This window comes from Esox lucius, chromosome 19, assembly GCF_011004845.1.
Source record: "Esox lucius isolate fEsoLuc1 chromosome 19, fEsoLuc1.pri, whole genome shotgun sequence".
In the NCBI taxonomy this organism is placed as follows: Eukaryota; Metazoa; Chordata; class Actinopteri; order Esociformes; family Esocidae; genus Esox; species Esox lucius.
This window is the reverse complement of record NC_047587.1, coordinates 13,160,770-13,304,948: the sequence shown is the minus strand read 5'-3', so window position 1 is coordinate 13,304,948 and position 144,179 is coordinate 13,160,770. Positions and strand designations below refer to the sequence as shown.

At 42.4% G+C, this 144,179-nt stretch overlaps 4 protein-coding genes across 6 annotated transcripts; 2 read left to right on the top strand and 2 right to left on the bottom strand.

Moving 5' to 3' along the window:
- Nucleotides 1-10,444: 10,444 nt before the first annotated feature.
- On the bottom strand, nt 10,445-17,587 carry LOC105029721 (endoplasmin). The gene is made up of 16 exons (XM_010903225.3): nt 17,433-17,587; nt 16,603-16,705; nt 16,247-16,388; nt 16,015-16,131; nt 15,559-15,890; nt 15,306-15,417; nt 14,380-14,499; nt 13,985-14,101; nt 13,451-13,666; nt 13,152-13,217; nt 12,722-12,991; nt 12,129-12,374; nt 11,621-11,757; nt 11,457-11,535; nt 11,094-11,345; nt 10,445-10,989 (listed from the first exon to the last, which is right to left on the bottom strand). Exons 1-16 carry the CDS (start codon nt 17,479-17,481, stop codon nt 10,966-10,968), a joined length of 2,382 nt encoding a protein of 793 aa, XP_010901527.1. The 5' UTR covers nt 17,482-17,587; the 3' UTR covers nt 10,445-10,965.
- A 1,614-nt stretch (nt 17,588-19,201) lies between these two features.
- Nucleotides 19,202-34,219, top strand: nt5dc3 (5'-nucleotidase domain containing 3). Of its 2 annotated transcripts, none has more exons than XM_010903227.4 (13): nt 19,202-19,632; nt 20,327-20,511; nt 22,098-22,228; nt 22,394-22,484; nt 24,246-24,383; nt 26,946-27,006; nt 28,328-28,430; nt 28,590-28,691; nt 28,961-29,042; nt 29,511-29,597; nt 29,727-29,867; nt 31,262-31,326; nt 31,628-34,218. In XM_010903227.4, the coding sequence occupies exons 1-13, from the start codon at nt 19,314-19,316 to the stop codon at nt 31,890-31,892; spliced, it is 1,770 nt and encodes a 589-aa protein (XP_010901529.2). In that variant the 5' UTR covers nt 19,202-19,313; the 3' UTR covers nt 31,893-34,218. The 2 variants fall into 2 exon arrangements, with proteins under 2 accessions (XP_010901529.2, XP_010901530.1); XM_010903228.5 differs by lacking the exon at nt 19,202-19,632 and adding an exon at nt 19,981-20,068 and having other exon boundaries at nt 31,628-34,219.
- A 448-nt stretch (nt 34,220-34,667) lies between these two features.
- LOC105029726 (pinopsin-like) lies at nt 34,668-37,273 on the top strand. Its single transcript, XM_029115017.2, has 5 exons — nt 34,668-35,034; nt 35,462-35,681; nt 36,049-36,157; nt 36,585-36,830; nt 37,128-37,273. The coding sequence occupies exons 1-5, from the start codon at nt 34,668-34,670 to the stop codon at nt 37,269-37,271; spliced, it is 1,086 nt and encodes a 361-aa protein (XP_028970850.1). The 3' UTR covers nt 37,272-37,273.
- Nucleotides 37,274-44,053: 6,780 nt separating this feature from the next.
- LOC105029723 (potassium voltage-gated channel subfamily D member 2) lies at nt 44,054-128,416 on the bottom strand. Of its 2 annotated transcripts, XM_010903229.5 has the most exons (7): nt 127,914-128,416; nt 126,393-127,610; nt 61,040-61,202; nt 59,913-60,020; nt 55,474-55,569; nt 48,186-48,409; nt 44,054-47,475 (listed from the first exon to the last, which is right to left on the bottom strand). In XM_010903229.5, the coding sequence occupies exons 2-7, from the start codon at nt 127,502-127,504 to the stop codon at nt 47,283-47,285; spliced, it is 1,896 nt and encodes a 631-aa protein (XP_010901531.1). In that variant the 5' UTR covers nt 127,505-127,610; nt 127,914-128,416; the 3' UTR covers nt 44,054-47,282. The 2 variants fall into 2 exon arrangements, with proteins under 2 accessions (XP_010901531.1, XP_010901532.1); XM_010903230.5 differs by lacking the exon at nt 59,913-60,020 and having other exon boundaries at nt 127,914-128,413.
- Between the last annotated feature and the right edge of the window lie 15,763 nt (nt 128,417-144,179).

The following is a 144,179-nucleotide window of genomic DNA, read 5'->3' as shown; positions in this document are numbered from 1 at the left end:
TTCAAATTGTTAATGATAATGATGTCAGTAACAATTCCCTTTAATTAGTTCCCTTTAATTAGTTACATACACTGACAAAATTGACTGAGTTTCAGCCGGCAAAAGACCTTTTACAGAAAACAAGATCAGAGCACTTCATGAATGGTCGTCTCGCGAATGGAAAGATTTGGGAACTGCTGGTGTACAGGGCTTCTCATTTATTATGTGCTTTATTTCTCAGTAAACTGTGTGGTATAGGAGGTTAGTCGATATTATGTTTTATGCATGACGTCATATTCTTTTAATATCTACACTAATGCTTGTTTGAACCACCAGATGGCAGCTTTAAGCACATCAACATACAGTGGTTTACACAGATTATTCCATTCTGAACACTGTCTAATTAGTACAGTTCTGTAAAATCAGACTGTTGGACTCAAATTGGGGCATTCTTTACTTGTTTTTACCACAAACTGAAGATTTGGGAGGAATGTTTTCCTGTTATTATAAATCACACATATAAATCACACATCACGTATATTCACTGCATTGGCCTATACCCCAAATAATAGTTCTGAACTTGACTGCCTGTCTGTCCTATGGAGACAACAGAAGAGATAGATTCTCATACTATACAGACAGTAGGCCATTTAAATGTGAGTTTGTATTCTTTCAAAAAAGCTGGATTTGTTGTCCTTCTTTTAGACATAATCAATAAAACAGGTTTTGTGAAAAACTTTAATCCAATCCATAAACCATAGGCTACATTAATGAATATTGTCTTTTTAATCCACATTATTCAATTATTTTCCAAAAATATGAAAAAAGAGTAAAAACATCTTGTGGAAAGAAATCTACTGCTGAAGACATAATAATCATTATTGACAGACATTGGGTTGCCTAAATTTAGCAGCCAAGCTTGAGTTGTCTGTGTATCCCATTATCGCCTGGGCATGTGGAAATACTGTATCTTAAAAAACACAATGGTACATTCTCAGCAGGTTGTGTGTGCAGACTTATCTGTCCCTGCTGGGGTCCGTCAGGTAGTCCAACTGTTTAGTTGTGGTCAGGGATCCTGATCTCAGCAAAGGTTGGATGGGTTGGATGAGCTCACTGTGAAATACAGTAAAACAAAAACATGCGAGCAGATCAACCAACTTTAGCATGTACTGTACACACTATGGTGCGTGTGTGTAACTGTTGATCTGCTCAGTTGAACCTGCTTCAATACAGTACACTTCATTTTATGGTTTGGAATTCTCCCCTTGTTCACAGGTTCACACACACACACACAGACAAATCTACAAAAACAGGGGGTTCATTGATGTCTGTCAGGATCACTCTGAGCCTCTCAAGAGCTCGGTCCTCCATACTGTCCACAGCCAGGTTTTAAAACCCACATTTATTTGGTGGCATTTCCAGTGTGGTAGTACCAGTCAGTGGAACCTAAAGATTAGAAACAGCTAAATGATCACTGGAGGAAGGGGTTCAGCCTATGACCCTTTGATTACTGAAAGTATTTACAACACCCAAAGTAGCATGACAAGCTAGCTAGGGAAAGTCTGTCTCAATACCCAGAGTAGCATGACAAGCTAACTAGGGAAAGTCTGTCTCAATACCAAATGTAGCATGACAAGCTAGCTAGGAAAAGTCTGTCTCAATACCAAATGTGGCATGACAAGCTAGGGAAAGTCGGTTACAATACCCAGAGGAGCATGACAAGCTAGCTAGGGAAAGTCTGTCTCAATACCCAGAGTAGCATGACAAGCTAGCTAGGGAAAGTCTGTCTCAATACCAAATGTAGCATGACAAGCTAGGGAAAGTCGGTTACAATACCCAGAATAGCAGGACAAGTTAGGGAAAGTCTCTCAGGAATCAGGTGAATGTCTAGTCTGAGATCCAGTAAACGTTCCACTCCTTGCTACTCCCTGTCACTGACACATGATATGGAGTGGAATGTAAGCTAGCAAAGACAATGAAGATGTGGATAATGCTGCCTTCCAGTTCCCACCCTATTCCACACATAATGGAGGGCCAGTGTTCACAGGGCCCATAGGGCTTCTGTCTGAAGAGGTGCCCTCTAATAGGGAACATATCGCTATTCGGGATATGCACAATATTCATGTATGTGTCTGGTCTGAAACCGGGCAGGGAAAGTCAACAGAGATGTATGCTGTTCAGAATACCTCTGTGGAGAACTGGAATAATTATGTGGTATTTTATTGTTATCTTACTGGAGTAAATTTGTTGCAGAAAAAGTTAGAATGAAATAACCTATTCCATGGTCACGCCCCTGGAGACGGGGGGGGGGGGGGGGGGGTGGTTCGAGACCTGGCTTGGCCCTTCCTCTTCATCTCCCTCCACATGCACATCTTCCTAGCTGGGTAGATGGCACTGCTTAAAATACAGCAAAAATACATTCTAAAAATAACAATAACAACCGATCCCTTGGTCAGAAGTTCAGTATGCATTGCACACAAAGAGCAGCACCTATGCACAGTACCAGCCTGGTTTACACTGTGAAGTATTTCTACTAACAACCTCGACCGGAGCCCAGTGCAATGTAAAACCACTTTAATATTTTAAGCAAAAGGACAAAACATCCTAGAAAGCAGAAAGGTGGTTCTGAACTAGATCCATGCCTGCACCTAAATGCCCTTGAATGTCTCAGCAGAGTTGTTTTAAAAGACAATATCTTTCTGCGTGCGGTTGCACATGACTATTGAATAGCCCTCCTCATGTACGGTTAAACACAAAGTCATTAGACTTCTTACTCTGAGACTCTGTGTCCACTTGTGAGGACATATTTTAGGCTTCCTGCACCATGTACTTCATTCTGCTTAACTTAAACCTATTGTACTTATTAGAGGACAGTTGTCTGCGCCATGCTTAGATAGTATACTTATCAGGTCAACCAATCCCAAATAGCTAAGCAATATTTAAAATGCATACATTATCAAAGCACAGGTCTTAGGATGTTACGGTTAGGCGACTAGTATTGACTGCTTGACCACCCAACCTTTTAAAATAATCTATTTTCCCAACCCAGGTTGGCTAAAAACAATAGTAGACAGGTTTGTAGAACATTATATAATGTGGAAAATATTTTAATGAGAAATTGAATAGTTCCACTGCAGAATCAGATCACTGTGGTTAATAAATTCTCATCAGTGACAAGACAATCTGTGAGGAGGTGACACATAACCAAGCAACCTGGTCTACTGGTAGAACCAAAGGGATTCACCAGGAAGGATGCCAAGCAACAGATTTAAATAAACACAAACACATCAAGAGAAAGTTTCAGTTTTTTTACGTGTTTTATTGTGTTGTACAGTGAACTCCAAGTATTTGACATGTTTTTTGTTCTTTTGGCTTTGTATTCCAGCTAGGGTTGCTACCTTCAATAAGGGGCACCTTGAAGCAGCTCCAAGCCTGGGGGACACAAAAGTCGGTGGGTCTGGTGGTCCCCCATGATGAGATTTTGAGTGTCAGAAACGTCATTTCCTGCATTCTGGTGAATTTTTATGTACCAATTTGTATTTTTTATGTATCAATTTCCAAGTGTTCTGCTACTCTCAACAAGAATGTATTGGAAATAGAGTCAATAAGAGTAAAGAACAGTTGCATCAATTATATTAAGGATAAAATCATCAGTTCATAGACATGGGCAAGATGTTTGGTCTTTCAAAATAAACAATTTGGTATATTTCGAAGAAGCAAGAACCCTCCCTCCAGGAAGGATGATGTAGCCAAGCTTTTTCTGTTGCTGTTCCCATGCTCTGGAATAGTCTCCCGTCCCAAATTAAGTCTTGTTCCACCATTGACAACTTTAAATCTTTTTTCTCTTGCCTTTAGTTCAGTCTGAGGTTTTCCCTTTGGTTTTTGTCAAGTCCACTCTTTACTAATTATAAACATCTTCTTACTCTGTTTTAATCAGTTTTGGTTTTATTTAATTTCTCTTAACATCTTATTGTATTACTTTGATCTGGATTTTTGTATCCATTTTAGTCCTGCCCTCTATATATTATTGTGTTATATTACGTATATTACGTGTATCATTTTAGTTGTCTTAGGTGTTTTCAATTTTAGTCCTGTCCTCTATGTATTATATGTACTGTACTATGGTATTATATTATGTATTGTTGCCTTTTATGTTTTATTCCTTTAATCATGTATACAGACCCGGGAGGCACAGGGGCATTGTCCCCCAGCGAGAATGTTTTGCCCCCGAAAAATAGTATGGGTAAGATGCTTCCTAATACTGTATTTCACTAATAACTGTTGGGAATATAGGCTAGCTCTCTTGCCTTCATCTGCAAATGTGATTGAAGATGTGCTTTAGCACTAAGCTACAAAGAAAGTGTAACTACTGTACTGTACATGTAGTTACTAGTTTTCAAATTTGATTGACAGATGTGTATTTTCATAGTATATAGCTTCAGCAAGCCATGCACGCAAAGATTATTTGCTTTCCATCCCTCGTGCTGAAGTTACAATTCTGTATGTGCCCGCCCATGGAAATCAAAAGCCCGTCCAACACGTTTGTTCCAGCGCCTGCACATATAGCCTACCTGTCATGAGACAGATGTTAGTCGACTCATGACAGGTCGACTAACATCGACTGTCAAGCACTTTGGGTCCCCTGTTGTTTTTAATTGTGCTACATAAATAAATGGGTAACACTTTATTTGATGGGGTGTGCATAAGAGTAACATGACACTGTCATGATACTGTCATAACCATGACATGACACATGAAGGAATCATTTTGAACATTTATGAATGTTGTCATTAGGTGTCATTTGATTATGTCATTTCTTATGCAAGGTTGACATTGTTTGGAATGTCTTTGTTATGACAACTTGACATTAACTGAGACAACATAACCTGTCGTAAACATGGGCCTAATTATCAAACTTGAAGAAACTATTTAGCCAGTATTCTGTCTGCCATAAAAGGAACTTTCCTGAGATTGGTGCTCATACACAGTATATTGAGCATGCATGGGAGAAATACAAATTGGAAATCTGGAATCATAAAGGTTTTCGCACTCCTGAGTCACTGAAGATTCACCTCAAAATGATAGTGGCACCACTGGTTAGCCATACACCATTATAAAAAAACAAGTCAAGTTAACATCAAAGTTTTTTGTCAACATGAACAAATGACACTACACTCTGTTTGTTAATGCATTGGTATACCATTAATAAAGTAAGGATTATCATTGTTAACCATTTGTTCATGTCTTGTTGATCATTGTTCATCAATGTTCGTTCAAGGTAACTACTGTATTTGTTAATGGTTGTTCATGTATCCTTATTGGAAAGTGTTACCAAAGTAGGAATGTAGAAAGTAGTTTTGTTTTTTTAGGAAACATTTGTTGTGCAAAAATAATAAAGGAAATATATTGCTTTTGTTAAGGTATTTAAAAGCATTTGACAGACTTCATTACATCTTCATGACAAGTCCAATTTGTACCACTGTACTTGAGGTCAAGAAAAAATATTAATGACACTGTTAGGAATGCATTTGACAGTGTTACAACACGTCATGACAACTTTATGACAAGGCCAAATTGTACCACTGTACTTGAGGTCAAGAAGAATATTCATGACACTGTTATGAAAGTCTTTGACAGTGTTATAACACTTCATAACATGTTTATGACAAGTCCAATTTGTGCCACTTTACTTGAGTTCAAGAAAGATATTCATGACACAATTATAATGGTCTCATGACAACCAATGTCAAAACCAACCACATATGACAGTGGTATTTAATGCTAACACATAAAGCTAAATAATTTCTTCAAGTTTGATAATCAGGCCTGCTATGACATGTTTATGACAGGTAATGTTTCTGACTAACTGCGCCACAGAATGGTTTGGCGGTTGCCACTGGTACCCAGCTCCTGGCCACTGTAGACCTCTAGCACAAGGGGTGTCTGCACAGGGTGTGTGGCATCATCAGGGACCCTTCACACAAATACCCCAAAATGTACTACAGGTCTCTTTGTTCCCACACCAGCAGACTTAGGAACACTTTCTTTCCATTTGCAGTAAACCTTCTGAATTCCGTGACCCATCACTAACCATATTCATCCTTTGTTCTACAGGACTCTGACACTGCCTTGCAAAGTTTTCAGTTTTTACAGGTATATATGTCTACCTCGGGAAACTCATTGCTGCTATCCCTGCATTTCAGTTGCAGGGATATGCTACCCTACTCGTTCAATTACAATTAAGTTGAATCTAATCTAATGTTGTCGTGGTTAATGTCAAGTTGTCATAACAAAGACATTGACAGGTTGTGTTCACTCAGTTAATGTCTAGTTGTCATAACAAAGACATCCCAAACAATGTCAACCTTGCATAAAAAATGACATAATCAACCGAATGACACTTAATGACAACATTCATAAACGTTCATAATGATTCTTACTTGACTTGACTTTTCACCAAGTGGGATATAACCAGAATTGCCTTGAACTGTGTATCATTCTGATTTAATACTTCTCCGCTATGTCTCTTCAAACTCTTTAGGTTTTATTATTTCTCATGTCAATCCAAGCTTGTGAAAACGTAGTGCATGTATTACAGTAGGGTGTGCACAAAAATACTGGACAAAAATACGGGATGATCCCGTATTATTCGGGACGGGTGGCAATCCTAATTCCAGCACTTTGGATTTAAAATGATTGTGGCCTCTTGCCTCAGCCCATATGGAAAATAAATATATTTTTGCAATGCAAAATGTATGCTGAATATAAGTTGAATACATTTAACTTAATTCAAAATACATTACAGGTATCAAAATCAGTGGCGGCTGCTGGTCTTTCAAAGAGGGGAAGCTCATTTTCGGCCTACATTATAACCCTCTGATGGTCTTCATTTGTAGTGACACTCGGGGTCTTTAGACAATAACATTTAATTTTGTAACAGAACAATATATATATAAATATAATTTTACTCTGTTTATTAATGGCTTCGCTAAAATCAGGTCGACAATATTAGCACTGTCTGCCATCGTGCGCAGTTTCACCCGCGTACGACTCTAGCCTAGCCTACTACTGTATATGAATGAATGAACTATTTAAAAAATATATATTAAACTTTGTAAAACTGAAACAAGGATTGTGGTGTAGCCTATAATTGTGTGAAATGTATGATGAAAATCGGCTAGCAATTTTGCCAAACAAATATCAAGAAATATTGCAACAGTCGACTACACTTGAGAAATCCGCGATTGGATTGAGCGCGAAATAGCTTCAGTGATTTCTTATAGTACAGACCGCTGTCAGTCAAAAGGAGATGCAGTTTGACAGATCGTCAGATCCTCCAATCATCACGCGGAAGCCCGGAGTCCGGGCCTGCCCACTCCTCATTCACCCCCAGAGACGCTGAGCGTCCGTGGGCGGGACATAATCGCAGCATTTATCCAATCACCGTCTACTTTGGGAGCACTGAAAAAAACTGTTCTAAGCAGCCCCATTGAAGTCAATGGACGCTCGGCTTCAACAGGGAAATGCACTGTGACGCTGCGGGATTGTATGAGAAGAAAATCGAGTCAGCCGACCTGTAGCTGATTCTGAACTAACTAGTTTTAGAGATGAACGTGTTTTAACGTATTTTTTGTCAATAAAATGTTTACACAATAGTACATATTTGACCCTTATTTTTTTTTACATTATAGGGGAAGCCGAGCTTCCCTTGCAGTCTTAAAGAAATCCCCACTGATCAAAATATATTTCACCTTTTATTCTGAAATGTATTTAAAAATGTATACATACATGTATATTTATTCAAAATACATTTCAGCTTTTATTACGAAATGTATTTGAAAATGTATAAATACATTTCAGTTTTGTCCAAATGTATTTCACCGTCAAAATGGATTTTTCAGGTCCTGTGAAAGTAAAAAAGATGAAATGTAATTACCGACGTATTGATTATATCACATTAAGTTGTTGAAACACATTTTATAGATGTGTACATTACCAAAATACATTTAATCTTAGTCACAAAGATAGTCTAATGTACTTAGGTAAACTTGGTAATATGACTACTTGCCTCTCCTATCAACCTATTCCTGTTTGAAGAGGTGGTTTGTGTGCCTGACTGTGGAACTTAAGGTCACCGGTTGGAAACGCCACCTTGTCGGTTGTCCCATATATTTAAAAAATGCATTAAATAAATATTTTACAAATATATTTAAGCGGCCAATTTCAAACATTTTGACATATATTTACCAAATGTAGTCAGAAATACATTTTCCAAATGTATTCAAAAATATATTTAAAATACATTTATTTTCCTTATGGGAGGTACAGTACTTTACAAACGAATTTCTGAGTAAAGGCAAACATGGGCGATAAAGAGACAGATTATTTAAAGCTGCCAGTGAGCAAAAAGGTAGGACAAATCTTTGAACAAATAGGAGGCTGACTGTTGAATACACTTTTCATACTGTTGTCTGCTCTGTAACAATAAAATATGCTAGAACATTTAATAGTTCGTATGGACGAACCATTGCAAATCTTTGTTTTACACTTGGCAAATATGTAGACTATTTTAGCCCACACAGCTACAGTACAATGGTGCAAATACATTTTAGTTTTGAGGGGCATATTGCAGCTTGGAGACCTTAACCGATGTACAAACCATCACAAAACATTTTAAGAACGAGGAAAACCATAACATAATACACTATGTGTCAATGTCCGGGTTTTTTTAATCAGTTTTTGGATTTGGTGAACAATTTTCCCATCCAGTGCCTTCCTTCACAAACTCCATGAAATGATGACCTCTTGTTAAATGACAGGCGACAACATGGGTGGCTCAACTACCCCCTTGGTTCTAAACAATACCCCTACACTACAGCATAACACGACCAAAATATGGGATGGACTGATCCATCGATAGTATATAGTAAAATGTACACCCAGAATAAGAGGGCAAGATTGAGTTTACCATACTGGTTGTACCTCTCAGATGTCCACAAGGCAATGGGTTGTATGGTTTAGAGGGGGCCTTCTACAGGAACACTAGGAGGCCACCTAATGGCCGTTGTTTGCATTGCAACATTACGTTTATATATGTTTCACCGTTTCTTAGTGATCCGCCCGGGCATTTTACGTTGAAAACGATTTTTATGTTTTTTCTGGGCCACTATCGTGCAGGTTGTACATCCTAATATCGTGTTCTTTTATTATCTTCCATGAAGCTGTGCGTCAAATGATCTCCCAGAGTAAAACGATAACCTTGCAGTGCCTTACTCTGAGGGAATAGCGCTACGCTTTGGAGCCATCTATGGAATTAAAAGGATCCCTACAAGAACCTGGAAAGCGCATTCCATTCTTCACAGGTCGGCCAGCAACGTGCAATACTGTATGTCGGACCTATTTGTGCAATAAAGCAGGGTTCTCTTGAACCTTTTCTATGTACATCCCCCTGAACGTGTCTGACAGTATTTTGCGGACCAACACCCCTCCAAAACCTTTAACGTGTACTTCCGTAGCTCCATCCAAATCAAAGGGTATTTTTGGTGATAGCTATAACAGATTGGTTTTAGCGGACTACTCAGTTATTCTCATTGGCGTCGTCTGTATAGGACAAAGCCCAATGTAAACTAATCGTGTGTGTGTTTTATGAATCTGGATATAACTTATCCAGATTCAGTTACAACAAAACCCTGAATTCCCTTCATAAAGCATAAGAATGTCTGAAAACAAATCTATTTACACCAGGAGGCAACTAAAAGTTGCTTGGATGTCACATTATTAAACTTATAACTAGAAGTATTCAACAGCCACCAGGTATCCAAGGTCTAAACCAGTTGCTGATTTTTGTGCATATTTAATTTGAAATAAGCAGAAGCAACTGCACCAATAGAAATACAGCTGCAGATTGCAGACCACTAGATCCCAGTACACTCAAATCGCACCATTTACAACTATAAATTCCATATGGTACCAGAGAATTCTTAGAGAATGAGGGCATCTGTCAAAAAGCTGAAGCAACATGACAACCCAAAGCTACAACAGTGGCTCAAGAAATTATGGTAAAAGATTATGGGATGGCAAACTAAAAGCCCAGAAGCCAATCCTGTCACAACGCTGTAGCTAGACTTGAGACAGGCCAGGTATTGAAGACAACCCTAATTCCCATCAAACATGACAATTGTAGCAGTACTGTGAGAGGGCAAAAATTCCAAGTTAATGTGAGACTGGTAGACAGTTTCAGGAAATGGTATATGAAGAAATTTCAGCCAAAGGGGACAACAGCTAGAATACAGTGGTGTAGTTAATTTTCTCATTATGAAATTGCATTTCAGCTAATTTTAAACAGCATAACTGGTTTCAAAGTTTAATTTGTGTTTATCAAAAAACACTGTTGGAATTCAGTTTACATCACACAATTGTAGTCCGTTTCTACATCAATGTTATAGAAAACCACAGACAAGAGTAGTTCCCTTTTCCAGGAAATATTTATTTGATGGGATCAAGTGGCAATATCGATCACATCTTTTCTTTTCCAAAGACAGCTCAGTTAAATATTAACAAATTTACAATCAGGAGGAATGTAAAAAAACAAAAACAGAAACAAAAACACAAGCCTTAAAAAAACCCCATCCCATCCAGTCCCTCCCCAGAGTGAGTGAAGTGCAACCGATGGCCTGGGTAGCCTGGCTCAGATCTGGTTGAGCTAGATGGCAAAATCAGATCTGAACCCAGGCTAGTCTTGACTGGCCAATGTGGATCTTGGCCAGCGTGTGATAGTCTTGGCTAGCCTGGATATTCAGACGAAATCACATTACTTTTCACCTTCGTTTGACTTAGCAACTCCAAGACAATAGAAGTGAAAAAATGTGAACTGAAGCAGAATTCAATCTGGATTACCAGGTTAGGACTTGATTGGCCGTGGGTGGTGGTCTGGTGGCCCAGCTCCAGGATAAGCCCATCAATTCATCCCCACTCATTTACAGTGCTTTATAATTCATCTTTGTCTGTTACCTGTCAGAAAGAGAGGGAGCGGTCAGCTGTAAATCAATAGCCATCGAAAACCATTAGTGTCACCTGACAAAACCAGCCAGGAACTATAGCATGCGCCAACTCACCACATCATCTTCCTCATCTGGGATTTCCTCTTCTTCCACCTCCTCGGCCTCCTCTGCCACCTCCTCCGGCTCCTCCTCCTCTGGCTCCTCCTCAACCTGTTCGTTGAGGTCCACGTTCATGCTGAGCCTCAGCATTCTCTCTATCCGGTCTCCGTAAGCCTTGGTGTCCTGGAGCTGGTAGCCCGAACGCAGCGTGGCCGTCTCAAACAGAACCATGGCCAGGTCTGAGGCAGTCTTGTCCTCGGCGTCGGTCTGCGGGGGAGGGGGTCCTTGGTTAAGCCTCATCCAACATTTGCCCACAGTTCCGATTGAGACGGTATGCCTAGCTTCCCACAGTGTGTATAGGTTTATGTGAATACTTACATGAACACGTTTCAGCATCTCCTTGATGAGAGGGTGCTTTGGGTTGATTTCTAATGTTTTCTTCTGGCTTGCATAATAACTGAAAGACAAGAATACATAAGCAAGAGGTGGGGTGGGGAGTAGAGTTCTCCTGAAAACCGTGAACTACAGTCCCAGTCACTCACTTTGTAGAGATGTCTTTTCCTGTCTGGTAGGCCTGGGCCTTCATGATGCGCTCCATGTTCCCAGACCAGCCGTACTGACTGGCCACCAGGGCACATGGAGACTTGGTCAGCCTCTGGGACAGCACGGCCTTCTCAATCTGAGAAACAAACGGGAATGTTAACTGGAGAACTACGTTATTTCCCTCGCCAATGGAAACCTTTTGCTTTAATTCTAACTAGACAGGGGCTTGTGTCACATGCTTCCAGACACCTAAAGAGGATTCCGGGTGTGTTTTGAGCCTGCCCATGTTCTAAACAGGGACAACATGACCCATATTAACCAGGCTTTTGACCAGGGGAGTAGAATCTACAGGCTTAGGAAGCAAGGCTCTTCAAGGGTTGAATGCATCACATTAAAATGGACACAAGCTACACACTCCAATCAGAATGCCTGATCGCAAAAGATTTAAGGCAAAAGTAGAAATTGAATATTCAAAAAGGAAGGAGAAAGTCCTCCGGTGGCTGTTACCTTGTCCTTGAGGGCGTTGTCCTTCATCCAGGTGGTAAGAGGTTCATACTCCTTCTCCAGCGCCTCCCGGGACTCCTTGGCCTTGTCACTCTCGTCAAACTTGACACCCTCCTTGGCCACGTTCTGGAAGCGCTTGCCGTCGAACTCGGGCAGGGCCTGGACACAGTACTCGTCCACTGGCTCCGTCAAGTAGATGACCTCGTAACCCTTCTTCAACAGGCTCTCCACGAAGGGGGAAGACTCGGCCTGAGACCAACGACAGGAGGGTCAGAAACTCATAAGGGTAGTCAGAAAAGACGCAGCAGGTGGAAGCGGGTTCATGTGAATCAGTAGCGCGTGCTGTGGTGAAATGTGGACCCCTTTGGGCCCCCAGACAGAGTTTGAGAAATGCTTTATTAGGCTCAATGACTCCCATCACCTAGGCAAATATGACAGAACACTACATCTACCTACTGAATTCAAAACGCTTCCGTTTCCCTCTACCTGGTGTGAATCAGTTTAACTAGAAGAGAATAACCCAATGCGTTTCGGCCTTTAGAACCGACATTCAATAGCCTCGTCCTCCAGCTACAGTGCCCACTAACACCACCCACCTCCTTCCGGCTCGTGCCAGCCATGAAGTAGATCTTGTCCTGCTTCTCCTTCATGCGCTCCACATACTGTTCCAAGCTGGCCAGCACGGTGTCGCTGTTGGAGGTCTGGAAACGCAGCAGTTTGGCCAGACGGGTCCTGTTGGAGTGGTCCTCAATCACTCCCAGCTTGATGTTGGTGCCAAACTCCTTCCAGAACTTCTCGTTGTACTGCTCCTCAGCGATCTTCTTGATCATGTCCAGGGTCTTGCGTACCAGCTTCTTGCGGATTACCTGGGGTGGACGGTGGACGGACAAGTGTCAGTTACAAAGCACAATTATCACTTAATCCATTAAGAGGTCTATTTGACATTATAATTGTCTTGTTGGGGAGGCACCAGAGAACAGACGGGTCTCCACATAAAGTGGTCCTAGTTAATATGAATGGGCCCACCTTGAGCAGTTTGTGTTGCTGCAGGGTTTCCCTGGACACATTCAGGGGCAGGTCATCAGAATCCACCTAAAAAAAAAATAATCACAATCTGATTAATTCCATTAACCACAAAGGACTGGTAATCACACTCCTGACTGAATCTCACAACCCCATTTAACCTGTAGATGACAAACTTAAAACCATACAGCAATATCACTCGGGCCTTCTTTACCCCCGTCCCCCCGCCCAAATGTTTCTCTCACACATCAACAATGCATGTGTGTCTTGGTTTTGGGTTAGATAAGGTAAGGGTCGCTCACCACTCCCTTGACAAAGTTGAGGTATTTGGGCATCATGTCATTGAAGTCATCGGTGATAAACACCCGACGGACAAACAGCTTGATGTAGTCATTCTTCTTGGTGCCGTACTCATCAAACATCCCCCTCGGGGCAGCCGCGGGTACAAACAGGATGGACTTGAAGGTGACTTCACCCTCAGCAGTGAAGTGGATGTATGAGAGGGGTTCGTCTGTGTCCTGGAAAACAGAGCAACAACATCTAGTTAGAACATCAAACAGTGGACACCAAGGATAATACAGAAACACAGCTTAGACAAAGACCAAATAGAGATATGTTAAAGACAGGGAAAAAACCCAGAGGGAAGACCACTGGGCCAGGTTTACAGAGGGGAGGCAAATTCTGACTTTTGTGCACTAATTTGTCTAGTGAGCAAACTATGGACTTTCTCCACATCTGAACGTCAGCGCTGATCAGATTGGTGAAAAGGCCACTTAGTTAAAGGGATCAGCGGTGGTTTGCTTGAGTCAATACAGATACAGGTACAGCCGGCTCACCTTGGAGAAGGTCTTGTAGAAGGCCTTGTATTCATCCTCCTCTACTTCTTTGGCTGGTCTCGTCCAGATGGGCTTGATGTCGTTCATCAGCTCCCAGTCCCACACGGTCTTCTCAACCTGGATCCAAGATAGTAGATTTTGGTTTTTCAAAGCCATATAAAACCCATTAACTTCTCAAACAGATGGCTTGCGTGAGCGCAAAAACAGATGAATTCATTGAACTGGTACTGTAAAGAATGTTTGGGGAAAACAAAGCTTAAACGTATTAAATCTAGAATGTGTGGTTCATACAGCTTTCTGCCTTTTCGGTGGCAATAAACCGGAGGAACATGCAAGGAGAAATGCAACCACTAATTCAGCGCTATAGAGGCGAGGACTGACAGCGGTTTGCTCACCTTCTTGGTCTTCGGCTTGTCCTTGTCTTCCTCCTCTTCCTCCACCTCCACCTCATCCTCAGTTGCATCCTTCTCCTCTGCCTCGGTTTCCTCATCGATTGGCTCCTCAACAGTCTCCGTCTGAGCAGGACAAGGAGGGAACATGGTAATGGGGCATTGCTACAACTTAAGGTTGCCGTGAATTATTTAACAGACATCCACACTTCACATTTACAAAGCGGCTCCCCTTCACCCACACTGATTTGAAATAAGTGACCAAGGTTGCATTCATTCCGCTCATTCTGTTGCTGAATCTTTTATCTAAATAGAAAAGCAATTGGAACAAGGACAGAGCCAAATGTGTTAGCTGTAGTATCAGAAAGAACAGACAGGCCAAGCGAATGCCAGTCAGCGATGGTGTTTACAAAGTCAGACAAAATCTAATCTTTTTAACCAATTGCAGTTCAACTCCGAAAGAAGAGTGCATTCAGTTCACCTTTGACACATTCAAATATTTGGACTGAACGACTTGGGAGTGGACCTGGAGGTACATGGCATTCCAGTTGTGTGTTACTTAGAAATATATGATTGGTATATTAAAGTGTTCACAATCAGCAAACTTGAATACAATATTTTTTTTTATTTAAAGGCCATGGGCATGCGGATGGTGCTCCCCAAACCACATCCCATCCCCGCTTTAACTGGTCGTTCAGAACAGCAGATATGTTTCATTGAACACAGAAATTAAAGACCGGCTGCAACTCTCAAGAGACAAATAAGTGGAGGGAAAAAGGGAACGACAGAATTGGGCCGTCTGGATAAAGACAGCCTACCACTGATCATTTTTACCTTATAAATTTTTTCCAATCAGTGCAGATGAAAGGGAGGAAACAGTTAAGCAATTTGAGACAGCACTTTTTGTAGTTCCACTACAAATTCCACCATACCTTGCTGGCCCAGACATAGATGGGGAAGTTGATGAACTGAGAGTACTTCTTCACCAGGTTCTTGATGGTCTCCAGCTCCAGATAATCTGAAGCCTCCTCCTTCATAACCAACCTGGAAACCAAAAATATTGAGGTTGACACCATGTGACCGATGTATTGATTTAACAATGCGCTGTCACGGCCAACATTTGGATGCCACAGCCAAACTGCTGAAGTCATCCATGTCGGCGGCGGAGGAGAGGTTGGTCCTTACGTGATGGTGGTACCACGGCCCAGGGTGTCCCCCCGGGGGTCCTCAATCACGCTGAACTCATTGGAGTCAGACTCCCAGATGTGCTGCGTGCCATTGTTGTGCTTCGACGACACAATCACCTTGTCGGCCACCAGGAAGGCGGAGTAGAAGCCCACGCCAAACTGGCCAATCAGCTCGGAGGTGGACTGACCCTCGCTTTCGATCTCGGTCATCTTATTGAGGAACTCACTGGTGCCCGACTTGGCAATTGTGCCCAGGTTCTTGACCAGGTCTTCTTTGGTCATGCCAATACCAGTGTCAGTGATGTGGAGCATGTTCTTCTCCTTGTCAGACTGGAAAGGAGAATACCAACAGTAAGTCACAACAATCATGGCTTCCGAAGAGGAACAAATTAATTTAGGCTTTAGTCAATTTCTTTTGAGTCTGATCCTGTCAGGACTTGGCTATGAAACAAACCTTGATCTTGATGGTGAGCTCTTCGTTGGCAGCCAGCGCATCTTCGTGGGTCAGAGACATAAGTCTGATCTTGTCCAGAGCATCAGAGGCATTGGAGATCAACTCCCTCAAAAAGATCTACGACAAACAGGACAGGACTGTTATGCTGACTTAAACCTCTGACCTCTTGGTAGGTTACAGGTAGATCCGCTTAAATCACAGTCCTCCCAAAAAGATCTTGCCAACCACTTACCTCCTTGTTCTTGTAGAGAGAATTAATGATGAGCTTCATCATGCGGTTCACCTCAGCCTGGAAGACGTGTTTCTCCGACTTCTCTCTGATCTCTTTGATCTGAGCCGCGTTTAACCCATCCAGTTGGATGGACTCCTCCTCCCTGGAGACGGACAGAAACGGGATGGACACACCACTAGTCAACAACCACTGATCAGGACTTGCGTCATGTTTAACTTTCCCACACAGACCTGACATTTCTCAGGTTAGATCCCAAGTCAGCAACATTAAACCACTGGAAAACATCTGCCAGGTGCAGAACCGGTTAGCGGGATGTGAATTTAGCTTAATCTAAGCACCCCTCCTCTTTGACCTACCTCTGCACGACCTCATCATCTGTCTTGGAGCCGTCTCTGCTCTTTCCTAGATCGTCTTCCACAGTCCCGTCAATGTCAAGTTCATCTTCTGCTCTCACAGATGCTGTAAAGCAAGAACTCTGGACGTTAGGAGAGCCGGTGTAGAGGCAGCTTTCAAAGGCACCCAAGATTACACACTGAAGATACTAGCGACCATGGCAAGACTGGAGTCACATGCAAATCAAAAAGGGATGCTGCCATGTAGCATTTTCCACCTGATACAGTACATCAGATTTCGACAAGGCCTACAGTGAGTAATCGCGATGTTTTAGTTGCTAGGTAACCAACAAGATAACCTCCTATATTACTCTGCTGCAATTCACGTATTCTGACTAAGGTAAACGGATCTGGCTGGTTATATAGAACGACGAAAGCATAGTTATCAGCTAAGAAATAATCACAGAAGGTAACCTGTAACACCTGGCTAGGGTTATGGTGTGTTGCTAGCTGGCTAACGTGTAGGACGGAAGGAGGATGTGTACTTAGGCTATCACTATCTAGCTTCCTAGTTAAGAAACTTCCAGAAACGTAAAGCCAGTACCCACTGAATTATAATCAATGGCAGCTAATAAAACCTCAGTAATTATCACTAATAATTACCAGCGACGTCCATAGTTTTATATCATGGTAAATTGCAAGCTTTTACAACATTCTTACTTGGCTACTAATTAGTAACATTTTAAGAAAATCAAGTGCAAGTGCTAACGCGTTATTTTATGGATAGATAGATGGACGTTATCTTCATTAGCAACGCAGTAAATAATACAACACATCATCAGATAGCTACTCACCGAATGCCAAAAGTGCACAGAGCAGCCCAATGAAGCAAATTCGCTTCATTTTTAAGGAAATTAGTGAATGAAGCAGTCTCGTCTTCAGACAAAAGCCAGGCTATTAAAGCGCACACCGAAGCCTTGACAAGAAAGAATGACAAGCTCGTGCTCCCACCAAAAGCGCCCCCTTTAATATCTCCCAGAAACGGACCAATCACAGGACACCACGCAAAAACCTCCACCAATAGCGGAAGGACAGTTCACAATCTAGAGGACTGTTTCTCCCAATGGACGTATTCCATGTACAACTTGATACATGAAAATCGTGGCTTGTAACCATTGGCTAAAGAATTATTGTAGCAGCATTAGCAAAAGCAAATATAATTTTTGGTCAACACAGATTTTTGCTCAACAAATAGTCTGTGTTGCTCAATCATTGCTTTTACATTGTATTGAGGATCATTGCCCAATATTCAATTTGGTGAAATTATGATGTTTTGTTTACTTAAATGATGTTCGACTAATGCCTACAAAATACATGCAATTATAGTTTCCCAAGGTAGAAAGGTTATCTGTATTTACTAAAGAAACAGTTAAGTAACTAATTAATTTATTTATTAATTGAAGAAGGAAGGGGATATGTACCAGGGTAGGATATATGTATTCCGGTTTCCGTGATTGAGGACCAAAGGCACATGGTAAAACAAAGAAAATCTTGTGAAGTCTGGCTTGTCTTGACTTTAACAAGAAGCTTTATCTGATTTGGAGTTAAGTTTAGAATTTGGATTAGAATTAGTGTTAGGGTTAGATTTTGGTAATAAGGGTTAGATTTTGGAGTTTAAGTTATGTGAAGGTTAGGAATAAAGGTTAGGGTTATGATTAGGTTAATGTTTAGGATTAAGGTTAGGTAAAATAGTTATTATTTAAAAGTACAAAATATCTGGTCCTCACCTTGGTAGTAAAATGTGTGTGTGTGTGTGGGAGAGAGAGTAAAACAGAAAGATGAGCGATGCAATGTTCAGAATTATCGCCTGTATTTTCTGGTTATTTATTATTTCTCTTTTTTGCAAATCAACATTTTCCCATGGCAATAAAACCTTTTTGGGAGATGTAGTTTGTGTGTGTGTGTGTGTGTGTGTGTGTGTGTGTGTGTGTGTGTGTGTGTGTGTGTGAGAGAGAGAGAGAAAGAGAGGGGGGGGGGACAAGAGCTAACTCTGTTATTTTTATCTCTGGTATATCTACATGTCATATTTTTCAAAGTTCTTTTGTTTTTAAGTGAAAGTCATACAATGCAGTCATTTGCCATAAACACAACACATCAATGATCTGTGTATACTTTTTAAATGGCAATCATAACAGTCAAGTATAGTAAATTATGTCATCTTGACAAACTCTTATTAAACCAATGCACCTGTTAAAATAATTGTTATGTTATTGTGTTTCTTCTATTCAATTCAGGTCATGCAAACATGCATTTGCAATTGTGAGCAACTATGAACTAATGATTAACTATTTAACCGTACCTAAAAATACTTCACATAAAGTATTATCCAAAATGGGTATGGGCTTGAGCAGAAAAATACTGCACAGTCCAATATGTATGTTCATTGCACATAATTTATAATTAATAATCTCTTCGAAATGTGTAATGTTTCAAATGTTTTTAAAAAAAATGTTTCATTGCTTTAAATCATGTACTTTTATTTTGAAGACGAAACTAGGAGATGCTTGGGTTACGGCTATTCTGTCTAGGTTGATACACGTGGATGTGACGTAGACACCGACGAACTGCTGGGCACCAATTCTGTTTTTACATTAAGTGCTACATTACAGTAAGCCTCATGCACTGACTGCGAAGCTTACAAACCAGACGCTGGGTACAGAAAACACTCGATAGCCATGTTGCTCTTGCCACAGTCCTTTTCAAGTCTGTTAAAGAATAACGATTATCTACAGAAGTTGTTCATTTGCTGCAGTGCCATCCATACTCATCACGGCATACCACGGTACTTCGCCAACCGAGCCCAAAGGAGGAAGGCTAGGTTTTGGGAGCGTAATTTCTGTGCTGTGTCCTGTAGGCACGCTGAGCAAGTATTGGGACAACAAACCGGTGTGAACTATGCTAAGAAAGCTACAATGTGTAGTAGTTCATCCAGTGGCCAGGACATGACCAACTGGTTGTGGTCTATATACAACGAAACCAAAAAACAGACGGAAGGTAGGGGATACAATTGTTGAATATAATACATTACAAAAGTCTACAATAAAATGTTAAACTAAAATGTCCAGTCGCAACATTATTTTCGAAAAAAGTCAGGTGCGACTTAACTTACTCTGCTGGGTTCTTGTGTAAATAATTGTACCAGTTACTTTTGGCAGACACCCCAATTGTTCAGTTAGTGGGAGACATTGTGGTTACCATGACTGTCAGTGTCACACTGAAAGGCATCCCGATGTGTTATTGACACTGAATGGGCTCGGACTGTGACAAGGCTACATGTTGCTTTGCCCGGCCTCCAGTGGTCTCTGGAATAGCGGCTTTTGAGCAAGTGGACGGTGGACTTATCCTGTGTGACAAAACATAGCATGACGGGGGGCAGGTGTCGCCTTGTTGCAGTTGTTCAACGTTATGTACCTACCTCAAATAATATTACGTAAATATGACGACCTTCAGTGTGCGCGTTGTGGTTTCATATATCATTTAACTAGGAACATATTATTGTTTTCAATTAAATCCAAAGGCCAATGATGCCTTATGATTCATATCAATAACCAGCAAGGACATTGGCGTGAGAGAAGCCTGTATTCATTTGCAGGATTGGCAACCGATTTCACCAACAGTGACACATATCAAGAACGGTAGGGCAGGCAACATCAATACACTCTTCTTTTTCATCCTCTTTATCCATTAGCCCTGATTCCAGAGATATCTAAGAACAGTGTGAACCCCAACACCATCTTTGCCAACAATGAAATGAGCCTGGACAACATTGAGATCTATGGGTTTGATTATGACTACACTCTGGCCTTCTACTCCAGACGCCTTCACACACTCATCTTCAACATTGCCAGGGACATCCTCATCCAGGAACACAGGGTAAGTGGTCAGATGGTAGGACAAATCTGCATTGACGGTCTTTAATGTGACAGAGATGAAGAGGCCTGAACAGTAGCATGGCCCAAGCTTGGTAAGTGCTGCCATGACCATTCATATGGCAATTGTCATAACTTAAGTTGCAAGATTGCCGTAACCTGGCTTGACATCATATTCAGATATTCATATTACCATTATTTTACCAGGCAAGTTGACTAAGAGCCGATTCTTATTTACACCAATGATGGAAGGGGAATGTTACAGGGAGAGTAGCAATTAGGGTTAACTATCTTGCTCAGGGACAGAAAGACATAGTTTTCACTTTAGCAGTAGGGGGATTTGAACCAGGGACCTTTCCGCCCCAGATCTGAAGGTACAGTGGTCTGTTACTTCTTTCCTGATCATGTCCAAATTTGTTTGTGATATCTTGCCAAAAGCAGTCGCTAATCAAAGTTGACGACATACCACAAACCAAATAGTTGTCATGGCCCATTTGTTTGTGCTGTATGGCCAGCTTCCATTGTCGTTGTCCTGGTGAAGTCTTACACTCTGGCTGTCGTCACAACAACCACAGGCGTCAGTGCGTGACCAGGGTTCTGATCCAGCTCGTTGATCAGCCCAGGGGTCCTGCAAAGAGTGGTGCAACGGGCCAGCACCGTCTGGGTTTCTGGGGTTAGTAATCAAATATGGTTACCTTGATTTGTCGTGCTCGAGTGACTCCCTGGGTTGGCTTGGGTGCCTGGGAGCTCAGTCGAGGTAGAAGGCCGGAGTTCCTTCCTTCCTGCATGCATTGGATTCCGGGATAGACTTGGTTGAGCGAGCAGCGTGACAGGCAGAATGGCGTTGTATGTGCTGCACAACCCACACATCTCAACTGTCCTAAGTCTGCTGGGAGTTTCTGCAATGATGCAGGGTCTTAAAAGCAAATTGAATCTCACCAAATCCAGGGGGGAGTTAGGTTAAAAAAAAAGAAGCTTAGGAGCCGTTGAGCGGTAACATAATTAGCTAATGTTGTCGTTGGCATACCAGTAACTTTGAGTTTAATTATTTTAATTTAGGATTTGGCAAGTTCAGGTTTGTTAATACGGCATAACTAAATCCTTTAGTCGCTGGCATGACAACTAGCGCTGAGTATAGACAGCACCACTGTTCCTTGGCTGGAGTTCTTCATTATTGTGACATGAAAGGGCGACTGCCCTGTTCCAGGTATATATGAATTATTCCACATGAATACTGTTATCATGCCATTCTGTCTGACTTGGAGAAACACAGGCCATGTCTTAGTTTAAAACCCTGATGACACCCCCATTGATTTCAACACTTGACATTTCTTCCAGGAATACTGTCAGTGTCACCTGGTTACTGGCTGACAAAATGATCTTTTCAAATCATGAGTAAATCCTTTTGAAGAACATTTTTAACAAAGTTATCGTTCGTATTTAGCCGTGTTACGACCTTCAGATGTGTTCAGAGTTCAACAGAAAATGTGGGCAAAGCGGAAAATGAGATTGAATCATTAAATCATATACGTCCTTGTCACAGTTCCTCTTAAAGCCGCTGTGGGAACATGTACTGTCCTTCTTCCTTAGTACCCTGAGGGCCTGCAGGAGTATGAGTACACCCCCGACTTTGTCATCCGGGGACTCCACTACGACGTCCAGAAGGCCTTACTGATGAAGATAGATGCCTTTCACTACATCCAGCTGGGAACAGTCTACAGGTATCTGTGCTCCGTCCATGTGTTACCGTAAATATGTTCCATTGGGCTTTATACTTTCATCTTTGACTGAGTGTACTTCCCAGGCCTAGTATGCCGTTAATTGCAAATTGTTAGATTGGTACAGGCCGGCAGTAAAAAACAAATGATGTGTGTTCTCATCTGCAGGGGTCTTCACCCGGTGCCAGACAAGGAGGTGATTGCCATGTACGACGGCTCCCACGTCCCTCTGGAGAACATGAGTGACTTCTATGGCAAGGTACGGTCCATGTCATCCTGCCCATCGCCTCTCTGTTTCACCCTGACAACCTGATCAATCAGCAGTGAACCTGGAAGAGTCCTGTGATCCCAGTTATTGTGGTCATGAATTGTTTTAACCCTCACAGTCAGGATCGCAATGCTGTGGTTCTGTTTTCACACAGCCTCACGTTCAGGATAGGGTTGCACAGTATTGGAAATAACTGACATAGCGAAATTTTGTTTTTCTGCGATATATTCTGCGATATGAAAAAACAGGATGCCTTCGGAAAGAGCTTTTTCGCTATCAACCTGACTGTCTGTATCCTTCATTCTTCCCCAGCCACATCCTCTACAATTAAAATATATGAAACTTATGAAAATTGTTATTTCAGAACAGGTTGCTAGGTAATAATATGTACCAGTAATAGTATAGCAATAGCAACAATAGTAAAATAGAATGTGCAATTGGGCATAACTTACCAACTGCAAGATGCAGTCTGTGGCCAAAGCACTGCAATCTGGTCCACTTGTTCAGGTGCAGCCTTCACCATGTTCGCGGCATTGTCTGTTGTTATACAGACTAGATGACTCATCTAGGCCCCAATCAGCTAAAGCTTCTCTCATCCCTGTTGCGATGTTCTCACTTGTATGATCCTCTGGGAAAATGCAGTTTGCAAACAGCGACTTTTCAGGTTGATGTCCTCATTAATAAAGTGTACGGTCAGACTTATGTAGGGCTCCGTTGTCCGGCTGGACCACAAGTCTGTTGTTGCTGTACAATATTCCCCTTGTGACAGCTCTGTTTCAACTTGTGCCTTGCATTTCTCGTACAGCTCTGGGATGGCAACCTGAGAAAATAGTTGCGTGATGGCATTACATACCGCTTATCAAGCAAACGGGTCGTGTTTTTAAAACCCTCTTTGGTTACCGTGCTAATTGGTACCATGTCTTTGGCGACGTGAAATGTTATTGAATCTGTGATTTTTCTCTGCCGTTTGGAACCTTTCTTGTATGGTGTTTTTGCTGTGGACGGCACTGAGATACATTGAGAGGCTTCATACGAAGGTTTGTGATGCCGCCTTAAATGATCGAACAAATTGGTCGTGTTGCCTCGTGTTGTGGCAACAATTGCAAGGCTTTCTCGACAAAGTACCTGTTTTTGGTCAACATCATCGTGTCTGCAGCTGAAATATTTCCATATAATTTACAATGCATTTCTTTGTGCAACCAAATTCTCAATTTCTGCCTTTTTTGCCTGTTCCTCGCTCATCATTTCGTCACGTGCAAGCAGAGCCTGCATGTCAACCACTTGCAGCAACGAACTCTGTGTTTAAAATAATAATAATAATAATAAACTGTGTATCCAATAACCTTATGTCAGACAGATATAATGCTAGTTTTCCATTTGAAAAAAATATATATTGTAGACTGATATATGTTTACCTTACTAAATCGCACGTTCTGCGATGTGATTATTGCGGATGCATACATCGCAATGTCGATGCTGAAACGATATATCATGCAGCCCTAGTTCAGGATGTTCATAATTCTTCACTTTATGTGGGTTTACATCATAGTCATTTTACATTGTAGTGATGTGGTCTTATCCAGAGCAAAGTGAGCGTTTAATGTTTAGTGCCTTGGTCAAGGGCACATAGATAGAGCTGTCAACTTCTTTGATTGGGGTTTGAACTGGCAACCTTTAATTTTCGGGCCTCACACCCAAACCACTTGGCCATCCACTTCTCTAATGTTCCATCATTTCCACTCTCCCTTACAGAGTTCCCATGGACACACTATGAAACAGTACATGGACATCTTCTCCCTTCCAGAGATGAACCTGCTGTGTTGCGTCAATGATTACTTCATGAAACACAACATCGACTACGAGCCTGTCCATCTGTACAAAGACGTCAAGGTAAAGACTACAGTGATGTGATGGTGGGGGGATCCCTAGACACAGAGTAGTAAACGGACTAGAAGCATGTTTATTGGCCATCTATACATTTCCAAAGGCCTTATCGACCTAAACTCCACCCAGAACAATGGAGAAATATATATATATATATATTTAACAACAATGGCTTTCATTTTGTCACTATCCCATTAAGGTCACTTTTGTGAAACACCCTGGATATCCATTGCAGTATACACAGTGTCTCCCAGCTCAAACCTAGATGACTGGAACTCCCCATTTAGAGTTGCCATGGGCCTGTTGGTGACCTCCCTGACTAGTGCATTTCTGTCTCAAATGCTCAGTTTTTGAGAACCATCTGTTCTAGCCCGACTCACAGTGCCATATTCTCTCCAATTCTTAATAATGGATTTTACTGTGCTGTGGTGGATAATCAATACATTAGAAATGTTCTTATATCCTACCTATGATTGTTGCTTTTGAAGAACCTTCCAGCAGTTTTTGTTAAGAATTGCGCTAACCGCCCGTGGGACCTCCAAGACCGGTGTATGTAACCCGAAATAATTTGAAACACCTTACATACACGCAGGTGGACTCCGTTCAACTAACTACTTGACTTCTTAAGACAGATGGTTGCGCCATAGCTCACTCAGGTGTGTCATAACCAAGGGGGTGAATATGTATGTAATCAGTTCATTTCTGTTCTATATTTGTAATTTAGAATTAGCAGATTTAATTTTAGACTTTGAAATTGAGCTCTTTGAGTTGATCTATGGCAGAAACTCCTGATTAAACCAATTTAGATTTTATGTGCTAACCCAATAATTGTGGAAAAGCCCCAGGGGTAGGGTGAATACTTTTGAGATCCACTGTATGAAATGAACTGATGAAATGTAGGCTTTGGTAAGTGGGTCAATGAGATACTTGGCTACAGAGACGCTTATGTTGGCAAAAAACAAAATAATCCTGTGAAAACTGCATCCTAGTACGAACGGAATGAGTGGGCAGTTTCTAACATTGTCCGGCCAGTGGGATTCATTTATTGACACCATCGACAAGCTCTCAGAGGCACGCCCTTTGTCTGTCATCACGCTGAGGAACACCTCAAGTCTGTCTTCAACCACTTGGTCGACTTCGTTGCCCTGACTCCGGCATTGTGAGAGTTCTGCATGTCTTCGTAAGAATGCCACGCGGTGACGCTGTGAAGTCATTCCGGTGTGCTCCGTGACTTTGTTTTAGCTCTGGAAAATGGCAGTCTAATTTTAGAGCCGGCTACCAACACCATCTGTACAGCTCATTCTGGTCTCTGGTGGCTCTGCTTGCATGCCTGTCTGCTTCCTCACGGGGAGATAGCAGGGAACTCAGTCCTGTGTGTGTGTTCTTCCCGGGGCTTGTCAAGATGCTCTGGTACCTGTTATGTTTGCCTTAGCAGCTGTGTCTGTGTTAGTGACAGGTTAGAGTCATCGAAATGTAAATCCTGCACATTTTCTTCAGACGGCTTTAAACACTTTTTTCTTTTCTTTTTTTAATCTTCTGGATGCGTTTATGTTGACGTTCTCAGGCGTTTGGCAAACGTTCTCATCCAGGTCGATCTAGAGATCTTCACTGGATCGGCCCGGGGACTGGCACCGGTGTTGTCTTAGCGACTGACCCGGCTCTCTGGCCACTAGGCTAAACGCCCTCTCAAGTTTCACTTGTCAGTGTGAAGGACACCAACTCCCCCCACTGACACACCTCCCTCACAGCTCCTCTTTCTTCCCCTCTTCTCGCCTTATCCTCACCCCCCCCCCCCCCCCCCCACACACACACACACACACCCTGGAGCGGTTCTGATTTACCGATTGACCCTGCCCCTCATTTTCCTGACTTTCCATTAGTCAGTGTTCAAACTTGAATGGTCCTTCAGCCCAGTGGGGCTGTCCATTCATTTTATCTGTCTGTGTGTGGGAAACCTTGTCTGGGTGCATTAGTTCAGTCCTAAACCACAGCAAGGAACCAACACACACGCACGCACACACACACACATACGCATGCACACACACACAGACGCATATAAACGCGCACAGACACTGAGACATTCAGGAAATGTCATTGGAAACTGTTGGTCTCATTTGTTTATGTGACAGTCAGCAGCCTTCAGGTTGTAATGGGCTTTCATTTGTATTCACTGATGCAAACCAGACACATTAAGGCTATCTGTTAATGCCAAAACACTGTGTGGGGCATTCACTTCAGATTGTATTCATCTTGGTGTTTTTTGTTTGTAAAACTTTTTTCCTGTCTTTTCTTAATACTTTTCTGAGGGAAGGTGGAAATGAATGATCAAACACTGGTTGGGCATTGTTGACAATAATGTTTTACATTTTCTTCAGTACCAAAAATCTGTAACATTGAAAAATATTTTTTATAAAATGAAGATATGCAGCCTATCTAATAGGTCCCACTCACATACTACGCCATTGCTATACATTTAAACAGAATAAGGATGTGCCACAACATGCATCCATTGTAATGTCACATTCTTCCTCTCTCTCTCCCTCTCTTGCTCTGTCTCTCTGCCGACAGGCAGCGATAGGAGATGTCCATGTGAAGGGTATTTTGTATCGGGCTGTGGAGGCAGATATCGGTAAGGACAACAATGTTAGATTTTACTATGAAAGACCATTTTCTGTGTGATGGGTAAGGGAGTGACCGTGTGCTCTCTGACACTGTCTATTTTTTGTAATGTAGTACCTGTGATGTGCAGTCTGGTATGCAACAGTTTTCAGCCAATCTGTATGCAGAATTCAATCTACCCAGTATATAAAGTCTTACATACCACAGACTTCAGCTAATCAGTATTCAGAATTAAAACCAACCGGTTTATGAAGTTTGAAATACCGTAGCTTTCAGCCAATCAATTTTCAGGATTTGAACCACTGGGTTTATGATGTAAAATGTACCGTCATTAGGGCTTTGTGTTACTGGCCGTGAACATGTTAGCAGTAGTGTATGGATGTACGTGCCGCTGAAAACCAAGGTCGTTGCATGGTCCTCTTGTGCCTTCACAGTGTGACACAACTGAAGTACTTTCATTGTTTTTTATGAAAAACAATGTATCATCTCTTATCTTTTGAGGGAGATCACTGGAAAACATTTATTATCCTAGTCCGTAGGAAGACGTGATTTGTGCTGCACAGCCGGCAACTCTGTTAGAGTGCAGCTCGCACCCACGCTAATTTGAAGTGTAAGATTTGTCTTGTTCCTATTTCAGTAACTGATTAACATAACGCATTATCGTTTTTTGCCGTGGCTGCCAATGTGACCCCACCGGCTTAAAAAAATAAATAATTGGGATGAATCCTGAGGCTTCTCAGTGTGTTTATTTACTTATTCTTTATGTGCACCTCTTTTGCCCTTCACTTCATCTTTCATCACGGGTGATAATTCACTGTTTTACCAGTGGAGCGTCCTTTATCACAGCAACCGTGTGTCATTGGGGATATAGATTAATATTTCCTGACTTATACAGTGATGTATTGTAGTAGCATATCGTGTTGCTTTGATTGATGCCAAGCTGGAGAAATTTGCTGGCTACCTGTGTATTTTGCTTAGTGGCGAGGTTCTGTTATGTAGAATATAATTTAATTTCAGGTTTGTGCAGAACCTGTTCTCTATAATGAATTAAGGAACACATGCACCGGAACAGTAACATGTTCCGCACCAGCAGAAACTTCTGCTCTTTTGTCTGGAGTAAGAAGGCTGTGGGTAAATGTGGATTCGTTTCTGTAATACATTTGTTTCTCCTTTCACATGACAGATGGTTACTAGTCGTGAATGAAATTCTTTTTTTCTTTTTTTCCACGTCTGCTGGTATTGTTGGCGCCAGTCTAAAGGCGCCAGGTCCACGGTTTCCTTACCCGTTTGTAACCCTCTCCCTCTTTCTCTCTCCCTTTGCCTCCCACCAGAGAACTATATTTCCTATGGTGAGCAGACTCATGCCGTTCTAAAGAAACTTTATGAGGACGGCAAGAAGATGTTCCTCATCACCAACAGCCCCTTTGACTTTGTGTGAGTCTCTACGACATGTCGCACGCTGTTTTGCTGAGTGTGCGGGTTTTCCATGCCTCTCTGTAACACAGTGTGCTGTGAGTGGTACTTTGTTTTCCGCGTTGTGTGAGTCGGGGTCCCAGGAGAAGCGTTTCCGCTAACCGACCTCAATGTTTCCAGTGACCGAGGAATGAACTACATTGTGGGGACGGAATGGAGAGAGCTTTTTGACATCGTCATCGTGCAGGCAGACAAACCTGGCTTCTTCAACGACCGGAGGAAGTAAGTGTGTTTCAGCTGCATCCCAGTAGGAAACTTCTAGAAAATAGCCTGGCTTACTGTTTACTATTTATGGACCCATGGAGTCATTTTTTTTGTAAATATGTTTCTGATGGCATACCTCCATGGATGGCCTTTTACTTGACCACTGGACTACTGATAGCTGTTATTTCAGACCATTTTGTAAGATTTCAAGGGTCAGTCAGGACTTTGCCAGGTCCAGTTTTTCCATACTGTCTATTGTAATGTTTTTCGTCCTTTGTCCATCGAAGGCCTTTCAGGAGAGTAACCGATAAAGGGGTTCTGCACTGGGACAGAATTCACAAGCTGGAAAAAGGGAACATCTACAAACAGGTACTGGACAGGTTAAAGAGCAGTCATCCTAAACAACTGCTGTTGAAGGTTTATTCACAGTTTGTTCTGGAGAAGACCAGCAACAATATGGCACTCCAAGCAGGGATAAATGTACTTTATGGTGCAGCTAAAAGAACAAAAACACTTTTATAGTCAAAGTCAGTCTTTTATTTGTCAAGTGAACTGCAGAAAGTGTCATTCTGAACAATGAAATTCCTGTGACAAGCAGTATCATTTAGGGATTATTATATATGTATATTTTTTAAATATATTTTCTTGGCATTTCATGCCTTATTGACATGCAAGAGAGAGAGCAGGACAGAGTGTTCTGTAATAGCAGGAGTCCGGACTTGAACCTGTGCTTCAGCGACGCGTCTCGCTCAGAAGGAACCCGACCGCTGGACCAATGCAGGCCACAACTTTGGGGAGGAATCTCCAACAGTTTCTTGTGTTGTCGTTGCGCCGTAGGGAAACTTGTATGAGTTCCTGAGACTGACTGGCTGGAGGGGATCCAAGGTGCTGTACTTCGGAGACCACATCTACAGTGACCTGGCTGTAAGTGACACGTGATGAGGATGGACCATTGAGTCGCACAGGTTTATCTTTAAAACAACAGTGTGAAAAGTGCCGGCCCAACGTGATGTCACGTTATACAACCTGATGTCATGTATTTACTGCCTGTAGGACCTGACCCTGAAGCACGGCTGGAGGACAGGGGCCATCATTCCGGAGCTGAGGAAAGAGGTCAAGATCATGAACACCAAGGAATACGTCCACCTCATGACCTGGCTGCAGGGCCTGACGGGACTCATCGAACACATGCAGGTCAGTGTGGGATGTGTGTGTGTGTGTGGGATGTGTGTGTGTGTGTGTGTTTGTTTTTGTGACTTGTCAGGACATTTTGTCCCCACAACTATACTAAAACCTGAACAAGGTGACTTGTGGGGACATTTTTCATGTCCCCACATTTCAAAAGTCATTTTCTGGCTCAGGGTTAAGTTTTAGGGTCAAACTTACAATTAACTTTAGACTTAGAATTGGGGTTTCTTTAAGGTCCAGGTGTTGTTGGTTAAGTTTAGGGTTAAGGTTAGCCATTATATCTAGGTAAAGTTTAGCCATAAATGTTACTTTATTGAGGTTAAGGTTAGGGTTAGGGTTAGGGTTAGGTAAGGTTAGGGTTAGGGTTAGGGTTAAGGTTAAGGTTAAGGTTAAGGTTAGGGCAAGGGAGCATGGAATTTAGTTTTTCTGGTCCCCACATTTCACAAAAACAAACATGTGTGTGTGGGATGTGTGTGTGTGTGTGTGGGATGTGTGTGTGTGTGTGTGTGTGTGGGATGTGTGTGTGTGTGTGTGTGTGTGTGGGATGTGTGTGTGTGTGTGTGTGTGGGATGTGTGTGTGTGTGTGTGTGTGTGGGATGTGTGGGATGTGTGTGTGGGATGTGTGGGATGTGTGTGTGGGGTGTGTGGGATGTGTGTGTGTGTGGGATGTGTGTGTGTGTGTGTGGGATGTGTGTGTGCGTGTGAGGGATGTGTTCGTGCGTGTGAGGGATGTGTTCGTGCATGTGAGGGATGTGTTCGTGCGTGTGAGGGATGTGTTCGTGCGGTGTGTGTGGTGTGTACGTGCGGTGTGTGTGTGTGAGGGATGTGTGTGTGAGGGATGTGTGTGTGAGGGATGTGTGTGTGAGGGATGTGTGTGAGGGATGTGTGTGTGTATGTGTGTGTGTGAGGGATGTGTGTGTGTGTGTGTGTGTGAGGGATGTGTGTGTGTGTGTGTGTGTGTGAGGGATGTGTGTGTGTGTGTGTGTGTGTGAGGTGTGTGGTGTGTGTGTGTGTGTGTGTGTGTGTGTGTGTGTGTGAGGGATGTGTGAGGGATGTGTGAGGGATGTGTGAGGGATGTGTGAGTGTGTGTGTGTGTGTGTGTGTGTGTGTGAGGGATGTGTGAGGGATGTGTGAGGGATGTGTGAGTGTGTGTGTGTGTGTGAGGGATGTGTGAGTGTGTGTGTGTGTGTGTGTGTGTGTGAGGGATGTGTGAGTGCGTGTGTGGGATGTGTGTATACATGATGCTACATGTCAAGTGTGTGGACCTTCAGTACTGTCTGCCTTCCCCCGGCCTGTTCCAGTTGCCTTTTCAGTAGGGTATGCCGTTTCACAATGTGCTCTCAGTATTTGTCCTGTAGAGGAACGTCATCCAGGCTCTATGGTATTCCCTGTCCTCTCAGGTCCACAGAGATCCCGCGTCTCAAGCTGTCGTTCAGGAATGGATCAAAGAGAGAGAAGCTATGAGGTACCACAGAGAATAACTTTGAATTTACAATTTCCGCAGAATTTCCACTGCGACAAACATTGCTTTGGAAACGGTCTCAAGAGAAGATTGAGACGCTGTGGTATTTGCTTCTGTTCTGTATCAGTTGTTATACACTAGGTATTTCAGTTCAGTGTTTTTGTAGACATTAGCGTTTCTATCCTGCTTATTCATATTTTTATGTACAGGAAATAAAAGTTAATCACAACCCTATGTAGTTATTATATATCATGTAGCTTATTTGAACCTTAATCTTCACCAACTTTATGTCATCACACAACAGATCCCAAACTAAGAACATCTTCAACGCCCAGTTCGGGAGCCTCTTCAGGACATACCACAATCCCACCTACTTCTCTCGGCGCCTGTCTCGTTTCGCTGACATCTACATGGCCTCCCTCAGCTGTCTACTGAACTACGACTTCCAGCACACCTTCTTCCCCCGACGGACGCCCCTGCAGCACGAGTCCCCTTTCTGGCCGGAGCAGACCAGCGCAGGAGCAATGAACATGCCCTTCGTACCCCACAGAAACACAGTTGAAGATTAGAGAGGGGGGAGGGTCTCCGTGTGAGTATGAAGGACCGTGTTCACTGAGGCACAGCATCTGGACCCAGAGCTCTCTGAGGATGTGGTTCAGAGTTTAGAAAATCATACGTGTCTCAGTTTGTTTGAATCGATCATTTATGTAAGTTGGCGACCGGCAGAGTAATGTATGTTAAGTGTGTTGCCCTCAATTCAAAATACCGTCCTGAGATGGGGTTTTGGACCTGATTGGCTCTATCTTAGAGACCTTTCACAGGGTTCTGGACCTGATTGGCTCTATCTTAGAGACCAATCGCTGGGTTCTGGACCTGATTGGCTGTATCATGAAGAACATCTGTCTAGTGCTGCTTTTCTCATTCACTTAAGCTCTGATGATGCACTGCTTTAAAACTGTGCCATGACATCTGAATCAATCAAATGTGTTTCATGAAGCCCTTTTTACATCAGCAGTTGTCCCAAAGTGCATATGCAGATACCCAGCCTGGAAAACCATAAGAGGATTCATGTGGAAGTGTTGGCCAAACTCAATCACTTAAAAGGATAAAAACAATGTCTGAAAATAAATGTGCTAAAGCAGCTCATTTATTTAAAACAACAGTAGCCAAGTACATTAACAACATATAAAATTGGAAGCTGAAATGGTTCTGCCCACCTCCCAGCCTTGAACACTATCTAACATTGCAGGTGATCTAATTATTATTCAAATCAGCTGTTGCAATTAGCCGCCTCATGAAAGCTCCGCATATAGGCAGCAAGTTGAGGCAATTATATGTAGAGGTTGTTGGACATATTAACTTTGAGAACTGTTAAAGGCATTTAAGTTCATGAGAGTACAAAAAAAAAATCCATACTTGAAAAAATGATGACTGTACCTCCTGTCGTCTTATGTAGGTCTTAATTGGACACCAAGTTGAAACCAAACATCTGGAGACACTTGGCCTTCAATGAAATGAATACGGGCACCCGTTGTTTAAGACGTTAGAAAGTAATACAACAAATACGTGTGTTGATCTTGTAAAGTAGTGAATTAGTTAACTAGTTTAGTTACTGCTACCTGTGAGTATTTCGATTCATCTTGCTACCCTTTATATTAAGATAGTATTGGGATGTTATTTACTATAATGTGCCTTTGGAAATTATTCCTGAACCCATCACTTTCTCCAAATTTTGATTCAATATATATATTCTTTGCAGTCCATCTACACATGGTACCCCATAATGTCAAAGCGAAAACCCATTTTTTTCTTCACACAAAAACCCAGCTGTCATCATGGGTTTTTGTGTGAAGATTGATGGGTATATATATATTTTTTATTAAGAATGTAGTGTACAATACAATAGCATGTGGCGAAAATGAAAGGACCTGAATGTCTCTCAAGAAACCGTATGTGTAAACAAGAGGGTTATTAAGAGATTTATGACCACCTATAAATCATGTGGCATTGACATCTTTAAGATCACAAAAAGTCCAGACTCCTTGTATAAACTAGCACAAGATTTCTGGGGTGGAGCTAAATTGCTTAAAAAAAAAAAATGTGTCTTGACATTTTCAAGACTTGCCTTAAGCTTGTAACACTGTAGATGGTATCTTAGTGATGCTTTTGGCTTAGAATATAATATTAAGAGTTATTCTACCTGACATCATATTTTCTCAAATTCCGTATGCTGTTATCAACAGTCCTTACAACTGTTCATTAGATATGTACTAACCAATCACGTTCCTAGCGCTCCGATGAAACTTGTGGTCAGTTTACAAGAGATTTTTTCTATTTCTTATTGAAAAAGGGTAATATGCTGTATTTACACATTTTTCATCATCGTCCATTGTTTTCTGCTTTTAAAAAAACATTCTAATTTCATTATTTATATAAATATACATTTGTTTTGAAATTATTGACTATTTTTGGAATGCAAATGTAAAATTTCACAATGCAAAAATAGTTGCATTTGTTTGTGAAGGATACTAACAAGACAATGTTTGTTTATAATTGTTGATGCAGCAGGAATGTTTTAGAAATATATTTATATATTTTTTGAGATATTGTTAATCATTTAAGAAAGGAAAAGCCGTCTTGCCAGAAATATCCTGTTGAGAGCTTTTATCCAAAGCTTGTATAATTTAAGTAAATGTTCATGAATCTTTACTTATACCTTTAACTTATTTTTCTTTGGAGTGTATTTTCATTTAATTATTTATTAAAGATGACAATGGGTTGACCTTGTTCCTGTTTTCTGTTTAATGCCTGCCCATGATTTGTATTTACCACAACCAGGTTGATCTTCAAGAAACCACTGTGTCCTTGCTTGAGAGAAGAATAAGGACAGGAAATGTATTTTATGTAACCCCTTGATTGCCGCTCAATGTTAACATTTTACAGAAAATAAATGAAAACATTATTTCATATATTCAAGAATAGTGCCGAAACACAGGGTGTCCCCAGGGCTGTTTCAGTCTATGGTTTTTTGTAGGCCTTCATTTGGCACCTTTTAAATCTGGAACTCATTTAATCCTGATCGAATTGATTATTATAATCCTACAGATCATGTTAGAGAGCAATTTGCAAAATGATTTTTAAGTGGTGTCGGGCAGCATGGTCATGACAGACCGCTAATCCAATGTAAATGAGATCTTCAAAACGCAAGCTATTTAACATGGATCAGAAATAATAGGATCTAGCTGTGGCGTTTGGGCCTGGGTTGAGATAGCAAGCATTTGCCAGAGAAGCTTTACCATAGTTCATTGACAGTACTGCGGAGAGTGTGTTTTTATTTACTTACCATGGACATCCCCTCGGCCACCGGCACACCTTGGAGCCCCAACGCGACTTTTAACACAACCTCCATGGGCTTCTCGTCTGCTACCGTGCAGCCCACGATCTTTCCACGGGTGGGCTATAGTATCATCTCCTATCTTATGTTCATCAATACGATTTTCTCGGTTTTTAACAATACTCTGGTGATCATAGTGTTGGTGAAGAATGTGTCTCTCCTTAACCCCATGAACGTGATCATACTTAGCCTAGCTGTGTCTGATCTGATGATCGCCTTGTGCGGCTCCACAATAGTCACCATCACTAACTATCAAGGCTCATTCTTTCTGGGCGATGGGTTCTGCATCTTTCAGGGATTTGCTGTTAACTTTTTTGGTAAGTTGCCTTTTCAATTGGATTTCTTTCAATCGCGTGGATTAGACTAACTTTTAATAATGTCTATATGTTTTGTAGCTTTAATGTGAGTTTTAATGAAATCTGTGTGTTGAGAAGAGTTGATTGAGGAGTCCTTTTTAGACATGATGTTTTCCTTTTTCCCATTGTAAAGCTATAGCCCATACTTCAATAATATCTCACAGTATGTGCTGATGATCTGCCAATTGGAGATAAAGTATCTATATTGTGTACTGTTATTGTGCCCTTGAGCAAGGTGCCTATTCCCAGCTGATCCTGTAAAATGCTCTAGATCTGTTAAATCACCAAAGAAATGTACATGTAATTCCATGGACAGGAGTGGGACCAGATCCCAGGTCAATACTCCTGCTCTGGAAAACGTTGTGAACCCTGGTCTCCTCTGTCGTAGGCTTGGTGTCCATGTGCACGTTGACCCTGCTTGCCTACGAGCGCTACAACGTGGTCTGCAAGCCCTTGGCGGGCTTCAAGATGACCGTTCGCCGGAGCTGCCAGGGGCTCGTGTTGGCTTGGCTCTTCTGTTTGTTCTGGGCCGTTCCCCCGCTGCTGGGCTGGAGCTCGTATGGCCCGGAGGGAGTCCAGACCTCCTGCTCCCTGGGATGGGAGGAGAGGTCAGTGGATTTGTTATATTCTAGTGCTGGAGAATTTTCGGCCCAGGGGGGTCCAGACCTGCTTAGTAGGCAGATAGGAGAGGTCAGTAACACTTTATTTAAGCTTACTTTCCAGACATTCTGCTCCTTATGCTGGAAGGAATGGTCAGTAACACTTTCTAAATATACAGAGTATAGTTTCATTTTTCAGAATTTTAAACCTAAAATCGTAGGACTTTGCAGAAGGACAAAAGTTTGGGGAGTTTCCAAGAGGGCTGGCTCTCGGTAACATTCTTTCAAAACGTCCCGGCATTACGCTTTGTAAGTTACATATATAAGCCTTCATTGTGTGTTACAACAGCCCTGATTATGGGTTGTGTCTTGCCAGGTCCTGGAGCAACTACAGCTACCTCATCCTCTACACCCTACTGTGCTTCATTCTGCCCGTCATCGTCATCGTGTACTGTTACGCAAAGGTCCTCATTACATTGAGACAGGTAAACATGAATCAGTTGTCTTAAGACCAACATTAGTCTACTGTGACTCCAGGAGCCTCTTTTCAATAAGACGGGCGAAAATTAGTCCACTGTTACCGATAAGTGAACATTAGTCAAGTATGTGGCCAGTGTGTGCACTTTGACAAGGTCCTTAAATCAGACAGGTGAACATTAGTCTACTGTGACTCCTCAGCTCAAAAAGACGAGGTGGTAATGAGGTGGTTTTTCTGAGTGCGTCATCCCATCTTGGGACTAGAGTCAATTCTTACTGATGTATTTCTAAATAACTTGAGTCAAACCAGAAATCTAGTCATTCTAAAAACACGAGAGTCAGGAAAAAAAAAAAATCCTAGAGTCGTTCCCTCTCTAGTTAGGCGCTTCAGGAGAATACCTGTTGTAAGAGCACGTCACCCGGCTCCTTTCCCAGCTGAACCAGAGCATGGAGCAGCAGAGCGGCCGCCCCAGCCAAGAGGACAACAAGCGGGCTGTGAAGATGGTGCTGGCCATGATCGGAGCATTCTTCGCCTGCTGGCTGCCCTACACGGTCCTCTCAGTGGTGGTGGTGGTGGACCCGGAGCTCCACATCCCTCCTCTGGTGGCTAGCCTGCCAATGTACTTTGCCAAGACCAGTCCCGTTTATAACCCAATCATCTACTTCTTCAGCAACACTCAGGTACAGTATGTGCACTAAGGCAGGGCTAATCAGCGCCAGTTCTGGGGGGTGGAAACACTTGTCGCTGATTGTAATCACCTGGTGTCCGGTGGTCTGAGTATCTTTTATGAGAAAGAGAGGCTGAAAAACAGAAGTGTCATTTTTAAAATGTAAAATCTGAAGACATCATTGGGGCTTTAACTTTGTTGATTTCAGAATATATGTATGTATAATGTAAATAATGAACCTCTTTTTCTTTTTTTTTTTTTTTTTAACCTAACGTGATTTGTCCATAATTTGCTGTTGTATTGCCTGCAGTTCCGCGAAGCCACATTAGAGGTCCTCTCATGTGGGTGTTACTTGCCCCACAGCCAGGCCGATGATACCATTCGCTCCATGACCCTGAGGACCACGGTGGGAACGAGGAGCCGAGAGGCCTGCGGCAAGGTGCTGCCGCTGTGACCCCGCCCCCCCCCCCCCCCCCCCCTTCGTCTGACTCACACGTTACTACCGATCCATTTTCACCGTTAACACCAGTTTGTCAGCTCCATGGCAACGTAAAGTAATCTCCGTGCAGTAACCCTAGCCTGATCGGGGCTCATCAGATCACGTGACATCTCCCCAGTCTGCCTGTGAAAGTGAGTGATAAAGACGGCCGATCAGGTTGGTTCTACCAGTGTAGCCTCTGTCAGTCAGCAAGCCAAAATGTGTGCACTTTCAGAACAGAAATGTTTCAAAGTGTTTTGAAGGATGACAATAATGAAAATGGCATTGTGAATACATTTTGGTTGGAAAGTGGGTTTTACAAAATGACTTATATTGAGATTGTTTCCATATTGCGTTGTATATGTACAGTGGGGAGAACAAGTATTTGATACACTGCAGATTTTGCAGGTTTTCCTACTTACAAAGCATGCAAAGGTCTGTAATTTTTTATCATTGGTACAATTCAACTGTGAGAGACGGAATCTAAATCTAAAAATCCAGAAAATCACATTGAATGATTTTTAAATAATTAATTTGCATTTTATTGCATGACATAAGTATTTGATCGCCTACCAACCAGTAAGAATTCTGGCTCTCACAGACTTTTCTGTAAAAAGCCCTCCTGTTCTCCACTCATTACCTGTATTAACTGTACCTGTTTGAACTCATTGCCTGTATAAAAGACCACAGACCTGTCCACACACTCAATCAAACAGACTCCAACCTCTCCACAATGGCCAAGACCAGAGAGCTGTGTAAGGACATCAGGGATAAAATTGTAGACCTACACAAGGCTGGGATGGGCTATAAGACAATAGCCAAGCAGCTTGGTGAGAAGGCAACAACTGTTGGCGCAATTATTAGAAAATGGAAGAAGTTCAAGATGACGGTCAGTCTCCCTCGGTCTGGGACCATGCAAGATCTCACCTCGTGGGGCATCAATGATCATGAGGAAGGTGAGGGATCAGCCCAGAACTTCATGGCAGGACCTGGTCAATGACCAGAAGAGAGCTGGGACCACAGTCTCAAAGAAAACCATTAGTAACAAACTACGCTGTCATGGATTAAAATCCTGCAGCGCACGCAAGGTCCCCCTGCTCAAGCCAGTGCATGTCCAGGCCCATCTGAAGTTTGCCAATGACCATCTGGATGATCCAGAGGAGGAATGGGAGAAGGTCATGTGGTCTGATGAGACAAAAATAGAGCTTTTTGGTCTAACTCCACTCGCCGTGTTTGGAGGAAGAAGAAGGATGAATACAACCCCAAGAACACCATCCCAACCGTGAAGCATGGAGGTGGAAACATCATTCTTTGGGGATGCTTTTCTGCAAAGGGGACAGGACGACTGCACCGTATTGAGGGGAGGATGGATGGGGCCATGTATTGCGAGATCTTGGCCAACAACCTCCTTCCCTCAGTAAGAGTATTGAAGATGGGTCGTGGCTGGGTCTTCCAGCATGACAACGACCCGAAACACACAGCCAGGGCAACTAAGCAGTGGCTCCATAAGAAGCATCTAATGGTTCTGGAGTGGCCTAGCCAGTCTCCAGACCTGAACCCAATAGAAAATCTTTGGAGGGAGCTGAAAGTCCCTATTGCCCAGCGATAGCCCCGAAACCTGAAGAATCAGGAGAAGGTCTGTATGGAGGAGTGGGACAAAATCCCTGCTGCAGTGTGTGCAAACCTGGTCAAGGACTACAGGAAACGTATGATCTCTGTAATTGCAAACGAAGGTTTCTGTTCCAAATATTAAGTTCTGCTTTTCTGATGTATCAAATACTTATGTCATGCAATGAATTATAATTACTTAAAAATCATACAATGTGATTTTCTGGATTTTTGTTTTAGATTCCGTCACTCACAGTTGAAGAGTACCTATGATAAAAATGATAGACTTCTACATGCTTTGTAAGTGGGAAAACCTGCAAAATCGGCAGTGTATCAAATACTTGTTCTCCCCACTGTCTGTCTGTCTGTCTTTCTGTGTGTGTGTGTGTGTGTGTGTGTGTGTGTGTGTGTGTGTGTGTGTGTGTGTGTGTGTGTGTGTGTGTGTGTGTGTGTGTGTGTGTGTGTGTGTGTGTGTGTGTGTGTGTGTGTGTGTGTGTGTGTGTGTGTGTGTGTGTGTGTGTGTGTGTGTGTGTGTGAGAGAGAGCAATAAAGAGACAGCCAGTTCATTTTGTGTAGGATGTTGTTTTTATGCAAATTATTAAAAGGATTCTATGAACTTGTCTTGTCTAAATGTATTTGTTAAAACACAGCTTGTGCTGACAAGAAAATATTCCAAACTGCTGGAGAAACGCTGTGCCTTTAATACACACCTGGGTGGCTTCAACTGTCAGTAAGTCATTAGATCAATGAACATGTCCAGGGAGCTCAGACAGGATGAAACACCGGGTTGATCTAATCCCAGATTTAGATATGGGCTGTGTATGAGCTGGAACAGTTCACACTTCATCACACTTCACACTTCAATCCTAAATAGGATTAAACAATGTGATAAGGTTAGCTAATAACATGGTCAGCTCATATTTGATTAATTTCTTTGGATGGTTTTAGATGGCTGCTTGTCCCCTCACCTGCCACTGACACACTTCGGTTATTAAACATGTTGGTCCTGTGGTGTAATAAATATAGATTGTGGGTGGGTGCAAGGTCAGGTAAGTCTGATGATCCCCACAGCCCAGCCGGCCTTCTGAATCAAAAACTGAAGTTTCACCATGTGTACTTCAACAAGTGCTGTATCTCAATCTGACCCGGTTTCTCACAGGAGCCAAGTTCTCCAGCAAAATAAATCTGTAATCATTATGCGTACCATAATCACATGACTTAGGTTAGGTTAGGAATCACAAACTTAAAAAAATTAAATAACATCTGTAATCCCTGGTACCTCTGAGGCAACTCTTCCTGTATTTTTTAAATATTATTTTGTTGGTAAAAGTGTTACAACTTGGATTTTATTGCTGATTTGCCTAAGAATAGATACCACACGCCTCTTGCTCTGCTACATCCTTTCTGAAAGTCAGCATGGCCTTTTCCTCCTCTTGTGTAGGTTTACAACGCCTTACCAGGAGGGTTAACCTGTCAGTTGTCCTATTGTTTAAAATATTTATTAAGAAAATACTCCGAATAGTTTATAGGGAAAACGCCCCTATAATCTCTGTAATCACCAAAGAGGAAGAACAGCCAACTGCAAATGGATGTTATTCACAGAAAGGATTCCCTGGTGAACAACTAGCTAGGCAGGGTGTTGATGAACACGCGTGGACGCAGTGGGGTGTCACCAGCGAAGGCTCTGCAATGAAAAACCGTCTTCACTATTCACTGTTGTCACAGGGACGCATACAGAACTTCTCTTAAATTGAACTCACACCGTTTGAAGATGGAACAATTGTCAAAAACCATGACATTTGAACTGTGAGATGAGAGGTGCTTCATCTATTGCGTGGGGATATGGGAACAGTACTGTTTGGGAGGAACATATTGGAATTGCATTTACTGTGGCAAACTGTGTGCTGTTACTTTTCATCTCATTTGTGGGCATCGCAGCAAATTTGTTTGTCACATGGGCAGTGTACCATCAGAAGTCTCTCAGAACGTGGAACAACGCTCTTCTAGTCAACCTGGCTGTTGTGGACATCCTCCGTTGCTGTATCCACTGCCCAGTTCTTCTCGTAATTCTCCTGAAAGTTGCCGGAGGAGGACATGTGGAGGAATTGGTTTGTGACGCACAGGTCGCCTCTTTCTCCATGAGCTGCTGTTTGCAGCTGACCACTTTGGCCTGCATCGGTGCTGAGAGACACGAAGCCATCGCGCACCCTTTCAGATTTATTCAGCGCAAAACCAGGATCCTGATCTGGATTCCGTCAACTTGGATTGTGGGGTTTGTCGTCGCGGTCCTTTGTCTCACCTGCATTAAGGACTCCCCTGTGTATGTTAGATGCAGGGGTCTGCGTGTTGATGAACAACTTTCCTATGACACTTTTGGGATCTACATACTGGTCCCGCTATGGTTGACCTGTTTTGCTGCCCTAACTGTGTTTTATACCCATATATTTATCATAGTAAGAGAGCACAGTCGGAAGGTCTTTGATATGGCGCCTGAACTGAAAACAGGTAATGAAAAAACAGGTACAGTGCAGGTGGTGGATGAAGAGGATGGAGAAATTAAACATGATGATTCTCAGAAAAGGGCAATAAGGAAGAAGTGTAATGCAGACCAAGGACAGAATGCACTGGGGGAAAGCGTTCAGCATGCACCGTTTAAACAGGATGAAAAAAAGTTACCTGGCACAGATAGTGAAGCCAGGTCTACGTGCCTAATGAACAACAAGCAAGGTGCCAGGAAATGCTCTCCTGACAACACAACCGAGATCAAAACGCTGAGTAGTAAAAGGGAATTTAGCAAGATGGTACCTGTTGAAAGATCAACATCCATAAAAAACCCTGAAGACGAATCAATGTGCCCAACAAATAATTTGGATGAAGCTATGAAAGGCTTCTCAGACAACACCACAGAATCACCACATCTGACAGTTACAACTATGACAGAATCCCCAAATGTGGATAGTACATCAGAAATACCACTTAATAAAGTGAAACAAACAAGTGTTCATTTCGCACCACATGTAAACAACCCTAGCACAGATCTAATCAAGTTGGAACATTTGGAACGAGACAAGGAAGTACATTCACTCCAACCCGTTTCCGTTGGCGATTGCAATGTCAGAGCAGATAACATTTGTCCAATACCTGCAGCAGTTATCCTCATCCCAGAAACAGAAACTTTGGGTGCAAATCAAAGCTTAAAGGTTGATGGTGCGGTTTGTATGATGTTGTCATTGGCCAACAATGAGCATGTCAACAAGCATCATGACTGTAAACTGGCGAGGCGTTCCGGTTACATCATCCTTACCTTCCTTATATTCTGGATCCCCTTGATCATGACAGTGTTGGCCAACTTCCATCACAAGAGAAATGGGAATTCTGGGGTAAGTTTCTAAGGTTGTTTTTCATATATACGTAGGTCAGGTACATTTTGCTGTTCCTCTGATGCTATTTTTGATCTTCAATCACTTGCATAACATCAAATGGAGAGGATTATTCCCTGTAGAGCATATTGCCTGTTCACTACATTTGGACACTCACGGCTCAGTCATGGCAAATCAATGACCGATGACAGGCAAATATCCTTCTGATACAGGATACATGGCCGCTCCTTGTTTTTCTGCCTTTCAGGTGGGTAGAGTCCAGGACCTGGAGATCCTGTCTGTGTCAGTGGCCTGCCTGACCTCCGTCACTAACCCAATTACCTACGCTGCGGTCAACCCACAGTTCCGGTCCCAGTTCTACTACCTCAGGAAGAAATGTAGATCACTGTGGGCCGTAGCTTAGACACATATCTGTCAGATCTTTATGCTGTTTGCTTGTGACGTGATGTTTGCTCTTACACTGTCGTGAATAAAAATGTCTTCACAACTCAGAAGGTCTTCACTCGTACGAGCGTGCCTCTCAGAATGCGGGTCAAGTCAGCCGGGACAAATCGACACCTCAGGTGGTCCAGGTACTTGTTAGGTCCCAGGTTGGCTCAGGTGATTTAACAGCTGCCACGCATTGTCAGCCGTTAATGAAAACTCAGAGGAGTTGCCTTCTGTGAGACCCATGCCATGGGCTCAGGTAAATGAAACCTGCGTTGCATTAGTTACACTGCTCCCGTGGTCAAATCGACTGTGTTGGGTATTGTTAAAAACACAAGTGCAACTACCATGGGGTGACTACCCTAACAGCTCTCTTCCCCTCTGAAGCTAAGCAGGGTCAGTCCCAGGGTCGCTCCCCGCGATTCTCCTGGAAGCGGTGTTGGAAGGCCAGTTTGGAGGGCTTTTCCTCTGGTCTGCGGATCAAATCCCAATGCCCCAGGGCAATGAAGGGGAAATTGCCCTGGACAGGGTGGAGTCTTTCCGATGGGCTGTTAAATAGGTGTCCTTCCTCTTTGTGGTCACCAACGCTCCACAGGAACCTATCATAAGTGCTAATTCCACCCCTCTCCTAATCAGTCCTATCGGAGCTAAATGTGTGCAACCACTTTTTTACATATAATGTACTATATGTGTAGGTCGCTCATGGCTACAGTTTCAGCCAGATGACCAGAGTGTAAATGTGTGTGTGCGTTCGTGCACAAATGGATCTGTCTTACATTCTGACAGAACCACAGCCTGTCTGCAGGCCTTCCATCCTGGACCAACCACTGGGTCTTTCAGGCCCATACATGCTCTCCTTCCCCCGAGGGAGAGGGCCCTGGGGTCCTCATTATTACCCAGTCCAAAGGTCCGTTTATGGCTGCACTAAGTCCCCAGACGTCTTATGTAAGAACAGGGTAGAACTTAATGCACTATATAGGAAATAGGTTGGCACTTGGGCAAGAAACTTTATCAAGAACTTCACAGCTGGGCGTCAGGGCCTTAAATTAAGGAAACCAATGCAACCTAAAGGGGAGGGAGAGAAAGAGATGGAGGCAGAGAGAGAGCTTGAGTTGGAAAGAGCGAGAGATCCTGAGAGTTGGAGGGTGAGAGAAAGGGGTAGAGAAAGATCGGGTGAGGAGGAGGAATTTGATGGGAGTTAAGAAAATGCTTTGCACTTAGATGCATCTAGAAATAATACATCGGCATAAAACACCTGGAGCTTTTACACTGCAGGGGTACCGGCAGGCCACCCAATATGGAAAACAACAGCCATAATAAATAAATATGGTTGCGAGACTTGGCTTGGTTTTATCAAGTGTTTTAATAGAAGAACAATTTATTTATGTATTCTATCAACCTCAACAAAATCAACAATTTCATTTGTCATTTTCATATCATTTTCTTCTCTTAATCAATTTATACTTTGTCCATGGTAGGATCTTTCCATAAGTCAGGGATTCTTGAAAGACGAGAGTCTCTACTTTTTTTCCCCACAAATACTTTTCTTAATAACAACATTAGTATTATACATAGTTGATAGACCGATGTATCAGCTATCACAGTATGTAAAACAACAACCTCCTAGTTCCCAAATCCTTAAATCATAAAATGCATTTAATATATCAACTCCATCATACAGAATAAAATGTATTTCGTTCATCACATTTATTGTCCAACAATCGTTGGACAACATATTTAACATGAGAATTTTCAATTATGTAACATGTCATTAGTTTTATTCTGTTAGCTCTATATAATGATTCAGCTGTAATTTAACATTTTGGTATGTTCTTTTGATTTAAAACATAAAACAACATTAATAAAGAAAAACAGAGTTGACAACAAAAAATCAAAACTGAATTTTGTCTCTAAAATTAAAAGTTTGATACAAACATTTTTAAAACAAAAGAAATGAAAAAAAGAAATGTAAAAAAATAACCATTGTAATTGGATCATTCAGCACACTGATAAACATTAGACAAAGATCTGGCAGAGCTTACATTTTGAAGAATTTGCAAATATAGCATTTTTTTTTTCTTACATTCAAGCGACACACAAAGTAGCAAATCATTTTTTTTCCAGTTGCTTTATGATTGTAAAACCTAACATTACAGACCATGAGTGTTCTTGTTACATATTACTATATGTAATGTGGACATCTTTATCAAGGCTCCATCCTTATGGTGTAGCTAACCTTGCTCATTCATGATTAATTCAGAATTGTAGACAAATCTCTGGACAAATGTTTAGGATTCAGTCAGGGAGAGACATTGAAGAAACTACATACAGGCCATTTGTCAGTTAATATGGATTATAGCCAGTTTTCGGAAATGTGAAAATATAATATGTTAAATATTTGCTCAAAACTGACTGGGCATGGAGCTGATATCTAAATGAAGTACCTTGACAACATTTTGAAAATACCAAACATTTTATAAAATGTAAATGCTCAGGTCAAATAGTGCGTCAAAGTGATCGAAACAAATATCATCTATAATATTACATTTTTATTAAATTGTCGCAATATGAAATATTTATTGCCAGAAAACTATATTCCAGACTTTCAAGAATCCTAAAGTTCATTTAAATCTTCATTCTTATCATGAACCATTTCACAATATCTCCCCCTCAGTCTCTCCTGTCATTCACAAACCTAAGAAATCCTAACAATTGAATAAAACTGAATTCTGCAATGATAGCATGCAAACCCTTAAATCCACCTGTTATAAACAGAACTAGTGTTACACAACTGCTAACTAAACACAGAAATCAGAGGAATTATGGCATACGGTTGTTTTATGATGATAAAATTCAGTCAAATTCACAACATTTACTAGCAATGTACAGCATGGATTATCATTTTAACACAATGGAATAATTATACAAAGGTCTTTCTTGTTCTGATAAATGGAACAAAAGAGCGATATGGCTTTCATTATGCCTCTTCCCAAAGATAGGCTATCCAATATAAATTATTTTTACTGCTTTTGTTCAGCTCTTCAGACAAAAAGTGAAGAAGAGTAAATCCAGGTTAAGATTGACAGATCTACATGGCTTCTAATAGTGGCAGTGATTTACTATTTGTGGTAACTTTTTTTAAATTACACAACTTTATTTCTACCTGGTATAATACAACTTCTACTTTTCCAAATTAAATGTAATTCTGAGAAGGTGTTTGGAAATTGATGACACTGCATCAATCTTACATCATGTTCCAATTAATAATTCCGTCATGTAACCGATGATAAAACAAACAAGGAAATCAGGGCCCGTATTCAAATGTAACACATATCACAGAAGTGGTGCTGATCTGTGATCAGTTCACCTGTTTCCATATATTCCTATTTATTATTATCTGATAGGCAAAACAGATCCTAGATCAGTACCATTTTTCTAGGACACTTTATGACTACGGGCTACTAATTAAGAGTCTCACATTTAACATTTCACAAACAGGTTCAGGATAAGGAAAAAGATCTATACTCATAGAGCAAAGACGATAACCATTGATGGCTATTCACAGTGGCTAAGTGGCTATTCAAGGTGAGGTGGATGTTCCATAAATGTGTGTGTAATATTAGACATATCTGAGGATTGATATTCACAATAGATGATCAATCTTCCTGTCATTTCTTGAATGTGTGTGTGCTTACTCTCGAGTTTCTCAGCTCCATGAAGAAACAGGAAATGGACAAACAACTCTGTTCTCTCCTCTTGTTCATTGTGCAGTCACGGGTCAAGACGACACCGAATATCGGACTCAATCGGCCCAAAAATAGTTACCATTTTAGTGTTTTTGTTTTTCTGGCAAAAACAATCCAGCAATCTAATAATTCAAGGCTTGAGCCTTCTGTGCTTAAGGAAAGAGCAGGATTTCAGCATAACCTTTAGTTACATTACCTTTCAATGGGGCTCCAGGAAGTTAAGGGTAGGTCAAAGGCTGTGTGCTAAATCCAGTCACAGTACAGTAATTCAATCCCATGCACAGTAAAGGTCCATCCCAGCACTGAGAGCTGTCTTGACTTCTGACCTCTGGTAAATCTGATTATAATCCCTGTAGACTTCTCCTGGTTGACCATCTGTCCGTCCCTTCGTCTGTCCATTGTCATTCAGTCAGTCATTCAAACAGTCTGTCTCCAGCTGCTGCCAGGCTGACTGTCCATCAGTCAGTCAGTCATTCAAACAGTCTTTCTCCAGCTGCTGCCAGGCTGACCGTCCATCAGTCAGTCAGTCATTCAAACAGTCTGTCTCCAGCTGCTGCCAGGCTGACCGTCCATAAGTCAGTCAGTCATTCAAACAGTCTGTCTCCAGCTGCTGCCAGGTTGACCGTCCATCAGTCAGTCAGTCAGTCATTGAAACAGTCTCTCTCCAGCTGCTGCCAGGTTGACTGTCCATCAGTCAGTCAGTCAGTCAGTCAGTGGTCCTTGTCTTTACATATTTGCTGTTGCATCTCCTTGAGGCCAGTTAAATAGTTAGCCCTAAATGTCTGCTAAACAGTTAGCCGAAAAGGACTGGGGCCCTGACCTGGCACCTACAAGGCTGACACTCTGACAATGTTGCTTTGTGAGTAGTTACAGGTGGAGCTGCTGGATCCGCCGTTGTCTGATGAGGTCAGTAGTGAGGAGGCGGCGGGGGGGAGAGTGACCACAGAGGAGGTGACGTATGAGTGGCCGCTCTTCAGTGGCACCGTCTCAAAGTCTGGTTTGGCGTTTAGGCTGGAGCGACTGCAGTGGAGAGTTCAAAGAGAGATCGTAAGGGATGTGTGTAAGTGTGTGTGTGTGTGTGTAGGTGTGTGTGTGTGTGATTGACTGAGTGTTCAGGCTTTTGTGTGTGTGTGTTTCAGTGTATATGGTTGTTTTATACATCTGTCTGTGGGTTCATAAACAATATTTTTAACTCTAACCCAGCATCATTTACTAACATTGTATGCATGGACCTATTTCATCAAAACAACTCCAAACAGATTAAAGAGGGCAGACTGTGCATGTTTTCCCCACAAGCTTTCACACCGAGCACTTCTGTTTTTTTCCCCATCACACTGCTCTTCCAATCAGGATCGCTCACTCATCCGACAATCTCAGCAGCCTTGCGGGCAACCGAGCCGTGGGAGGGATTCACTGGCAGTGAGATCAGCAGATCCAGACGACACCTCCCTGGGCGACACCGGCCAATTGGTATTGCCCGCGGGGGCTTCCCAGCCACGTCGAGTCAAGGCTCGAACTGAGACCGCGGTGGTCAGCACAGCGGTACGACAAAGCGGCGCCACCCGGGAGCCTCCGTCTTTGTGGACTTAATCAATATACCCTTGAATTACACAACTGTCATAATTTCCCACAAACTGGTATTTCTGCCAGTCAGATCAGCTCTTTTGGCCATAACTGGGTGAAAGCTCAGGGCTGGTCACCCTGTGTGAGTGAGTGAAGCCTCTTTCTACCTGTTGACGATTGGTCTCTCTCGGATCTGGATGGTGCTGAGCTCCTGGTTGTTGGAGTTTGGCAGACTGAAGCTCTTCCTCCTGTGTCGCCTAGAGCAACAGGATGACAGGCCGTGGGGAGAGGACGACCCCGACATGGATGAGGTTCTGGAGCCAGACTTGTTCACCATGGTTACCTCCATACAGTTGGTCTCAAATGTCTGCTCATCAATGAACTCGTGATTCTGCGGATAGAGAAAGAGAGAGAGGGAGAGGGGGAGAGAGAGAGGGAGAGGGAGAGGGAGAGGGAGAGGGAGAGGGAGAGAGGGAGAGGGAGAGGGGGAGAGAGAGAGAGAGAGGGAGAGGGGGTGAGAGAGAAAGAGAGGGAAAGAGACAGAGAGTGGAAGAGAGGGAGAGAGAGAGAAAGGACTTTGAAAGGACAACAGAAACTGAGAAAATGCAGCTTATTCTAGAAGAGAAACCCAGTTACTACAGTAATATCATTCCCCCTACTTACTTGTAACTGTGATTGTTGTTGTTCACTGTTCTGTTTTCATTTATTTTGTTTGTTTGTTTTGCTTATAATTTTAATATACAGCTCTGGAAAAAATTAAGAGACCACTCCTAATTTTTCTTAAATCAGCATCTCTACATGTATGGCAGCCATTGCATTCCAGAGTTTGTTAAATTCCAACACAGGCACGCCTCATTTTACTTAATGAGGTACTGATTAGGTGATTACCTGAACCAAATCTAATTTAATGAGGAAAAGTATAAAAAACCCTCCTGTGGTCATCACTATCCTCTTACAATAGAGACAAAATAGTTGAAAAGAAAAGCTTTGAGTGAGGAAAAGTAGGGTTCAATTCCAGCTTTACTGGCAGAGGGATACAGTGAGTATCAGGTTGCTTCCATCCTGAAAATTTCAAAGATGGCGGTTCATAAGAACAAGGTCAAGCAACAGACATTGGGGACACCAAAGCTACAGACTGGCAGAGGGCGAAAACGACTGTCCACTGTCCGAGATGACCGCCAACTCATTCGAATGTCACTGAACAACCAAGTGACTTACAAAAAAAATGGCAAACAGCAGCTGGGGTGAAGTGCACGGCGAGGATGGTTCGAAATAGGCTCCTAAGGGCAGGGCTGAAGTCGTGCAAAGCTAGAAAAAAGCCCTTCATCAATGAGAAACAAAGAAGAGCCAGGCTGAAGTTTGCAAAAGACCATAAGGATTGGACCGTAGTGGAATAGAATAAGGTCATATTCTCTGATGAGTCAAAGTTTCAGCTTTGCCCAAAATCTGGTCGTCTAATGGTTAAACGGAGACCTGGACAAGCCTACAAGCCACAGTGTCTCACACCCACTGTGAGATTTGGTGAAGGATCGTGATGATCTGGGGATGCTTCAGCATGTGAAGGACGCATGAATCAAGCCAAGTACAAGGTTATTCTGGAAGAACACCTGCTTCCTTCTGCTCTGACAATGTTCTCCAACTCTGAGAAAAGTATTTTCCAGCAGGACAATGCTCCATGCCACACAGCCAGGTCAAATCAAGACCCTGTCATGGCCAGCCCAATCTCCAGACCTGAACCCCATTGAAAACCTCTGGAATTTGATCAAGAGGAAGATGAATGGTCATAAGCAATCAAACAAAGCCAAGCTACTTGAATTTTTGTACCAGGAGTGGCATAAAGTCACCTAACAGCAATGTAACAGATGGGTGGAGTGCATGACAAGACGAATGAATGCTGTGATTAAAAATCAGGGTTATTCCTCCAAATATTGAAAGTGAAAACATAAGTATTTTGTTTTTGAATGAATATGATTTTATTTTATTTGCATTATTTGAGGTCTGAAAACAATGCATATTTCTTTTGGTTATTTTGACCAGTTGTTGGTTTCTACAAATAAATACTCTAAATGTCAATATTCCTAGTTGGAATTTGGGTGTAATGTTGTCAGTAGTTTATAGAATAAAACAAAATATTTCATTTTACTCAAACACATACCTATGTATAGTAAAACCAGAGAAACAGATCATTTAGCAGTGGTCTCTTAATTTTTTCCAGAGCTGTATATTGATGTTTGCTTTGGCAATGTATGTAATAACATATTCCATGCCAAAAAATTCCAATTTGAATAGAATTTTTATTGAATTGAGAGAGGGAGGCAGGGAGAGAGAGAGGTAGTAGCGCCAGCTGGTGAACAGTGACATTTGAGGATGGGCTAAATGGATTGTTAGAGGGTGGATTGAGAATGAAAACACTGCTGGTATCTATTTGATTTATACCATCTCTTTCTTTCATTCCACTACAACTATTTGAATGAACCTAGGTTACGGTTTAGGCCATAATCAAACCAGAAAGTTGGTTAAATCAGAAAGTTGTCACTTCTGCTTTCTTAAGGCCATTTTGGCAGACTTTCCTAGCCATGATAAATGCTCCATGTCTCGGATAAAAATCTGGCAAATAACTTAATTTACTCAAATTGACCCCATTGTGTTTAAACCGAGAAATATCTCAACAAAAGCAAGTGTTTTTTTTTTATTCAGTGTTGAATTAACTCCTAACAAGGAAATGGAAGCACATTGGCCTATTCCAGATTTCCACATTAAATACCATCTGTTAAAGCTTTCACTACATTCTCTGAAATGAATGTGTGAAGACTTAAAGGTCAGTTTGTACGAGTCAGACTACACCACCAGATGGCATTATGAAACCACCATCGTCATGGTGATCCCATGACAGAGACGTCAGGCCTTGTCTTTTCTTGATTCACTGTAAGAGCTCTCTCTCTCTCCTACTCACCGTATGGTAACCCTGCCTTCATAGAGCAACATTAAAACAGTGGTTTCCAACAGTCAAGGACCCCCAAATATGTTTTTATTACTGATGTTTTACCATGTAAGCATGCAAATAACACATTCTTATTGACAACAATGACCTAGGAGCAGTTAGGGTTTAGTGTGTTAACCGGGACAGAGTGAGATGATTTTCACCCTGTTGGCTCGGCGGATTCGAACCAGCAACCTTCTGTTAACTGGCTCAACACTCTTGATCACTTTTAAATGAAGCAATAACACTCATTTGAGATGTTGGATTGCATCCTTTTTCTCAAAAGAGCAAAGCATCCAATGAACTGGATTCCTTTCACTGTTGTGGTAGCAGTTCATTAGGGACCCCCTGATCTGAACCCGACCCAAGTGAGATAGCATATTTAGGAGTGTTACCCTCCAGTGCATGGCTTCAGAGATAATTTATTTTGTGCAATTCCACATATTTTGCCAAGTGTCAGAAAGACATAAGTTGTTGTCAAGTGGATAGCAGAGACCGAAATATTGATCACATTATCCAGCTCATGTTCTACAGGTAGTCCTATAATAAAAACCAATACTTCAATTTGCTGAGGAATAGCCTCAGGGACCCAAGTCTGAAAACGCCCTGAATTAAGAGGTATGACGGAAACATTTTCTGGCGTGTGTTTATGGCAGACATGCAGTAACATCATCTTTTAGTCTTTTATACAGGGATTTTCCCCCGATGTCCTTGAACTTCTACCGAGAGAAAAGGGTGGGAGAGAAAAGAGTGTGTGTGGTTTCCCACAAAAACTCAGACAGAGGGAGTACGTCTGTGTGTTTGTAAACAGGCATCCTAACACCTTATTAAAGGGGAAAAACGTTCATGTGATCATCCAACAGAAGATCTTCCACCTGAAATGTCCCTCCTTGTCACTGGTTGAAAAGAAAAGGTACGAGAGACAATCGATTCAATCCCCTTGTTGACCTTTTGTAACATCTCCACCAACGACGTCAGGTTGATTTGTGCAGTGAGCCCACGAGCCCTATATGGACAAGATGCTAGAAACCCACAAAATGTTAAAACCCACAACTGATATTCATCACATAAAATGGATATATGTACCACAACAGATAAGGGTTTTTCTTTTTGCTGTGACAGACCTTTTGTTTTCCATGTAGATCGTTATTTTACAAAGTTCTATCAAATGGCTTTTGCGGGGGGAGAGCAGTATAACCAGAGGACGCCTCCCCTTTTAGAAAGACAAAAAAGTGCATTGCTCTCACCAAACCACCGGCTGCACATCTGCACCTCATTTTGATAGTGAATGTGATTGGTTGTGATCTGTCTGAGACATTAAGGTGAGGTCACTTTTTAACTGTGGCTGCATTCCAAAATGAAAGTAGACAGGCCCTAAGCACTTGCCCTAGCCACATTCCCTCGGGGGAATCCCCGTCAAAACTGAGTGCCAGGCCAATTTACAAAAGCTTGATTTAGCTTGTGGGGACAAGTGAAGGACTTGGCTAACTTGCTGGGTATCACCTACAATTCAATGCAAACTGTGGTAACATGTCTTATGCTGGTGGTTGCCAAGTGTCAAATTGTGTCAACTGGGCTACGTCATTGTGTCAGACTCAAACCTCATTGGTCAGACTCCTCGCGAGGTGTGTGGCTAGTTAGTGAACTCAGTAGGGAGTTAGTTAACTTTGATTGTCCCTCTCCCTTGCATTGGCAAGTCCACTGGAATGTGGTGACGTAAAATGTAACGCAAGGGCTGGGGGTGTAGGGCAAAAGGGTATAGGGCTGATGGTGTAGGGCTAAAGGGTATAGGGCTGAGGGTGAAGGTTTCAAGGGTGTAGGGCTGAGGATGTAAGGTCAAAGGGTGTAGGGCTGAGGGTTTAGGGTCAAAGGGTGTAGGGCTGACGGTGTAGGATCAAAGGGTGTAGGATCAAACGGGGGAGGGCTGAGGGTGTAAGGTCAAAGGGTGTAGAGCTGAGGGTGTAGGGTCAAAGGGTGTAGGGCTAAGAGTGTAAGGTTAAAGGGTGTAGGCCTGAGGGTGTAGTGTTAAAGGGTGTAGGGTTAAAGGGTGTAGGGCTAAAGGGCTAAAGGGTATAGGGTTGAGGGTGTAGGGCTAAAGGGTATAGGGCTGAGGGTGTAGGGCTAAAGGGTATAGGGCTGAGGGTGTAGGGTTAAAAGGTGTAGGGTTAAAAGGTGTAGGCCTGAGGGTGCAGTGTTAAAGGGTTTAGGGTTAAAGGGTGCAGGCCTGTGGGTGCATAGTTAAATGTTGTAAGGTTAAAGCGTGTAGGGTTAAAGGGTGTTTTGTTAAAGAGTGTAGGTTTTAAGTGTGTAAGGTTAAAGGGTGTAGGGTTAAAGGGTATATTGTTAAAATGTGTAGGGCTGAGGGTGTAGAGTTAAAGGGTTTAAAACTAAGGATGTAGGGTTAAAGGGTGTAGGGCTAAAAGGTGTAGGGCTGGGGTGTAGGGTGTAGGGTTAAAGGGTGTGGGCCTGAGGGCGTAAGGTTAAAGGGTGTGGGGCTGAGGGTGTAGCGTTAAAGGGTGTGGGGCTGAGGGTGTAGGGTTAAAGGGTGTGGGGCTGAGGGTGTAGGGTTAAAGGGTGTACCGTTAAAGGTTGTGGGGGTGAGGTTGTAGGGTTAAAGGGCGAGGGTTAAAGGGTGTGGGGCTGAGGGTGTAGGGTGTAGGGTTAAAGGGTGTGGGGCTGAGGGTGTTGGATTAAAGGGTGTAGGGTTAAAGGGTGTGGGGCTGAGGGTGTAGGGTTAAAGGGTGTGGGGCTGAGGGTGTAGGGTTAAAGGGTGTAGGGTTAAAGGGTGTGGGGCTGAAGGTGTAGGGTTAAAGGGTGTTCATGTGACTGTTTGTTCCCCTTTAACAGCGTTAAAATAGTTGTCCATCGCTAACATCAGAGAGCCCTTTTATCTCTCTGAATTATACATGCAGTAAAATAAATTGTGATGGTTTGTTTTGAGGGCAGAAGTGGGCAGCCAAAATACATGTTATATTCGGCATGCTGGGTTGAATGGCACTCCAGCTCATGTCCCAGAACCATTTGCATCTATTTTTACCCTCACATGAAGGTCTGTGCAACAGGCACTGAGAGACATACGAAAGCCACCGCAGCCCTGCTTAGCTAGGATCTGTAACTTAACATTCTCCTTCCTCAATGTGACATGAATATAATAATACATGCCATTCAACAGATCCTTTTATCCAAAGGTACTTAAGTAAGTCTATGCATTTTTTATGTATGTGTGTCGTAGCCACAGTAATAGCACTTCAAGCATTGCAGAAGCTTGTGCCATACAACTAGTCAACAACTAGCCCTTCATGGACAGTACTGGGTAGCACTGCCCAAGCCTGGTGTGGGAGCACCAGCTTGAACTAATCTATGCTGTGAGCTTCAGCTAGTAGCACAACCATCGGGAAGGTATAAATTGTATAAATCTTGTAACTCCCTCCTTGTGTACTTAAAGCTTTAATTTTCAATTCGTTTTGAGGAGCTGCCGTTACCAAAATGTGTTGCCCTCTCAGTTTCTGGCAAGTCTTGGGAAGAATGAAAAAAAAAAACTTTTGTGGCACTTTTGGCATGTTTCCTACCACAGAAAATACATTTCAAACTTAGTGTGTATTTTACAGTGAAAGGTGATGCACATAAGCTGGGAACCAGTGTTTGCTGGTGTTTAAATGTAAACCTAAGTGTTGCAATACACAATCAGTTTTAAAAGAGAAACAAATTAATTTGGAAAAATCCAAAGCTCTTGTCCAACTGGGAAATTTGTAAATCAAATGGTTTCAGAAATGCATACAGTTCCCAGCCTGGTATTCATTTACGATGAGGGTATTTTCTGGGACCACCACCAAATTTCAGTGGTTTAATGTCCTGGGTGATTTTTAAGATGAACTGTTGTGGCAATGATAGTCTGGTTTTGATCTCAATATATTTCCTGTTTTGCACATTTGGTCCGTTCTTAGAGGAAAAATGTTTAGCTATAGCTACGCTATATGGGTTTTTGAGGACAAATATAGTGTAGTATTCAACATCCATCAATGTTGAACATTAAACATTTTCAGAATACGTTTTTTTATTCTGCACAAACCTGAGTTTCCAACCTTTTCTTTTCTGCTCCCAGACCCTCAATTAGTGTCGCAACACACCATTTTCCTCTAATTGGAGTTGTTCGCAGCTCAGTTACAGCTAGGTTTGATGTTTTAGAAACCATTTTAATAGGGCACTGACTTTCCAATTTAGTACATTGTTGACTGAAATATGTGGTGGCTACATGAGTGATGAGTGATGAGCTTGTCTCACCAAGCTTAGATGCAGGAACTGTAAGAATGCTGAATGTTTGAAGGGAAAATGTATTGCAAAATGACTGCACAAGGTAAATGTGTCCTGAGGTCTAGTTGTTTTAACCACAGGTCCTGTACAGATGGAAAGGCGAGCTACGGTGAATGAGACACAGAGCTTCTGGGTACATTTGTTTAAGGTCATGGTGTTCTTACCGTTGTCTTCTCCAGGCAGTGTAGGAGGTGGTGGTGATGGCTTTCAAAGGGAATGTTGGGTTTGCCCACCAGAAGCTGACCTGCTTCCTTGCACGCCTTGGGGCAGAGAGAGACAAAGAGGGAGAATGGCAATTAGAGCAGAACAAGTCTGAGGTAACCACTAAGCAGAGAGGAGAAAAAGCATGGGCTGAATGTAGAACACACACAACCACACTGTGCTGAAATGAGGAAGCCCAGCCCATTGAAGCAGAATGAATAGAAGGGGCTTGGACCCTCTAACCCCAGCAACTTGACTGGTAACCTCATGGGCACTCCTTTACCCGCTGTCTGTTATCGTTGTGCAAAAATGTCCATGGTGACATTCGCAGTCCTAACTCATTTTAGTCATGCAATGAAATGTATTTCTTGTCAGTAATGTCAGTTTTCTCAGCCCGCATTGACATGTCCACTTCCTGCTTGTAGTTCCTGGTTTGACTTCGCAAAGCCTGCCATTCTAGCCATTGACATGTACACCTCCTGCTTGTACTTCCTGATTTGACTTTGCAAAGCCTACCATTCTAGCCACTTTGCAGTAATTGAGTTGAATGGGGACGCATGTCCTATTCATTCTTTTTTTTCTATGGTCTAAAACGCATTGGAAAAATGAAGAAGCACAGCCACAATGGTTCTGAAATGACACCATGGGGGAAAGGTTAATCTGAAGCAGCGAAGCCAGATGTCAACCGAATGTTTGATTATGAGCGGGCAAATCTGGTTAAAATCATTAAAACAACCTCAAATCGCCATTTCAAATATTAACCTCAGAGTCACCACTTCCCAAAGTTTAACCCCTATTAAAAACAACAGAGTTTAGAGGAGGGAGCAATGGACAGACTCTCGCCACCTGATAAGAGGTGATGTGTTTGAATGCTAATGGAAAAAAAAAACATAGAAAGAACAGTGTCCCCCCCCTTTCAGTTCAGTCCCCACCAAACCCTATTGGACAGACATGATGCACGGGGTTATGAGTCAATGTGAGCAATGCCTTCAATCCGCCAGCGGGGGGCAGTAGAGAGTGATGCGTGGCACAGGCGTGGGCCAGTCGGCTGCCGGAGAGCATGTCAGCGCTGTAGCAGAGAGGCGGGCCAGCGTGAGGGGTGCCGTTAGAGAAGTACACAGTTATGACTGGAATCACTGGAATGAGAGCAGCAGCAGCCACTGGCCATGTGTCACGGCATAAGCAGTACCCCTCAGGGTTGGGTAGGTTACTGTTTAAATGTAATCCTTTACAGTTACAAGTTACCCGTCTAAAATTGGAATCGGTAATGTAACTTTTGGATTATTCAAACTCAGTAACGCAATCTGATTTCTTTTGGATTACTTTCACATTACGGGACATTGTAAGGCAAAGAGGAACATACAGTGAGGAGAACAAGTATTTGATACACTAACGATTTTGCAGGGTTTCCTACTTACAAAGCATGTAGAGGTCTGTCATTTTTATCATAGGTACTCTTCAACTGTGAGAGACGGCATCTAAAACAAAAATCCTGAAAATCTTTTTAAATAATTTAATTTGCATTTTATTGCATGACATAAGAATTGAATCACCTACCAACCAGTAATAATTCCATCTCTCACATCCTGTTCATTAATCTTTAAGAAGCCCTCCTGTTCTCCACTCATTACCTGTATTAACTGCACCTGTTTGAACTCGTTACCTGTATAAAAGACACCTGTCCACACACTCAATCAAACAGACTCCAACCTCTCCACAATGGCCAAGACCAGAGAGCTGTGTAAGGACATCAGGGATAAAATTGTAGACCTGCACACGGCTGGGATGGGTTACAGGACAATAGGCAAGCAGCTTGGTGAGAAGGCAACAACTGTTGGCGCAATTATTAGAAAATGGAAGAAGTTCAAGATGACGGTCAATCTCCCTCAGTCTGGGGCTCCATGCAAGATCTCACCTTGTGGGGCATCAATGATCATGAGGAAGGTGAGGGATCAGCCCAGAACTACACAGCAGGACCAGGTCAATGACCTGAAGAGAGCTGGGACCACAGTCTCAAAGAAAACCATTAGTAACACACTACACCGTCATGGATTAAAATCCTGCAGCACACGCAAGGTCCCCCTGCTCAAGCAAGCACATGTCCAGGCCCGTCTGAAGTTTGTCAATGGCCATCTGGATGATCCAGGTGAGGAATGGGAGAAGGTCATGTGGTCTGATGAAACAAAAATAGAGCTTTTTGGCCTAACTCCACTCGCCGTGTTTGGAGGAAGAAGAAGGATGAGTACAACCCCAAGAACACCATCCCAACCGGGAAGCATGGAGGTGGAAACATCATTCTTTGGGGATGCTTTTCTGCAAAGGGGACAGGACGACTGCACCGTATTGAGGGGAGGATGGATGGGGCCATGTATTGCGAGATCTTGGCCAACAACCTCCTTCCCTCAGTAAGAACATTGAAGATGGGTCGTGGCTGGGTCTTCCAGCATGACAACGACGAAACACACAGCCAGGGCAACTAAGATGTGGCTCCCAATAGAAAATCTTTGGAGGGAGCTGAAAGTCCGTATTGCCCAGCGACAGCCCCGAAACCTGAAGGATCTGGAGAAGGTCTGTATGGAGGAGTGGGCCAAAATCCCTACTGCAGTGTGTGCAAACCTGGTAAAGAACTACAGGAAATGTATGAATTGCAAACAAAGGTTTCTGTACCAAATATTAAGTTCTGCTTTTCTGATGTATCAAATACTTATGTCATGCAATAAAATTGAATTACTGATAAATCATACAATGTTATTTTCTGGATTTTTGTTTTAGATTCCGTCACTCTCAGATGAAGAGTACCTATGATAAAAATTACAGACTTCTACATGCTTTGTAAGTGGGAAAACCTGTAAAATTGGCAGTGTATCAAATACTTGTTCTCCCCTCTGTAGCCAATTGAACAACACCTACCACCGGATCAATCAACTTTAGGGTCTACATACCTGAGCATATACAGGGATTTCTCATTTTACCTTATTGGTTATGTACTGTGTTTATGAAAAGTATTCAAACCTCTTGACTTTCAATTTTGTTGTATTTTGGACTTGGATAATTCATTCAATAGAAATAGAAATACATTACATTAAAATGTCATCTATCTACATGCAATACCCCCAAATGACAATGCCAGTTTATATGAAAATTAATAACCTGAAAACAGGTTTTCAGACCCTTTGCTGTGACACTCCAAATTGATCTCAGATTAATTGTGTGTTCTGTTATTGTCCTTGAGATTTCTCCAGAACTGTGGCAAACTCAATACATTGGACATGAAGTAGAACAGCAAAATAAACGGTAATGTCTGGAACATTTTATTCACATCTTTGTATATGAAGACAAAGATATCCTTAGCTTTGAGTTATTTGATGTTTTGAAACAGAACCACCAACATTGAAAAAATAAATCCCCGGGATCCGCATGCACGTGCCCAAACGTGCACAGCCGCACTGAAATACGTTTTACTGACGAGAACAGAACCTGCAATTATTAGGGCCAACAGTGATTCATTTTCTAAACGCAATATTCATAAATAAACAAAGTCGACGTCATCAGCAGCCTGTGTTAACTAATGATCTCACTGTTCTGAGGTCCAGAACAAGCAGAATCACAGGTTTAGGTGATTCTGCTGTACGATTCTGCTGTACGCGGTTTAGGTGTCAGAATCAAATGGAAATCATTATCCCTGGGCCGAGTACTTGGCAACACACCTCTCCTCCTCAAATATGGTAATGAATTCCATAAAATGTTAAGTCTTGAAGGCAGTGCTATGTTACAGCTTTTTGTAGGCAAATAGTAGCCTAGTCCCATACGCAAGTCCTATCTGAAATCGGAAAAAGAAAAAATACCAGTTATATCATTGTTTTGAGAAATATCCGTCGGTAGTAGATTACTAAACCACATTTTCTATGGGTAAGCAAATATTAACGTAGGCATACTCGTTTTTTACCAGTAAAAATCGTTCTCCAACCACACTAATCTGGTTATGCGCGGACACATTTGTGCGCTTGTTGATCACGCAAAACTGAGGCACACAACTCTTCGATATGAATAACAGTGCTTTCAAGACTATATAATAAAAAAATCAAACATGCAGCGTGTCATCACTATTTAGAGCAATTATTATTTTTAATTTAAAAGTAATCCAAGAAGTAATCATACATTTTTTCAAAAGTATCTGTAATCCGATTTCAATATATTTCCTTGTAATGCATCGGATTACAGTTCCTGTTTTTTTTGTAATCCGTTACTCCCCAACCCTGTCCAACCTGGTGCGACTGCATGAGCAGTCCCGTCAGTGTCACGCCATAACACCGCCCCTCCCCGGAGCAACATGCACCCGTCACGCTTCGTGACGCGGCGGTGCCGGTCGGGCGGTCAGCCAGGATTTACAGTGTTACAGTACCTCTTCCAGAGAGCTGTGGGTCAGGAAGTGACCGTTGTACTGTTTGTAGTGCATGTACGCGTTAGTGCCCCGGCTCTTCGATGCACGGATTTTAGCGATCCGAGTTTTCTGTTTGAACAAAGTAACACACCTTAAGAGGTTTGGTTTCTCTTTCGTGATTGGCTCACAGGCACACAGACAGACAGCCAGAGACACAGAGACAGAGACACACCAGTGTTAAGGAGACATAGACTGACAGACAGACAGAAAGACAGAGAGACAGACAGAGAGACACAGAGAAACACAAAGGTTAAGATAGACACAGACAGACAGACAGACAGAGGCAGACTGACGGAAACACACAGACAGACGAAAGGACTGACAGAAAGATGAAAGAGATTCAGGAAGATTGCAGAGCAACAGACAGGGAAACACAGTCAGACGAAAGTACTGACAGAAAGATGAAAGCGATTTAGGGAGGTGGCAGAGCGACAGACAGACAGACAGACGGAAGTACTGATAGAAAGATGAAAGCGATTTAGGGAGGTGGCAGAGCGACAGACAGGGAGACAGACAGACGGAAATACTGATAGAAAGATGAAAGCGATTTAGGGAGGTGGCAGAGCAACAGACAGGGAAACACAGTCAGACGGAAGTACTGACAGAAAGATGAAAGCGATTTAGGGAGGTGGCAGAGCAACAGACAGGGAGACAGACAGACGGAAGTACTGACAGAAAGATGAAAGCGATTTAGGGAGGTGGCAGAGCAACAGACAGGGAGACAGACAGATGGAAGTACTGACAGAAAGATGAAAGCGATTTAGGGAGGTGGCAGAGCAACAGACAGGGAGACAGACAGACGGAAGTACTGACAGAAAGATGAAAGCGATTCAGGGAGGTGGCAGAGCGACAGACAGGGAGACACACAGACGGAAGTACTGACAGAAAGATGAAAGCGATTCAGGGAGGTGGCAGAGCGACAGACAGGGAGACACACAGACGGAAGTACTGACAGAAAGATGAAAGCGATTCAGGGAGGTGGCAGAGCGACAGACAGGGAGACACACAGACGGAAGTACTGACAGAAAGATGAAAGCGATTCAGGGAGGTGGCAGAGCGACAGACAGGGAGACACACGCCCACAGTACCTTTTGGGCCCGTCGTTTCTCCGCCCGCTGGCTCTGGTGGTAGATACGGCTGAAGTTGGACACAATGACGGGGACGGGCAGGGCGATGACCAGCACCCCGCTCAGAGAGCAGATGGAACCAAATATCTTCCCCACGATGGTTTTGGGCACCATGTCACCGTAGCTGCAATACAGACACGTTCATGAGGACACAGCACTGACTGGGATCATTTATTAAATACGCTAGGACGCGGCATGAACCTCTGAAATGAATGGGACATTTTGCCACTGTTCTATTTACCCAAATGTGTCTGTTCAGATCGTATGGGCATATCACGTAGTGGCTTCGGGAAGGATTCAGACCCCCTCACCTTCTCCACATTTGGTGTTATCGATTTGATTTATAATTAATTGAATTATATGTATTTGCCATCAATCTACGCACGATAACCTATAATGACAAAGTGAAAACACGTTTTCAGGCATTTATGCCAATTTATCTACTCCCCACTGAGTTCTGTAATAAAAGCCCTGCAGGGCCGTGAACACCTGCAATGTATCCGTTCCCTGTGTCTCTTCCTGTTACAATCTCATGTACATAAGTATTCAGACCTTTTATTTAGCGCATTTGGCAGCGATCACACCTTCAGGTCTCCTCATAGACGTTCAATGGTGTCTGGTCTTTGGCTGGGCCACTCAAGTGCATTCACAGACTTTTCCTGAAGCCAGTGTTGTCTTGACTATGCGCTTCGGTTGTCGTTGTACTGAAGGATGAATATTCTTCCAGTCTGAGATCAGGTTTCGTTCCTTCTTCCAGTCCCTACTGCTGAGAAGCATCACCAAATGATGGAGCCCATTTCACAGTGATGGAGCCCATTGTGCTGGGAACGTTCAGTGATAAGCACTTTTTTATAACCGTCCCAAGATGTATGCCTACAGAGAGTTCCACTGTTATTACATAGATAGATGTTTGGCTTTCCACATCATGCTGAGTTAATTGAATTTGCCACAGGTGCACTTCAATCAAGTTCTAGAGACGTCTCAATGATGATCAAAGGACACAGAATGCATCTGAGCATAATCTGAGTGTCATGGCAAAGGGGTCTGAATTCTTACAGTGTGTACATGAGATATTCCAGGTTTTTATGTCCAATGAATTGGGCCACATTTCAAAATGCGTGTTGTCATTTTATCATTATGGGGTATTATGGGTAGATTGATGACAAAAAAAAACATCTGCAAATAAACAGTATAGATATAATTAATATTGAATATCTGCAAGACTATAACATAGAGTAGACTGCTATATTTTGTGTACAGAGACCCGGTCAAAATATCTCCTGTACTGAATTCCCAAGGTCATACCAGAGCAGTGGATCTTAAACCTTTTTGGCCCCTTTTGTGATAGCAAATTCATCAGGGACCTAATAATCAGAAACCAACTGAAGTGAGATAAAAATAGCTCTGTGACTTCTGCAGTGCATGGCTGAACCGACCAAGTCTCAGTGGCCTGGGAAGGAACATTTTAAATGCTTATCCCTTGGCGATGGAGAGAACATTTGCAATTCTCAAGATATATTCCTTCAATTGTACACATTTTGTATTGAGGCAGAAAAAAGCATTTGGGGTTTTAAAGCTTAATTAAAGTGAATTTCGTTACAATACAATATATCATGATGAAAACTTGATATATACTGTATTGCCAATATGTCTGGGTAGATGAACAATATTATGTTATATTATGTCATGCCCTTTAAACCTATTTCACAAATCCCATTGCCAAACTTTGAAGCTCGACCTTCTCCACTGAGTCAACAAATCACATTCATTTGTGCCTTCAGAGCAGATCTGGCCTGAAATGTTTGAGTTAATAAAAGTCACAGACTTTTTCTCTCATGTGGGATGGAGACCAAAGTTGAAACTAAAGTTATTTAGTGGCCTACTTTTCCAGAGTGTCCCTTCTCTTGCGGCTGAATCTGTTGCTGCAAGCTCTTTGCAACTCTATTTCTTCTATAATGACATACCAGCTAGCGACTCTAACGTTCTCGTTCTCCATCACACACACAGTGCATATCTTGCTCAAATGTAAACATCTAGACAGATCACTTAGAACTCCCTCATGTCTACGGTCTCGCTTGCGAGACGGCGTGACATTATCACATTCTGCTATAAATAGCTGTGTCCAATCGGCTCATGTGAATCTGCCAATGTGAGACATGCCTGCATTGCATAGCAGAGAATGCAGTGTTTGTTCAAAGTAAATGCTTCCCCGAAAAGACACAGGTCACGAAAACATTGCTCCCATGTTCAAGCTGTCCCATCCTCAACTGTTAATCCTTGTGGTGGAGGTGATGTGGAATTGGAGGCCAATCACAGAAATGTTTGCACTTTAGCCCAAAGGTCACCAGACAATTAAAACTCAAAGTCTTTGCCCTTCTTTGACCTTATTTCGGGATTGGTTCCCCATTTACATTTATATCATTTTGTTAACAGATACTCTTTTCCAGACAACAGTGTGTGCATTCGTTTTTTTTACTTAATTCTATGACCCTCGTCCTCATTGAGAATTCAATACCCAGGCGTTAGAAGTGTTACTAAAGCTAATTCATTGAACTGTTTTAAGGTAGAGAAAGTATAGATTGTTTAAGATCTGGCATTTGCTTTGGAGTTTTAGAGCGCATTGTTAGTATCCCCCAAAAGAGTATTTAAAATAATCTGAATCAACAAAAAACAGAAGTTGTTTAGTTGATATAGTCAAACCATGTGACAAATGTTTTTTTTGGTGTCTCTAATTTGAACAGATCAAATGGTATGGTTATTGTTTCAATTAATGTTAATTATACAAGTTAGGCTAGTTAATATAGCCATAGTATATAACTATCTACTGAAAATTGGTAATTGATCATTCAAAATTGATCATTCAAACCAAACCAAGGGTCAATTCCATTTCAATTAAATTAAATTCTGGAGGCTAAAACTGTTTAGCAATTATTGTTTGTGGGTGCGGTTAACGTGTTGCAGTGTGGTAGAAGACATCTCACAAACCCTGGTGTAAAGCATTGTGTTATGTGTCACACATATTGAATGTAAACCTCCTATGCTGCTAATAATAAAAGGGCATTGTTGATCTGTATAAAACCTTTGCGAGGGACCCATACGTTAGGAGGCAAGCCATTTATCCCTATTTTGGATAAACACAATTTATTTTGTCATTATAAACTCCTATGAAACAAGCAAACATTCACTAATCAATTACAAGAGGAGACATTTGCCATGAATATGTATTTGTGTATTGTTTGACTAACTCTCTCCCATGGGGGCTAGCCAGCTACATGTCTATAATTGACAAGAGCTGTGAAGTCAAGCGCAACCATTGATTACAGTGTCTGCTTGGGAACCCTATCCACTACATTGTGCACTAGTTTTGACCAGATCAAATTAAAAGTGCATTGGGCTCCGGCCAAAAAGGAGCGCACTTTTGGGAATGGGCTTTAATTTGGCACCCAGTCATGGGGAATGACTTGACCCGTAATGAGCTATAAAACTAACGACATCCTGCCGCTCCGCAATCATTCATCTTTTAAAGAAAACTGTTGTACATGCAGTCACATCAAGCGTGATATTAAAATGTCCACTTTACATCTTCGCCCTCCTGGCTCAAGTAAACATCAATGGACTTGGAGCGTGTGTTTGTGTGCATGAGTGTGCTCCCGTGCGCGCGTGCGTGTGCCCGCGTGTGGATCTGCTGGGGCCGTTCATGATGAAAACCTTAAAGACTAATGACTTGAGGAAGCAACCAGCCGGCCAGCCGGCCAGGGGCGTACAACGCCAGAGACAACTTCATTTATGAAATAGCAAACCTCCCGTGTAGCGATGCGTTCGCATTAGCATGGCCGCATCCCAACAGACTCTTTGTGCCCTACCTAGGGAGCTACTTTCCGAAGGGAACATAGCTGGTCCTGGTCACGAGTAGCGCCACAGAGGAAAGTGGGTGCCGTTTGGGACTCACACTGCTGTTGTATTGGGAGATAGATATGGGCTGTCACAGCGCACTGAGCAATGCTGATGTCCTGTCCCCGCGTACCTGCGTGTATTCATCTTACTCTGCCGGCGTAATGGCATTCTCAGGTCATTAACGCATTAAAGGAGCAATCTGTCATTTCTCTGCCACCTGCGGCAGACTGGCCGCTGGCCTTCACCGTGCAGCCAGGTCACGCATGGCGATTAGGACGCGGGAGACCGAAGTCCCTGGGGCCTCTGTGTTATTATTGAAAGCTCACGTTTAGCCCTACAGCTGTTTTTGATCATTTCAATCAATAATGTCGGCCCCCGCTACCGTTGATTCTCGAGGAAGGCTGACATTTTTTTCATGTTCAGGAGGGGGGTGGGGCATTAAACAATCGTTTCGGTTTGCCTTCTTATCCTGTGATATGGTAATGTTCGCCCTGGCTCCATCCTTTGTAAAAGTGATTATGCTAATTCAGAGGTATGTGCTGGGCACCTTTAATTGGAAGAAAAGAAAAATAGGAATAAAATTGAGTGATGCTGCTTCATTATTTGTTTATGTTGAATTATGACAACAAATTAAATGCTTAGGTAGCTTTTATGGCGCATAGTGGAGGTAGGACTATGTTGGGCCTGTACCCATGGACTTGTAGGCAGAAGCTAGACCGATCTGGGCCCAGGGCTCTTAAGGATTTAGGAAGTGGGGTGACATGCACACACAACACATATTACAAATAATAATAATACATTATATTTATATAGCACTTTTCAGCTATTTCTATGCACCAACATAATGCACACAAACACATATGCACCAACATATTCAAGCACACGCACACACAAACATACACACACATACAAACTTACACAAAAACAAAAAAACACACACATACAAACACACACAAACATGCAAACATACACTAACGCAAGCACACAAACCTACACAAACAAACACACACACACACACAAACATACATACATATGCAAACGCACACTCATAAACAGACACAAACTAACAGACACAAACCTACAAGCACACAAACATACACACACTCAAAAAAACATTCGCTAACGCACCCACACAAACTTACACAAACAAACACGCACATGCAAAAACAATCACACACAAACAAACACACACAGACATATACACACAAATACACACACACACACACATACACACACATACACAAACATACACACACACACAGAGACACACATATACTGTACACACATATGCACAAACATACACAAACACACACACACTTTCACAAATATACACAAACACAACTGCACAAGCACACAAAAACACACATCCAAACAATGCTCACAAGACATGTACTTGACAGTTTTATTTCAGTTACACTGAAACGGACCAGGCTTTGTGCTTCAGTGTAGACAGGTAAATTAATCTCCCTAATGGATCCAATCCACCTTCACCTGATGTATGTTTCTGAGCCCCAAATGGCACCCTATTGTCCAAATAGTGCACTCATTTAAACCAGAGCACAAGTAGAGACAAGGTTGTGATTTAGAACACAGTTGTGGAGACCATTTTCACATTTGCTCATCCAAAATGTCTGGCTAACATCGGAGTGATGTTGAAAAACGATGTGCTTTAGATGCTAGAATGTTCTGGATCTCTTCCAGTATGGATACCGAGAGAACAATAGTTTATAAGCCTGAAGTGTGATATGTATTATAAATGGTTATGTTTATTTCCTGTAAATGCCTCTGGATAAGACCATCCACTATTAATGACTAAAATGTAAAATATAATTGTAGTTGATAGTTTAATTTAATTAAGGTTTGGTTTTAATTCCATTAAAATTCAGTCAAGACAACCAAAATTCTAACTCACATTTTTCTTTATTTAATTTGGAAGTTAAGGGAATAGGGTTTATGATTGATCGACCGCTGACACGACAAACAAAGTTCAGAAAGGTAGCCTACAAGAGACACCGCTTTTGTGACAGCGCCACCGAGCAGTGTTGGCAGCAAAAGAGAGATTAAAGTGATGCTCTGCTTCATTGCCCCAATGGTCCTCTGTCTGCAGTACTGACTGGTTAAGGAGATACAATGATGGATGAGGCAGGTCTCCGGGCAACACCTCCGGGCACACTGATTGGTTGAGCCAGAATAACTGTACATAACTGTACTTACAGAATCACACGTACTGTACAGTATAATAACATGTTAAGGCCGACAAAGTGAGTGAATTGGTAAAGCATTTGTAAAGAGGTAAAGCATTGCATTATTTTTATTGTTACTTTGGGGTGGAATTCATTTCTCAATTTCTTCACAGTCCCAGATCCCTTTACGCAAACTTATACAGAACTTATTCAAAAGTTATGGAATATTGCTGGAGCTATGTTTTCAAACATCACCTGTTTTCGTCACGTGATTTCTGACTGGGTGCTGTAACAGAGCTGTGTAGGACTTCGTGACATCAAAGTCTTACATACACCTCATCTCAATAATGATGGCGTTATAATTTCTCTGAGTCCACCATAATTTTCAACGTTTTGGCAATTTAACACTATTTTAGATACTCTTTGAAAAGCTCGGGTCTCAGAGGTTTTCAGAAAATGGCTAAGGATTCGACTGTCTTGGCTTCAAGGGGAAGACGGTTGCAGCACTGGGGCGCCAGGCCGGAGAAGAGCTCTGGTCCAAGCGGGAGCTGACTTCCCATAGAGAAGCGGTGGCCAGGAGACAAAGGCTTGAGTAGAAATGTGGGGCTTGACTATTTCCTGAAGGTAGGGAGGGTCACTTCTCCTTGCTGCTCCAAAGGCAAACGCCATGGTCTTGTAATGGATGCAAGCTTCAGTGAAATGTGTCGACCTTAAAAAGCAATTCTATAAAATGTCCCCCCGTGATTTACATTCCATCATCAATAACAAGTTATATAACCTTGGACCGGCACAGTGGAACACAAAGGAGGAAAAAACCCTAGGAGTCTAACACAACATGAGCACCATCCGTGTAGGCCTACTACACGACAGCTGGGGCTGAATCTGCCTTTCACGGATTGGCCAGAGCAGAAGCTAAAACCTAACCTCCCAAGACACAACAAATCCATGGCCTCAGGAGACGATGACACCGATGATGACATATGGGCACGGCGGTGAAGTATAATAGTACAGCTTGTTTTTATCGTTCTCCTCATTCAGACCTTGAACACCACGGGCTGGTTAACAGTACATAGATTCAGCCTGGTACTGTATTAAAAGCTGTGTTTAGCAGAAAACATTCATCCAAAGTGACTTACAGTAGTGCTTGAAATATGTCTACTGTAAGTCAATTTAGGAAGGACACAACAATTCCATTCCAATTCAATTATCGTTGGTGTCCTTCACTGAGAGAAATTTGAAATTGGAATTTGGTTTACTTTCTGAATTGACTGGCATTGACTGGAGCTCGTGGTTGGGATCAGAGCAGATGGAATGGTGTGCTTCTTTTTCCAGGGACGGGCTTCATCTTCCTGTGAAACTGGCCCCAGGTGTGTAGAATCTCTGGCCCATCAATGACATTGACAAATCAGATAGGAAAAGAACAGCAGTGATTCAGTATTGACCCTAAGGCGATGCTGAATTTGAATACTCCTGGCTAAAGGAAACGAGTTGTACACTTGCAAACGAGCCAGAATCTGACACATTTTCAAATATCTGGATGATTACTTTTCAGTGTTGCTTCCATTAAACACATCTAATTGAATTAATTAAATGTAAAAGGCACATTCAGTATCAACTAAGACATAGTTACTCAGACAAACTACCAACCAAATAATTACAAAGAAAACATTATCTTTGGATAAACTGGGAGTGAATTAGTATATTCAGCATAGATGTGTGTAGGTGCAATAATCATTTGACATTGCTATAACCTTCAAACTACTGGCAGTCACCTTATAGTGAAACTGAACCGAGAAAACAAACTCCAAGCTGAGGTACGCCCTGACCTGGAGTCATGACAATTTGTTTTTAAGTATTCATGCAAGCAGTGCAGATCACTGGGCAAACCGAGCCCATGGCCAGGACATGGATTACAGTTACACCTTGTGGACCTATTACCCTAGCTTATACTTCTGCAGGCTGTCAAACCTGGGATTATTGGGATGTTGCATTGCTAAATACATTTTATGTTTAGCTTATATAAACAGTAGCTAGCTTGCTCATTTGATAAAGGTACTATAACACAATACATTCTAGTATACTTTGATGTAACCAGTTAAATACATAGCATCTCCCTGATGGGTAGCTATTATGAGTGAAAGATTCCACCTGAAGAACGGTTTAGGATGTAAAGTTTGCCTGCTTGTTTTCAATGTTTTTACCTGAAATCTGACAACCATGATACATTCCAGTTTATGATAGCTAGCTAATCAAATCTGACAACTGACACCAGCTTTCTATAACGTTCCAACTCAAAGATGAATTACCATTGTCTCCTCTTGAATTGGCCAGTTGTCTAACTGAAGTGAGAACAGTGTTGACTAATGTTGAAAGAAAATGGTAACAGCTAGCTAACATTTGGGATTCAGCTATTCCAAGGCCAGATGCCAACATCATTACTTATGTTTTAGAGCAAAATGATGATGACTGACATCACAAGGAGGGGTTGGCCATACACAGTCCCTTTTCTGAGAAACGGAGGACAGGAAGAATTATGTTTGTTATGTTTCACCTGGTAATAGGTCACAATACTGTGCTGAATAATCTGGGCTGTGTGTGTGCGCGTGTGAGTGTGTCCTCAACTTAAATACATCTACAGCAATGTTGCCCTTAAAAAATGATTAAAGTCAGACTACAGTTTAACTGCATTAGAACCGTTTAGAGTGCAGATGTATTCCACAATGTTCAACAAATATTGCATCAATAATAACACCATTCAACTGCAGTACACAACCGTATTTCTGCAATAAATCTTTCCAAAATAACACAGTTTTGCCTTTACTGCACCTTTACTGCAGTTCCAAACTGCAATTTTCTTGTGGAAGGGTAGCTTAATTTCTCAGTGCTCAAGGCACACCTGGGAAACACCCACAACCATCCACAAACACCCTTGTAAAATGTAGTTGTGGCCGTTGCATTTCTTGTAAGAACAAGATGGTGTGGTGTGGTCCCAAGCATGGAGTGCGCAGGTTTAATTTAGAGGAGCAGGCAGGAATCGTGGTCAGGAAAACAGGCAGGGTCAGTGACAGAATGGCAGATCAGGTGACAGTATAGGCAAGGACAAGACTAGAGATCGATGGTAAGGCAAGAGACTGGCTCATAAACCCGGTACACAGATGGTCAATCAAAAGGGATTCACAGAGTAAAGGCTTAGTAGAGTCGTGGTACACAAACAATACCTCACGGCGACACTAAGAAAACCAGCTGAATAAATAGGGAGCTAAACAAGACACAAGTGCAAACCACAATACGGGACAAGCTACATTCAAACACAAAAGACAAAAACCGAACAAAACAGGCTACGTTCGAAACCAGAAGCAAAAAAACAAAAAAGGAACCTAACAGAACCTCACATTTCTTGAACAGCTAAATTTAAAACAAGTTAAAATCGATGAGTTCAGTTCCCATAAGGTCCCATAAGGTGATGACCCAGTCACGGCCAGTCCCTTTTCCCTCACAGCACATAAAAAAACAGCCCAAAAACAGCAAAGGGGCTGGAAATAAGCACCCAGGAAAAGAAAAATGAAAAGAGGCTATGTTTAATTTTGTCTTGTCATCCCTCCACCCTAAACTAAAAAAAGCAATCCTGTTCCTTGATTGTCATCCAGAAACCCTCTGTTTGAAATCCGGCAAGACTGAAATCTGATTACGAGCTGTTCAGTGAGAGAGAGAGAGTGGAGACAATATCTGCTGGACAAACAAATAATTTGTTTATTTATTTTCTCAGACTTATTGTTGTGCGTGTATTTGCTCAGGCATGTTGTTTGTTTATTTACTACCAAATCAGACTCACAAGAACAGGGTGCCCGCACAAAAATATATACCCATTACGACAGCTGACCCGCTTCCAAATGAGTTCTGGTTAAGACGATAAGCCCCTGATAGGTAAATGAGAAATAAACTAATTTGACCCTTAAAATCTGTCTTTGACATCAGTGACTTTCTCTCTCCCACTCTTTTAGGGTTTAACGGCCCTAAGCACTGGATTCACAAGGCCCATAACAAAAAAACATAATTACATCCATGTTCCTGTTCAACAATATTAAAGATATAAAAGTATGTAAAAAAGCTTATAAGTCACAGTAGTAGTAAGTGGTAAACATAAACATTATACAGCAGTAATAATGTTACAATAATGATAGTAATAATAATTGCGGCAGGACTGAGTATAATCTCAAGTATTTGTAACATATATATAAAAGAGTCAATTTCCCAGGGGCGCAACTGTGGGCAGTCCTTTGCAAGAAAAGCCTCCCAGAGGGAAATCTGTTTTGATTTGGCTTCACCCCAATCAAATTACATGAAACAGTAATTGACAGAAACAAATGCAACTCCTAAGTAATATGTTGTTCTCTTTGGTGGCTAGCTAGCTATCTAAAAGTGGCCCTTTCTTAAATAGCTATGGATGACTTTAGACTTGGTTTTAACTAATTTTCAAAAAGGGCCAGTGATACACAATGAACAAAATTATAAACACAACACTTTTGTTTTTGCCCCCATTTATCATGAGCTGAACTCAAAGATCTAAGACTTTCTCAATGTACACAAAAGGCCTATTTCTCTCAAATATTGTTCACAAATCTGTCTATATCTGTGTTCGTGAGCACTTCTCCTTTGCCGAGATAATCCATCCACCTCACAGGTGTGGCACATCAAGATGCTGATTAGACAGCACGATTATTGCAAAGGTGTGCCTTAGGCTGGCCACAATAAAAGGCCACTCTAAAATATGCAGTTTCACTGTATTGGGGGGGTCCGGGGGGGTCAGAAAACCAGCCAGTTTCTGGTTTTCTGATTTTCCTTTTCCTAAGGAACACCTGTGCAATAATCATGTTGTCTAATCAGCATCTAGATATGCCACACCTGTGAGGTGGATGGACAACAGAATCAAATGCATTACCGTCTGTTATACAAATTCAAGCCGTTGCAACGTTAAGGGGAGAATGGCATGGGCTTTCCACCACACAGACACACACACACACACACACAATGGTATGAACTCAAATTACTTTCTGCTATCTTAAGATGTGATTGCTGTTGGTTATAAGAATAGGACCATTATGTTCAAATGGTCCTGGAAAAGTGGAGGTAGGTCTTTGATTTTGTTCCAACGTTTTTGTAACTCAAATACCGTGGGGAGAACAAGTATTTGATACACTGCCGATTTTGGCCATTGTGGAGAGGTTGGAGTTCAAACAGGTGCAGCTAATACAGGTAATGAGTGCAGAACAAAAGGGCTTTTTAAAGAAAAAAAAACAGGTCTATGAGAGCCAGAATTCTTACTAGTTGGTAGGTGATCAAATACTTATGTCATGCAATAAAATGCAAATTAATTATAAAAAAATCACATTGTATGATGGATTTTTGGTTTTAGATTCCGTCACTCACAGTTGAAGTGTACCTATGATAAAAATTATAGACTTCTACATGCTTTGTAAGTAGGAAAACCTGCAAAATCGGCAGTGTATCAAATACTTGTTCTCCCCACTGTATGTGAAGGAATTTATTAAACAGCTTGTGTGTGTGGCTGTTGTCTTCTAGTCCCGGCCGTCCAATTGTGTATGTATACAAATAATGACTTATAGTGATTTTACCCACCCACCACCACTGCCATGGTCCTATTCAAATTCATGTTACACTAAGACATTACTAGAGGCTCTTTTCAAAAAAATGTCAACCTGTTTTTTCAATCAGTTTTCCCAACCAAATATTTGGATGTCCAAATGCCATTCATGGCCTTGCCTTATAACATATCTCACCATGGTGGTCGAATTATAAATGAGGTACCATAGAGGCCAAACTCCCTTATTAATCTATCAGTGTGCTGAAAGTCATAGAACAAACAAATGAAATGAGATAAAAGGTTGTTGACGTCATAACACTCCTAAAATCAGCATCTCTACATGTATGGCAGCCATTCCGTTCCAGTGTCAGTTAAATTCCAAAACAGGCACACACCATTTTACTTAATTAGGTACTGATTAGGTGATTACCTGAACCAAATCTAATTTAGCAAGGAAAAGTATAAAAACCACTGCGGTGGTCATCACTGTCCTCTTGCAATAGGACCAGCTGGATGGCAAAAACAGTGCAAGTAGTACCTCAAAGGTAATTTGAAAAATAAAATACTATTCAGCATGACAAAAGAGTTGAAAAGAAAAGCTTTAAGTGAGGAAAAGAATGGTTCGATTCTGGCTTTTCTGGCCGAGGGATACAGTGAGCGTCAGTTTGCTTCCATCCGGAAAATGTCAAAGACGGCGGTTCATAAGAACAAGGTCAAGCAACAGACATTGGGGACACCAAAGCTAAAGACTGGCAGAGGGCAAAAACGACTCTCCATTCACCGAGATGACCGTCAACTCATTCGAATGTCACTCAACAACCATAGGATGACATCAAGTGACTTACAAAAAGAATGGCAAACAGCAGCTGGGGTGAAGTGTAAGACAAAGACGGTTCGAAACAGGCTTCTAGGGGCAGGGCTGAAGTTGTGCAACATTAGAAAAAAGCCATTTATCAATGAAAAGCAAAGAATAGCCAGGCTGAAGTTTGCAAAAGACCATAAGGATTGGACCGTAGACGAATAGAGTAAGTTAATCTTCTCTGATGAGTCAAATTTTCCGCGTTGCCCATCACCTGGTTGTCTAATGGTTAGACAGAGACCTGGAGAGGCATACAAGCCACAGTGTCTTGCTCCCACTGTGAAATTTGGTGAAGGATCTGTGATGATCTGGGGATGCTTCAGCAAAGCTGGAATCGGCCAGATTTGTCTTTATGAAGGATGCATGAATCAAGCCAAGTTCAAGGTTATCATGGAAGAACACCTGCTTCCTTCTGCTCTGACAATGTTCCCCAACTCTGAGAATTGGTTTTTCCAGCAGGACAATGCTCCATGCCACACAGCCAGGTCAATCAAGGTGTGGATGGAGGACCACCAGATCAAGACCGTGTCATGGCCAGCCCAATCTCCAAACCTGAACCTGAATTTGATCAAGAGGAAAATGGATGGTCACAAGCCATCAAACAAAGCCAAGCCACTTGAATTTTTGTGCAAGGAGTGGCATAAAGTCACCCAAAAGCAATGTGACAGACTGGTGGAGGGCATGCCAAGACAAATGAAAGCTGTGATTAAAAATCAGGGTTATTCCATCAAATTTTGAATTTTGAACTCTTCCTAAGTGAAAACATAAGTATTTTGTTTTTGAAAGAATATGATTTTATTTTCTTTGCATTCTTTAAGGCCGGAACCTTTTCGGTTATATTGACCAGTTGTTATTTTCTACAAATAAATACTCTAAATGACAATATTTGTATTTGGAATTTGGAATGGAGTAATGTTGTAAGTAGTTTATAGAATAAAACAAAACTGTTAATTTTACTCAAAAACATACATGAATAGTAAAACCAGCGAAGGTGATAATTTTGCAGCGGTCTCTTAATTTTTTCCAGAGCTGTATATTAGACAACCTCTATAAAAAGAAAGCTTGACGCATACAAATCTCTACTATTAGGGCAGTAATTAGGTTTAAATTACAACTGTGTGTTCTTAGCATTCAGACAGATTGTGTTCAGGCAGTCTGATGACTTGCAGAGACTGTCTACAAGCTTCTTAGTACGAGTACAGTACAGTCGCCATCTCACCGACGGTAGGCGACTGAACTGCGGGCGGCTCGGGTGACAAGGATCCTTGATTATGCTGCAGGCTTTCGTCCGGCATTGTTTTGTACAGATGTCCTGGGAGGCTGGGTGCACAGCCCCCGATCCGCCTGGCCGTCATCACCACCCAGTGAGAGCGCAACAGTTCAGTTCCCGTCCCAGATATGGACGGGGCAGCCGTAGTATTTCCAGGCGCCCGGGATCGCATGCAGTCCCCTTGCACGGTGGAGATGCTGTTCTGCCCTCTCGACAACCACTGGAGCCCTCGTTGGTCCTCATTTATGTGGATGCAGAGGAACTTAAAAGTGCTGACTCTGTCGACTGCAGCTCTGTTTGTGTTGTTCAGTCTCCCCTCCTCTGCTTTCGAAAATGGAAAAAACAAACACACTCACATTTTGCAGGCCTGCCAGAGGTTTTACATAATGTGTGTGTATTTTATTTATAGGGAAACACCTGACTGTATGATAACCTGAATGTACGTTTTCCTGTGCTCCAGACACGCGCTGTGGGCCTCAACAACTCACACACCACATTGTGGATCCAGAAGAACTTAGGGTGCCCTTCGGCTATTAAAGGGAATACGGTACCTTTTCGAGATGAGCCTCAGCATAGCCGGGGAAAGTAAGGGTGATGGGGTGCAGCACCCCCTCGTTGTAGCCTAAGCAACCCCAACAAGATTTCCAAATTCCTTCTTAGAGCTTGACTGCAAGTGATCTGTGACCGCTGTGATCGTAACTTGTCTGTCCGTCTCTGAGAAGCATGTTGCAACTGCAGAGGGGAACGCATCATTCGTTGTTTCGTAAGACTGGCGCTCGCCCCTACTGCTGACGGGACCACTTTGTCCAGGTCTTTGGCAGGTCGTCTCGCGTTCGGCCATTCGCGCCAACCCCTGATTAAATTATCCTCACTTGGCCACAAGCCTCAGTATTTCTTTAGCGAACCCAAAAGTGTTGTCTGGGTTAGGGTTAACCCTTACCATTATATGGTGCCAGGTACAACAGTTGTTGGTTTCTTGTTGAACCTCTTGTTTCTAGGTAGAACCCATTCGGGAATAGTTCTACCGGGATAAAAAAAAAAGGGTCATCCCTGTAACCCAGAAAAGCTTTTTCCCTTCAAGGACAGCCCAAGGGTGCGGAGCTCTGGTAGAAAAAGTGCATGACATGGAACGATCAAGGTGCCATTTGTGAGTCAGCCTTGCCAACAGCCCAGTTCTCAGTATGCAGCAGCCAGAGATGACCACGAGAGGTCAAGGAGAACTTGGGGGTGGGCGGGGGGTGTCAACATCGTTTAAATCACCACATCATCCCGTGGCTCCCCTGTGTAGGTCCTTAAAAGTTTCCAGTTGGACTCAGTGTACTTCGCAAATGGCACCCTATTCCCCATGGGTTCTGTTGAATAGTAGTGCCCTATTTAGGGAATGAGGTGGCCATTTTGGGACAGAGGTGTAGTTTCTAGTAGCATCAGCTCTGTGGGGTTATAGTCTCGCTTTCATTAAGGTTTAATGTAAAACACACACACAACATCCATGATGTTGATACTGTTTTGGTGAACAGCATGTATATATACACTGATGAGCCAAAACATTATGACCAACTGCCTAATATGCTCATGGTCCTCAGCTTGCCACCTAAACAGCACCGACCCGCTGAGGGATGGACTCTACAAGACCCCTGAAGGTGACCTGTGGTATCTGGCACCAAGACATTAACAGCAGATCCTTAAAGTTGTGAGGTGGCATCATCGTGGATCGGACTTGTCAGTCAAGCACATCCCACAAGTACTCATTTGGAAATACCATTGTCATGAAGGGGTGTACCTGGTCTGCAACAATGTTTAGGTCCACATGAATCCCTGGACCCAAGGTTTCCCAGCAGGACATTGCCAAGAACATCACACTCCCTCCATTGGCTTCTCATCTTCCCATAGTGCATCCTGGTGCCATCACTTCCCTAGGTAAATGGCGCACACATTCAGGGCTTTCCACGTGATGTAAAAGAAAATGGGACTTGTCAGACCAAAATACCTTTTTCCACTGCTCCAAGGTCCAGTTCACTCTCATGTGCCCATTCTAGGTTTTTGCCAATGCCGGTTACTGGTAAGGTCTTAGCTTGGGAGCGATACGGTTTTCTTACCGTAGTGCGTCGTTTTAGTTTAACTTAATTGCCAGACCGTGTAAGCGGAGCCGGCTAAGAAAAGCGAATGTCTCTTATTAAGTGCCTGACTGACTGACTATCCCTTGTTAAATAGCGTAGTGGTTAGAGAAACAGACTAGTGAACTGTAGTTCCTGAGTTTGAATCTCCTCGCAGGCGAAGCAATGTACACATTATGTATTATTCCATATAGACAAAAACTTTGCTGGCTAAAACCATAAATAATAGTAAGCCTGAAATAAAACAGTTTGCAGTTATATTGTGACTGTTTCTGGTGGATTTCTGAAGTACGCATCCGTGCATGCTTTTGGGTCAGGATAGACAAACTCATTTGCTGACTTAACAACGTAGTTACGTTATAGTTAGCCTTAATTGAAACTGTATACGGTTATATTGCGTCTGTTTCTGGCATGGAATAGTTCATCTTCAGTCTCGCTAGCAATTGCTCAATTCGTATAATAAGTTAGTAGATACTAGTAAGCCTATTACTGGCTAATAAGCTGTTAAAACGGCCAGTGGCAAAAGCAATACAGTTCATAGACACTATGGTGGAGGTAAACTTAATAAGAAACGTTAGTTAGTTTAACACAAAAGAAGATTTGTTCAGGATATACAGATGCCGGGTGTCAGTATAGACTTGTTTAAGGTTATCTTCTGTTGATGAGAGTAATTTACAAAGTAGGAATTTTGTATATACAAAACTACGTGGAATAAATTATTTGTTTTTTGCCTTTTTTAAGTCCTGTGGAGGTTTATTTGAATAGCTCACGTACACGAGTTTCCATATCAGCTCTAGCTACATACAATACCTTGTCAGCCATGACAGTAAGTACGCTAATACATCCATAGCCTTTTCTGTTAGCTTAAGACTTCTCTCCAATCCTTAGTAAAAGTTGGTCTTGCGAATAGGTTTTAAGAGGAAACTCTTAGCTAGGAACTTTTAGGTCCAATCCCAACCCGCATTATGAGAAGAAAGAAGAATGTTGACCATCTAATCTACCCAGACAGTGTTGCTACGCGAATTTGGTTTTTACGCGAATTTGGGCTACTTTTCAAAAAATGCCGTGGGTGAAAATTCATTGGGCACGTGTGACGGGTTTTGGTCTACTTCTGAACATCACCACGGCCGCACAGTTTCTGTCTTTATGTGCTTTGTGTGTTTCTATGCTGTTATCAGTCACACGTCAGCTACGGTAAGATGGCTCCCCTGTGTATGCATAAGCATGCTCCACATGTGTACATACCGCATCTTAAGTTTCCAGGGGGAAGTGGGGGTTGGGGTAATATTAATTGTTATTGTGTAATCGTGTACTAGTAATAGTAATCACTTGTTAAATAGTCAATATTGTGCACCAACAAAAGGTGTTCTGGTTTTCAGGCATTTAGGACAGGTTTTGAGCAGTCGTTGTGCTGGAATGTCTTGCTTAACCTGGCAACACTGTACCCATATCTTCACATGTAGGAGATAAAAAAATGTTATTCGCTTCACTGGTGAGTGGTCATAATGTTTGGGCTCATCATATATATTATAAACTACTGTTATTATTATGGCCTTTTTACATTCAGAAGCCCACTGACCGCAAAATATGTGGACAATTGGCTTCCCAGCTGCACGTTACTGAATGTGCTGTAATAGATAGAAAATTTGCTTTCAAACTGGAAATGTTTTCTCTCAGCCACACGGCAAATAGTGTCGCATTTCATTGAATTTGCTTTAAAACTGGAAACATTTTCTCAGCCACACAGCAAACAGTGTAGCATTTCATTGAATTTGCTTTAAAACTGGAAACAATCATGTGATTGTAACTCATCACCCTGCTTCCAGTTGTGAATTCCTCTTTTGGGTGATTACTGACGTATGCAGGCAGATCCAGTGAAGAAGGTATAATACTTTAGCAGTTACTCTCTGTTGATGTCGATACTATGACCATGCAACAGTATTCTTACCCTTTGATCTGCTGAACTTTGATGTTTTAAAATGCAGAGGAATAAGCTAGGAGGCTAATTTGATTGATGAAATTGCGTTAATCATTTTCGTTTGTCAACGATTGGCATCAGGTTTAGTTAGCTTAAACATTTTCCCACATTTTTGCAACCCCTATCTATCCTCTCTAATTAACCAACTTAAATGAATTTGACTTTCTCTTGTTTCATCCACGAGATTTCAAATGCGATTTCAGAGTTTCACTCATATCCTGTTCAACATTATTTTCTTTATCTCCTTCCTGAAGCTGTGATGTCTGTACAAGCTCGCTACGTGTGTGTGTGTGGATGTGTTATCAAGCTAGCTACAAAAATCTCTGTTATGCAATGTAATTAGGATTGATATTCTGTTAAAATACATTACATTAATTTCATTAATAATGCATTAATAAGTGTGTTATGTTTTCCTCAGCGCTCACCATTCTGCTACATGGGCCCTTGTCAAGATAAATTATTTTCAAAACTGTGTTTTTCCTAATTACTTTGTGTAAAAAAAAAAAGACCTACTAGGTTCGACAAAGAAAAGAAAAGCTACTTTGCTCCTAAGGGTCATTAAACAGCGAAACCTGTAATACAGAGCATCTGTCCCTGCCCAGCCAAAACCTGTGATACAGAGCATCTGTCCCTGCCCAGCCAAAACCTGTGATACAGAGCATCTGTCCCAGACCAGCCAAAACCTTTGATACAGAGCATCTGCCCTAGACCAGCCAAAACCCATGTTACAGAGCATCTGTCCCAGACCAGCCAAAACCTGTGATAGAGAGCATCTGTCCCAGACCAGTCAAAACCAGTGATACAGAGCATCTGCCCCAGACAATAAAAAAAACTTTGATACAGAGCCTCTGAACCAGACCATACAAAACCTGTGATACAGAGAATCTGCCCCAGACCATACAAAACCTGTGAGCACATGCACCTTAACAGTAGCTGAATACAGAACTGACAAACCTCAGTCAACCTGTGAAATGTGTGGCCAGAAGGTGAACTCTGTGGTAATCAGGGAGTGTAGAAATAAGATGCCTTCTGTCCACCAATCGGCTGTATGAAATTGACACTCTAACTCCACCCATTTTTAGTACTGAGGGTTTTGTGTCTTGATCAGAGTAATCCACCAAGTTTGGGTTGCAACCAATGTTTCAATGTGTTTCTAGAAGCTCTGTCTGTGCACTGCAATGTACGTTTGGGGATCTATGTCCGTTGTAATTTGTGATGATTTACACATCACACTGTAACGATACCAGACGGAGGCAGGTGTTGTGGCTCCAGTGTGCGCCACTCTGATTGACAACAGGTAACAGTAGAACGTGGTCAGACGTACAGACTGGGGTCATACACAGAAGGCACCGATACAAACTGAGGTACAAGAGGGCTAGGCAGGTCTCCAGGTCACAGGCAGGCAGAAGGTCAAAGTACTGTAATCCAATGGACGGGCAAAAGCACAGATAGGGACTAGACTGGGAATCAGAGTAAAAAGGTAGATCGGGCAGGAGCAGGTCGGTACACAAAATCCAAAACTGTAGCAATCCAAAAAAGGGCTTAGTAAAGATGCAGCGAACTAACAATCAATACCTCACAATCTGAAGGCTGGGAGTGGAAGAACTAAATACTGGGAGGAAACAAACGAAACAGGGAAGTGACACAGGTGATCAGTATTCTGGTGATTGCGAGGCGGGAAGAGTGATGCGTTCATGTGGAGTGGAAGGTTGCGGTCTAGGAGGTGCGCCGGTTCCCGGTGAGGAATGACGTGAACCGGGCACAGACCTTACACACACCAAAAACATTGAAGTGTTATTTACTTTGTTACACAGGTAATGTATAGTTCTGCTGCTGTAGCAGCAACTAGCCTCTCTAAAATAAACATGTTGACATCTTATGCAATAGCATGCTATCTACAGATCCAGTTGTACTGTATGGGGAGGGAACACACAAAGCAGGTTGTTAAGAGTTCAGGTGAATATAAGGCCCTAAGTCACTGCTCCTCTCCTGACCACCACCTCTTTAGGCCCTCCCATACCTGAGTGCCACCACCACTGAACCTCTCCCAGTCAGCCAGTCAGATCCCCCTGAGGGACTGTACTCCAAACAACTGCCTCATCCGTCGCTACCACGGGCCGAGGAAGCCCAGCTGCCTTTATCGTCACCACACTGGCCCGGAGCCACTGTCAACACACCCTGGGTTTGCGCTGTACCGAGGCGGCCAAGCTACTCTGACGTCACACCAGGTCCTCCGGCGGGAGCCTATGTCATATCTGTCCCTGGGGTATACAGCACCATATTTCCATGAGGTCGCCCAGTTCCTCTCCTGAATTACGTCTGTCCAGCTGCAATTCATAAGTGCTGTTCTAACTGGGCAGCCTGTACTATGTACTATGTCCGGTACTATGTCTGACCTGTACTAGGTCTGACCTTGCTTAATAGTGTTAGAAGCACACACATACTGTAAAACCTTAGTACAAAATGGAGGCCCCTCAACCTTCAGTGTTGACTTGCAAATAAAGTGCTAATAACGTGTTGCTACTATATCATTCATGGATTATTAAAGGAAGATGCAGAATATTATTAGTAGTATTAGAAATAATAGGGCGCTATAGTGGCAATCCAAGTATAAAAGCACATTTTTAAGAAAGCCTTTGATTAAATAAGTTTGGAATATATTCTCTGGGTGGCAATCCAAGTATGAATGCACACTTTGAGCAAGCCTTTGATGAAATAAGTTTGTTATACAGTATGTACATATTTTTATCCATATCAAATAATCCATTTAGAAATTGCCACATATTATTCAAAATAGTCCACCTATTCAACGCTTCAAAATATTTGGACTGATTAACATGACTTACAATAAAGTACTCTGACTGGAAGTCTGCAACCCGTGGACATCAGCAGATGGTTATCTTCCCTGGTGATGCCCTGCCAGGCCAGCACTGCAGTCATCTTCAGTTTTTTGGGGGATTTAATCTTGTCTGCATGTGAGAAGCATCCTCAATTCATATTCAGATCAGGTTGACTTGGCCAATCAATAACTTTCTGCTTTTTGGCCTTGAAAATGCCTTTGCCATTGTTTTTGGTGTTATTGTCCTACTGAATGATGAAGCATCATCCAATGGGTATTGAGGCATTTTAATTTATTATGATTTATTATCTGATTAATTGCTTCTGATGTATTTGTTAATAGCCAGCTTAACATGCCATAATACTTTGTTGGTCCTCTTGTTGTCAGACAACAGACTCCAAATGCAAATGCAAAGCTGAGAATCAAGACTAGACATTGACAGCTTTCTTTTGCTGCACTAACAATGAAAACAAACACAGATGTCTAATAATAGACAGCTGAGAAAGCAATTGTCCAACATAATCTATGTTTGTCAAGAGATAAAAGTTCTCTTCAGACCACAATCTTCGATAGTGAAAGTTCGTATAGATCACTTCACCAGTTTTCTTGGATTAAAACCCAACTATGGTGAGTGACTGATATTAAATTGGCTAATAATACACACATTTTAAATTGCCATGGGATTTTGGAAATATTTAATGATACCCATGCAGCCTTGAAAACATAGCAGAGCCAACACCTATCCATCAACAGGTACATTACCCTGATCAATTCTCTTGTGATACTACAGATTACATGTTGTCATGGCTTTACCAACTGAAGGAAAAACATTTTTTTTAGGCATGTGAGGGACAATATTTAATTTTAATTGGAAAGGCATTCAAGATAGATTTAAGCGGGTGTATTTATGTAACGAACATGGGTTAGGAGTGCTAAAACTATTAAATATTAAAACACTTGAACTCTCTGTTGGAGCCTCCATTATACAGTAATTAGAACATACTGTACGTCAAAACTCGTCTTCAAGCTGATTACTAAAACATACAATTTTGTTTATTTATTTTCATTTTATTTACAAGGCAATCACATTTAGTTGGCTGTAAGTAGCCCTTTTTCAGAAAGGGATCGTTTCAGAGTGTAAAGGACTTCTGGCAGTGGGAAAGAAAAGATAGTGACCTGGTCAAAGACACAGTCAATAAATGCCACTCCATCTTTTCGAGGACACATGGCAATCTCTCGTCTCCTGACCTCTCCCCTCTGCCTGTTTTGTAAGTGTGGAGGTGAAAGGCAGAATGCTGATGTATTTTTCCCCTCAGAAATTAAATAACATGTTTGGGCGGTATGGGCTCCAGATTTTTAAACATATTTATGAAAACTGTCACTTTTTTTGTTGCTGTATGATTAATTCACTCCCAGCCTGGATAGCTTGAAGCACACCGTCGTCTCTAAGGACAGATGGTAATGTAGCACACTGTGTAACCAATGATGCCCTATAGCCTTCATAGTGCACCATTGGGGAAAAGCCTAAAGTAGTGCATTGCGCAGCTAATGTGGTTTCATTTGTAAAAGAGAATCTACCTCGTTAAAAAAAAAGCAATCATAAAACAAGACGATGTGGTAATAAAAATCGCAGGTTTACCCCTCAGATGTCCCACCTCTTACTCGTGCTGACCGCTAGATAATTTGTTACATCTCTTAAAGTGAAATATTGCCAGATACTGCGCTACCAGCGGTTGAACTGAGGAACTGCCAGATACTGTGCTACATCTGTTAAATTGTGACTCTGCCAGATACTGTGTTACAGCGGTTGAATTGAGGTACTGCCAGATACTGTGCTATGTCTGCTAAAGTGTGACTCTGCCAGCTACTGTGCCACCAAGGTAAAAGTAAGATACTGAAAAAAACAGTGTTACCACAGTTAAAGTGGGATACTGCTATATAATGAGATTATGGTGGGATACTGATATATAATGAGATTATGGTGGGATACTGCTATATACTGTGATTAAGTTGGGATACTGCTATATACTGTGCTTCAGTGAAGTGGGATAATGCTATATACTGTGATTAAGTTGGGATACTGCTATATACTGTGCTTCAGTGAAGTGGGATAATGCTATATACTGTGATTAAGGTGGGATATTGCTATATACTGTGCTATAGTGAGGTGGGATACTGCTATACATTGTGATTAAGGTGGGATACTGCAGTTGTCACAAAGGGCTTTTACAAAACAGCCAGCCTGAAACCCCAAGGAGCAAGCAACAACAGTGTTGAATTTCAGTGGCTAGGAAGAAACCAGGAAGGAACCAGGCTCTGAGTGTTCCTCTACCACATTAAACACTACGGTGGTTAATGTGGAATACTGATAGATATCACACTACGGTGGTTAATGTGGAATACTGATAGATATCACACTACGGTGGTTAATGTGGAATACGGATAGATATCACACTACGGTGGTTAATGTGGAATACTGATAGATATCACACTACGGTGGTTAATGTGGAATACTGATAGACATCACATTACAGTGGTTAATGTGGAATACTGATAGATATCACACTACGGTGGTTAATGTGGAATACTGATAGATATCACACTACGGTGGTTAATGTGGAATACGGATAGATATCACACTACGGTGGTTAATGTGGAATACTGATAGACATCACATTACAGTGGTTAATGTGGAATACTGATAGATATCACACTACGGTGGTTAATGTGGAATACTGATATACATCACATTACAGTGGTTAATGTGGAATACTGATAGATATCACACTACGGTGGTTAATGTGGAATACTGATAGATATCACACTACGGTGGTTAATGTGGAATACTGATAGATATCACACTACGGTGGTTAATGTGGAATACTGATAGATATCACACTACGGTGGTTAATGTGGAATACTGATAGATATCACACTACTGTGGTTAATGTGGAATACGGATAGATATCACACTACGGTGGTTAAAGTGGAATACTGATAGACATCCCACTACCGTGGTTAATGTGGAATACTGATAGACATCCCACTACCGTGGTTAATGTGGAATACTGATAGACATCCCACTACCGTGGTTAATGTGGAATACTGATAGAATGGCTGCACTGGTGAAACACACACAGGCCTCTAGAGATGATGGGAAATCATGCTTCAATCGCTGCATGTGCCCTCCGAAATATTCCAGGGCCATATTCCACTAACTTAGTGACGCAAGAACCCTCAACAGGATTTATTTCGACCCGAGGGCCTAAACCCCTGACATCAACCGGCTCTGTGTTGCTCACAGTTTCTAACAAAAGCCCAGGTTTTTATCTGGCATTATAGCAAACTGTCTGGAGGGGTATGGAGCGAGTATTGGCTGCCTCCCTCGCTCTGTCCCCCCATCTCACCTATCTCCCTGTGTCTCTCTGTCTCTGTCCCGACGCAGCATTGCAGCTGTCAGGATTAGTGTGTTGTGGGCCGATATGGCTGCACTGGAATCCTGCTCCTGAGATACTGCACATCATCATAGAAGGGAATCCTCGAGGCCTGGGATTATCACGTTGTGATAACTGCAAGCGATGTGGAGATGCAAAATAAAGGGGGGGGGGGGGGTCAAGAGGCCGGGGAAGGAGAAGGAGTGGGAGTGGGGTTAGGGGAGAAAGGAGAGAATAAAGAAAAAGGAGAAATTAGAGGGGGAAAAGGAGGGGTGAGGGGGGTAGAAAGGAGGTGAGGGCAGTGGAGGCCCGGTGTCTGACCAATCAAATAATCAAATTCCTTTTATAAACCCCTTTTATACTTCTGCAGATGTCACAAAGTCTGTATACAGGTACCAAACATGAAACCAAGCAAAAAATAGAAATTGATGGACAGTGCCTAGACTCCGTAGTAGGTCTCTCCTTAGGAAGAAACCTAGAGAGGTGCTGGACTCTGAGGAGTGGCCAGTTCTCTCTGGCGGTGCCATCAATGTATTCAATGTATTTTGCATCTACAGATGATCAGTGGGACAATAAATACAGGTGGGCTGTGCCCAGAGTCTTTAGGAAGAGTCCAGATCAGCTGCACAACCAGGTGGACAAGGACAGGGATGACCTGGTGGACAAGGACTGGGACGACCAGGTAAGGAGTGGGCAAGGATTCAGACTGATCTTAGACCCACAAGCACATTGCAGCATAAAAACTAGGGAATGAGAACTGTGTGGTTACAGATACTCTGGCCCCATCCCAAGATAACCTTGGATAGGATGAACCAGGCTGGATATAACTCCACACACTCGAATAAGCACTGGACCATTTAAGGGCCACCAATGAACCACAAACCACAGCCAAGTACAGCACATGGAGATCACTCCTATTTCATGAATCTTAGGGACGGCCTCCACGACCGAATGGCACTGGAGAGAATATCTCTCTCCAGTGAGTGGAGAGGGGAGCCTGCCCAGCAAAGACAGCAAGAATGCACTTGCCCCTCACATACCTGGCCCAGATTAGTGAGATGAATCTTCACTAAATAGGTACAGATAAAAAAAAGATATTGCTTGAGCCCTTTTGTCCAAGCAGAATTCTCTTATCAAAACAGTAAATCTTTAGCACACACTACACTAATTTGTGTGAATTCTGTAATGGCATTTGGCCTTGATACCTTGTCAGTGAATATCTTCATTTTTCATGCACTGCAGGAAAAACCTTTTTGCATGGCAAATCCAAATCTGACACTGGTCACCAGTGATGTCATGAGATATTATTCATTAGCTGAATGAGGGTGAAATGCTCATGGGGATGGCTGTCATTGACCTTCCACCTCCATGATGAAAAGGAGATTATGGGTCCAGGTCTAGGGTCAGGAATCTGGGATTGGCCAAAAACAATTCCTGAATCACGGCTGAATGGTGGAACATAACATTATCTCACACACTTTCTTTGAGGGACTCATAGTGGAGACCCAGCATAGTCTCAAGAAGTGACTTACAGGTGCTGGTCATATAATTAGAATATAATCAAAAATTTGATTCATTTCAGTAATTCCATTCAAAAGGTGAAACTTGTATAATGTATACATTAATTCCACACAGACTGATATATTTCAAGTGTTTATTTATTTTAATTGTGATCATTATAACTGACAACTAATGAAAACCCCAAATTCAGTATCTCAGAAAATTTGAATATTGTGAAAAGGTTCAATATTGAAGACACCTGGTGCCACACTCTAATCAGCTAATTAACTCAAAACACCTGCAAAGGCCTTTAAATGGTCTCTCAGTCTAGTTCTGTAGGCCACACAATCATGGGGAAGACTGCTGACTTGACAGCTGTCCAAAAGACGACCATTGACACCTTGCACAAAAGGTCATAGCTAAAGAGGCTGGCTGTTCACAGAGCTCTGTGTCCAAGCACGTTAATAGAGAGGTAACGAGGGAAAAGATGTGGTAGAAAAAAGTGTACAAGCAATAGGGATAACCGCACCCTGGAGAGGATTGTGAAACAAAACCCATTCAAAAATGTGGGGGAGATTCACAAAGAGTGGACTGCAGCTGGAGTCAGTGCTTCAAGAACCACCACGCACAGACGTATGCAAGACATGGGTTTCAGCTGTCGCATTCCTTGTGTCAAGCCACTCTTGAAAAAGACACAGCATCAGAAGCGTCTCGCCTGGGCTAAAGACAAAAAGGACTGGACTGCTGCTGAGTGGTCCAAAGTTATGTTCTCTGATGAAAGTAAATTTTGTATTTCCTTTGAAAATCAAGGTCCCAGAGTCTGGAGGAAGAGAGGAGAGGCACAGAATCCACGTTGCTTGAAGTCCAGTGTAAAGTTTCCACATTCAGTGATGGTTTGGGGTGCCATGTCATCACTGTGTTTTCTGAGGTCCAAGGTCAACGCAGCCGTCTACCAGGAAGTTTTTGAGCACTTCATGCTTCCTGCTGCTGACCAACTTTATGGAGATGCAGATTTCATTTTCCAACAGGACTTGGCACCTGCACATAGTGCCAAAGCTACCAGTACCTGGTTTAAGGACCATGGTATCCCTGTTCTTAATTGGCCAGCAAACTCACCTGACCTTAACCCTATAGAAAATCTATGGGGTATTGTGAAGAGGATGATGCGATACGCCAGACCCAACAATGCAGAAGAGCTGAAGGCCACTATCAGAGCAACCTGGGTTCTCATAACACCTGAGCAGTGCCACAGACTGATCGACTCCATGCCACACCGCATTGCTGCAGTGATTCAGGCAAAAGGAGCCCCAACTAAGTACTGAGTGCTGTACATGCTCATACTTTTGATGTTCATACTTTTCAGTTGGCCAAAATTTCAAAAAAAAAAAAATTTGTATTTGTCTTGAGTAATATTCAAATTTTCAGAGATACTGAATTTGGGATTTTCATTAGTTGTCAGTTATAATCATCACAATTAAAAGAAATAAACATTTGAATATAATATAATAATATTAATATAATACACAAGTTTCGCTTTTTGAATGGAATTACTGACATAAATCAACTTTTTGATGATATTCTAATTATATGCCCAGCACCTGTATATCTCAACAATCTTTGGATATGGCTGCACAAATTGCACAAAATATGGCCCCCACAATGTCCAGTCACATGGCGAGTTGCTCGCTGGTCAATGATATTGTGTCAACACTACGTCAGCTTTTGTTCCAGTAGAAGCCTGCTTTATCAATAAATTGTACCTGTTAAGGTTCACAGCAGTTCAGTTGTTATATGTAGTACCGTCTGCCTTGCTGTCTATCCTGCTCCATTTTGAAAAACATTGGCAGTATTCACAAGTTTATATGGTTTATAGGTAGTGTATTCCCCAAATGGTCGACTGAATATCAATTAAGAACAATCAGGATTTTTAGAGTATAAGGTATTTTGACAATTTTAAAGTGTTTTTAAAAATCCGTTTTTGAAAACTATCTTGTCTCTGATAACATTTAGTTTTATTGTATTTTTGAACCACAGATTTCCAGATTTAGTGAAAGATTAACTATTAATTAAGTTATGGTTGATTGATTGTCAAGGTTCAACAATAAAGATTACAAGATAATACAAGATTAGAACAAGATTAACCAGCGCTTTGCTGGAATCCACATTATTTACATTGACTATGTGACCAGTGGTCATGAAACCAAGTTATAAACTGGCTGTCACTCATCTGTAAAACCAAATCAAAAGTGGAAAAACTTTCACACAATTTTTCATCTGAAATCTCCTTGCAAACAAATGATTGGTTTAGAAGACTAAATGATAGTGATAGCTGATTCTAGCCCATTGACACAGACAGAGCCGTGCTTTCCCCAAAAAACCTGAAACATACCTCAATTAGATTGGGATTGGTGGTGATCTGTCTGAGACAGGGTAGGGTCACTTTTAGTCCAGCTGAGGTCTCTTTTCAAAATGCTTTCAGGTGAAGCCAGGACGTTTGAACAAGGTGATCCTGGTGTTTCCCCTTTAACAGAAAGACAGCGATGCAACCATGCTGTGTTGTTGAGTAAATAGCAGATGTTCCCAATGATTTTTTCATGCTGATATTTTTGTGGTGCTTTACCATTTACTCCCAGTCAGAAAACCAAAGCTGGTCCCTTGTTGAATAGTGGTGCATGGAGGTATGGGGCTATTAAAAACATTGTACTGTTAAATCCAGGCTATAGTTATAGTGGGCTAAGAGTTTTAGAAAAAAAAATGCATATGGACACAGTATCAGCTTTTTCTTTTAATTGGCTCCTAGTTCTTGATCTTTTGAGGATATTATTTCAGGGGTTTCCTGAAGCGTACATTGAATAGGAGATTCATATTGTCCATGTAGCAGGATGCAGCTTTGTGCAGAGTTGGCTGACCTGTCTGGATAAACAGTATTCACTTTTTCTTCTTCTGAGACACTTTGCAATTCTATGAAACACTAATTGATTAATATACTATTATTGTTGTTGGCCAATGTATTGACCAGTCTGACGTCAAAGCAATAATCATTGTAGACCAGGTCCAAATGTTTTCCTCCAATACCATACTAGATACTATGACCTAACAGAACAAGGAACAAATCCTTCTCCAAACCCAGGATTCAACATTAAGTTGGCCCGGGGCCAGTAAGACCTGTCGTTGAGTCAGTACACAACAAGCCAGTGCTCAGTTTCCCCATTTAAATTCAACGTTTGCATAAAAATGTTTGCTTGACATCTTTCTCCGACAATTATCAACCTTTTTTGAATAGTAGTCCTACAATTATCAAGCTTTTGTGAATAGTAGTCATTCTATTATCAAGCTTTTTTGAATAGTAGTCCTACTATTAACAAGCATTTTTGAATAGTAGTCTTACAATTATCAAGCTTTTTGTAATAATTGTCCTACTATTATCAAGCTTTTTTGAATAGTAGTCCTACAATTGTCAAGCTTTTATGTCACATCAAATGCAAGCTTATTCATGAAAAGATGATAATGACGTTTATAGTAATATTTTGATAACTATTAATTAAATAGTAATGATTTACGTCGCATCATATTTATATAAAGAGCAATTGCTTGTATCAGCTTGAGTCTCACATTACATGTGGTATAGATCAATAATCAGATTATTTGATATTTACATACAATACGTCTGTACAATACAGTTATATTTTTTGTGTGCTATTTTTGTTATTAATTTCAGTCAAGTAAAAATTCAGTCTGTGCCAGTAGATTTCAGACCAACTGGTCAAATTGGGCCAGTGAGAAAAAAGTTAATGTTGGACCCTGAAACCAGCCTGAGCCAGTGGAACACTCACATCAGAAGGTTTGCAGTTGAGTGTCAGAGGTGTGCACTGAACCTTTTAATACTCGATGGCTATCCACAATGGAGGCTGGCTCAGTAAAATGTAAATCAAGTTTTTCTGCACAGCAAGGTCAATTCAGTTTTGATATTCTTACACAAGAACATTCACCCATTCCACTAAGAGAGGGAGAGGGAAATAGAGTAAGGAAAAGATATATATATATATAGATACAGTGCGACACAGCTCCGAGCCCTCAAAGACCATTGACTCTCTCCTTTTTCTTCGCTTTTTAGCTTTACTGAGACATTAGATAAATCCTATAGAATAACCCCCCATATAGCTTCACCAAAGGCACCTTGCCCTCCCCCTTCTCTTCACATCAAACTTCCCTCAGCCTCGCCAATCCCAGCTTAACCCTGGCCCCTCACAAAGTGGAGACTGTGTGTGAGTGTGTGTGTGTGTGTGTTTTTATGTGGGAAGCCAGGCGAGCGGAGCTAGCGGCTTTCCCATTAGCGCTACAGAGCTAGCAGCGTTTCACTTCGGCATGCAACCCTTCGCCTTTACTCATTTGGGAGATCTTAAAAAGTCGGGGATGATGGAAAAACCTTTCATTTCAGCTTTCAACTTTCTCTCGCTCCCTCAATCACGACATTCACACTCGGCATCTTTCCCCCTCCCCCTCAGCCCCCGCTCCGTCTCTCGTCTGGTCAAAAGTTGTGCACTAGAAAAGGAACAGGGGGTCATTTCAGAAACCGTGTCTGTTCCTCCCTACATCGCTGAGCAGGACACCTACCTGCAATTGACCTGCCTTTCAGTATCATCGCAGATTATTCAGTTGGTCACTTTCTGTTAACCGATTGGTTTAATGGATGTTTTAATAGGTGCTTTACACAAAGGTTAAGCCTCCACAGTATATGTCTCCGTTAAAATGAGAAACAGTGACTGTATTTGTTTGTGTTTGTGTGTGTGTGTGTGTATGAGAGTGTGCATGTGTATGCATGTGTGCGTGTGTGTGTACATGAGTGTGTATGAGTGCATTAACATTAAGGTCAGTATTAGGGTTTGGATTAGTAAGAGAAATGCATTTTGATGTCACTTTTCTATAGCTAGCTTATACATGTATGAGCTGGGTGTGTTTTGTGTGTGTTCGAGTGTATGTTCATCAGTCCCCATGTGTATGTTTGTGCGCGTGTCTGTTTGTCTGTGTGAATGTGTCCGTATGAGTAGCCGTGTGTGTGTGAGTGCTTGTGTATATTTGTGTGAGTGTGTATGCATCTACTGCATACGTGTGTGTGTGCATGTCTGTTAGTGTTTCTCTATGTGTATCTGATGGTGTGTCTGTGTGTATGTCGGTTAGTGTGTTTGTGTGTGTCCACCTACTTTCTAATGTTTCCCTCTCTCCAGCAAGATGAGAAGTTGTGTGAGAAAGTGCTCTTTGATCAGTCAGAGTATAATTAAAAAGAGGTAAACTGACACACACACACACAATCCACTGTTACGTTGCTCGAAGGCTGACTCCTTGCATATTGTTTTCCCTTTATTTTCTCCAAGAATTTTACTTTTTTAAAACAAGCGTCTATAAATATATACTCTTAGTTACAACATTATTATTATCACAATTAGATAATAGAATTAGAATTCTGCATTGCTGGCTAAGAAGGGGGAGACCGGGAAGGAAGTGGGATGATGAGAGAAACAGAGGAACATGAAAGGAGAGATGATGATGGGTGGAGGGGTGGAGGGCTGGAGGGGTGGAGGATAGGGCAGCAGGGTGGAGGATTATAAGCAAGAGAATGTGAAGATAAAATGAAATCATCAGACACTCAAGCGATTATGCTAATGTACTCATTGTGTATTCATCACAGGTTAATCGTCTAGAAGGAGAGAGAGGTAAAGAGTGTGTGAGAGAAGTCAAGAGGGAATGAGAAGGGGAGAGACAGGGAGAAAATGAGGGAAACGGGGAAAGAAACAAACAGACAGACAAACTAATTGATAAAGAGATGGAGAAAAGACAACTGACAGACATATAGAGTGATAAAGAGATGGAGAAAAGACAACTGACAGACATATAGAGTGATAAAGAGATGGAGAAAAGACAACTGACAGACATATAGAGTGATAAAGAGATGGAGAAAAGACAACTGACAGACATATAGAGTGATAAAGAGATGGAGAAAAGACAACTGACAGACATATAGAGTGATAAAGAGATGGAGAAAAGACAACTGACAGACATATAGAGTGATAAAGAGATGGAGAAAAGACAACTGACAGACATATAGAGTGATAAAGAGATGGAGAAAAGACAACTGACAGACATATAGAGTGATAAAGAGATGGAGAAAAGACAACTGACAGACATATAGAGTGATAAAGAGATGGAGAAAAGACAACTGACAGACAGAGTGGTAAAGAGACTGAGTAATGCAGGAAGGCAGAGAGAGGGAAAGAGAACAGACATCGATGGGCCCTCTGTAATGTTGCAGGACGGACACTTCAACAGCTAACCCTTATTCCAGAACTACTGCTGTCACAATGTCACAAAGTCACCCCAACGGATGTGACCGGACGTTACCGTGATGTCCCGTCAACCCCGCCCAGCTCCATCTTCTGTTCTTAGGCTTGCATTTGTAGGGATCAGCAAGATAAGCTGGGCCATGGTATTGATGCATCATTCATTGTGTCATTGGAGGACAACTCTGAGATCGGTTAAGGTTTTCAGTCTGTTCCTGTATGAATGTTATAAAGTTACACCGCAATTGAGATGAACTATAACAGTGAGCAGGTGAGGACTGTGGTTGACCAAATGCTTGCACAGATGTCCAGATAAAAATAAACAGTGAGCAGGATGGTTCCTGTACAGATGTCCAACCTAAAACCCCAAAGAGCAACCAACACAGGTCAGTAACCCTGTGACCTTTAACCTAGCGATAAGAAGAGAGGGCTTAAAGATCCCAGGAATCAACACGTCATCAACACACATGAAAACACACCAACACACACAGTTCCAGGGTGTGTGTTTGTGTGTGTGTGTGTGTGTGTGTGTGAGGCTCCAAAGAGCTGCAGCAGGGCACGGCAGACAGTGGGAGATAACCTTTGATGTGTGCTTTCACACAGAGAAGCCCTGATCTCCTACTGCTTGCCTTATCACCAGGCACCGACGCTGCATCTCACACACACGCGCACACACGCATGCGCCCGCACACACACACACACACACACACACCCCCACAAACACAGTGCAGCTATACTGAATATCATGAGGCGGCTCCCTTGACTATCCTCCAAATGGGCTGTTATCTCTTCTTTCTCTGCTTTACTCCCAATACCAAAGCACTGTTCAGTATATATACTGTAGTCTATAGAGCTTTACAGTACATCCACTCATGCATACCATATAAGTACTACATACCGGAGATAGAGGTAAATACATACTGTATCCTGGCACAGACTACACACACACACACACAAATGAAGAGACACAGAGAGAGAGAGGGAGAATAAGAGAGAAAGAGTCACAGGGAGAAAGGAATAGACACACACAGAAAGAGAGAGAAAGAGTAAGATACACACACAGAGAGAAAAGAGATCCTCACGGAAGGAGGGAAAAAAGATCCTCACGAAGAGAGAAAAGAGATCCTCACGTAGAGAGAAAAGAGACCCTCACAGAGAGAGAAAAGAGATCCTCCCGGCGAGAGAAAAAAGATCCTTGCGGCGAGAGAAAAAAGTTCCTTGCGGAGAGAGAAAAGAGATCCTCACAGAGAGTGAAAACAGATCCTCAGGGAGGTACAAAATAGATCCTCACAGAGAGAGAAAAGAGATCCTCAGGGAGAGAGACGAGATCCTCCCAGCGAGTATCTTCAGAGTTCAAAGCCAACCCAGATAAAGCAAACAGAGCCGAATCAGGACTACATTCTGTCATTACAAACGTCCAGAAAAGAGCTTTTCACATCCAACTAAAGGAAAGCAAAAAACAAGCTTTCATTTTCACATCCACCTGAAGGAAAGCAAAAACATCCATGACGAAGCCTTTATTTACAGAGAGATTAATGTAGAGAACAGCCTCTAAACCCAGCCTTAAACCCAGGACAGCCACACAGCTTGACCCAAACAAATCATAAGCAAACAAATGTAATAAGTAATTGTCTCACTGGAAATAATTCTCCGAAACAAGTAAAGAATAACCTCCCAACTATGTCCAGACTCATTGAGTATGGGTTTGCTGTCTTGGCCGCTATGTCTGTCCCAGGTAGTAAGAGAAGACAGGGATATAGGGACGTACCCGCAAAACTGAGGTGGAAACTGAGCAGCACTTCCTGATCTCCTAACAGAGAGATGTGTGACCACATTGGACACACATCATTTTCCAAAGAATTACACAGACCCACAAAGAATTTGAAATAAAATCAAACATAAATAAACTCCCATATCGGTTAGGTGAAATACCCAAACGTGCAATTACAGCAGCAGGATTTGTGACCAGTTGCCCTGAGAAAAGGAGCACAAACATTGTAAACAACCGATATGCATCTCTTTTACATTCCCCTGTTATACATACTTAGAACCGATAGTACATACTGTATTAGACCTGCTGGTACATACTGTATTAGACCTGCTGGTACATACTGTATTAGACCTGCTGGTACATACTGTATTAGACCTGCTGGTACATACTGTATTATACCTGCTGGTACATACTGTATTAGACCAGCTGGTAAAGACTGCATTATACCTGCTGGTACAAACTGTATTTGACCAGTGGGTACCGATTGTATTATACCTGCTGGTACATACTGTATTATACCTACTGGTAAATACTGTATTAGACATGCTGGTACATACTGTATTAGACCAGCAGCTACATACTGTATTAGACCTGCTGGTACATACTGTATTAGACCAGCTGGTACATACTGTATTAGACCTGCTGGTACATACTCTATTATACCTGCTTGTACATACTGTATTAGACCAGCTGATACAGACTGTATTAGACCAGCTGGTACATATTGTATTAGACCTGCTGGTACATAATGTATTATACCTGCTTGTGCATGCTGTATTAGACCAGCTGGTACATACTGTATTATACCTGCTGGTACATACTGTATTAGACCTGCTGGTAAAGGTTCTATTAGACCTGCTGGTACATACTGTATTATACCTGCTGGTACATACTGTATTATACCTGCTTGTGCATGCTGTATTAGACCAGCTGGTACATACTGTATTAAACCTGCTGGTACATACTGTATTAGACCTGCTGGTACAGACTGTATTATACCTGCTGGTATATACTGTATTATACCTGCTGGTACATACTGTATTAGACCAGCTGGTACAGATTGTATTAGACCTGCTGGTACAGACTGTATTATACCTGCTGGTACAGATTATATTATACCTTCTGGTACATACTGTATTAGACCTGCTGGTACAGATTGTATTAGACCTGCTGGTACAGATTGTATTATACCTGCTGGTACAGATTGTATTATACCTGCTGGTATATACTGTATTAGACCTGCTGGTACAGATTGTATTAGACCTGCTGGTACAGATTGTATTATACCTGCTGGTACATACTGTATTATACCTGCTGGTACAGATTGTATTAGACCTGCTGGTACAGATTGTATTATACCTGCTGGTACATACTGTATTAGACCTGCTGGTACATACTGTATTAGACCAGCTGGTACAGATTGTATTAGACCTGCTGGTACAGAATGTATTAGACCTGCTGGTATATACTGTATTAGACCAGCTGGTACATACTGTATTATTCCTGCTGGTACATACTGTATTAGACCTGCTGGTACATATTGTATTAGACCAGCTGGTACATACTGTATTATACCTGCTGGTACAGATTGTATTAGACCTGCTGGTACATACTGTATTAGACCTGCTGGTAAAGATTGTATTAGACCTGCTGGTACAGATTGTATTAGACCTGCTGGTACATACTGTATTAGATCTGCTGGGACAGATTGTATTATACCTGCTGGTACATACTGTATTAGACCTGCTGGTACATACTGTATTAGACCTGCTGGTACAGAATGTATTAGACCTGCTGGGACAGATTGTATTAGACCTGCTGGTACATACTGTATTAGACCTGCTGGTACATACTGTATTAGACCTGATGTTGTGCAGTTCCAGGTTAGTCCTCTGATGTATCTTAACACAGTAATGACACTACCGTACACTCCCCCCTTCATCCCTTGATCCCTTCCATCCATCCTCTCTACCTGACTGCCAGATCACAGAGAGCAGCTATATTCAAGCCCTAGAACCAGCTTTATCTGGCCATTTGCCCTTGGAGAATCAGGAGGACCAATGTAGTCGGTTCATCGATATTCTTTGACGTTCCTAACATTCCCTGTTTGGAATTTATGTGCAAATATAGTATATATTTTTTGCTCTCATTCATGTGTTTCCCTTGAAATCAAATCCATAGTGCCATTTCTTTAGTACGTGCACAGGGAGAATTGGGCTTGAGATGCAGAGAGATAGACAGAGATAGAAAGAAGAGGGAGAAAAGAGAGGGGGTAGAGAGACAGATGTCCCTCCTGAGGGAAAGAGACAAAGATAGAGTGATTTCACTCTTTCATTCTCCTTTGTGTGTGTTTGTGTGTGTGGGTGTGTGTGTTGTATCAAAGAAAGCCGCATAAAGCTTTTACAGTAGTGAGATTAGATAGATATTGTGAAATCCATTAGTTTTACTTAGTGGTGTGACAGTACCAGGGTTTACACAGTTCTTAGTCAACCTTCCAAACAGGCTGGGATATGATTAATTCTTACGTATTTTCTTGTTTTTGTTTTTACCATTTTACTGAAACAATGATAGGCGCAAGTTACAATTAATATGGAGAAGGACTGTCCACCATTTTTAAAAGGCTTTCTGAATCTGTCATCTTAACTATGAAACATTATTTAATTGTGATAAGTAGGCACCAAATGCATTTACTACAAGTAAACAAGATAAGGAGAATCTGAGATGTTTTCACTTTGGATTTCATTTTTGGATTCTGTTGCAAACCTTGAGGAGCGCTGTAAAGAAGTTCTGAGGGCCATGTTCTAAAGGCTGTGTTCTGAGGGTCGTGTTCTTAGGGCAGTGTTCTAAAGGCTGTGTTCTGAGGGCCGTCTTCTAAAGGCTTTGTTCTGAGTGCTGTGTTTTAAAGGCAGTGTTCTAACGGCTGTGTTTGAAGGGTCGTGTTCTGAGGGCTGGCTTCTACAGGCCATGTTCTAAAGGATGTGTTCTACAGGCCTTGTTCTAAGGGCCTGGTTCTAAGGGTCGTGTTCTGAGGGTTGTATTCTGAAGGCTGAGTTCTAAGGGCCTGGTTCTAAGGGTTGTGTTCTGAGGGTGGTGTACTGAAGGCTGTGTTCTAAGGGCCTGGTTCTAAGGGTCGTGTTCTGAGGGTTGTGTACTGAAGGCTGTGTTCTAACGACCTTGTTCTGAGGGTCATGTTCTGAGGTTCAGTTTGTTGAAGACTTCCAACTTTGTTGGAGAAAAAAGCTCAGGTTTCAACATTGACAAATTTCTTGTTTGATTTTATGTGAAATGGGCAACGATGTGTAAAATGTTACACCGGTTTCACCATCCATGTCTTCTTTTATGTTTGAACGACAGAACATCCAGTACATACAGAAAAGGACCCCGCATGACAGGATATTTTAAGGAAATGATTACTTCTATTAACTTTGAATGAGGCCATTTCACAGTGGGAAGGTGTGAGAAGGAGTATGAGAGAGAACGAGAGAGAGAGGAGAGAGCGGAGGTGGTGGAGAGAGAGGAGAGAGAGGAGAGAGAGGAGAGAGCGGAGAGAGCGGAGGTGGTGGAGAAATGACAGTGTCACTTTTGCTTGTTCCTGATGTGGAGGAGAAACAGGGGGACGGAGTAATGGAGAAAGGGATGGAACTCAGTGGTATGTGGCAAATACCAAAGCTGCAGAATTGATGCTCCCTCTTCAGCGGTGCTTTACTCTGCCTGCTGACTCCACAGCTATGCTCCAATTCACACCCTATCACCTATTAAAAGAAGTCCACTTTTTTTGACTGGAGCCTCATAGGCCCTGGTCTAAAGTAGTGCACTAACGTGAGGAGTGGATTTGTGATGTCGGCCATTTCACCATCTGAGGTAATTGAATGTCATGTTAAACCCACAAACACACACACACACACACGCCTGCACGCTCACATTCACACCTCCAACATTACACATGTGAATCTTCCAGCAGGGGGGCTGTTTAGACATTATCCCCAATGATCTCTGAGACAAGCTGTGTCAGTGTGTGTGTGTGTGTGTGTGTGTGTGTGTGTGTCTCTAACCAAACTATATTACTGGGGCAGAAATGGCAACAAATCGTGGTTAAATTAGAAAACATTTGACCAATGGGGACATTCTTCCTGTCCCTATATATAATTTTTTTAAATGTTTTATTAGGGCAAAAGTTATAATGGGAGTTACTGTCAGGCATTACAATTAGGTTTAGGGTCAGACATTACACATAAGTTAAGTTTAGACATGAATTGTTGGTTAAAGTCTTAGATTGATGTCAGGCTAAAAGTAAGGTGTATGATTAGGATTACTACTAAAATAGTAACGTAATAGGCAGTTTCATTTTGGTGTCCTCATTTAAATAGCTAAGTAAACATGTGTGCATGTGTGTGTGTTTGTGTGTTTTTGTGTCTATGTGTCTTAGTGTTTGTGCGGGGGTATATCTCTGTGTGTGTCTATGTACCTGAGCATGTGACATGTCCATCAACTCTCCCTGTTCCAGCCCTGAGTGTTCCCATGCTTTTATAAAACCATTGCTCATCAGGACCTGTCGCTCACTCTGTCTGCTGTTAAACTCTTTATCTGCTCATCGTTACTGGCTGGCCAAATGCCTGACAGGCCGAATGAGACGGACTCCACTCAACGCACCGTTTGTCTGGTGGGCGTTGTGCGAAGAAACACACTCAAACATAACATTCAGAAACACATACACACATTTTCACACAAACACAAATAGTCACACATACACGCATACACACACACACACACACACACACACACATAAAATACACACGCACACACTGTATTTAGAAGATAAGGCAGCGCTCACCAGAAACCAAACTCCTAAGCTCCTCTACAGTAGATTACCAGATGGACAATTGGCTGAGAGAGATGAGGGGAAAAAAAGGAACAAATAACAACCAACTGTTTAGGCTTTCCCTACCATAATACCTTGAATAACGACAGCACCAAATCCCCCCTGCCGGTGTCACAAATGGCTACCCATTCCCGATAGCTGTAAGTGTACTGCTTTTGAAGGGGCCCCCATGGGGCTGTTCTTGGAAAAAGTGCCCTATTAGGAAACAAAATTCTGTTTTGGGTGAACTTGGAGGACATTTTGCAGTAAATATTCCCATAGAAAGTGTTAACCCTCATTCAGACCTAACATATACATAACCTCAGCATATGAATCAACCAATATGACTGAAGCTCAGCATTTACAGGATGGAAAACCAACCAATATGACTGAACCTCAGCATTTACAGGTTTGAAAACCAACCAATAAGACTGAACCTCAGCATTTACAGGATTGAAAACCAACCAATAAGACTGAACCTCAGCATTTACAGGAATGAAAACCAACCAATAAGACTGAAACTGGTGGAGAGAATGCCGAAAGTGCACGAATGCCGAAAGTGCCATAAAGCGAAAGGGTTGCTCCTTTAAGATCTAAAATACATACATTTTGATTTGTTTAACATATGTTGGTTACACAAATACTCCATATGTGTTAGTTCATAGTTTTTATATGTCTTCACTATTATTCTACAATGTGGAAAATAGTAAAAATAAAGAAATACCCTAGAATTTTATTTCTTTTGACTGGTACTATAAATATATATATGAATATAACACACTTGGCCCCTGCAAATGATTAGACTGATTATGGATAGGTTTGGGTATTAAGGTCAGGGTTAAACTCAGGTAAGGGTTAGGCATTCATTCTGAATTGCTAGGCAAAGGATACATGTTTTTAAAGGGTTTTAAAACAAAAAGTGCATACACATACAAAACAAAGCTGTTTGTCTCACCATGGATACATACTCAGAGGCTTTGGAGTCCATGTTGCTGTTACCACCCATCCACAACTGCCCGACTCAACTAACACTCACCATAAAAACAACCGGACAGTCTTCCAGTCACTTGTGGACATGGAGACTGTGTGCCCGTTGACCTGTGGTGAACAGGTTTGTGTGTGACGTTCCATCAGGAGCTGGCCCTGGACAGGGTCTCCAGCCTCGCTGGGAGCCATCCAAATGAATGGAACAGATGCTGGGCTCTGTGGAACTGTGGAATGTCGGTGTGCTGTTTCCATGGGGACAGTGTGTGTGTGTTGGTGTTAGCCAGCTCGTCAAGCAGCCTCTTGCCAAACCCAAATGTATGCCGACACAAATTCAATAAAGCCAGCTACCGTATAGCACTGTGTCTTTGTACCTAAATGACCAGCCTGTGAATTAATTTGACCATGGGCAGCTAGCATATAAAGAAAGGAAGGCATGTTTTATTCAACTGAGCCCAGTAGATAACTACTGGTCCCAGGGCAAAGATTGGGGTGGCTGAGCAATGTTCCTGAATGCCCTGAAAATCAGGCATTTGTAGCAATTGGACTGAAAAGACATCACACCCATAATCACTGAATGGTTTAAGGTGCCAAATTGCCTAGAAACTCGTTTTTTTTGGTTGGTTTCCCTTTTTGCAAAAACATTTATTTAGCAGATTGTATTTTCAATTAAATTGCCAGAATAGTGGAACCTTGTGATTGGCTAACGAAAAAAATCAACCAGCTTATAAGTGCCCCATGCTACCCCCTACTGGGCGCTTATCACTTATTAACCATAACCAAAAAATAGGCTTAATTATCATGTGTGTCGAAAAGCAGAGAGGTCAGTCTCTAAGATGGGGGTCTATAGTACAAAACTGTGACAGTGTGGCAGATCAGTTGGACTTAATACAGACAGACCCCTGTTTGCTCACTGCAGTCTACTGGATTACATCTTCTTTGACCATCCTCTGCTCTCATCTATGCTTCCATCCACTTATCTATCCTCCCCTCCTCTGATCCTTCCCTCTTCTCCCCTCTCCTATCATACTGCCCTCCTCCCCTCCCCCTGCCATCCATCCTTCTTTACACTTCATAATATCATCTGGTACTTTTGTATCAGGATTGGATCAGTCCAAAATATAATGTGATATGAACCTGGCTATACAGTGCAACACATTGTATTGTGTTTTTTGCCAACGATAATGTTTTGTCAGTGCAAAACTTGATTTTCAATTAACAGCACGGCAAACGTAAACAGTCTCTATGAAGACTTATGATTTACTTACAGTTAGAAAACATCGTGCCACTGGTGTCTGACATATCACCTGTGTTAGCAAGATTTGTGTCCCTGAGCATGTGTGCCAAAGGGCTGTTTACTGTTAGCAGGTTAAAACAGTAAAGGTTTCTCATGGCATACTGTCCAATATACCATTCAGCCAATAAACATTAAAGGCTCTAACAAACTTATTTGAAATTAACAATAGGACACGGTGGTTATGGCAATATACCACATGGACTTGGCATGATGCAATGCAGAATGCCTCCACAGATAGGAAACACTTAACAATATGTTAATATCAAGGACCAAATTAGGTGTTGGGCAATAATTTGCCTTCAATCCTTCTTTGAATGCTGTCATGTAATTTCTGAATTTGGTAGTGGGATATTATGCTTTGCTTCTCTAGTTCTTTGAGGGATAGAGGTGGAAATCTCCATTGCCCTTTCCACTCCCAGACCAATAATGGTCCAGTGATGTTCAGATCTGGTAGTTTGGTCGGCCCCAGAAGGCATTTTACGTCATCCTGGTGTTCATAAAACCACTCTTGCATTTGTTTATCGGTGTGTCTGGGGGCGTTATCATCCTGGAATACTGGAACATCATGAGGGAACAGTGTTTGCACCATACGGTGCACCTGATTGCGACACCTGCTTTGCCTCCCATCCTGCTCTGGCTCCGGTCTAGTACCTGCCACTGGCCCAGTGCCCCGTCATTATCCACACCTGGACTTGTATCTTTGTCATTCCTGTTAGGCAAACCCGGTTCCATTCCATTAATCAACCCATGTATATGCAGCCCTCTTTTTGCCTTGTCCAATGTCTAGTATTGTGTTAGAGATACGTGTTAGTATTCCTTGTTATTGATCCTAGATGTTGATCATTTTTACTAAAGCCGGGTACTTATTATTGTTCTCGTATGTACGACGTGTTCTAATACTTCTCATGGGTAAAAGTAAAATTTTCCCACAAATGCATCTCTTCTCTTCATTGCAACATGACACTGGTCCTGTAAAATGGCCTCATATTCCTTCAACAGATCAATCAATCAAAGGTATTTATACAGCCCTTTTTACCCCAGCAGTTGTCGCAAAGTGCTTTTACAAACACCCAGCCTGAAATCACAAAGAGCAAGCAACAACAGGGTTGATGCGCAGTTTCTAGGAAAAACTTCCTAATAACATCAAAACTTATGAAGAAACCTAGAGAGGAAACAGGCTCTGAGGGGTGGTCACCCCTCTTCTGGCTGTGCCGGGTGAACATTTTAAAAGTACAAATTGTAATAAACAATAAATGCATGTGGGCTGTGTCCAGAGTCTATAAAACATAATCCTTTCCTGTTACAAGACCAAGCATAGCAGCCATCGGATCCAACGACCCTCATGAGATGGCTGCACACACCACTACCATTATCCCCAAAATTTTTAACGGTTGGCAGCAGACACTGTGGGCTGAACTGGCTAAAAGTCTTCCTGATGACTCATCAGACCATATTATCGTTTTTGCTAAGTTTTGCGCTTTTGTGCGCTGGCCTTGGATGGAAGCAGTTTATGAACGACAGCCCTGCCATAAATTCCAGCTTTTCCAAGCTCACAGCGTACAGTTTCTGCTGAGACTGGGTCATAGAGGTTCTGATTCAATTCGGTGGTGATATTTTAGGCAGTTTTTTAAGGCACATAGCAACTACCCTGTTACATGCCCATCCATCCCTGTCGGTCAGCTGCAACTGGCGAACACTGTTGCACTTTGCCAAAGCAATTTGTCCATGTTTGGCACATGCCGTCATGGTTTTTGGAGACTGATACCGTTGACGCATTGAATCATCTAATGGATTTTGTGGTTAATGCACCTGCAATTCGGCAACAAACTATTTGGCTTCTTTGGAGCTCTGTTAGTTGCCGCAAGCGGCTCTGAAAATGCAGATATCAAATTGCTCATTGTCAGACCTTTTTTGTCTGATACGTATCCACTCCTAATTGACAATCAAAAGTGACCTCTGTAACTGCCTTTGGAATTGTGATTTAGTTACTTCAAAGTAACAGTCTTTTACATGTGGTGTTATTTTCTCCACCCCCTGTATATTGGTCATACAGTTAAAATTTTATTTTGTGGTATACGGCTGATAAACCACATCTAAAGGGCAGTATCCAGGCATTGAGTCTGAGAAAAAGAACTGCCTTATTGCTGAAATATTTTATGGAAGTGGTCATATTCTAGTGGTGTTTCAGTGCCTCATTTTACAGAGAGAAAACAGTGTGCCCATGAGGATTATGTATTGACTGACAGAGATGTAGGGTCTCAGTATGCTTAAAGAAGACAGTCTGGCCATGGGTGTGAAGTATTGATCAAGCTAGAGACTGTATTGATCTGGGTCTGTTACCTGCCTTGACCAGCCTGTAGCTGTTACATTTTTCATGAATTAGGTGTGAGATGTGCATGCGCAGGCACACACACACACACACACAAACCACACACAGACTTGTTTTTCAACCTTTGTTGGCACCTGAAAGCCAGAAATCCATGTTCCCTAGCACTAAACCTAACCCTACACCAACCTAATCCTAACATCTTCAGTGACCCAGCCTTTATGCCTACAATGGAAACTAGCCCTAACACCTATCCGTAACCAATAATGAGTAAACATCGAAATAAACCAGATTTCTAACACTATTTCTATAGTAGTAGGTTTCTATTCCCTTAAGCTCAAGAAAAAAAAATTCTCCTAGTGGGGACCTGCCAAAGAACCTTGTGGGGGCCAATTTGTAAGGTTTTACTCTCTTTGGGGACCTCGGGTACATATATACCTGGAACACACACACACACACACACAGGTCCATCAGCGTACACTAGGGAACTACCTACATTACTCAAGTAGACAGGCTGTTAACCCCAGTGCCTTTCCAACACAAAAACACCCACCTCCATCACAACCATGAAATACAATCAGAATACAGTACCATCAATGCGCTATATTTCTTAGCATTGAAAATCATTGAACACTGAAAAATACAGCATTTTCTAAGCTGAAAATAACAGGCTTTGACGTCGGTTACAAAAAATGGCATCAGTATCTATATGCTATTCTATGTTGGTGTTTGATCACATGGCCTACCTCAGGTGACTAGAAAAAGTAAATGGACAGTAAGCTGGGGATGGAGGGATTGATAAAGAGCAGCTGAAATGTGTCACACTGGGCCTCACAACACTAATCTTAGCAGGACTTCCTTCACAGAACCAGGATAGAGACAGGCTTAGTTCACAGGACCAGGATAGAGACAGGGGGTTATTTCACAGGACTAGGACAGAGACAGTATTACTTCACAGAGTTCAAAGAACAGAGACAGAGGGTAACTTCTCAGATTTCAAAGCACAGAGATAGAGAGGAGGGAAGAGTTCACAGGACCAAGAAAGGGACACAAAGACAAGGACTTCACATGTCAGTGAGAAAGAAGGACTTCCCTGGACAGAGAGAGAGAGAAGGAGAAGGACTCCACAGGACAGAGAGAGTGAGAATAGTTCACAGGACAGAAAGAGAGAGAATAGTTCACAGGACAGAGAGAATATTTCACAGGACTAAGTCAGAGACACAAGTGAGAAGTATTCATTAAATTTTAAACATGGATTTTTTACTATTTTGTATTATAACACCTACAGCTCGTTCTTCTACGACAAAAAAATAATAGCTCGTTCTTTTACAACATGCAACTATTTAATTAATTAATACAACATTTAAATTATGACTTTTATTGACTTTAATTTGTTAAATCATAATCAGTATCATAAATGTATCATCTCAATCGTTTGACCATAATTCATTTAGGAGATTGTGTAACACTAACACAATATTAATCCACCGTTAAGCTTCTCCATTTGGTGCAACGCACACACACAGTCCACACAGACACTGAATTGGGGACATCAAAATGAATTCCCCTTAAAAAATATATATTGACTAATTTACTTATTTAAATAACCAAACCTTAACCCTAATGCTAAACATAACCCTAACTCCAAAAAAGTAACACTAATTCTTGACCCCATTTGCTAGTTTTATTATATTTTTTTATAATGTGAACATGAAATATGTCCCAATTTCTTTATTTGAATCATCTTGGTTAAATCACTTTGTTTTCACCAGTATGTGGTGATTTTTAAAACTCTTAGTACAAAACTCCAAACTGATCAAACTTGCAAGTCGTACAATCAAAACAATTGATTGTTCTTTTTAATTTTTTTCAAGTTCATTTATTGAACCACTGATTCAAAAACATTTATTTTATATAATGAGTACATTGAAGTCAATGTAAAATCTAAAGAAAACAGTGCAATCCTTTCAATTTAGTAATTGTAACAACTGACTTATTGTATCAACGACTAAACAGTTAATCCAAGAGCAAACCATGTAAGAGAAGTGTTTCAAAATGAAGGTCACCTGCTTCAGAATATTATGCTTTTTGTGACTTAACATTCCGTAATTGCTATTCAGTAATAAAAAGTATGATCACTGGAGACATCTTCTACAATCACTGATAAAAAAAACAACATAGGTTTTCTGTCTAATCAAATGTAACAAATAATGTATGAGAAAAATGGGATGTAATAAATGTTAAACACACACTACACTAATAAGGACCGTTCTGCCTTTGGCAGTTGGTCAAGATTTCTCGTCCACATCACAAACGAACATCTCCATTATTCATGCACTGCGAGACAAACCTTTTGAATCCACGGCCTGAAGGAGGGTGACCCGCTCACAGAGGAGGCGGTTATAGACCTTCCATTAAGAACATACCCCTGACCCGGTTGTCCCGTCACCCTAATCATAAATCCCCACGCTGGAAAACGGCAGAAGAAAAAGAGGTCATATTTCCCTTATTTTACCATTCTAAGAGGATGTATGGTCCCCATTAGGGAAACGTACACACATGGAAAAAAACACAGCATCTGTCTCCACGCATTTATCCCTTAACCTAACTTCGTCCCCAGGCTATTGCCCATAGTGCATATGAGCCTTGAACACCTTCCATTCAAACTTGTCCTTGTGGGAGGGATTATACTAATGAACGCTTTTCGTCACTGTTTAATATTAACGAGGTGTGGCTCCAAATTGAGACAGAACCAAGAAATAAATATGCCCTATTTTCCAGCTATTTAATTAGCAAATGCAAACATATCTGGGCAGGCAAGGAAATGAACTCACTAAGAAAACTAACCCCTTAAAAAGTGGTAGATACATCTCCCTTGTCGAGAAATCTATCCCAAAAAGAATAGCAAACACCATCTCTTTATTGGCATTGGACAGATAGTACTATACGAAGACACTAATCTGTAATGATCTTCCTAAATCAGTCTGTGGAAGCACTAATATGGTTACCTGGAAGAAACTTTGTGAGAGAACCTGTAGCTAAGACCTGGCAGAAGCTGTGCTTAGTTGTGTTGCTAATTCAACACTGTGAATCGCCAAATCACCCCCCTCATTTGTTTTTCCTAGATGTGTATTTAGCTGTTAAATATGAAGCCATATCAAGCCAAGACAAATTATAAATGCATTAAGGTAGCCTACTGGCTGGAGAGATCAAAAAGATGCAACCGTATAAAAGAAACGGTAGCTAATGGCTGGTAGACTAGACTGATAGCAAAGCCTGTTGCATTGGGTTGTCCCACTCCTCTCAGTGCGTCCTCAAGGAATGCTGATGACTTGGTGTAGCGTGCATTACTGAGGCTTGAAAACACCACGCCACCTTGAAAATATTAATATAATTAGCTGCCAAACACTTTGTCATCATTTTCATTTCACCCATTGATTTTAAATGCCATATGACATCACGTAACTGAAAGATTATTCATGCGGTGTCCACTGAATTTGAGCTAGCTTACTGTACGTTAGCGCTGCTAGCTAATGACAACACTGCCATCTTTCAAAATGTTTTTGATGACACGATTTTGAAGACAATGTTGTTTTCAACTTAATATTTGCCCACTCTAGCAATGTGAGTGTATTTCCAAGCCCTTTGGTTAATTTAGACGAAAAAAAGATTTGCCTGTTTAAAGTCATTAGCACTTTACATGCGACCAAGTTACAAAGGTGCCATAAAGGAATTAGTAGACAAACTCTCTTACACAAATTGGCTGTGTGTCCTTAACTGTTGTTACTGCTTGCAATTTATATGTTGCCAAGGCCACATCTGAAGCAAGTGTCTACTAGATCTTGTAAATATTTTGGGAAGAAGTGTCTGAGAAAGTGATTGCCCTCAACCAGACCCTTCTGCATGTGTGTGTCTGAATGTGTGTTTGTGTGTATGTGTGTGTCAGTGTGTCTGGAAGTGTGTTTGTGTGTATATGTCGGAGTGTGTGTGTGTGTGTGTGAGTGTGTCTGAAAGTGTATGTGTATGTTTGTGTGTGTATGTGTGCGTGAGTTTGTCTGAACGTGTATTTGTGTGTATATGTATGAGGGTGTGTGTGTGTCTGTGTCTGAATGTGTATTTCTGTGTGATTGCGTGTGTGTATGTGTGTATATATGCAGGGGTCCACCGACTTTATTACTCCCCTTGGTCGGCAAATCAGTAATGTTACATCATCCGTCAATTGCTTCGTTGCCGCTGTGTCTGCATAACAGTCACATGACCTTGTGACCCTTGGCCTCAGCAGCAATGTCCACAAGATGGTGGAACTGGTCGAATTGATGATGTCATAATGGCAAGCTGCAGTGTCCTCCAGGGATTCCAACCTGTCATACAGTTGACTTTTGTAAATTGATTTCAATAAACGGATAAGTATTTAACGGTTTTAAAGGGAGCACCACAGACGCGCATGCACACACACGCACGCATGTACACACGCACATAAACACGCCGACGCATTCATTGAATGTCTAACAGTGTACTACCTAGAGGATGTGCCGGGCCAGCTAACACTGTTTTATTGCCTCCCGTGTTTACTACAGTGAAATAAGCTAGCATGAAAACCGGGTACATCTGTTTTGTCAACATAACGCCAGCTCCAGGTCCGGAACGCTGAGCCAACTGCCCTATAATGCCCACAGCGGAGGACGAGCCCAGACATTAAACACACAATCACGCTACTGACACAGCTCTCTGTAATACACAAACAAGGCAACCCACTGTCTTCATTCCAATGTCCAACAGTCACCTCACCAAGCACAACGACAGGCTGAGTTTACATTCTGTATTTAGCTCTTTTTCAGAGTGGCTTACAGAAGCAAATAACTGTCTTGCTCAAGGACAGAATTTAGTTTTTTGTTGTACCTAAGCGGCTCAGGGGTTTGACCTAGTCACCCATGTAGCTCAGTTGGCAGAGCGTGGTTCTTGCAATACCAGGGTTGTGTGCTCAAATCCCAGAAGGTTGGGGGTTCAGTTCAATCCAGGAGGCCAGTACAAAAATGCATGCACTCAGTGCTGTAAGTCTCTCTGGACAAGTGTCAAAATGACCGATACGTAGAAACCTTTCCATTTTAGTGGCCAGATTCACCAACCACAAAGACATCTGCCACCATAACTGTATGCATGTCCACCACAGAGGCTATGGTTGGATCGTTGCGTCCACCATTCCCGCAAAGCCTCGTCGTCATGTCACTCTCACTGCTAACCTACCTAGATAAAGCAAAAGTCAAAGAGAAAGAGGCTTGGGATTGGATGACTGGCACCTAATGGCTCCTCCCACAAATATGTGGGTGGCGGTAAGAAATTCTCTCACTGCAGCAGAAAGTGCCACTCACAGTGGAAATCATTTCTCCTTGATCTCTCTGCTTTACAATATTTCCCGTGTTTGTATTCAATGACAAACAAGCCAGGGAAAAGCTATAACAGGACTCCAAGGCGAAGCAGAGCTTCAGAATGTCGTTGTGTGATTTCAGCCCAAGGTGATAGGGGGAATGAGCGTTTTGTTTGTGTCAATACGGATAGCCATCCCTGATCAGACAGGGGTACACCACACACACACACACACACCCACGCACACACACATACACTTTCAACAGATGAGCCATTTTCATTAGTATGTTAATGCAGACTGTGTAAATAGCTTAAACAGCATTCTGAGATGAGATTGCATACCATTCTGTCTTGGCTTATCAATGGCACACTATTTGATTCAGTGATCAGAGGAATACATTTTACGTCTGATATCTCGCACAGCGCATCACGCCTGGAGAGGGGAAGCGAGGGGGAGAGAGAGAGAAACATAGGATAAGAGAGATGGCGAGAGGGAGAGAAAGAAGGAGACTTAAATAAAATATTCCCATATTTGTCTTTGATTCTGATTCACTCAGTCGCAAGCTAACTTTAACTCCGGGATGTTACTCAGATTGGACTAAAGCAAATCAGCTAGACATGGATTGGAGTTGAGCCGTTCTTGGTTTCTAACAGAAATCTAATCTAATCACAGTGATGGATTCCCTTACACGGCTTAATTCATTCACAGTAACGTTAATAATGTTGCGGAAAATCCCATTAATCTCCTAATGTCGCTCACATTGCACAAAATGGACCAGAGGAAAACATGCTGAGCAGTAAAAATACCAATGCCATATTTTGAACTGTCCTAAATTGCAAACCCTCTTACAATTTAACCCCGGTGAAACGTAGTGGGACAACATAGGGTGCCATAGAAGGGTGCCATAGAAGGGTGCCATAGAAGGGTGCCATAGAAGGGTGCCATAGAAGGGTGCCATAGAAGGGTGGTATTTGGGGTGCAGCCTTTCTCACACTAGGTTAGCCGGAGTGGGTTATGGAGGGAACACACCAGGCCATTTGAATTTTTAATGCATCACATTCAAACTGCATTAGTGATCTCTCTAGCATCGACAAACCCACACTTATAGCCGCTAGGTACTGGCTCACTCAGAGAAAAAAAAAACAGAATTGAATGGAAGGTTAGCGCGTGCGTATGTGTGTCTGTGTGTGTACGTGAATTGCATGGAAAGAAAGCGCTGCGTATGTTTGTGTGTGTGTGCATGAATTGAATAGGATAGGATAGTGGTGTGTGTGTGTGATTATATGTATGTGTGTGTGTGTGTGTTTTTATACACGTGTGTGTGTTTCTGCGGGTGTGTGTACGTGAACTGAATGAAAGGATAGCGGTGTGTGTTGGTGAGTATGTGTGTGTGTGTGTGCTGCCACTTTGTCCTTGCCATATAGATTATTCATCAATCCGACTGCCGGCAGAAAGCCTCACCTCCATCTCCACGGAGACCGCGGGCCCTCATCCATACACGATGGGTTTACAGCAAACATCCCCGGCGCTGCATTCTCCACGGACCCATGGTCCTCCGCAGCTCACGAGGGCGAGCGTGTCACTTGCAACACCGGGATAGTGAGTTTGATTCCTGGGAGCACCGGCAACAAACAAACTGTACGCGAGCAAGGCAGCGGAATTGTTTCAGCTGAAAGAGACACTGTGTTTTCACAGCAAATCCGGAATTCATTCTTGTAACGGTGGAATATGTTATGCAACATGATGTGAGACACAAAATGAAATGCAATCTAAATCTGTAACGAGCCAGGGGTGTCACACTAAGTGTCCCAGTGTGGTCAAGCGGTCTAACCTACTGCCTCCTGGGTACTTGTACTGTTGCATCATGGGTTAGAATGCGGCCCACTGCTCTGTCGGCAAAACACTCTGCTCTGTCTTTCTCCATTGTCTTTATCCAATAAGGCATAATGCCGGAACAAATATCTATCTAAACGAATACCACATGGGGGAAAGTATCACATTTTCTGAAATGTCTATCTCTGCCACCAAGGTGCCTGACACTCTTCTAATTCCACAGTTCTTCCATCTTTAAAGTGACGATTTGGAAAAAAACGAATTCTCTGGGTGTAATGAAAAGCAGAGGAAAGATTGAAAGAAAAAAAAATGGACAAAATTGCTGGGTGGGTGTATTTTCAATTTAGCAGCGGTGGAAGAAAGTGTCTTTCTCTCTGTTTCTTTCACAGGTTCTATCTGTCATGATCAGTCCAATCTTCCCTAAAGAAGTTTGCCTTCTGTCTCTCTGCCTCCTTTTATCTCCCCCTCTTCTATTCCCTTCCTTTTAACTCTTTCATTATCAGCCCACCTGAGTGGGTAGAGGGAAAGGAAAAGAAAGTGGAACATTGGAATGCCCGCCTCTCTTCCATTCCTGTCACTTCTAAATCATTATGGCCCGTTCCTATTAGTACCAACCCTCCATCTTTCCATCTCTCCACCTATCCCTTTCTCTCGCTCCGTCCATCTTTCTCTTTCTTCCAGACATTTCTCTCCATCTCAGAGCCTGCAGAGAGAGCAGCGTCAGCCTGCAGCCTAATGGCCACCCTCTCTCTTGTCTCTCCCATTCTCCCTCCTCCCTCACCTGTCTCTCTGTATATCTCTGTATCTCTTTTCATATCTCTGTTCATCCCTCCCTGTCGATCTCCCTCTACCGTAACCTTCTGTGTATCTGCTGGAGGTATCAATAATGCAGATCAAATGTCTCTCTTGCTAAGATTCAGACACACACACACACACACACTCTCACTCACACACTCACATACACACCGATCCATCACAATGCATCATTCATAACGGAGACAGTACTCATATTCTGTTGAACTCACACAGTAGACGCTGATTGGCTCAGAGCTGTGGTATATCAGACACGGTTCACTGAGTGATTCGAACCCTATACGATGATTAGCTAAGAGAACATGATACTGTTTACCACGAGTGTGTCCCTGGAAATGATTGTGCTGTTCTAATCACACTCCTTTGTATATGACACCAGATACCATGGGACCGGCAGTGTCTTGTGTAGTTATTTAATTTCACTGGTAACTGGTTGACAAAGGCCCCCGGTTGACAAAGGCCCCCACACCACCTTTAATACAAACATATACACAACCCCCACACCACCCTCACTACACACACACAACCCCCACACCACCCTCACTACACACACACACACACACACACACAACCCCCATTCCACCATTCCTACACACACACAACCCCCACACCACTCTAACTACACATTCCTACACACAACCCTCACACCACCCCTACTACACACACACACACACATAACCTCAACACTGCCCTTCCTACACACACATACACTAACACACACACACACACACACACACACACACACAAATGGTGCAGTGTTTCAAAACTCTTAGTACTAAACTCCAAAAGGATTATACTTGGTACTCTTATCAATAGTACGGTGCAGTGTTTCAAATCTCTTAGTACTAAACTCTGAACGGATTATACTTGCAAACCATTAAATCTTGCATTCAAAACAGCACATTTAGCTTTCATTTGGTTTGTAAATATCTTTCACCACAAGATCGGTTATTCAAGTATTTGGTGAACTACAATGACTACATTGGTTATGTCATCAAACCAGAACATAGTGCATTTCTTTCTGTCATTGTAACAATATTTTAGTCCAAAACCAAACAATGTTACATGTGTTTCAAAATGATTATTTGAAGTGATAAAAAATATGTTTTTCACCTTTTTCCCCTTAGGCAAACCTAACTGTACATTACCAATTACAAATGACAGGAAATAATTTCCATACTTTCTATCCCATAATATCAAGTGTGATCAATGAAGCCATCTGCAATCATTGATGCAAAAAAGTTACTCTTATTGCAACATGTTTTTTTTCTTATCAATTGTAACAAATACTATCAGAAATGTCAATGTTTAGCACACACTACACTAATTTGTGTCAATTCTGTCTTCGTCATTTGGCCATGATATTTGGTCCACATCACAATTAATATCTTCATTTTTCATGCCCTATAGGGAAAAAAAATAGCGTGGTGAATCCAAACGTGACATTGGTCACCAGTGACATCATGTCAGGAGGGTGACATGCTCATGGGGACGGCAGTCATAGACCTTCCACCTCCATAATGAAAAGGAGATCATGGGACCAGGTCTCGGGTCACGAATCAGAGATTGGCCCAAAACCAATCCTGAATCACATCTGACTGGTGGAACCCAACATTATCACACATCATTTCATTGAGGAACTCAATGTGTCCAGCCCCAGCATTGTAAGACCCAAGAAGGTGCTTATGTCCTCCCACCCCATCTTCAGATATGGCTGAACATATGAATATGTTTCCCCCATGTTGTCCAGACACATGGACAATTGCTCACGGGCCAATGATATTGTCCCGACACTGTCGAGTTTTGACCAGGTGGAAGCCTGCTTTATCAACAAAGGTATTTTTCATGGTTTAAAACAACTCAGTTTGTAGTTTTGACCCTGTCCAGTGGCTCTCTTATTTATTCCTCTGCATTGCTGTCTATCCTAACCCATGTTGAAAAACACATTGCCAGTGTTCACATGGTTTATATGTTTATATTTAAACGTGAAACATGTCTTTCTAGATGTTTTTCTTTTATGTGAGGAGAACTTAGAGTTGTGAAAAAAAAGGTGGTTGCGGTTTTTGTACTAGGAGTGGTGAAGCGTTACATCATACTTGTGTGAATTGTACCAAAGCGTCTAAAAAAACTGTAACTGCAGAACGGAATTAGTACTTTTAGTAATAGTATACCTATAATTAGTACTTTTAGTAATAGTATACCTATAATTAGTACTTTTAGTAATAGTATACCTATAATTAGTACTTTTAGTAATAGTATACCTATAATTAGTACTTTTAGTAATAGTATACCTATACGTTGCGATGGGCAGTTAAAGCTTGACCTTGACACCCTGTTGATGTCATTCCCAATTAGGATCTTCATCTTTAGCTCAGATTGTGGCCCAGTGGGGAACACTGCCCCCCCAGTATGGTTGCATTTGTACACGGTGGTTCACTTTCCATTTCTCAGTTTGTAAGTGAGTCTAAGCAACAGTAAGACATGTGGTCTTTTGCTCATCAAGTCACCGCAGACTTCATTTGTGAAGAAAAAAAAACAAGGGAGTGAGAAAATCCTTGTCTGTCTGGGGGCACTGAAAGTTAACCGACGCCTCAAACGCCACCATATTCTCTAAACAGGGCCCTACTTCTGACCAGAGATTTGTGGTCGGCCTTGGTGAGAAGTGGTGAACTTTAAAAGGGGAATAGAGTGTGGTTTAAGCCACAAGACCGTCAAGAACCCGTTCGTTATCTCAGGGGAACAGAGACAGTACGAGAGGCCCTCCAGTTCCTCCCTGTACGTTTCAATTACATCAACCATGGACTGGAGCTGGGAACTTCAAACAATCTGTTACTGCCACGTCCAACCGTGACGTTCGTGTTTTGCATAAAGGACTTTAATTTGATTTGCCATAAGGGGTCTTAATAAGAGTGCAGAGCCACAATGATGACGGTTATATACTGTTGGGCTGGGTAGTACTGCTTTACGAGCCTTTACAGGGGGTCTCCCTCTCCACGCTCATAGAGGGATTCGTAGGGGGTCCGAGTGACCCCGAGTCACTACATTCACAACCTTGTGTGTGGGAAAGTGTGGAAAAAATGACACAGACTAGAATAAAACCAGAGCTATTTTGGTGGAGACTACAAAAGAGAAGGGGATTGGAGAATCTTTTAGGTTTTTATTTTTATTTTAGTTGAACGGTTTTGAGTTTAAGCTTGGCTTCTTAGACATGACACCTTCTAAAACTAGACTGCTCAGATCAAGCAAACTTTGTTCTAAAACGAGACTGTACGACTCAAGCAAGCTTTGTTCTAAAGTTAGACCATTCAGATCAAGCAGTAGTCGCGTCGCGTCTCACTGCGTGACCCGAAATGTGTACCCACTTGGGTACCCAGCACCAGGATTCAGAAACACGGTGTCAGTTGGGGGCTGTGTCATGACACACAATTAACTGTGACCTTTATGTGCTCCCCAGACGGACTTAGAGTGGCTGTAGTGTGACAAGGGGTGTGATGTGGTGTGCCTGTAGCCTCCACGCCCCAGTAGTCTTGTCTTCCTCTCCACTTTGGTTCTCCTGCCTCTCTCCTCTCCCCCTCTTCTCTATCCCTGTCCGTGTCTCCTCCACGCCCCACTAGGTTTGAGGGTCTCTCTCTCTCCTCCCTCATCCTTCCCCCGTCCCTGTCTCCTCTCTCGTCCTTCCCCATCCATCTCTCCTCTCTCGTCCTTCGCCATCCCTCTCTCCTCTCTTGTCCTTCCCCATCCCTCTCTCCTCTCTTGTCCTTCCCCATCCCTCTCTCCTCTCTTGTCCTTCCCCATCCCTCTCTCCTCTCTCGTCCTTCTCCGTCCCTCTCTCCTCTCTCTTCCTTCCCCATCCCTCTCTCCTCTCTCGTCCTTCCCCATCCATCTCTCCTCTCTCGTCCTTCCCCATCCCTCTCTCCTCTCTTGTCCTTCCCCATCCCTCTCTCCTCTCTTGTCCTTCCCCATCCCTCTCTCCTCTCTTGTCCTTCCCCATCCCTCTCTCCTCTCTTGTCCTTCTCCGTCCCTCTCTCCTCTCTCGTCCTTCGCCATCCCTCTCTCCTCTCTCTTCCTTCCCCATCCCTCTCTCCTCTCTTGTCCTTCCCCATCCCTCTCTCCTCTCTCGTCCTTCCCCATCCATCTCTCCTCTCTCGTCCTTCCCCGTCCCTCTCTCCTCTCTCGTCCTTCCCCATCCCTCTCTCCTCTCTTGTCCTTCCCCATCCCTCTCTCCTCTCTCGTCCTTCCCCATCCCTCTCTCCTCTCTTGTCCTTCCCCATCCCTCTCTCCTCTCTTGTCCTTCTCCGTCCCTCTCTCCTCTCTCGTCCTTCGCCATCCCTCTCTCCTCTCTCTTCCTTCCCCATCCCTCTCTCCTCTCTTGTCCTTCCCCATCCCTCTCTCCTCTCTCGTCCTTCCCCATCCATCTCTCCTCTCTCGTCCTTCCCCGTCCCTCTCTCCTCTCTCGTCCTTCCCCATCCCTCTCTCCTCTCTCGTCCTTCCCCGTCCCTCTCTCCTCTCTCGTCCTTCCCTCTCTCCTCTCTCGTCCTTCCCCATCCCTCTCTTCTCTCCTGCACAGTGTGTTTTTGCTTGACCTGGGTCATTTTCACAGTCTCAGCGGTGCACTCCATTACACATTAAATCACTTAAGAGATCTGAAGCACCAACAAAACCTCCCTGTGCAGCTCATTCACTGCCTGGCCACCCAAACTTATTTCTCTGGCTACGTTAAGCTCACTGACCTTTTCTCTATATTTTTGATTTTTTTGTGCACATTGGCTAACCAGAGTCTCCAGCTGATGTAAGTAAAACAAAAAATATATGCATCTGTGTACAGGAAGACTCTTCTTCAAACCAGAACAAACAACGTTTCAAATTGTAATTTATACTGAAATAAACCTAAGAGAGCGAATGTAGACGCAACCAAACCATTGTCTTTATTTGTACTTGCACAAGAGCACCGTTTGTGCAGTGATTTTCATCGAACGCTTTTGGTAATGTTCACAATGACTTCACTCATGTCGGATCGAACCAGAAGTGTCCCGGTGGAAAAGTGTTCATGTCATTGGAGGACAGAGGTGTAAAAAGTACAAAGTAAAAGTATTCAACTGGGTTCGGCGGTGTTCACCACTTTTGGGAAGTATCTAATTAAGATCTAAATAACCAGGTAAAGGGAGTTCAAAACTAACTAGTGATCAATTAAATAAAAAGGAAGAGTGTAAATTATCAATTAAGGACACTGATGAGTTATGAACTCTGTTTACATGGTCATTTAACCCTTCTTTAGGAACTTCCCAAAACTGGTGAACACAGCCGAGTACTTCTACTTTGTACTTTTTACACCCCTGTTGGAGGAGAATCTGCAATGCTGTCGGACTAGGTTGTCCCATCCCATGTGTTGGATTTTTTTCCACCTTATGAGTTGCCTTTCCTGTGCGTTATCAGAAACGGAAGTAGATGAAACACAGCAGAAGGTGCTGATGTGGAGCATTTACCTACTGGATAGCAACATGAACACATAGATCACGGTCAATATGTTCATGGTAAAAGTACACAATCAAAGTTTATGATTTCTGTAATGGAACAGCTGTCTTTACTTATGCTACAACAATTTTTCATGCCTCATTTATTGCATTACCGTCCTTATGCACATTTGAATATGATTCTGGCCATTAACAGCCGCTAAGGGTTAGATTTAAACTTCTCGTTGGTGATTCTTCTACTTGTGGTGCGGTACACGGACTGAATCAAACTCTTACTTCACAGTTCTCCGTATTGTTATGTTGTACATGGCCTGAATCAAATTACTCCTACACGATTATTCTTGATGTTATGCAGTACATGGACTGAATCAAACTCCTCCAGGGTGATTAATCTTGTTGTTATGCGGTACATGGACTGAATTCAACTCCTCCAGGGTGATTCATCTTGTTGTTATGCGGTACATGGACTGAATTCAACTCCTCCAGGGTGATTCATCTTCTTGTTATGCAGTACATGGACTGAATCAAACACCCAGGGGTGATTCTTCTTGTTGTTCTGCGGTACATGGACTGAATCAAACACCCCCTGGGTGATTTGTATTGTCGTTATTCGGTAGAGGAACTGTGATCATCAATTAATATGCTCGGTACGAAACCACACAACACGTGTTCACACTGCTTTACTGTAGACAAAGCAAAGATTCCACTCAAAGCAAACTCTGAAATGCCTGTAGAGGGATGTCAATACAATCTAATGATGACTAATCTGATAATGGTACGTCCTTTAAAGCGTCACATTTCCTTGTGCGGGTGGGTATGAGGAAATGTGTATCACATGTGCATGACGTGTGTGGGCTCAGGCATCAAGGGATCTGACATTACAGATGACAACCCTGGAGCAGTTGGGGTTAAATTAGATTCTCAAGGGCAAATGGGCAGACTTCTTCCCCGATCTTGCCAGCTTCAATATAGAAAGGAGCGAATCTCACCACTGGGGCTACCAGCTGCCCACTGTATAATGTGGCTCTGTTTCCATGTAGGTCAGCTACAAATAGCTCTACCCCATCTACATTTTGGATTGTGTAGGTCCAGAAGGGATATAGAAATAGAGCCTATATTTACAATCGTATGGATCTAAACAGATCTGGTAATGCAGTCTAGGTAAAGGGTTTTATAGATCCAAAAGGGTTTTAGGATTGTGAGGTGGACAGAGCCTTGCTCTACTGTGTTTACTATTTACGTTTCTCATTGACATCTGAGGTCATTTAGCGAAACGTTCTCATCCAGACACACATAGTGATTTCACACGTCACCAGACCATATCCTTGCTTCCCCGTGGGAGTCAAACCCGCTAAGCTGACATTGCAAGCGCAGTGCTTGACCAAGCTGGCCTGTAGGTGGCTCTGAATCCGAACCTCCACTGCCTTACTAAAACACTAAATGTAACCCTACACAGAGACATGTTATATCTCAGCTTCGGTAGAAAGAAAAGGGAAACAACGTTATGCTCTGTCTCTTACTTCCCTGCTGTATCTCACCAATACCAATGATGACTCTTAAATGATTCACCGTACCACATACGGCAACCCCTTTACGATATCAAAATCAATCAAAAGTCACATCGCAGTGCCGTATCAAATGTATATTTCAGCAGTAGCCGGGCCTGGTACAGTAACTAGCGTGTCTCAAGGGTAGGGAAACCTTGGAGCTGACACACAACTTCTCAGCAGAAGAAGATGTCTTCCACTTATTTTTCTTTTATGGTATACCCCAGAGCAGCTCTTCTTCTTCCGTGGTATGTCCCCGAGCAACACAGAGATTATGCTCCATGAAAGGGAGGGATAAGTAGGTGTATGTTTCTCAGGACTAACTGGAGAGGCTATAGTCAGTACTGAAGAGTGGTAAGCCAGTTTCGGGGTAACCTCCCCACAGGTCACAACCAGTGGTGTGACACCCACAACACACAAACACACAAACACACACACACACAGAGAAAATGCAGAAGTATAACACACAGGATCCCAGTGCAACTGACTTTGTTCTCAAGGCTCCCATACAATTGTATCTACCTCCTTCTCTCTTCCTTTCATATATCTCTCCTTCTCCCAAAGTCCTCTGTTTCTCCCTCCACACTCTCTCTCTCTATATGGCTCTGTTTCTCACTCTCTTATCCCTCTCATTCGGAATGCTTGGCAAGTGGCTGAAGGGATGGGAACTGGCTCTTCTCCCTTGTTATCTGCACGTCTGCTCCGGCATGATCAATGGCCCAGCAGTGGGTGGGGTGGGGTGTCTAGTCACTGTCCTGTTGTTACATGGGATCCGAGGAGAAGGTCTAGGAGGAGGAGTAGGAGGGACGAGGAGCGAATAACAGAATAAAGGATGGTAGAGAGAGGAGGATGTGTATGTAGAAAAAAAAGACTGAAAGGAAATGGTGCTGAGATACAGTAGAACTGTAGTTAGAAGGTGCTCCTTGCTAACGAAATAGTAAACACATAGTGTAAAGATAGAAAATGCACCGAGGCACTTTTTAAATTGTTACTTTAAGATGCCATTATTCCTGGTTATGGTGTGTTCAGTTGTGACAAAAGTACTAAACTCTGATGCATTTTAGCGGCATAACGTTTTCCCGGGTGTATAGAAGACAATGAACCCAAAACAAATGCTGACACTTGAGAGTTTATGTATTTTTACTGCATGTCACAGCTAAAATACATGTATAAATAGTTATTTCAGTGCCGTGGTCTATCTCATTTTATATCAAGTAAATATTGTAATAAGTTCAGTAGCTGGCTTGGTGGATAAGATCTAAGGCGCTATTTTCTAGCCACAAGCTGACCACCACAGCCAAGGTTCAAGCTCAGGGGGCACTTGAAATTGTCTACCATCCACAGGAGGGGGCGGCATCATCAGCAGGGATTTCTTGATCTCATCACATTCTAGTGACTCCCACAGGTGGCTCAGGTGCGTGCAAAGCTAACTGATGTTACCAAGTGAATGAGCATGCGCTCACATGCACTGACCCATGGGGCTCCCTGGTTGGAAGAGCGGTGCGGACAAAAAGCTGAATGGCTCAACAGCAATGCCTGCTAGGAAGGCTAGCTGTGACTTTCCACTCATCCAAATCCTTTGGAAGTTGGTAAGTTGAGACAAAGCCGTGTCCAATCACAAAACTGGAGTAGAGAAAATATTGGATTAAAAATACAATAACACATAGTTTTTGCAGCAATTGATTATAGTTTTTTTTAGCAGTTCTTTATTATAGATTTCTTTTTTTAACCAGTTATTGATTATAGATTGTTTTCAGCATTTATTAATTATAGAGAGCTTGTGGTGACAAAGGAATCAAAAAGAATTGTTAATGGAGGTCGTCTCTACTGTCGTTCTCATAAAATCCCAGCTATCTCCCCTGGAATAGGATATGTCTGTGTCCCAAATTGTACCCTATTCCCTACACAAAGCACTACTTTAGACTAGGGCCCCCTACACAGAGATCAGGGTACCATTTGTGATGCAGGCTATATTTCTCTGAACCACGTTAATATTCATATCAGACCTGGACAAGGATTCAGTTAACTTTGATCAATTTGTTCCCATGCTGTGCTTTGAAACAGACTGATATACACACACAGGCAAACTCTGAATCTGTCCTTATATAACGGATGCCTTAAATAACAGTATGAAGGTTACAGAAGGGTATTTTCTGAGCTATTTTCTCTCCATAGAAGATAATGATGATTACACTCGGTCAATACCTTTATCGGGGGGAGGGGCAAAAAAGGTGTGATCAACCAAAGCAATGTTAAAGTGACACTCACAGAATTGCTGTTGTACTGTAAGTGGTCACTGCAGGGCTGGCAGCTATACTCAGATAGTACCATGAAGGGGAATATTATCAACAGGCTACGAAGACCTCCCTTACGCCATCTGAATAACAATTCATCCTTAAATAAGGCAATGAATAGATGCTTTGGATCCCTTTTAGCATGTTTCTCATGGCAGGAGAATGATCTTGCAGCAACAGGATGTGACACGTTATGTGGATTGACATTTCTGTAGGGGTTGAATGCATTTTTCCCCTGACGACCTTAAGTGGTAATTACAAACTTTAGAAGTGTCTTTAAATTACATCACGTGTGCATGTTCCGCTGTGTTTGAAAATTCCTGCCACAATGGGATGATCAAATTACGATCCCGTAACTGTATCCTTAGACAGCCCTGGGGAGGTTAGCCTGAGGAGAAATGCCGTTAGGTGACGGTTTAAAGTAGTGTCTTTCTTAAATATAATATCCATGGAAATGTAGGCACATCCATTGTGCTGAATTTCAATTATTTTTGGACTGCTACAATGGTTTAGAGAGACAGCTCTGCGATAGCATTAGACTGTTAGCTGCTACCTAGCCCATAGCCATTAGCCAGACACCTGTTTCTAGCCCAGCCAAGTAGATGAGGAGGAGCAAATGGTAGTCTAAAACACACATTATTTTACATACACATTTTCTTTTGTGGTCTCAGTGCTTTGTTTCACTGGCCTTATTCTATTTATTTATGTTTATTATCTTTTTTTAAATTATTATAACAATAAAATAAGCATGCATCTGACCTCTGTATCATTTTCAGGCAACATGAATTGAATGAATTGAATGAACAGAATTATTTTTTTTATTTTAGTGCTACAATGTTTATTCACCTTCTCTCAAGCCAGTCAGTGGCAGCGCAAGGGGTTAGGCATCAGGGTCAATGTCATTTCCAGGTTTAGGCATCAGGGTCAATGTCATTTCAAGGGTTAGGCATCAGGGTCAATGTCATTTCAAGGGTTAGGCATCAGGGTCAATGTCATTTCAAGGGTTAGGCATCAGGGTCAATGTCATTTCAAGGGTTAGGCATCAGGGTCAATGTCATTTCAAGGGTAAGGCATCAGGGTCAATGTCATTTCAAGGGTTAGGCATCAAGGTCAATGTCATTTCAAGGGTTAGGCATCAGGGTCAATGTCATTTCAAGGGTTAGGCATCAGGGTCAATGTCATTTCAAGGGTAAGGCATCAGGGTCAATGTCATTTCAAGGGTTAGGCATCAGGGTCAATGTCATTTCAAGGGTAAGGCATCAGGGTCAATGTCATTTCAAGGGTTAGGCATCAGGGTCAATGTCATTTCAAGGGTTAGGCATCAGGGTCAATGTCATTTCAAGGGTTAGGCATCAGGGTCAATGTCATTTCAAGGGTTAGGCATCAGGGTCAATGTCATTTCAAGGGTAAGGCATCAGGGTCAATGTCATTTCAAGGGTTAGGCATCAGGGTCAATGTCATTTCAAGGGTAAGGCACAGGGTCAATGTCATTTCAAGGGTTAGGCATCAAGGTCAATGTCATTTCAAGGGTAAGGCACAGGGTCAATGTCATTTCAAGGGTAAGGCACAGGGTCAATGTCATTTCAATTCAGGCGACATAGGCCTATTGTTAATTCAGTGAATTTAAATTAAAGACATTGTTTTATAGAGGTGGGAATTGAGACTAGTGGAATAATATAGCCTTAGCAATCCTCTACAGTATGACATGCCTCCAATACTTGTAGTAATATAATCACATATTATCATCAATAATTAAAGATTTTAATAAATTCACAGCACAGCACTGCTTGGAATTTGAACAATGTTAAGCCTTCACAATGACACTCTTCCCTCTGACTCTTCACAGGTCACCACTATAAAACATGATGTGGTCTCAGTCAGCCTTCCTTGTAAAATAAGGTTTGGTTCTGATGCAACAGAGTCTGTCTCTATAATCCTTATAAATGACTTGTAAATGGTGACGGATGAACATGAAACGCTACGGCAGATATTGCACACAGCTGGCCTCCAATTTAAGGGACAATTTCCTACTCTAAATCTGTTGGATGGACTTGCTGGTTGCTCCGGACAGACAGCCTGCCGACTGGTTTCAGTTTAGATAGATGAAAACAAACAGCCTGTATCTGATCTCTCAGCCGTTACAGTAGCTTTGCTTCCATGTTGAGCCCATATTAAATCAACAAGACCGTATCGGTCATCATATTTGCGTGTCAAGATCATTAGTTCCCTCAGGCATTACAATATGACAAGAATATGGACATATTGTCACCATTCTACTGATATTATATTTCTCAGTGGCAGGATTTCTCGTTCTCTCTCTCTGTCTGTTGCTCGCTCTCTCACTCAAACTATCTCTCTCCCACCATCTCTTTTTGCATCTCTCTCCCTCTCTTTCACTCCTACTTCATCCTTGTCAGTTGTAAGAATTCTCTGTGCTCATTCGTCCAAGGAGCACCTAACTTCAATTTTTAAAGAGTTTTTCAGTTACACTCTAAACCTGAACGAGCCAGTAGAAGAGGTGCCAAAGGAACTGTCAAAAAATTTATCTTGTCAACTTTTTCTCTTTTTACACAAATAGCAACGCATATGAGAGAAGTGAAGTGATCAAAGTAACAACCAGGGTATTTTTAACACACCAATTAGAAACGGTCTGATTGTTTCTATTGATGCGAGTTTTTTTGCACTTCGGTCAGGAACGCCGACGCACCCACGTTATCTTTTGGCATGCTATTATTTTGGCGACAGTAGCACGACACAAAACAGAAGCACAGGAACCGACGCTGGCGGTAAGCGCAGCGTTGACGGAAATGCAAGGGACGTTTTCAGCACCTAGGAGAGCGACGTGGCACCAAACCCACGAAATCCTCAAGGTCCGCGTGCAACGGAGTGCAGAGAGAAAGTGAAACAATCTGGCTCAGTGAACAATCATTCATAAGAGTGGATGAATGTATCAGTGCGCCCATCAATATACATTAACTGAAATAATCGCCATAACCATGATTGATTAATATATGCCGCATCAGCACATTCATCCAACTCGCGTTGTTCATTGGCATGAAATTAAAATGTAAGCGTTGCTCTATCCCACACTGGGAAAACAACGTATGGTAGAGAGAGATAGACCTAGGGGAAGGAATAGCAATAGCCCTAGATCTTTTAGGCTGCACCCCATTAAATTAGTCAGTTCATTAGACCTGTGTTGTATGCCAGTTTTCCCAAAACTGTGGAATTGAATACCGGTTAGCGAGAGAAACTAGGACAGAAAAATTTGTTCTTGGCTTGTGAAACGCTTAAAAGCAATTGTTAGAAAACCGAGTGGTTTAAGGTTTTCTGAAAATGTTGCTCACAAAAGCCAAAAAGCAATATATAAAAAGTGTATTATTTTGGAACCACTTATGTTGTACTTCAGTTCACTAAATCGTTTTAGGAAAAACAATAATAATAAGAGCACCTCAGTGTGTGAAAATTGACCCACTCATTATCTACTTCACTATACTTATAATACGTGATTGTAAATAGTATTAAATAGTACTAAGCACTATTGTAATACTACTTAGTAGTGTACTAATGTCCAACATAAGGGGTTCCAAAATAATCCTAAATAATGCCTATTAAGTATATTGCTTTTTTGGCTGGGGCTGGAAGACATATGTTGCTGTTTCCTTTACAATCCTCAGTACCCATTATAACAGAGTGGAAGGGACCAGGCACTGGGTATAGGCCTAATAGATCATCATAAATGAGGTAGTTATTTCCTACGCAGACAATATTCCACAAGTATTACCCAATGATCTTCCTTGGGTTTTTCCTGAACCTTTCAATACCTTTCAGGTGCATTTCCATACCAGATACATTTTTGACACAGTCATGCTGCAGTTTAAAAAGCAATAATTTGTAGTTGATTAGACCTACTATGTTGCTTTTTTAAGAAAAATGATTAAACACACCCTCTTAAACTAATACATACATACACACTCCCCGGCCACTTTATTAGGGACACCTATCTACTATCGGGTAGGACCCCCTCATTTTGGTTCATTGCATTTCAAGGTTCATTGAGTTCACACATAAGCAAACAGTGGTTATTTGAGTACTTGTGGCCTTTCTGTCAGCTTAAATGAGTCTGGACATTCTCCTCCAACACATTAACAAGCTGCAGTTCTGTTCGCCCACAGAACTGCAGCTCACTAGAGGTTTTCTGTTAATTGCACCATTCTCCACGAACTCGAGAGAATGCAGTGTGTTAAAATCACAGGAGGTTTCTGACATGCCAAAACCACCAGCCTTGGCACATGCCACGGTCAAAGTCGGTAACACCAAGCTTCTTCCCTTGTCCAATGACTGGTGGAACAACTACTGAACCTCTTGGCCATGTCTGTATATATATTGAGTTGCAGCCACATGACTCGCTGTTTGACTATTTGTGTTAACAAGCAGGTTTATCTAATAAAGCAGCAGCTAAGGCTAATAATCCAATGTTCGGGAAACATTTCTATTAGCTAAACCAACTTAAAATCATTTTTTTCATCAAATATCAATCCTTGTGATTAGAACATACGAATATAAAGCAATTAGGATAGGCACATGTGCCTCAGTGCGGAAGAATAGTTTAGAAGCTAAAGGCATGAGGAAAGAAGGATGTGATTCGTGACTTTGGTGTAGCCTCGCTCTACCAAGGAACAGATTGGTACCCAAGCTCATTTAGATACACTGAACACATTCACCGTCTCCAACAGGCCGCACCTACCCCAGCGTTGTCATGGTGACTATGGTGTACCAGAAAGCAGCGGGAATGCTGGTGAATTTGCTGGAGGTGGAGCCCTTTTCCGCATAGAACATCACAGTGGCGAAGATAATGATGGCCATGGTGAGAGAGAAGAGAAGGAAGCCTAGCTCAGAGGCGCAACTCTTCAGCGTGTAGCCAAGGATACGCAGGCCCGCGGAGTGGCGGGAAAATTTGAAAATCCTGAAAACTCGGAAGACCCTGAGGGTGACGAACGCACCGCTCACTTGGTCGTTATCTGTCATGACCAGGCCGATGTAATAAGGCATGATGGCGACCACGTCTATTATGCTCATCACACTCTTCATGAAGTTATACCGGCTTGGCGCCGCGATTAACCTTAACAGGTACTCGACCGTGAAGATCATGACGCAGGCGGTGTCAAGGCAGAAGAAGGCCAACGCATAACGGTCACCGCATGAAATCTCCTTGGCGCGGTTTGGTAGCGTTCCACACGGCACTGTCTCCACCACATTGGCCATGACCGATATGGCAATGAAAAACCCGGTCACATAATACAGTACGAGGGCCGTGGTGCTTGTGTGTGGGTTCTCAAAAGCCCGCCACATGTACTCCCGAAAGGTCATGTTTAACGGAGCTACATCTTCTTTCTCGTCGTCCTCGTCGTCTTGCAGCCTCTCTTGGTTCTCGCGCCGTCTGTCCTTGTACTCCTCATAGCAACAGTCGCCAATAATCTCGGGTATGATACCGAAAAACGACAACTCTTCATCATATGCTGCAATACACTCCTGCCGCGGGTAGTGCAGTTTGCCGGTGCGATAGAAATTCAGAATGTGTCTAAAGATGTCAGGGTCACGATCAAAAAAGTACTCGTTTGTCTCCTCATGGAAAAAAAAATCCCTCTCGGTGCTCCCCAGTAAAGTGTCCGGATAGCGTTCCAAAGTGTTACTCCATGTTTGGAACTTCTGACCACTTACATTGAGGACGAGAAGTCCCTGGTCTTGTGATTTCTTCTTTTCCCGAGGAGGAACGGGCATAGGACGGGTCGCTACCGGCATCCACCCAATAGCCGCCGCGCGTGCGAATGGAAGCCATGCAGCCACTCCAGCTGCCATGGTGACCAGTTAGAACGACCCGGTGTGTTCGGGTGTGTTTTGAACAACCGCGCTGCTTACCAAAACCCCAATGCTATGGCTTGGCAATTGATGGGTGCAAAGACATCTAGAGGGAACAATACAAAATATCAGAATACCATTTGCAAAGCAATATATTACAAATATGAAATATGCCTATGATGGCTATATGACATAGTTTAATATGGCTCTTAGGCCAGTGTTTTAAAATGTTATTGCCTGAATCACAAAGATGTGTTTTAATCTGTCATATAATGGGGTTGTGGGGGTAGAGCCTGGCTATCACTACATGGATATTCAATGGAACTTGTGAGGGGAAAAAACGCAAAAGCACCACACACAAAGAAATAAGCAAAAGCCATAATACATATATAATTTCTTTAAAGCTTACCTTAACTTATCTTGAAAGTGTACTCGTTAAACCAATAAGTCTGTTGGTTCTAAGATCGTAAAAGGCAAATAGTTCTGCTTCCACCTGCTTCACCTACTTAAACGAGCAGAGAAAGACAAAAAAAAAAAACGGTGTAAATAATGGTGCATCAACAAGTTAGAGATCTAGCCTGTAGTTGCAGCGGTCTCATTCAATCATTAAAAAAAATACACATCCCATCCAGCGATCTTTTCATTTCAATCACCCCTTAAACAAGTAACGGTTTGGCATTGCTGTTTCTCTAGTGCGGTGCCTATATCGTCCGATGCAGCTGCTCTGCAATAAAAGCGAAACTCTGCTCTTCTCACATCCACTGACTGACTGCAAGACCACCCCCTCGGCCTCGGAAACCCAGCGAGCGTGCGAGAGAAAAGCAGACTGACAAAGATGCAGCTCTGCAAGAAAGGAGTGGTCTCCACGCACATTAGAATTTTCCACAACTGGCGACTCGTTAAAAAAATGAATTAATGATTGCGCTAAAAGGAACCTAATAAATGCTGGCTCAACATCCAAAACCTTTGGTGAAAGTTGTCGCAAATTGTGTGCCGAGTCGTTTTGGACCTCCGAAATAATTTGTGAAATCCTGCGTTGGTTGTGGGTGACAGTTGAGTCCAAGATTTGTATAACTAGTGTTCCGCTTGTTGTTAACGTTCGTTATGTAATGTTATAACATTTGGCATTCGGTTGAATTGTTTAATATGCGCATGGGGTATTATACCATGAATTTGGCCGAGTAGCCTTGTAATGGGTTTTATAATAAGCAACAAATACATAAACTATTACCGAGAGGGATTGTAGGGACCTAAAGGGGTTTGCTGAAGTTTCCCTGATTCTTGGATGAAAAAAAAATCGATTGTAATGCATTCACTGAACAGGTTCTTCATTAGCCTCTCGTGGACGCAAATAAGTAAGCATCACAAGGATCAATAGTTTACCTTGGGTAATGCCATAGGTTACTTAAATCGTTTATATATGGCTCCGGGCGTAGAAATGTAATACACTGAGTCGAATCCAGTGTATTTTCTCATCCACAAACCTATCTTATAAGTGGTATATAATATGCGTGATGTGATATAGTGAATTGCGTGAATTGTACCGTGTGATGTGGAGATTGCAGCCGAGGATGCGCTCTGTAGTTCTCTCTAAAATAACGGCTCTCATGTGTTCCATAATGCAAACACTGACTCCAGTCCGGGTTCTCCAGTGGGAGCGAGAAAGACAGCGAGAGAGAGAAGGAGAGAGAGAGCATGACAGACAGCTAGCTCAGCTCAGCATTCTGACGTAGCGCGGGCTGTGCTTGCTCCGCGCGGTATTCAAGACAGCTGCGGCTGTTCGCGCGTGCTTGTGAAGCTGAAAGCATGTGTTGCCGCCTATTGTGAATTATTTGGCTGGGAGATGAAAGTACCTGTAGTGAGGGAAATGGAATATGGGACACAAACAGCCCCTTGAGCCTTGCCATTTGTCGTCAAAGGACCTTGGCAAAAGCCGGGTCAATGTGTTTCCTTCAGGACAACGGAGAGCGAACGTTCACACCGCTCATTTCATCCATTGTCGCAAAAAATGATTGCGGTAGGGTCCAAGGTCATTTGAACGTACAGTGAGTGAACAAAACGCGCGCGCACACATACACACACACACACACACACACACACATACACACACACATAGCTCTGCTTAGATGGATGGATGAGTGATGTTAATTAGGAAGTAGGCCATTGATGTAATTACCTAACTAGCACCGTGTAATGATGGATCCTGACCGTTCACCGTACATTTAATAGCCATCTTCTTCCCTTAACTGTGGTTGTATCTCAAACAGCACAAAAGTAGTGTGCTATATAACAGGGTGCCATTTGGGAGACACACACAAGTGCCTGTCTTCGCCAGTCTTTATCTCAGGAGATTTGTATATATTTGAACTTGCTCTTTACTGTGTGACAAATATCACCAAGGGTGCCCTGTGGCCTATTTTTGGCAGCAGCCTTTGTCATAAACAATCAAAGGCACCGCGGGTAAAAGAGGCGGGATGTCCCCAAAGTAAGCCTATTCAACGGTATGATTTTCAAGTGTCAGCCTCCCTCTCCTAAAGACGCAGTGGCGCCCTACTTGCTAAACGTGCCCTCTCTCTGCATGCCAGCTGATACGCTTGAACCTGACGTATCATCCTGCGGGGTGTTGGTGGGTAAGCATGAAAAACCCTTGTAAACCAACCGCTCCACCTTGTCTTCATGCTCCACCTTGTCTTCATGCTCCACCTTGACTTCATGCTCCACCTTGCCTTCGTGGTCCTAAGCCCAGTCTACACGCGAGTGGACAGTTCACCCACTGCCACCTGTGTGTCGGCCGTCACCGTCTTTCTGCCATGACTGAAGCTGTAGCCATCCGTGTTTGACTGGTTCCCAGGCTGCCCTGTACTGAGACTGCCCGCCTGGCATCTCAACCAGCGCTGTTTGACTATGTCACGGACTGAGTTCCTGTGTAGGTAGCTCCCATTGGCCGAGTGTGAGCTACCTAACCTCGCCTGGAGGCTGGAATGACTACACAGAGAGCCTAGTAACAGCGCAGTTCTTTTGGGATTCAGTGGTTGTGGATTTACTGAATTGCAAAATGACTGCTATGAGGCATGGCTGTAAATCGAGAGGGGAGAGAGGAGTTGGTTTGTCTGTGACAGTTGAATTAAATGGAGCATGGGGAAATGGCGAAAACCGCCAATCAAAATAAATGTCCTATCAAATTGACAATGGATTCTGCCATAACTGCCTCAATTGAAGTTCCAATCTAGGTCGCTGTTAAATCAATCTGGTGGTGGGTATTAGTAGCTACCTACACTGAACAAAATTATAAACGCAACACTTTAGTTTTTGCCCCCATTTATCATGAGCTGAACTCAAAGATCTAAGACTTTTTCTATGTACACAAAAGGCCTATTTCCCGCATATATTGTTCACAAATCTATCCAAATCTGTGTTAGTGAGCACTTCTCCTTTGCCGAGATAATCCATCCACCTCACAGGTGTGGCATATCAAGATGCTGATTAGACAGCATGATCATTGCACAGGTGTGTCTTAGGCTGGCCACAATAAAAGGCCACTCTAAAATGTGCAGATGAGCATCCCAAACATGCTTAATGGGTGACATGCCCGTTGAGTATACTGGCCATTTCAGCTTCCAGGAATTGTGTACAGATCCTTGCAACATGGGGCCGTGCATTATCATGCTGGAACATGAGGTGATGGTCGTGGATGAATGGCACAACAATGGGCCTCAAGATCTCGTCATGGTATCTCTGTGCATTCAAAATGCCATCAATAAAATGCACCTGTGTTCGTTGTCCATAACACACGCCTGCCCATACCATGACCCCATCGCCACCATGGCACTGACATCAGCAAACCGCTCACCCACACAACGCCATTTGCCCTGTACTGTGAAAACCGGGATTCATCCGTGAAGGGAACACCTCTCCAAAGTGTCAGGCACCATCAAATGTGAGCATTTGCCCAGTCAAGTCGGTTACAACAACGACGAACTGCAGTCAGGTCGAGACCCCGATGAAGACGACGAGCATGCAGATGAGCTTACCTGAGACGGTTTCTGACAGTTTGTGCAGAATTTCTTTGGTTATGCAAACCGATTGTTGCAGCAGCTGTTCGGATGGCTGGTTTCAGATGATATTGGAGGTGAAGATGCTGGATGTGGAGGTCCTGGGCTGGTGTGGTTACACATGGTCTGCGGTTGTAAGGCTGGTTGGATGAACTGCCAGATTCTCTGAAATGCCATTGGAGATGGCTTATGGTAGAGAAATGAACATTCATTTCACTGGCAACAGCTCTGGTAGACATTCCTGCAGTCAGCTTGCCGATTGCACACTCCCTCAACACTTGTGAAATCTGTGGCATTGTGCTCTGTGATAAAACTGCACATTTTCGGGTGGCCTTTTATTGTGGCCAGCCTAAGGCACACCTGTGCAATAATCATGTTGTCTAAACAGCATTTTGATATGCCACACCTGTGAGGTGGATGGATTATCTCGTCTAAGGAGAAGTGCTCACTAACACAGATTTAGACAGATTTGTGAACAATATTTGAGAGAAATAGGCCTTTTGTCTACATAGAAAAAGTCTAAGGTCTTTGAGTTCAGCTCATGATAAATTGGGGAAAAAGTGTTGCGATTATAATTTTGTTCATTGTAGTTTAAATATCAAGATCAGATAACTAGTTACCTAGTTTAGATATCAAGATCAGATTACTGCCTACCTACCTTAAATATCAAGATCAGATTACTAGCTACCTAGGTTAAATATCAAGATCAGATAACTACCTACCTACTTTAAATATCAAGATCAGATTACTACCTACCTACTTTAAATATCAAGATCAGATTACTAGCTACCTAGGTTAAATATCAAGATCAGATTACTAGCTACCTAGGTTAAATATCAAGATCAGATTACTACCTACCTACTTTAAATATCAAGATCAGATTACTAGCTACCTAGGTTAAATATCAAGATCAGATTGCTAGCTACCTAGTTTTAATATCAACACTTGGCCTCAGCAAGAGGAGCATGACCTTGGTTTGTCCGACTTCATCATTAACACTTGGTCTGGTTGGCTGACACACACAGTGGAAAGAGAATGAAAGGCATCAACCCTTGACCCCAACACAGTCCCCTTTTCAGTCAGGCTCACAAAGCAAGTAGCCACCATCCACACAGGTGACCTGCCAGAATAGATGGGGCTGTACTGTAGTAAAACATGAGCATAAAAATACATAATAATTGAAAATCAACTAGCATCAGTCATCAACCTCAATGATAAGCTGAACACCCACCCCCTTTTAAAATGTCACTTGTGACAGGCACTGAGACTTGTTTGCTTAGGCCACTCATAATGAGTGGGTGTGGTTGCAGGAATAAGGAGGCCTATGTCAGGACCACATATTTTTGTATTCACTGCAGAGGCCTTTGGTATGTGCCCTTATTTAATCGGTGCCAAAGTCACTGGACTTCAATTCTCGCCCGCAGTCCAGATTATTCAGCTAGCCTCACACACACACACACACACACACACACAACCATATACCCATTCACCAACTCAAGCGAGAGTACAAATACAAAGAACTAAATGTATGCGCGCTAACAAAGATACACATCATGCTTGCGCGCACACACAGTTGAGAGTGATTGAATTGTAGGCATTCAAACGGCAGCCTGCTCTGTAATTACCTGGAGGAGGAGGATGAAGAGGAGGAGTGGGACAAGGAAGAGGAGGAAGGAGAACTAACACAGATGAAATCCAGGACATTTTGGTTGACCATGATTTCTTTGTTATTGTTCATCCCGAAGTCTGGATGAAAATACAATGTTTTGAGAAAGAAAGACTCTTTATATTTTCCCCTCTTGCATTTCTGTTTCTAGTGTTAATACATATTGAATATGTATACATACTGTATATTGGTCCACATACCTGTACTTGGGAGTGCTATGACAAACTGCCACTGCACACTGACAATGCAAGACACAAGATAGTTACATTTCTAAATTTCCATTTGCCGACTGTCACAACCGTGTGCAGTTGACGTGTCTGAGAGGTAATCATTTTGTTGTTTTGTGTGTTGAGTTTTGATGCAAAATACAATTTTGAGAAGAGTTAAAATAGCTTTGAATGAAGTGTTTCCTTTTACTAGAGATGTGTGATGTTTTGCAGGTTGTGTGTGTGTTTCGGGTGTTTTGTGTGTAGAGATTCGAGAAAAGGAGCCATAGTTTTCAGAAATTGGGTGTAAGCAATCGTAAAACACTGTTTGAATCCATTCTTCCCCTGCCTTGTTTTTTGTCTCTTCCCTACTGTATATTGGAGGAACACTGGAGGAATCTGAGCTGCAGTCAGACCCAAACATCTGAGATTCGACCCGGGACTTGAGTGGGTCTGGGTCCAACATTTACATTTTTTTTCTCTGATCTAGGTCAGGTCTGACAGAATTGCAACGTCGTGGATATGCGCAATTTGAAATGTATTTACTTACAGGACACATTTGGTCCTGTCATTTGTAAATATCCCATCTGTGGTAATGAGAATACTCTGTTAGCTCGTTATCTGACTGCATGGGAACAACATTTAATCCTATTAACTTATGTTACAAAATAACAACACATGATCATTAGTAACCAAAGCCAGATTGTAGAAGAAAACTCTCAATGTCTTTCCGTCTTGTAGTTTGCCGTCAACGTTCCACTCCCACTTCTCTATTTTAACTGTATGGCTGATTTGGCCAATATTGGTCATTCGTCCTATTTTTGAGACTGGCTGAACCATGTCAAGATTTCGTACTCTTTTGAATCCTGTTCGCAAAAAACAGGTTCCTATTTTAAATGTTTTTGTTTTGCATATCTGGTACAGAGGCAAATATCTGGGTACTAGTTGGAACCGGTCCAAATGACTTAATTAGCCATTTTTACTGAGGTCGTAATATTTAAAGGGTGTGTCAACTTTATGTAAAATACAAGAGGACGGTCGAGTGGGGAAAAAATTATGGGATTATTGTGTTTTTTCTTTCTTTATACCCAGAGTCTGAAAAGCCCCATCCCGAAAAAAAAGAACAAACTCTCTCTTACAGGCTTTGCTGTAGGTTCAAAATACAAACACAGGCAGTTCACAGCTCAGGCATTAACAATGAGTGGTTAAGGTTGGAAATGGTGTTGAGACAAAAGCACAAAATCAATACAATCAAGAAGGCTACCGCCTTGCGCTGGACGGTTAACTACGGTGGGTGAGGGGAGGAAGGAACTGCCTCTCACTCCTCATCTGGTTGGCGGTTCCCTGTGGGGGCTGTCTTTGGTTGTAGTGAGCACAAAACAGGTCATTATTCAACGTTTGAATGGACTTGAGCAAATGGCTGATATGGCCATGTAGATAATGATGTGATCCCACTGTGTGAACGCACATTAATTTGTCTATGTGTTAGTGTGTTCATTAGTTGTGTGTGTGTGTGTGTGTGTGTGTTTTAGCCTATACAGTATGCGTTTGTGTGTTAATGTGTTTGCGTGCATAGTGCATGTGTTTATATGTTTGGTGCGTTTTGTGTTCAGTGTATTATGTTCGTATGTTAGTGTGTTTAGTGTGTTCAGTGTATGTGTTCAGTGTGTGTGTTCGTGGGTTTAGTGCATTCATGAGTTGTTACATAGTGCCCGTTCCAGCTGAAATGTGCTCGTCCGGCTCCATGACGCGTGTCACTCACTTCGATGGGCATTTGTCATCTGCCTTTATTATACACATCATGCAATCTGACGCAAAGTCTGTGCGAGCCGACCCCTCTGGCCGTTTTTACTGTTTCAGCACAGGCCTCTCGGAATGTCTGCGCACGGTCCTGGGTACGCTCACAGTTCACACGTTTGAACGAGTTTTACATCCCGTCTAAAACACTTTTAACATTTCTACTTTTCATCTGGGACAACGTGTCTCAGCTGCTCTGCATCCATTTGGCCTTATGCTGTGACGATGTTGTGTAATCTGCCTACAAATGTGGGTATGTCAACCGTGTGTTAGGGACCTAATTTGCCGCGGCTGTGGAGGACCCCGTTCGGATGCACATTGAGATGTTACCATCACGTTGGCCCGGGACATTCAAAATAGCTCTGTGGCCAATGACGCTTGCTCATCCTCTTACTGCAACGTTGCCTTCCATTTTTGTTGAAGACATGTAAACTCACCTGTTGCCTTGGTATTGTGCTTACGCCTGAATGGTGAGTTTGCAGTCGGGCACTAAGTATTAAGTGTCTGTGCACCTGACAGACGCGCTTGACCAATTGGTTCACATGCCTGGTATTTTGAAAGGCAGTGCCTGGAAATGGCAAAGAGTTGACATAATGTAAAGATTTCTGTGTCCAATGTAGAGAATTGTCTTTAGTGTTTTGCAAACAATGTGAGGCTGAGAATTTGCTTTTGATTGTGAAATTATGGGCTGAGGTTTTGCCCGTTGAATGTTTGGTTTCACAAACTGTGTGTTATTTTTAACTTTAGTGCGTAAGCAATTGTAAAAATCTGTAAAATGTTCTCAAGAGACCCAAATGGCCGAGGTCTGCAGTTTTGGAACAATTATGTTGGTCCATTAGGGCAGCCAAGCTCAGATGAAGTATTTCATGTTTCAAATATGTGTTATGGGAATTCTTTTTGAGAAGAAACACATGACAAAAAAGACAAATGAAGTAGAAAATTGTAAAAGAAGATACTCACACACAACCCTCAAAAAGAAAAGAATGAAAGCCCACCCTGCAAAAGAGACCATGAGCACTCTGCCCGCCCCCACACACTGGCTCCTTGATCTAGGTGGACGTTGGGGACATGTGAAGTGATTTAATGACATTGATTTCCACACATGGTTAGATAAAGCCCTGCACAAAGCTACCAACAATAACAGGAACAGTACCAGGCGTATGTGGGTCTGATAATGAAAACGGGATGTGCTCTGTCATGTAGTCACGCAACAGAATCCAACCTCGTATGAACGAACTGGTCTAATGGACACTGTGCTGTGCCGAATGGTACGTGATGTCAGGATGGGGTGACGACAGGCTTCGGGGTCATGTTGTTTACATTCGGTCCGGCCTTGGTGGGCTCACAGACCCGATCAGATAGCTTCTTGAAATTTGGAGAAGTTCTCATTTGCTTTTCTTTCGTTAGCCTCTTTGTTGACGTCAGCAGCTGTCATTTAGTGCTCATACTGATACTCAGAATAAATCCCCAGAGAGCAGGGAATGTAGAGGTTGAAGCACATTGGCAAAGTGAAACTCCCTATGAATGCAGAAACCTAGACAGGAAGCTAAAGAGGAGCCAGGCTCAGAGGCTCTTACAGGCTATTACTCTTTGTTGAAGATTTTGTTCAACAGAATCTTCAGAATGGGTCAAAAATACTTACCCCTCATTAGTGAATGTAATTTTGCTCTTCATAACAGAGCCTTCATAATTAGCCACAGTGGTTATAGAGGGTGGTTATATGTCAGCCCCGCCATGTGTACATGTCAGTTTAAATGTTTTATAGTTTTTTAATTTAGCAGGAACTCTTAATCCAGGGTGATTTAAAATTAGCTTACTCAGTTTAAGATTGAGCAAGGTGCAACAAACATACAAATATATAGTAGTAGGTACACCTTACTCAATGGGGTAACTATCAGCGAACTCAGTTCTTTGTAGAATAGAGAAAAATAATGTTATAGAGCATGGCTTTTCACAGGCAAGTGTCAAGAGGTCTGAACAGAAATAGCGAAGAAACCAGGTGTATTGTGGACAGGCACAGTGAGTCATCAGGCCAGGTAGCCCTGAAATATGGTCCCAGGGCAAAGGTTGTCCCAGAGAGAGTCAGAGGGAGATTACAAAGAAAGTTAGTGAGGAATTACAGAGATGGAGTCAGGGGGGAATTCGAGGGAGCATACCCAAGTTCATCTGAGAACCAGGTGACACAGGAGAAGAAACACGAGGCTTGACAGACTGCCCCCAGCACCCCTGGCTGAACATCACAATATCACCATATAGATAGACACGCGCGGGGGGCTGATAGACACGCACGGGGGGCTCAGGTGGAACTGTGGCACGGCGATGAAATTGAATTCATCCTGTGGTAACTTGACAAGGAATGACCACTATGTTTCACACTTCATTTTCCTTTTCTTTCACACTAAGAATTAAAAGGTATGCAGCCAACAATAACAGTGACAACGGGAGCCAGCAAGTCAGCACTGACAGCATGGTCTCACTCTGTGGGTAGATGTCATGATGCCCTGGGTTTGTATACAGAAGAACCCTCTCTTCAGTAGTGGAGGAGTCTGTACTCAGAGGAGTCTGTACTCAGAGGAACCCTCTCTTCAGTAGTGGAGGAGTCTGTACTCAGAGGAACTTTGTCTTCAGTAGTGGAGGAGTCTGTACTCAGAGGAGTCTGTACTCAGAGGAACTTTGTCTTCAGTAGTGGAGGAGTCTGTACTCAGAGGAGTCTGTACTCAGAGGAACTTTGTCTTCAGTAGTGGAGGAGTCTGTACTCAGAGGAGTCTGTACTCAGAGGAACTTTGTCTTCAGTAGTGGAGGAGTCTGTACTCAGAGGAGTCTGTACTCAGAGGAACTTTGTCTTCAGTAGTGGAGGAGTCTGTACTCAGAGGAACATTGTCTTCAGTAGTGGAGGAGTCTGTACTCAGAGGAGTCTGTACACAGAGGAACCTTGTCTTCAGTAGTGGAGGAGTCTGTACTCAGAGGAACCTTGTCTTCAGTAGTGGAGGAGTCTGTACTCAGAGGAGTCTGTACACAGAGGAAACTTGTCTTCAGTAGTGTAGGAGTCTGTACTCAGAGGAGTCTGTACACAGAGGAAACTTGTCTTCAGTAGTGGAGGAGTCTGTACTCAGAGGAACCAGGTTTGTGGCAGCCAGGGAGGCCCCAGCATTATGCTTTATGACACAGCCCTAATGATGCTGTGTCCTGCTGACCTCACTTCACAATCACACAGATAGTGGTAAAGTACTCTGACAGCGTGTGTGTGTGAGTGTGTGTGTGTCAGCTCTTAAACCATCCTACACAGCCCTCAACACGCATCACATCTTGTTATCCTGCTCCTCTTGGCCCAACACAAATGAATTATTGACCTTCTTTGTTTGTGTAATTACAGGTCAAATGCTTCCTTATTACTTGGCAAGGGAATATGTGTGATGTAGTCCATGTCAATGCTTATGAGATACGTATACGAAGATAGTAAAATTAATAAATAAATCATCATCCACAAGATATTTCGTTGTGAAGAAAGAAAAAACAGCTAAAGGGTTAGGTTTAGGGTAAACAGTACAGATGGTCATAGTGTTAGATTTGAGGCTTTAATATTAAGTATTACCAGTTTGGGTAAGGCGTTAGGTTTAGGTGTTAGGGTTAGGTGTGAGGGTTTCTCCACATTCATAGCTTGGAGTATTCTTGAGTCTGTCTCTACCCGCTTTGCACACCTGGATTTGGGAAGTTTCTCACATTCTTCCTTGTAAATCTCCATAAGTTTTGTCAGATCGTATGGGGGAGTGTCGGTGAACTATGATTTTCTAAGGATGGGCTTTGGTTGGTCCACACAAGGACATCCACAGACGTGTCCTGAAGCCACACCAGTGTTGCCTTGTCTGTGTGCTTTGGGTCTTTTGTTGTGCTGAAAGATGAGTCTTCACCCCCAGTCTGAGGTCCTGTCCTCTCAGGATTACGTTTTCTTCAAGGACCTCTCCATATTTTCGTCCGATCATGTCACTGCAACAATATCTAAAAATAAATCAAGGATGAAGTTGTTGAGGTGTCTTTCCTACAATATATTAGATTAGAAATAGAGAAAGTAGAGGAAAAAAATATATAATTTTACATTCCAGTTGCGAGGGCATACAAATCCACATTGAAAAAAATGAAAGTCACTGTATGTATTCTCCTCTAGACCTATAATTCACTGTGTTGCAGCTTTCAGGCATTTATCAATAATTGACCCCGGCATTTACACAGGATGTTTTTAACTTCAAATGTCCTACCCGAAGCTTGTGTGCATCACAGACAGAACATTCCAAGTTTACAATTATTTTGTAGTACATGAAATTTGAAGCTTCTGTCAGTTTTGTAACAAGAAATATTTGCAGGAAAGTTGCAGGCAAAATTCACAAGCGAAAACAAACAAATCCATCTTAAAGCCTGGTGTTCTTGCTTTTTTGTAATCTGTTATAAAGCTTGTCCAGTTTGGGTTTCACTTTTGGGGGTGTTGGAGAATTTCTTCATCTAAAACTCAAGGTTTCACGTACCCCTTCAAGACAGCTGACAGATTCAGAAGTGTGTCATGGACACTATGGGGAAAAATACATCACACATAGCTATTGATATCAGAATTGATTGTCAGTTTGAGTTGTGGGTACAAATAGCTATGCGAGGCAACAACTTATTACAATCATATACAAGTGCCTGACAAGTGTCTGAATTTTCCTGAACATTCATCAGTGAAGTCAGCGTAGTAGAAAAAGACAATGTAAGATTTAACTGAAAGCCAATGGAGTGTGTGTGTGTGCAGAAGACCTGGGTAACATTGAAGAATTTAGTAATGCTGCTCAGTGGACTGTGGTGTTCTGGGTAAGTTCCTGGATTTTGATGGCAAAAGGCCGGGAGCCCAGCCAACACAGACCTGCAGTGGACCAGACAGGAAGTAACAGTGCCTTGATAAGTAGCTGCCCCACTTCCTGTGTGAGAAAATGTTGTCTGTAGAGGATGTTGTAGGGTTACGGTTAGTTGGCATCCCAAACTTTTATATTTATTTAACTCTATTTTATTTAAAATGAATACACCTATATTTAATAAGCTGTATTTTCCTCTCTGGGTTTTGTCCTAATTTTGGACCCTATGTGGTTTTCCTATCAAGTGTGCATTAACTCATGTTGCTTGCACTTTGAGGTTTCAGGTATCTGTAAAACACTTTGTGACAACTGCTGATGTAAAAAAGGGCTTTATAAAATACATTTGATTGATTGATTGATTTGATTGGACAGAAGAGAGTTTTGCTGAAAGAGCAATCCAGCCCCTTTGTCCCTGTCTCTTGAGTCAGTCTGTGTGTTGACAGTTTGTAATTGACTTTTGGGTTGACAGAAATACTTTGAACTTCATCCAAATCTTGTCAAAACTGTATTCTGCAGATCTGCACTGAGTCATGACTGTAGCAACTATGTATCAATTATATATATTAAATTCTAATCTTGCAAACTTTGCCATTAAATTAGCAGCAACAGAAACAATGCAAGTACTGCTCTCTCCAGGTCTTCATAGGGACTCAGAAATCCATTATGTTGTATGAATAATTTTAATTATGACACTGAAGAACAACTCCCCAAAAATCTAAAACCTGTAAAAATTAGAATTTTATGTTAATGGGAAATGTTTATTAAATATAGGGTGAAACAAAGAATCAATTCAGTAAATGCTCTTGGGAAGATGCAGGAGAGATGAGAAAGATACAGCTCCAGAAAAAACTGAGACCACTGCACCATTTTCTTTCCTTTCCAAAAAAGTTGAAAAGGAAGGTTTTGAGTGTGGAACAGAAGGGTTGAAATTAAGAGACCACTGCAAATTGAACACTTCTGTTCCTCACTCAAAACTTTCCTTTTCAACTTTTTTGGAAAGGAAAGAAAAAAGTGATCTCTTAATTTTTTTTCCAGTGCTGTATGTCTGTACGAAGCTAGAAAATAAAAATGTGATTGTGAACGTCTTTCTGCTAGTCTCTCTAATGCTAGAAAATATTGGAGACCCTTGATGTAGAGCATTGTCTTTCGGTTAACAGTGTTGTCCAGGGTCATGCAAAGGTTCTTGACACTCTGGGTGGGGGGAAACCATGGAGTTGTCCACCGGGATGGAGAAGTCTTAGAGCCGGTGGCTGGCTTTAACGGTGGAAGCAGAGAAGGAGGAGGTCGAGAAGGGAGAGTTGAAGTTTTGCTTTCCTCCATCGTCACTCAGCAGCCTGCAGCGCTGTTCTCTGAGCGCAGTATTACTCAGCCACAGAGCGGGATGGGAAGGTCGAGGCAGCCAGGAGGGGAGGAAGGGGAGTAGGGGTCAAAGACCCGGAGTGAGAAGACTGGAGGGAGAAGGTTTCAGCGGAACGAAAAGACGACGGGATAGAACAGGAGATCGCGGTGGGAGAGACACGGCAAAGATTGCTTGGCCGTCTGGCTAGGGGCTGAGTGTGGAGTGTCAAAGGAGGGAGCGAGACATGGAGGGAGAAAGAGGGAGAGAAAATGAGTCAAAGCAGGGATCTGAGATTGGTAGGAGAACAGCCGCTGGTGTCGATGCGGTCAGACACGGTACCTGGCTGGCCAATGGGAACCGACCTGGGAAAGGACAGAACAGACAGGGGCGGAGAGAAATGAATTTAAGTCTGTTGTCGGGAGGTTAAAGTCACCCGGCATGATGGATCGCTGGTGAGCCATCCTCGGGAAATGAGCTAATCAAGGTGTCAGGCTCAACGAGGAAGTCTCCAAGGGCACTACTACGCGTTAGATGACAGCAACGTTAAGCCTGAGAGGACAAGTGACAGTGACGGCATGGAATTCGTGCTCGTGGAGGAGGGGCTGCATTTGGGGGGGGGGGGGGTCGGAGGGGTCGGGGGGGGGGGGGGTAATCTCCATATATGAGAAAGGAGTAGCCCTGCGTCACCGTAACAACGTCCAGATGCTCCCGGACCGCGAGAAAACAGTCAGACGAGGAGAGCAGCTGCAGTGGCAGTGTCCTCTGGGGTAATGAACATCTCCATCAGGGCCAAACAGAGTGGAGACCGAAGGGCAATACAGGCTAAGATAAACAACCTTTGTGACTGCAGATCAGCGGCTCCAAACACAGCCAGGGACAAGGAATTTGACATGGGTGGCTCGCGCAGGGTACACTCAATTATTAGGTTTGCAACCAGCGTTTGGGGAGCGTCAGTAAGTCCTTGAGAAAGAGAAAGAGAGAGAAGACCACAGGGTTATGAAACTCACAGACTTCTCAAAATTCTGAAAGAGAAAAACAGATTTTCATAGATCAACTACGTAGGTAAGGCACTCATTTGAGAGTAGTGAAGGAGTCCTCTCTTCCCTTGAATAACTCAGGAGAAATATAGTGCCGCCAACTGTTCCGCACATCGTTGCTGCGGCAACAGTGTTTGCTTTCAACACAACACGGCTGCATTACAAAAAACCCCTACAGCCTCAGCTGGACAAAAAGAAAGTCGTATTATAAAAAAAGGACACTGAAGAACAAGCACTTATTGCTAATTGCCTAGCAGAGGTGAAGGACACACCTCCCAGCACTGATTGCTGATTGCCTGGCCAAGTGAAGAGAACATGCTCTCACGACAGCACGCCCAGAAATGAGCAGGACCACGACACGTCTCCCTGATTCCGACGGTGACATGACCTGAGCAATGAGACAGTTCAAATAGCAATGACTGCAGAAGCTGCTGGATGCGAAACAGTGTTTAACTGGAGTCGCCCTGCAAAGGCATTACCTGCATTTCCTACCCTATCAACCAAACCTCTCAATCAACCCCCTCCCCCATCCTTATTATTACATTCATTGTCTGTAGTCACAGCCTTTGTGACAAATGATGAGAACAGAAACAACTTAATAACAGCTTGCAGTTCAGTCATTAACTCTGATTGATCAAGGTCAGGTCCAAGCTGTTGGATAATGGTACATTATTTCTTCTTATTTTACAACACTATTTCTGCACCAGGCCCCTCCTTAGTAGCGGGGCAGTAAATAATTGTGCCTTATTTCAGCATTTTGCTTAAACAATTATGTTGAGGTTAGAGTGTATTCCCCTTCAGGAGAGGAGGATGGAGGAGAGGCAAGGAAAGGAGGATGGAGAAGAGGCAAGGAAAGGAGGACGGAGAAGAGGCAAGGAAAGGAGGATGGATGAGAGGCAAGGAAAGGAGGATGGATGAGAGGCAAGGAAAGGAGGATGGATGAGAGGCAAGGAAAGGAGGATGGATGAGAGGCAAGGAAAGGAGGATGGAGGAGAGAGAGGAGAGGATAGGAAGATGTTAACTTTTAACCCTAAACCTAAACCTAATCTCAGCTCCAAACCCTAAACCAAACCCTAATCTCAGCTCCTAACCCTAAACCAAACCCTAATCTCAGCTCCTAACCCTAAACCAAACCCTAATCTCAGCTCCTAACCCTAAACCAAACCCCCAGGGATGGTTTAATGGAAATATATTAGGTAAAACCTATCATCCAAACCTCAGTACCTAACCTATCAAACAAACCCCTTTACCTAACCTATCAACCAAACCTCTATACCTAACCTATCAACCAAACCTCTATATCTAACCTATCAACCAAACCTCTATATCTAACCTATCAACCAAACCTCTATATCTAACCTATCAACCAAACCTCTATATCTAACCTATCAACCAAACCTCTATATCTAACCTATCAACCAAACCTCTATATCTAACCTATAAACCAAACCTCTATATCTAACCTATAAACCAAACCTCTATACCTAACCTATAAACCAAACCTCTATATCTAACCTATAAACCAAACCTCTATATCTAACCTATCAACCAAACCTCTATATCTAACCTATCAACCAAACCTCTATACCTAACCTATCAACCAAACCTCTATATCTAACCTGTCAACGAAACCACCATACCTAACCTCCCAATCAAATCTCTATAGCAGTGGACAGAAGCTGAGAACATGTTATGGTC

Excerpts from the sequence above, each read along its gene's own strand:
- LOC105029721 (XM_010903225.3), bottom strand. The coding sequence starts at position 17,481 with ATGAAGCGAATTTGCTTCATTGGGCTGCTCTGTGCACTTTTGGCATTC. Across the intron at positions 13,667-13,984 it reads TCTACAAGACCTTCTCCAAG|GACACAGACGAACCCCTCTC; the intron begins GTGAGCCGGCTG and ends TCTGTTTTCCAG. Across the intron at positions 11,536-11,620 it reads GGAAAAGACATCTCTACAAA|TTATTATGCAAGCCAGAAGA; the intron begins GTGAGTGACTGG and ends CTTGTCTTTCAG.
- nt5dc3 (XM_010903227.4), top strand. The coding sequence starts at position 19,314 with ATGTTGCTCTTGCCACAGTCCTTTTCAAGTCTGTTAAAGAATAACGAT. Across the intron at positions 29,598-29,726 it reads ACATCTACAGTGACCTGGCT|GACCTGACCCTGAAGCACGG; the intron begins GTAAGTGACACG and ends TACTGCCTGTAG. Across the intron at positions 29,868-31,261 it reads GACTCATCGAACACATGCAG|GTCCACAGAGATCCCGCGTC; the intron begins GTCAGTGTGGGA and ends CTGTCCTCTCAG.
- LOC105029726 (XM_029115017.2), top strand. The coding sequence starts at position 34,668 with ATGGACATCCCCTCGGCCACCGGCACACCTTGGAGCCCCAACGCGACT. Across the intron at positions 35,035-35,461 it reads ATTTGCTGTTAACTTTTTTG|GCTTGGTGTCCATGTGCACG; the intron begins GTAAGTTGCCTT and ends CCTCTGTCGTAG. Across the intron at positions 36,831-37,127 it reads ACTTCTTCAGCAACACTCAG|TTCCGCGAAGCCACATTAGA; the intron begins GTACAGTATGTG and ends TATTGCCTGCAG.
- LOC105029723 (XM_010903229.5), bottom strand. The coding sequence starts at position 127,504 with ATGGCAGCTGGAGTGGCTGCATGGCTTCCATTCGCACGCGCGGCGGCT. Across the intron at positions 48,410-55,473 it reads ACTGCCTGGAGAAGACAACG|AATCACGAGTTCATTGATGA; the intron begins GTAAGAACACCA and ends CTCTATCCGCAG. Across the intron at positions 47,476-48,185 it reads GAGAGACCAATCGTCAACAG|TCGCTCCAGCCTAAACGCCA; the intron begins GTAGAAAGAGGC and ends TCTCCACTGCAG.